At 45.1% G+C, this 144,179-nt stretch overlaps 1 protein-coding gene across 7 annotated transcripts; it reads left to right on the top strand.

Moving 5' to 3' along the window:
* Nucleotides 1-31,438: 31,438 nt before the first annotated feature.
* Nucleotides 31,439-134,436, top strand: LOC122557988 (AP-2 complex subunit alpha-2-like). 7 transcript variants are annotated; one of them, XM_087996813.1, is made up of 22 exons: nucleotides 31,439-31,522; nucleotides 42,581-42,649; nucleotides 48,402-48,544; nucleotides 50,465-50,658; nucleotides 59,506-59,635; nucleotides 59,726-59,827; nucleotides 62,322-62,430; nucleotides 62,914-63,064; nucleotides 66,789-66,957; nucleotides 68,907-69,044; nucleotides 73,240-73,422; nucleotides 91,122-91,219; nucleotides 101,489-101,720; nucleotides 107,415-107,582; nucleotides 112,173-112,324; nucleotides 114,137-114,219; nucleotides 115,550-115,640; nucleotides 119,582-119,704; nucleotides 119,805-119,921; nucleotides 120,886-120,955; nucleotides 122,687-122,821; nucleotides 132,751-134,436. In XM_087996813.1, exons 1-22 carry the CDS (start codon nucleotides 31,456-31,458, stop codon nucleotides 132,826-132,828), a joined length of 2,802 nt encoding a protein of 933 aa, XP_087852939.1. In that variant the 5' UTR covers nucleotides 31,439-31,455; the 3' UTR covers nucleotides 132,829-134,436. The 7 variants fall into 7 exon arrangements, with proteins under 7 accessions (XP_087852939.1, XP_087852934.1, XP_087852935.1 ...); XM_087996810.1 differs by lacking the exon at nucleotides 31,439-31,522 and adding an exon at nucleotides 124,585-124,701 and having other exon boundaries at nucleotides 42,446-42,649; XM_087996811.1 differs by lacking the exon at nucleotides 31,439-31,522 and having other exon boundaries at nucleotides 42,452-42,649.
* The last annotated feature ends 9,743 nt before the right edge of the window (nucleotides 134,437-144,179 follow it).

The following is a 144,179-nucleotide window of genomic DNA, read 5'->3' as shown; positions in this document are numbered from 1 at the left end:
TTGAACTAAAGCTCCATTTTCCTTTTTGAGTGGGCACAAAGGATTGCGCCAATTGAAAGAAGAGCTGAGGAGCTTTCCCTGCTGTCCTGGTCAACTTTTAACCCTCAATCAACTTTTAAAAACACTAGTCATTGTCGCATTGCTGTATGTGGGAGTTTGCTATGTGCTATTTTGTTGCAGTATTTCTGACATTAATGTACATAAATCAATAATCTACAATTTATAGGCCAAAGCGCATATTAGGGCTTTTAAAAAAACTCATTCGCAGGATTCACTGGCTAGACCAGCATTGATTGCCCATTGTTAATTTCCCATAGGGGAGCTGAGTCAACCACATTGCTGTGGGTCTGGAATCACATGTAGGCCAGGCCAGGTAAGGATGGTAGATTTTCTTCCCATAATAATGGTTTTATAGTCATCATTAGGCTCTTAATTATTTTTAATTGAATTCAAACTCCAGCATCTGTTCTTGAACATTGACATCCGCATTCTTGGATGGATTACTTTCTCAGTTTGAGATTACTAACAATTGAACTCTTTATCCTGTCATGTATGGCTGCTTAACTGCCTAAGCACTAAACCTCATGTTGCTTGGGCCTCAAAACATTGCGCCAAAGAGAGTTCAAGCCAATGCAAATGAACATGCATTGTGTTCTTTAAAATTGGATCTCAGCACATTTCAAAATGTGAAAATCCACACGAGAAGAGTCAACATATTCCAGGAGGGTGAATAGTCAGATCTATCCTCAGATGATGCATTATCAGCGGATTCACCTTATTGGAAATCTCCAAACCGCTCTGCAGAAATGACCTGTTTGGGTGAACGTTAGTTCTCCCTCAGCACGCTGGTTACAGCTCCAGCTGCAGGAATTTAAATGTCCAGCCCCACTCCTGCATTCCCTCTGTAATAGAATTATAACCTGGCTACTGCTGCCTTCCCTTGGTGAGCCATCTCCCCCCAACAGTATCGAAAACGGTATACCTGTTTTGGAGGGAGATGACCGCAGGGAACACACACTGTCTTCCTGCGCTTTTGGAGATGCCGGTGTTGGACTGGCTTATACAAAGTTAAGAATCACGCAACGCCAGGTTATAGTCCAACAGGTTTAATTGGAAGCACACTAGCTTTCGGAGTCCGTTCCTTCATCAGGTGATTGTGGAGTACACAATTGTAAGGCACAGAATTTATAGCAAAAATTTACAGTGTGATGCAACTGAAATTATACATTGAAAAATACCTTGATTGTCTGTTGAGTCTTTCAACTGTTCGAATACCATGATAGTTTCACTTCTTTCACGTTTTAAAAAGTTGCATTCTCAGGTTAACTGTAACAATTGGTGTTAGCTAGACAATATGTTGAAGGTGTTAGACCCCTGTGTTCTCTCTGTCGATGCCATGATGTTTAGATTGATTCTAATCTAAAAAGTGAGATAACAGAGTTTTACATGAATTCATGCAGTTTTTGAGCAAAGTATAATGCAACTCTGCAAGTACAAATTCACCCCACAAAATATATGTGTGCATGTGGGTCTTTGTACCTCACAATGCTACACTTCTCCAGCTTCCACCCAAAACATATTAAAACAGCCATCCCCTATGGACAAGCCCTAAGCGTACATCGGATCTGCCCAGATGAGGAGGAACGTGACGGACGTGGAAGTACTCAGCGATGCCCTCATTAGAACGGGGTACGATGTTCAACTCATCAACCGCCAGTTCCAACGTGCCACAGCAAGGAACCATAATGATCTCCTCAGGAGACAGACACGTGCTGCAACCGACAGGGTACCCTTCCTTGTTCAGTACTTCCCAGGAGCTGAAAAACTACTCCATGTTCTTTGTGACCTGCAACACATCATCAATGAGGATGAGCACCTTGCCAAGACCTTCCCCACACCTCCACTACTTGCCTTTGAACAACCGCTAAACCTCAAACAAATCATTGTTCGTAGCAAGCTGCCCGGCTTTCAGGACAACTCCATCAACTCTGTCATGGTAGACGCATCAAGATGTGTCAGAGTGTCAACGTGGATACCACCATTATACATGGGGATACCTCCCACCATGTACGTGGTAGGTACTCATATGACTCAGCCAACGTTGTCTATCTTATACGTTGCAGGCAGGGATGCCCAGAGGCATGGTACATTGGGAAAACCGAGCAAAGGCTATGACAACGGATGAATGGGAACCGCACAACAATCAACAGACAGGAGGGTTCCCTCCCAGTCGGGGAACACTTCAGCGGTCCAGGATATTCGACCTCGGACCTTCGGGTGACCATCCTCCAAGGCGGACTTCGGGACAGGCAGCAGCGAAAAGTGGCCGAGCAGAGACTGATAGCTAAGTTCGGTACCCACAGGGAGGGCCTCAACCGGGACCTTGGGTTCATGTCACACTACAGGTGACCACCATTGCACTATATACACACACAGACACTCCTGCACACACACACAGGCACTCCTATACACACACATACACACAGACACGCACACAGATACTCACACATACCCTTACAGACACACACACTCCCACACTCACATAGGCATCCACTCAGAGACTTAGACTACTCTACACTCATGCACACACATATACACTCTCTCTCACAGACACTCACAACCCCCCACCCCAGACACACACACTCCCACATGCACCCCCTCACAGATTAAGACACTCTACACTCACTACACACACATGTACACTCTCTCTCACACTCACAACCCCCAACCCAGACAGACACATGCACACATATTTTGTGGGGTAAATTTGTACTTGCAGAGTTACATTGTACTTTGCTCAAAAACTGTATGAATTCATGTAAAACTCTATTATCTCACTTTTTAGGTTAGAATCAATCTAAACATCTTGTCATAGACAGAGAATACAGGGGTCTAACACCTTCAACATATTGTCGAGCTAACACCAATTGCTAGTTAACCTGAGAATGCAACTTTTAAAAAAAGGTTTTGTGGTTTACACATGAAAGAAGTGAAACTATCGTGGTATTCGAACAGACTCAACAGACAATCAAAGTATTTTTCAATGTATAATTTCAGTTACATCACACTTTAAATTTTTGCTATAAATTCTGTGCCTTACAATTGTGTACTCCACAACCACCTGATGAAGGAGCGGTGCTCCGAAAGCTTGTGCTTCCAATTAAACCTGTTGGGCTATAACCTGGTGTTGTGTGATTTTTAACTTCCTGCTCTTTCTCTGCCTTATGGCCACCCATTTCCTTTCTCCCTCAGCAATCCTAATCTGCAGTTTGACCAATTTGCTAAACAGGAGGAGAAAGTGAGGTCTGCAGATGCTGGAGATCAGAGCTGAAAATGTGTTGCTGGAAAAGCGCAGCAGGTCAGGCAGCATCCAGGGAACAGGAGAATCGACGTTTCGGGCATAAGCCCTTCTTCAGGAATGAGGAAAGTTTGTCCAGCAGGCTAAGATAAAAGGTAGGGAGGAGGGACTTGGGGGAGGGGCGTCGGAAATGCGATAGGTGGAAAGAGGTCAAGGTGAGGGTGATAGGTCAGACTGGGGTGGGGGCGGAGAGGTCAGGAAGAAGATTGCAGGTTAGGAAGGCGGTGCTGAGTTCGATGGATTTGACTGAGACAAGGTGGGGGGAGGGGAAATGAGGAAACTGGTGAAATCTGAGTTCATCCCTTGTGGTTGGAGGGTTCCGAGGCAGAAGATGAGGCGCTCTTCCTCCAACCGTCGTGTTGTTGTGGTCTGGTGATGGAGGAGTCCAAGGACCTGCATATCCTTGGTGGAGTGGGAGGGGGAGTTGAAGTGTTGAGCCACAGGGTGGTTGGGTTGGTTGGTCCGGGTGTCCCAGAGGTGTTCTCTGAAACGCTCCGCAAGTAGCCGGCCTGTCTCCCCAATATAGAGGAATTTGCTAAACATGCTATCCACAACCTCCTCAGCATTACAATGCTCCAAAATGAGTCCATCCGCAGCTCCAGAACAGTCATGCGGTCTAACAAGAGCTGCAGCTGGACACACTTCCTGCACATGAAGGAGTCAGGTACATCAGTGTTTCCCTGAGCTCCCACATTGAGCAAAAGGACCATAACACAGATCTGGGACCTCTTGCTATTTTTACTCTTAAGCTTAACTTAGTCCAACTATATTATCAAATAATAGATAAATGAAATGAAAAAAGAAAAAAAAAACTTTTTTTTACCAATCACACGATAAAAAAGAAATAGAAAAATCTTTCCCAATCAACACAGCATCTGGATGGGTATATGAATAGGAAGCGTTTAGAGGTATATGACCCAAGAGCAGGCAAATGGGACTAGATTAATTTAGGATATCTGAATGGCATGGACGAGTTGGACTGAAGGGTCTGTTTGCCTGATGTACATTTCTATGACTATGACTCTGAGAAGAAATTCTCTTCATTTCTCTCTTTAATGTATGGTACCTTATTCCTTCTGATCCTAGACTCTCCCACAAGGGGAACAACCTTTCCCTGTCAAGTATCCCAAGAATCTTTTTTAATCCAATAAGGTAATTTCTTATTCTTCTCAATTTTAATGAGTACAGATCTAACTTACTTAACTTTGCCTCATATATGACAGTCCCTCCACATCTAACATTAGTCTAGTGAATCTTCTCTGGACTGCCTCCAATGCCAGTACATCTTTCCTTAGATAAGGGACCCAAAACTAGTTCACAATATTCTAGCTGTGTCTGACTAGTGCTTTGTACACTTTTATATTTTATATAAAACTTTTATATTCCATTCCCTTCTCTATTCTCTATTCCCTTCTCTATTATGCTAGATTTTTTGTGATTCATGTATGAGGATTCCCAAATCATTCTGTTCTGAAGCTTTCTGCAGCCTTTCTCTATCTAAATAATATTCCTCTGTTCTTCCTGCCAAAGTGTAAAACCGCATATTTTCTCATATCATATTCAATCCATTAAGTTTTTGCACTCCCTCTGTCCCTTCGTGTCATCCTCATCTCTTGCCTTCATAACTATTTTTGGATCATCTGCAAACTAGGCTTTACTACATTCACTTTCCTTATCCATCCCTTGTAAATAATTTTGGCTCCAGCACTGATCCCTGTGGCACTCCATTAGTTACAAATTGCCATCCTAAAAATATCCTTTGACACTTCTCAGTCTTCTGTTAGTTATTATCATGCATTGATATTAGCACCTGTGGCCTGGTATCTAATTTTATTTTATATCATTGATGTGAAGCATCTTGGAATACTTTGTTACACATTATATAAATATAAGTTGTTGGTGGCTGCACTGTGCTCCCGGTTGTGTTGTAAAGCATGTTTAGAAGTTTAGCGTCTCTGCCATTGTGGGTGAAAGATATACCTTATCAATGAATACATTATTGTTCTATTTGTTAGGTATAAGAGATAAATCTATTGACATTCCTGCAGTAAGAATGAAGGGATGATTGCAGGGTGAGTGGGACTGGGAACAAGATAGGACACTGGCAAGGATTTGAAGTTGATTTGAAGTCTAAAGGACGGTAGTAGGTAAATTAATCAGTCTGGGTCTTTTACACAGCTCTCTCCTTCCTTTGTATATATCACGGAGCTGAACTGAGCTTGTCAAACCACTGACAAATTATGTACAAACCTCAGTGATCACAACCAGAACTGGAGCTCTTTCCAGCTCCCAGCAGCAGTTTATTGCTGGCCCACTTTTCAGTTGCAAACCTGTCCTCAATTCCAAAAGCCTTGACCGTCTTGAAAAATCCCAGGTCTGATCCATTTTAGGACAGAATGCAATCTTTCTGTCAATCACAGTCCCTCTACAGACAGTGCCTGTAAAAATAACTGTTCTCTACTCTTACCATGCAATTTACCCTGGGTTTTCCAAATGCCCTCTTTGTAACATTTAAGATGTGCATTTCCGTGCTTTCATTACCACTATGTACATGTAGATAATGTTTCTATGACAACCAGCTTCTACCAGGTGACAAATGTTGTCGAATAACATTCATGCAAATTGTGGCAACATACCTGATCACAGAGCTCGGGAAATTAGGACAAGAGAAGTGATCATTTTGAACTGAGTATGTGAGAAAAGAGGTCTTAGACAGTGCATTAGAGAACTCTTTTAGAAAATGCACTCCGTGCAGATATAGACAAAGGAGTGTTGCAGTACAGTATATAAACCTTTGAAGAAGCTTACCTCAAGATAAAGGGTAAGCAGTCTCAGGAATTGTATATAGGTGGACACCCACAGGTGGGTATCTCAACGTGTAGGTAGCAATATTGGTGTAAAGCACAGGATACAGCAAGAAGAGGAAGACTGATAACTGATTTTCAGACTTTCCCCCCAGACCTCTTTAAAATATAAATTGTCACCCTTCATTCATTCTGATCCATTATTCAGACTCACAGGATGCGAGTGGATTGAGGCCTGCAAACAGCCATAACACCATCCAAACTGTTTGTTATTCAACTCTAATTTGTGCCTGAAAATTGTCAATCCAACCTAAAACAACTAAAATATCAGGAGATCAGGAATGACGTAGTTGTGATCACCTCCTGAGGACTAGACTCCAATCTAGGCTGCACTAATGTATGCCAGGTTTCTACAGAGCTGACTGTGCAGAACCCAATGAGCTGGCACACACTGACCCCAGAACGATCACAAAATGATGTAAAGACTGAGATACAGGCATTACCAAGATAAAGAGGCCAAAGAAAACAGTGAAAGGAGACCATTCTGGGAGTTTTGCTCTGTATTTAACCCTGTCCTGTACTTTTCCTGGGAATGTTTGATGAGGACAGTTTAGAGGGAACTTTACACTGTATCTGACCCTTTTCTGTTTCCATGCTGGGAGTGTCTGATGGGCTGATAGAGAAACCTTTATAGATTCACATAGTCATAGAATTATACAGCACAAAAACAAACACTTCTGTCCAATTCTCTAGGCTGACCAGATACCCTAAACTGATCTAGTCCCATTTGTTAGCATTTGGCCCAAACCCCTCTAAACTCTTCCTATTCATGTACCCATCCAGATGCCTTTGAAATGTTGCAATTATACCCACCTCCACCACCTCTTCTGGCAACTCATTCCATACACACACCACCCTCTGCATGAAAATATTGCCTCTCAGGTTCCTTTTAAATCATTCCCCTCTCACCTTAAACCCAAGCCCTCAGGTATGGACTCCCTTACCTGAGAACAAGACCTTGACATATCCGGCCCCTTATGATTTTATAAACACCTCTAAGGTCACCCCTCAGGCTCCGACATGCCAGGGAAAATACGTTCTAGCCTATTCACCTCTCCTTCTAACTCAGATACTGGCAATATACTTTAAATCTTTTCTGAACCTTTTCAAGTTTGACAACATCCTTCCTACAGCAGGAAGACCACAATTGAGCACAGTCTTCTAAAAGTGGCCTCACCAAAGTCATATACAGCTACAACATGATGTCTCAACTCATTTACTCAATGCAATGACCAATGAAGGCAAGCGAGCTAAATGAATTCTATGATTCTCCACTACCCTGTCTACCTGCGACTCCACTTTCAATGAGCTATGGACCTGTACCCCTAGATACCTTTGCTCAGCAACATTTCCCAGGGCCCTACTATTAAGTGTATAGGTGCTGTCCTCCTGTGCCTTACCAAAATGCAACACTTCACATTTATCTAAATTAAATAAATGTGCTGCGCGAGCAGCAGTGGAGATAAGACGAACCCGGAAGACTGCAGCTAAGGTAAGGCAGTTTTGAAAAAAATTACCGGTAGCGGACAGCGGTGTTTTCCCTTTTATAGAAGGAGTGGGAGCAGCGGGGGAAGTGACAAGGACCAGAGGGGCAGTCGGGAAGGAAAGCAGTGAGTATAAATACTCACCCTTCGACACCAATGGCCATTTTGAGTGCGAGCAGCAGTGGAGATAAGATGAACCTGGAAGACTGCAGCTAAGCTAAGGCAGTGTTTTAAAAATTACTTACCAGTAGCGGACAGTGATGTTTTCCCTTTCACAGAAGGAGCGGGAGCAGCGGGGGAAGTGACGAGGACCAGAGGGGCAGCCGGGAAGGAAAACAGTGACCATATATATCAGCAAGGCGGCTTTTGCCCGAAACGTCGATTTTGCCTGTCCTCGGATGCTGCCTGAATTGCTGTGCTCTTCCAGCACCACTGATCCAGAATCTGGTTTCCAGCATCTGCAGTCATTGTTTTTACCTCGTTGATTTTTACCTTTCTACTTTAGTACTGAGTGGGTGTTCAGATAAGCCGGGTATGGATGCTAGGGCAGTTGCTTGCTCCTCCTGCAGAATGTGGCAGGTGGAAGACATGGCACATATCTCCGCTGGCTACGTCTGTGGGAAGAGAACCCAACTCCAGCTCCTTGAAAACCGTGTTAGGGAATTGGAGCTGGAGCTAAATGAACTACGGATCATTCGGGAGGTTGAGGGGGTAATTGAGAGGAGTTACCGGGAGTTGGTCACTCCTAAGGCTCAGGACAAGGATAAATGGGTTACAGTTAGGGGGAGGATAGGGGACAGTCAGACAGTGCAGAGATCCCCTGTGAACATTCCCCTCAGCAATAAGTATACCATTTTGGATACTGCTGAGGGGGATGACCTACCAGAGGAAAGCCATAGCAGTCAGTTCTCTGGCACTGAGCCTGACGCTGTGGCAAAGAAGGGAAGGGGGCAAAATAGAAAAGTACTCGTGGTAGGGCACTCGATAGTTAGGGGAATCGACAGGAGATTTTGTGGTCAGGATCGGGATTCCCGGAAGGTATGTTGCCTCCCTGGTGCCAGGGTCCGGGACGTCTCCGATCGAGTGTATAAGGTTCTAAAAGGGGAGGGCGAACAGCCAGAAATCTTGTTACATATTGGCACTAATGATATAGCCAGGAAAAGGATCGAAGATATAAAAAGTGATTTCAGGGAGTTAGGATGGAAGCTGCAAAGCAGGACGAACAGAGTAGTGTTCTCTAGTTTACTACCGGTGCCACGTGATAGCGAGGCGAGGAACATGGAGAGGGCGTAGCTTAATACGTGGCTGTGCAGCTGATGTAGGAGGGAGGGCTTCAGATATGTAGATAATTGGGATGCCTTCTGGGGAAGGTGGGACCTGTACAAGAAGGACGGGTTGCATCTGAACTGGAAGGGGACCATTGTCCTGGGTGGAAGTTTTGCACGAGTAGTTCGAGAGGGTTTAAACTAGTATGGCAGGGGGGTGGGAACCTGAGCTGTATACCGGAGATGAGAGTTGATGCAGATGAGGCAGTAGCACGAGGTAGACCAGCTAGTGGGAAGGATTTTCTTGGCAAGGAACCAAGCTATCAGTTAAAGTGTGTTTGCTTTAACACAAGGAGTATCAGGAATAAAAGTGACGAACTTAGAGCATGGATCAGTACCTGGTGCTATGATGTTGTGGCCATAACAGAGACATGGGTGTCTCAGGGGCAGGAATGTTTGCTGGATGTTCCAGGGTTTAGAGCATTTAAAAAGAATAGGGAGGGGGGGAAAAGAGGAGGGGGTGTAGCACTTCTAATCAGAGAGGATATCACAGCTACAGAAGCTTCCATTGTCGAGGAAGATCTGCCTACCGAGTCAGTACGGGTGGAAATTAGGAACAGCAAGGGAACAGTCACCTCTTTAGGGGTTTACTACAGGCCCGCCAATAGCAGCAGGGAGATGGAAGAAAGCATAGCACGGCAGATTTTGGAAAAGTGTGGACATAGTAGGGTTGTTGTAATGGGTGACTTTAACTTTCCCAATATTGATTGGAACCTCCTTCGAGCAGAAGATTTGAATGGAGCTGTTTTTGTAAGGTGTGTTCAGGAGGGTTTCCTAACTCAGTACATTGACAGGCCAACGAGGGGAGAGGCCATTCTAGACTTGGTGCTCGGCAATGAGCCAGGGCAGGTATCAGATCTTGTGGGAGAGCATTTTGGTGATAGTGACCACAACTGCCTCACATTCTACATAGCTATGGAGAAGGAGAGGATTAGGCAAAATGGGAGGATATTTAATTGGGAAAGAGGAAACTATGATGCGATTAGACATGAGTTAGGAAGCATGGATGGGGAGCAATTGTTCCATGGTAAAGGCACTATAGACACGTGGAGACTGTTTAAGGAACAGTTGTTGCGAGTGATGAATAAATATGTCCCTCTGAGACAGGCAAGAAGTGGTAAGATAAAGGAACCTTGGATGACGAGAGCGGTGGAGCTTCTCGTCAAAAGGAAAAAGGTAGCTTACGTAAGGTGGAGGAAGCTAGGGTCAAGCTCAGCTCTACAGGATTACAGGCAGGCAAGGAAGGAGCTTAAAAATGGTCTGAGGAGAGCCAGGAGGGGGCACGAGAAAGGCTTGGCAGAATGGATTAGGGAGAACACACAGGCGTTTTACACTTATGTGAGGAATAAGAGAATGGTCAAAGAAAGAGTAGGGCCGATCAGGGATAGCATAGGGAATTTGTGTGTGGAGTCTGAGGAGGTAGGGGAAGCCCTAAATGAGTTTTTTGCTTCTGTCTTTACGAAAGAAACGAACTTTGTAGTGAATGAAACCTTTGAAGAGCAGGTGTGCATGCTGGAATGGATAGAGATAGAGGAAGCTGATGTGCTGAAAGTTTTGTTAAACATTAAGATTGACAAGTCGCCAGGCCCGGACCAGATTTGTCTTCGGCTGCTTTGGGAAACGACAAATGCAATTGCTTCGCCACTTGCAAAGATCTTTTCATCCTCGCTCTCCACTGGAGTCATACCTGAGGACTGGAGAGAGGCAAAAGTAATTCCTCTCTTCAAGAAAGGAAATAGGGAAATCCCCGGCAATTATAGACCAGTAAGTCTCACATCTGTCGTCTGCAAGGTGTTAGAAAGGATTCTGAGGAATAGGATTTATGACCATCTGGAAGAGCATGGCTTGATTGAATGCAGTCAACACGGCTTTGTGAGGGGCAGGTCATGCCTCACAAACCTTATCGAGTTCTTTGAGGATGTGACTAGAAAAGTTGATGAGGGTCGAGCTGTGGATGTGGTGTATATGGACTTTAGCAAGGCATTTGATAAGGTTCCCCATGGTAGGCTCATTCAGAAGGTCAGGAGGAATGGGATTCAGGGGAACATAGCTGTCTGGATACAGAATTGGCTGGCCAACAGAAGACAGCGAGTGGTAGTAGAAGGAAAATATTCTGCCTGGAAGTCTGTGGTGAGTAGTGTTCCACAGGGCTCTGTCCTTGGGCCTCTATTGTTTGTAATTTTTATTAATGACTTGGATGAAGGGATTGAAGGATGGGTCAGCAGGTTTGCAGATGACACAGAGGTTGGAGGTGTCGTTGACAGTATAGAGGACTGTTGTAGGCTGCAGCGGGACATTGACAGGATGCAGAGATGGGCTGAGAGGTGGCAGATGGAGTTCAACCTGGATAAATGCGAGGTGATGCATTTTGGAAGGTCGAATTTGAAAGCTGAGTACAGGATTAAGGATAGGATTCTTGGCAGTGTGGAGGAACAGAGGGATCTTGGGGTGCAGGTACATAGATCCCTTAAAATGGCCACCCAAGTGGACAAGGTTGTTAAGAAAGCATATGGTGTTTTGGCTTTCATCAACAGGGGTATTCAGTTTAAGAGTCGTGAGATCTTGTTGCAGCTCTATAAAACTTTGGTTAGACTGCACTTGGAATACTGCGTCCAGTTCTGGTCGCCCTATTATAAGAAAGATGTGGATGCTTTGGAGCGAGTTCAGAGGAGGTTTACCAGGAAGCTGCCTGGACTGGAGGGCTTATCTTATGAGGAGAGGTTGACTGAGCTCGGACTTTTTTCATTGGAGAAAAGGAGGAGAAGAGGGGACCTAATTGAGGTATACAAGATAAGATAGAGTCAATAGCCAGAGACTATTTCCCAGGGCAGAAATGACTAACACGAGGGGTCATAGTTTTAAGCTGGTTGGAGGAAAGTATAGAGGGGATGTCAGAGGCGGGTTCTTTACACAGAGAGTTGTGAGAGCATGGAATGCGTTGCCAGCAGCAGTTGTGGAGGCAGGGTCATTGGGGACATTTAAGAGACTGCTGGACATACATATGGTCGGCATAACATCGTGGGCTGAAGAGCCTGTTCTGTGCTGTACTGTTCTATGTTCTATGTTCTAAATTCCATCTGCCACTCCTCGGCCCATTAACCCATCTGATCAAGATCCCGTTATACTCTGAGATAACCTTCTTCACTGTCCACTACTGATGGGGAAAGTGTCGAGGGAGCATTACTTTGTATCTAACTCCATGTTGTACTGTCCTGTGCTGGAAGTGTTTGATGGGGACCAGTGTGAAAGTAAATCTGAGGCACAATTGTGAGGGATTGTGTTCCTCTTGATCAGGAGAGAAGCACACCTGGGAGTCTAACTCAACCCTGATAACATCCTTGTAAATCTTTGCTGAACCCTTTCAAGTTTCACAACATCCTTCCGATAGGAGAGACCAGAATTTCACACAATATTCCAAAAGTGGCCTAATCAATGTCCTGTACAGCAGCAACGTGACCTCTCAACTCCTGTACTCAATGCTCTGACCAATAAAGGAAAGCATACCAAACACCTTCTTCACCATCCTATCCAGAAGTTTGCGAGTTTTGAAAACAAGATGTGGTTTGACCAATGTGATTTCAGTGTAGGTCAGTGAATACAGACCAATAGATAATTATGACCTGGTGTGAGTTAATGGCCTGGGCAATAAAACTCTAGATGACTGCACTTCTCAAGGCTAGAGTAGAGGAGTGCATTGAAATCATCACATCTGGAGAAAGTTTGGGGTAGAATTTCAGCAGAAGGTGAACTCAGACCTTGTGACATTACAGAAGTGGAAATAGGTGCTCTTAGTGTCAATGGGATAAAAGGTTGGAAGTTTATCATGGGTTCCTTACAACATGAGGGTTGTGAACACTCACACTGTTGCCAGGGAGAGGGACAAAATCAGTGGATGGAGTTTGAAATAGCAGTACCTGTGGTCTTCCCAATATTCACACACAGCTGGATGAAGAAACAAGGTGGAAGAGGCCAGCATGGAAATAGTTCAGCTTCTGCACAATCACACAGGACATGGTAGGTGACTTTAGTCAGAACAGTCTTGGCTTTGTGGCAGAACAGAAACCTGAATGGAAGGATTCAGACATGGAGTTCTGGGAAAGATGGGAAGAGATATAGGAGCCAATGGCATTCAAGGAGTTTGGAGAGAACAGGGAGGTGAGAGCTGGGATGCATAGAATATAGGTGTTGTTATGGCAATGCCAAGATTTGCCACTCATACCTAATTGCCCTTAAACTGAGTGACTGCCAGGCCATTTGAGAGGGCAGTTAAGAATCAACCACAGTGCTCTGGGTCTGGAATAACATTTACAACCACAAACAAAAACAGAGGTTGCTGGAAAAGTTCAGCAGGTTGGGCAGCATCTGTGAAAAGAAATCAAAGTTAACGTTTCAGGTCCAGTGACCTTCCTCACCCTTTATTTACATCTGCACAGCACTGGCTGTGACTAGCCAACTTGGCATCAGTTCCCTGGACTAAATTTTCTCTCTCCCTTAGAGTAGGTAAGTAGAGCAGATATTGGCATTCCTGCAGCCGTTTCACTCTCTACCCCAGATCTGGGAATGTCAGGTTTCACCTAAAATGTCAGGATTTACATTTGAAAGAGCTGAAACCAACATAGTCATTCTAAAAGATGAGAGACTTAGCAAAGAATCCAGTCTTTTTCAATATATCATTTCAGTTACATCACATTGTAAACTTTTGCTATAAGTTCTGTGTCTTACGATCTTATGCTCCACAACCACCTGATGAAGGAGCAGCGCTCCGAAAGCTAGTGCTTCCAAATAAACCTGTTGGACTATAACCTGGTGCTGTGTGACTTATAAACTTTGTACACCCCAGTCCAACACAGGCACCTCCAAATCAGGTTTAACCCAGCCTTCTCCCCATCAGCAACTCTGCTGGAGCTATTCTTGTTGTTGCATGAGGGATGGTCCTGTAATCAAACAGGATCTGGGACAATTTGGTATCAAGTGATGCTGTAGGCTGTTTCTTTAAGCCTGACTTCAATCTTTGGTTCATTCTTTCCACAAGATCATTGAATATTGGATGGTATGGAGCTGCCCTTATGTGATGAATGCCATTTGACTTAAGGAAATACTCAAATTCCCTACTGGTAAATGACATCCCATTGTCCATGGCCAATACTTCTGGGGGTCCATGTATGGCAAAAATGCTCACAGCTTTTGAATCATCACCCCTGAGTATGCCAAATGTTCAATCATTTTGGATGGGCATCCACAATGACCAGGAACATTGAGCCCATGAAAGGACTGGCATAGTCGACATGTAACCATCTCCAGGGTTTACCCAACCATTCCCATGAACGTGCTGGTGGCTTGTTGGCATGCTGGGCACTGCCTCACCAATGCAACTATGTTGGCATCCAACCCTGGCCACCAGACGTAGCTTATTGCTAACCTCTCCATCTTGGAAACCCTGGATGACCCTGGTGGAGTTCAACTAGTATCTGGCAGCGACATTTACTGGGGACAATCACTCTTGCTCTCCATAGTAAATGCCATCCACGACAGTGATGTGCTCTCACTGGGTCCAGAAAGGCTTCAATCCTGGTTGTGATTGCCCTTCTGTTTCGTCCATTACCACCAGCTGTTTTACTTTTGCCAGGACAGGATCTTATTATGTTCACAGTAGGATATTGTTAGCGGTGACTGAAAGGGTGTCCAGGAACTTTAAAATCAAAATGGACTTTTCCAGGGAACATACCACCAGTGTATTATCTGCCAGTGAGAGGTGGCTCAAGGCATTCTCATTAGCCACTTGTCTTCATGGGCTGTGTTCTAACTTGTACATATATGCCTGAGAATAAGGATCCACTGCTGAATTCTACCAGAAGCTATGGTGGCCACCTTGTCTTCCTTCAGTAGTCCTAGCAGGGGTTTGTGATCTGTTACTATGACAAATTCCCATCCATTAAGGTACTGGTGGAACTTTCTCACATGGAAGATGACAGCCAAACCTTTCTTCTCTAGCTGGGCAGGTTTGCGTACGGCATCAGCCAAAATCTGGGAAGCATTCACAATTCGGCATTCCTCTCTGTTGGGCTTCCGGTGAGCCAACACTACCCTGATACCAAAGGGGAGGCATCACATGTCAGCACTACCTCTCACTTTGGATTGTAATGGCCAACACCTTAGATGATGATATCTGCTTTTTCACTTTCCTAAAGGCTACTTCTTGGCTACCATTTCCAAGACTTACCTTTTTTCAAGAGCAGGTGTAAGGATGTCAAATGGAGGCCAAGTTATGTATGAAAAATTCCATAATAATTCACTAACAAGAGGAAAGACCTAAGCTGGGACTACTTTGATTGCCCTCACTTTATCTTTCAATGGGTGCAACTCAGTTTTGTTGACTCTGTAACCCAACTAGGTCACTTGGGGCACCTGGAACACACGTTTTCCCTTCTAAGGCATATACACATCTGGGACAAATGTTTAAACACTATGTCCAAGTTCTCTTTATTGGTCTTCCCATGTCACCCAGATAAATGGCAATCTGGGGCAGCTCTTGTAAAATGTTCTCCATGGTCAGCTAGAAAAGGGCGCAGGCTGATGATATCCCAAATGACAGTCTGGTATGTTGTTAAAAACCCTTATGGATGTTAACTGTGGTGTACTTCTGGGACTCCTCATCCAGTCGCAATTGCAAGCAAGTGTAGCTCATGTCCAGCTTTGTAAAGGACAGCCCCCTGCCAACTTTGCATACAAGCACTCTATGTGAGCAATTAGGTTTTTAACAGCCAAATAAAACCAATAGCGTCTCAGAAGTGTAGGAGGTTTGGGGTCATAATATTCCTTAACCAAGACCGTCAACTCCTGGATAGTTTTAGTTTCTGGCGTCACTGGGAAAGTTGAGCCCCATATAAGTGAAAATGCTGCAGGTCTGCAAGCAGTCAGAAGGATTACTTATTGTTTTTTTCATCTGCCCCAATGTCATTTGCCTGAAAAAATGCATTCTTTCCACAAACTGGGTCCAGTCTTTGACAGCAGGATGGAATGAGTCAAATTTCCCAAATGAAGGCACAGTGCCATTAATGCTTACCCCAACTTCAGATGACTGTATGAGTGAATGTTCTTCAGGCACATATTATTTTCTCCTGTTGCCACTGAAATAACTGCACAGAAGCCAGTAAACTATTACCAAGTCAACCTCTATTTGCTTGGGAACAGTACACTGGCTGTGTCCAACCAGCTCAGAGTCAGTCCCCTGGACTAAACTGTCTCTCTCACTTAGAGGAGGCATGTGGCTAGCATTAGTGTTCCTGCTGCCATTTCACTGGAAAAGCTCAGCAGGTCTGGCAGCATCTGTGGAGAGAAATCAGAGTTTTTTTGGGTTAAGTGACCCTTCCTCAGACCCTTTCAGTTTTTGTTTGAGGTTTTAGAACATAGAACAGTACAGCACAGAATAGGCCCGTCGGCCCTCGATGTTGTGCCTGCCTGTTATCCTACCCTAAGATCAGACTAATCTAGATACCCTTCATTGTACTATTTCCATGTGCCTATCTAAGAGTCGCTTAAATGTCCCTAATGTATCTGAGGACCCAGGAGGACCAGTTCCAAAAACGCACAACCCAGATGGCCTCCTTCTTCAAGGACCGCAATTTCCCCCCCGACGTGGTCGACGATGCCCTCCACCGCATCTCTTCCACTTCCCGCTCCTCCGCCCTTGAACCCCGCCCCTCCAACCGCCACCAGGACAGAACCCCACTGGTCCTCACCTACCACCCCACCAATCTCCATGTACAGCGCATCATCCGCTGTCATTTCCGCTACCTCCAAACGGACCCCACCACCAAGGATATATTTCCCTCCCCTCCCCTATCAGCATTCTGTAAAGACCACTCCCTCCGTGACTCCCTCGTCAGATCCACACCCCCCACCAACCCAACCTCCACTCCCGGTACCTTCCCCTGCAACCGCAGGAGGTGCAAGACTTGCGCCCACACCTCCCCCCTCACCTCCCTCCAAGGCCCAAAGGAAACTTCCATATCCGCCACAGATTCACCTGCACCTCCACACATATCATCTATTGCATCCTCTGCACCCGATGTGGCCTCCTCTATATTGGGGAGACAGGCCGGCTACTTGCGGAGCGTTTCAGAGAACACCTCTGGGACACCCGGACCAACCAACCCAACCACCCTGTAGCTCAACATTTCAATTCCCCCTCCCACTCCACCAAGGATATGCAGGTCTTTGGACTCCTCCATCGTCAGACCACAACAAAACGACAGTTGGAGGAAGAACGCCTCATCTTCCGGCTAGGAACCCTCCAACCACAAGGGATGAACTCGGATTTCACCAGTTTCCTCATTTCCCCTCCCCCCACCCTGTCTCAGTCAAATCCATCAAATTCAGCACCGCCTTCCTAACCTGCAATCTTCTTCCCGACCTCTCCGCCCCCACCCCAGTCTGACCTATCACCCTCACCTTGACCTCTTTCCACCTATCACATTTCCGACGCCCCTCCCCCAAGTCCCTCCTCCCTACCTTTTATCTTAGCCTGCTGGACAAACTTTCCTCATTCCTGAAGAAGGGCTTATGCCCGAAACGTCGATTCTCCTGTTCCCTGGATGCTGCCTGACCTGCTGCGCTTTTCCAGCAACACATTTCCAGCTCTGATCTCCAGCATCTGCAGACCTCACTTTCTCCTAATGTATCTGACTCTACTTCCACTCCTGGTACTGCATTCCATGTACCCACAACTCTCTGTGTAAAGAACCTACCTCTGACATCTCCCCTAAACCTTCCTCCAATTACCTTAAAATTATGCCCCCTCATGATAGACATTTTCGCCATGGGAAAAAGTCTCCGGTTATCCACTATATCTATGCCTCTCAACATCTTGTACACCTCTGTCAAGTCACCTCTCATCCTTCTTCACTCCAATGAGAAAAGCCCTAGCTCCCTCAACTTTTCTTCATAAGACATCCCCTCCAGTTCAGGCAGCATCCTGGTAAATCTCCTCTGCACCCTCTCTAAAGCTTTCACATCCTTCCTATAATTAGGTGACCAGAACTGAACACAATACTCCAAGTGTGGCCTAACCAGGACTCTACAGAGCTGCAGCATATCCTCCGTGGCTCTTAAACTCAATCTCCCTGCTAATAAAAGCCCACACATCATATGCCCCCTTAACAACTCTATCAACCTAAGTGGCAGCTTTAAGGGATCTATGGACCTGTAATCTGCATTCAAATTCGACCTTCCAAAATCAATGAGTTCACACTTTTCCAGGTTGAACTTCATCTGCCACTTATCAGCTCAGTTCTGCATCTTGTCAATGTCCCGTTGCAACCTATAACAGCCCTTCACATTATCCACCACTCCACTAACCTTCATGTCATCATCAAACTTACTAACCCACTCTTCCAGTTCCTCATCCAAGCCATTTATAAAAGTCACAAAGAGCAGAGTTCTCAGAACAGATCCCTGTGGAACATCACAGGTCACTGGGTCTCAACACAGATCCCTGTGAAACACCACAGGTCACCGAGCTCCTGGCTTTCCATCTACCACTATCCTCTGTTTTCTATGAGCCAGTCAATTCTGTATCCAGAAAAACAGGTTCCCCTGTATCCCATGCCTCCTTACTTTCTGAAAGAGCCTTCATGAGGAACCTTATCAAATGCCTTGCTAAAATCCAAGTACATCACATCCACTGCTCTACCTTCATCAATGTGTTTTGTCACATTCTCAAATAATTCAGTCAGGTTTGTGAGGGATAACCTGCCCCTCACAAAGCCAAACTCACTATCTCTAATCAAACTATGGTTTTCCAAGTAATCATAAATCCTGTCTCTCAGAATCCTCTCCAATACTTTGCCCACCACTTACGTAAGACTGAATGGTCTGTAAGACCCAGGATTATCCCTATTCCCTTTCTTGAACAAGGGAATAACATTTGCCATCCTCCAACCATCTGGTGCTACTCCAGTGGACAGTGAGGATGCAAAGATCATTGTCAAAGGTGCCACAATCTCCTCCTTCGCTTCCTGTAGTAACCTAGGGTATATCCTGTCCAGTTCGGGAGATTTATCTATCCTTACGTTTTTCAAAATTTTTAGCACATCCTCCTTCCTAACATCAACCTGTTCTAGCATATTAGTCTGTTTCACGCTGACTTCAGAAACATCAGGTTCCCTCTCAGTAGTGAATATTGAAGCAAAGTTTTCATGAAGGACCTCTCCTCCTTCTTCCAACTCCAGGTGCAAGTTCCCTCCACTATCCCTGATTGGCCCTCCTCTCACTCTGGCCTTTCTCTTGTTCCTCACATAAGTGTAGAACCGCCTTAGAGTTTTCCTTAATCCTACCCACTAAAACTTTTTTATGCCCCCTTCTAGCTCTCCTCGGCTTATTCTTTAGTTCCTTCCTGGTAACCCTCTAAAGCCCTATCTGATCCTTGCCTCCTCAACCTTAATTAAGCTTCCTTCGTCCTCTTGACTAGATGTTTCACATCCCTTGTCACTCAAGGTTCTTTCAACCGACCATCCCTTCCTTGCCCCAGTGGGACAAATCTGTCCAGCATTATCACTAAGTACTTCCGAAACAACTTGTACATTTCTGTTGTGCGTTTCCCTGAGAACATCTGTTCCCAATTTAGGCACCCCAGTTCCTGCCTAATAGCATTGTAATTCCTCTTCCTCCAATTAAATACTTTCCCATACTGTCTACTCCTATCCCTCTCCATGAGTATAGCAAAGGGCATGGAGTTGTGATCACTATCACCAAAATGCTCTCCCATCGAGAGATCTGACACCTCTCTTGGCATGGTTCATTGCCAAGCACCAAATCCAATATGGCCTCCCCTCTAGTCAGTTTATCCACATATTGTGTCAGGGACCCTTTCTGGACACACTTGACAAAAATTGCTCCATTCAAACTATTTGAATTAGGTAGGTTCCAATCAATATTAGGCAAGTTAAAGTCACCCATGACAACAGCCATGTTACATCTGCACATTTCCAAAATCTGCCTCCCTATCTGCTTTGTGGCAATTGATTATAATTTTATCGCTCCACAATTCCTGATGTACTTACAAACTAAATTTAAATTTCACCATCCCCAAGGTATTAGCCTGGGTGGATTACAAGTCCAGTAATATTACCACTTCCCAACACTCTCCTGCAGCATTCAACAGAGTGATTAGCAGTTCAATGGGAAATGGGTTGAGAGAACAGGTGTTAAATCTCATAGACAGGATGAGCTGAGAAATGATTTGAGGGGTGGTGGTTGGAAAAATTAGAGATTTACCTGAGCTCAGGGCTAGAACAGCAGGGATCTTTCACTGCAGTTTGGCTTGCTGGTCCAATGTAAGAGAGGGTCATGATAGAGGCAGCTGAAACGACAGTCTCAATCCTAGTGACAAGAAAGCCCAATCTCCTGGACTGGTCGTTGGAGATGAGGGCAGAAGAGGCAGCGGAGATGGAATTAATATGATGAGTCACAGCATTGAATCAAAACCAAGGACTATCTTTGCATTTCAGGAGGATCCTCAGTTGTTCTTAGTTTCAGAATAGCGAGATGTTAAGCTGAGATGGTGACTAGAGACTAAAGTTACAGTGATCAAGTGGCAATGATCCAGTAGCATGAACTAGTCATGATTGCCAAACACGTGCCAATGAATCAAAACACTATGCTATTGTTTGTTCAAAAGTAACACAATGGCCTTGGAACAGAGTCTGAAAGTCTAGTGTGATTGCACTTGTGATTAAAAACCTGTTGATCCGGTAGTCAACATAGTTGGAGGTACATAATGCATGAGAAATTGGGTTTGTTGGCAGCTTTCTTGTTGAGTGCTGAGAACTCACTTTGAACTCCAAACTAATCACGATGGATGTTACATTGGTGCACACACTACTGTGCACAGTGACCAGCCAGACCTGTGTCAAATGCCAATCTGAAAGCAATATCTTTTCTTATTCTTTCATGGGCATTACTGATAAGGCTAACATTTTTTGTCTATCAATTTTTGGGAAGAATTGTAACTCAGGATGATGATATGTATGTAAGTTAGCTCGCTGAGCTGGAAGGTTTGTTTTTAGACATTTCATCACCATGACTAGGTAACCTCTTCAGTGAGTCTCTGATGAAGCACTGGTGATATGTCCTGCCTCACTATTTATAGGTCTTGGTTTCTTAAAGTGGGTGATGTCACTTCTGTTTTTTTTCAAGGGAAGGAAGATAGAGTCTAAATCAATGTGTTTATCAAGGGAGTTCCGGTTAGGATGCCATGCCTTTAAGAATTCTCGTGCGTGTCTTTGTTTCGTCTATCCTAGAATGTGTGTGTTGTCCCAGTCAAAGTGGTGTCCTTCTTTGACTGTAAGTATGGAAACTAGTGATAGCGGATGGTACATTTTGGTGGCTAGTTGGTGTTCACACCGCTCCATTCACTCCGCCCAAGAATTCCTGAACATCATCAAAGACACCAAGGTAGAAAAGGACAAACTAATGGTCTCTTTTATCGTTACAGTCCTTTCACATCAATTAACATAAACCTGGCCAAAGAAACACTGGCATCACTACTAGAAAAACTAGGACCACAAACACATGACAGCACCAATCTCATCAACAAAGACAATATACTCAAGTTAGTGGACCTGTGCCTCACCACCCACTTCACGTTCAGTAACAAGACCTACAAACAAATCAATGGAACATCCATGGGATCACCAATATCAGGGCTCATAGCGGAAGCAGTAATGCAGGGACTAGAACAAGCTGCCCTCCCATCTATCCAACCCAAACTTTGGGTCTGCTACATGGATGGCATTTTTGTCATCACAAAATGAAACAAATTAGAGGAAACATACAACACCATCAAACAATAGCCTGACAGGCATAAAATTCACAAAAAAGGAGGAGAATGACAACAGATTCCCATTCCTAGATGTGACAGTTGAACGTACAGTTAACGGAGAGCTTCAAACCAGCCTCTACAGAAACAAACACAGACCGAATACGTAACTTCAGAAGCAATCATCCCAAAACTCACAAATGGAGCTGCATCAAGACATTATTTCAATGAGCTACATCACACTACATCACCCAAGAACTACAAACAGCAGAAGAAAAATACCTAGACAATGTTTTCAAGAAAAATGGGCACCCAATAAACACAATCTGCCAATTCCTCAGAAACAAACTCAAACAAGCAGACACAATGCAATCAAAAAGTGTAACCATATTACCTTACATCAAAGACATCAGAAATGACTTCCAGATTACTCAGACCCCTTGGCATCATAGTAGCCCACAAACCTACCAACACACTTAAAGAGTGTCTAATGAACCTAAAGGATCCATTAGATACTACCAGCAAAACTAACATAATTTACAAAATAGTCACAGAGATGTACAGCACGAAAACAGACCCTTTAGTCCAACTCATCCATGCTGACCAGAGATCCCAACCTAATCTAGTCCCATTTACCAGCACTTGGCCAATATCCCTCTAAATCCTTCCTATTCATACACCCATCCAGATGCCTTTTAAATGCTGCAATTGTACCAGCCTACACCACTTCCCTGGCAGCTCATTCCATACATGCACCACCCTCTGCGTAAAAAAGTTGCCCCTTAGGTCCCTTTTATATCTTTCCCTTCTCAGCCTAAACCTATGCCCTCTTGTTCTGGACTCCCCCATCCCCAGAACTTGTCTACTTATCCTATCCATGCCTCTCATGATTTTATAAACCTATATAAGGTCACCCCTCAGCCTCCAATGCTCCAGGGAAAACAGCCCCAGCCTATTTAGCCTCTCCTATAGTCTGCAATGCTTAACCACCTCAATGTGATTTGGTCTTCTGCACGGTAATCAGAAGGGATAGAGTGCAAGACTCCCTTGGATGATGGCAATGTCATAATACCCACCTCCATGGTTCAAGGGACCACTCCATCATTCTGGGCACTCTTTCTGAAATTACAAGTCTGTTTCTCCTGAAAGGATGAAAGAGCTAATGTCAGCAGCTTGTATTAATCAGAAGCTGCATGCATCAGTTCTCGCAGCTTCTGGGAAGGACTATGGATTGGTGATTGAGAAATATTCAGATATGGCATATGTCCTGAGGTTCCTCAGCTGGTGTCCTTTCAAGAGGGTGAATACCTAAAGGCCTGTCTTGAGGGTTCTGAGGAGTATCCACCTTGCCAGAGTTCCATCACATCATACCAGATCAGGCTTATCTGATGTACAATACAAACCCAACAGCTGGGTCACTGTATATCTTGAAAGTAGCCGAGATGCTCACAATTTGAATCAAACAATCAAGAAATTGGATCAAAAGTTATGTCCTATGTATTCTCTGGTAAAGAGAATGCTTGGACCTAACATCACCAAAGAGAGTTAAATTTTCACTAACAGAAGGAAACCTATGTCCTGCTGTGTTGAATATCATTGTCAGCTGTATTCCCATCAGATAGACAGCCAATAGCCTACGTTTGATACTCTCTCCCAAAGTTTCCTGTCATAGTTGAGTTAAATGATGATCTCTCATCACTTGAGCTCATAAAAAGCCATTGATTGCTTAGGCAGAATCACAACTGAGAAAGGTGGAATTTCAGCTAAACTGCTCAAACAGAGGAAATCCCTTCTACTGACACACTTTAACAAACCTCCCCTTCTGAATGAATGAAATCAGTTCCACAGGAGTTGCAGGAAGCAAAATATCATCACAGTAAACAAATTAAGGTGACAATGAAGATAGCAACAACAATAGAATCATCTCATTCCAAAGATTAGGAAAGCCTTTGCTAGGGTCATGCTTAAAGTGTTCCATCTATTTGCAGCCTCAGTGCATCTAGAAGCACAATTATTACAATCATTGTAGACACAGTGGATATAATCTTCTCCATACCCTACTTGAAACCATGCAGGAACTGTAAAATACACGACATAGGACAAAAGAGCAGTAAACTTGGCCACAAGATACATGAACACCAACTAGCCACCAAAAGACTCGATCCATTATCACTAGTTTCCATACATACAGGCAAAGAAGGACACCACTTTGACTGGGAGGACACACATAATCCTAGGAGAAGTGAAACAAAGACACGCACAAGAATTCCTCGAGGCATGGCATTCTAACTGGAACTCCATCAATAAACACATTGACTTAGACCCCATTTACCTTCCCTTGAAACAAAAACCGAAATGTCATCACTCACCTTAAGAAACCAAGACCTATAAATACAGAGACTGGACATACCACCAGTGCTTCACCAGTGACTCTCACTGATGATGTTACCTAGTCATGGTGATGAAATGTCTGAAAACAAACCTTCCAGCTCAGACAGCTAACTTACACACGTTTCTTTGTCTATTCCTAATTACACTTGAAAAATAATTTATTTATGAATACATATTTATTTAATGTCAGACCTTCATTTTAGAGCTCCAGCTTACACCACCTCTAAACCTTACACAGCTGAACACACGCTCAGTAACAGGGAGGACTTGTCCCACCAGTGTTATTTAAAGAGATCATCAATTATCTCAAGATTAATTGCTGGTCGATTTCTTCTGTCTGTTGCAATTCCACAGGTGCTTGCTGCATTCTAAAGTTGCTAAAATCCACAGGGATTAGTTTGACAAGAGCTGAAACACATTTTGGTTTTTCATAAGCCAGTCACTGGTAGAAAATCAACAGAGGACATGTTGAGCAGGAAGTTGCTAGAAGTTGCGGGGGGCGGGGGGTGGGGGGGGGTAGGTGGGGAAGGGAGAAGAATTGGGAAAGAACTCTTAACAGGAAGCTGTGTGCACCCAGGGTGTTCAGGCTGTAATTCACTAACCTGAACCATGGTGATGAACAAAATCATGCCAATGCAGTTGATGTTGCAGATTTTTAAAAAGAAACTTGTTAAAATAACATTCCGACTTCAAAATCCATAAATTTAGAAATGACTTCTAAAATAAGTTTTCGAAGTGCAGACGTTGGCCGTGTTCACATACAATTGAACTGCATTATCTCAGCATCAAACACAAAGGGAAAAATTTAGAATCGAGTTAAATCTTGGGTGATACAATGGGACCTTTTGAATTTATGAGGAGAAAGTGAGGTCTGCAGATGCTGGAGATCAGAGCTGAAAATGTGTTGCTGGAAAAGCGCAGCAGGTCAGGCAGCATCCAGGGAACAGGAGAATCGACGTTTCGGGCATAAGCGCTTTTCCAGCAACACATTTTCAGACCTTTTGAATTTAACCTTCTGGGGAGAGAAAGGGACTTTATTGTAATTAAAATTACTGTCTGATAAAAGAATGGTTTGTTTGAAATTAACAGATTTCTTTGGTTAAGCACAGACTGTGAAAGCAATTTTGTGCAGCATCCCTAAAAACTTTAGAGTCATCAAGAGAGGGACTTACAAATAAGTTTCTACAAATTCTTAGTTCATGGATGACTCTGAGGGCATGCCTGGTCTGTGGCCTTGAGATAACCATGAGGATGATTATGGTGCTAGATTGAGCATGGGTTGAAAAATGATAGAATGGACAGGAAACATTCAGGATAAATGGAACAATTTCAGGTTGGCAAATGTAACTTGAGTGCTTAGAAATGGAGTGCCACAGGGATCAGCTTTGAGCTTCAACTATTTACAATCCACATGATTGGGATGAAGACATTGAGTGCACTGCAATGTAAATTTGCTGATGAAATAAAGAAAGGCAGGAAAGCAAGCTGTGAGAAGCATAGCAAGAATCTTTAAAGGAACACAGAGAGGATAAGTGAGTGGAAAGAATTTGGCAGCTTTAGGACAAGGGATGTGAGAAAATGATGCGTGAAATTGTCCAAATATATTGCATGAAAGGAAAAGGACAAGTGATGGTATTTAGAGAGAAATGGATGTTTTAAGATGAAGGTGAAGGGAGAGGCAGGGAGAGGGGGTATGAGAAGTGTGTGGAAGGGTGGGTTTCAGAAGGGGAGGGTTTGAGAGAAGAAAGGAGATGGGGAAGGGTCGGGGTGGGTTTGTGAGGGACTGGGGTGGTTCTTTGAGGGGGACGGTTGTGAGGAATCGTGGTGGGTCAGTGGGAAAGGGACAGTTGTGAGGGGTTGAGGCGGGTCTGTGAGGGAGGGCTATTGTGAGGGGTCAAGGTGGATGGTTGTGAGGCATCAGGATGGGTCTATGTTGGGGGACAGTTGTGAGGGGTGGGGAGGGACAGTGAGGGGGTCAGTTGTGAGGGGTCGAAGGGTCAGTGGGGAGGGGGAATGGTTGTGAGGGGTCGGGGTGAGTTGGTGAGGGGAGAGACAGTTGGGAGGGGTCAGGGTGGGGATGGGGTGGGTACGGTTGTGAGGGATCGGGGTGGGTGTGTGATGGGGAGAGGACGGTTGTGAGGGGACGAGGTGGGTCTGTGAGGGGGGAATGGTTGTGAGGGGAAGGGGTGCGTGTGTGAGGGGGCGGGGACGGATGTGAACGGTCGGGGTGGGTGCGTGAGGGGGAGGGGATGGTTGTGAGGGGTCGGGGTGGATCTGTGAGGGGGTGGGGTGTCAGTTGTGATTGATCCGGTAGGTCTGTGAGGGGTGGGGTGTTGGTTGTGAGAGGTCGGGGGGTCCTTGAGGGAGTGGGGGGATGGTTGTGAGGGGTCAGGGTGGGTGTGTGTGAGGGGGGACGATTGTGAGGGATCGGGGTGGGTCTATTGAGTGGGTGGGGTGTCGGTTGTGATTGGTCGGGGAGGTCTGTGTGGGGTCGGGTGGGTCTGTGAGGGGGGACAGTTGTGAGGGGTCAGGGTGGGTGTGGGGGGGGATCAGAGTGGGTATGTGAGGGGGAGGTGACGGTTGTGAGTGGTCCGGGAGGTCTGTGAGGGGGTGGGGGGATGGTTGTGAGGGGTCGGGGTGGATCTGTGAGGGGGTGGGGTGTCAGTTGTGATTGGTCCGGGAGGTATGTGAGGGGTGGGGTGTTGGTTGTGAGAGGTCGGGGATCTGTGAGGCGGTCGGGGGACGGTTGTGAACAGTCAGGGTGGGAGTCTGAGGGGTCGAGGTGGGTGTGTGAGGGGGTTGGTTGTGAACGGTCGGGGTTGGTGTGTGAGGGGGTGAGATGTCGGCTGTGAGGGGTCGGGGTGGGTCTGTGAGGGTGCGGGGCGGGTGTGTGAGGGGTCAGGGTGGGTCTGTGAGGGTGCGGGGCGGGTGTGTGAAGGTGCGGGGTGGGTCTGTGAGGGTGCGGGGCGGGTGTGTGAGGGGTTGGGGTGGGTCTGTGAGGGTGCGGGGCGGGTGTGTGAGGGGTCGGGGTGGGTCTGTGAGGGTGCTGGGCAGGTGTGTGAGGGGTCGGGGTGGGTCTGTGAGGGTGCGGGGTGGGTGTGTGAGGGGACGGGGTGGATCTGTGAGGGTGCGGGGCGGGTGTGTGAGGGGTCGGGGTGGGTCTGTGAGTGTGCGGGGTGGGTGTGTGAGGGGTCGGGGTGGGTCTGTGAGGGTGCTGGGCGGGGTGGGTCTGTGAGGGTGCGGGGCGGGTGTGTGAGGGGTCGGGGTGGATGTGTGAGGGGGGACGGTTGTGAGGGGTCGGGGTGGGTCTGTGAGGGTGCGGGGCGGGTGTGTGAGGGGTCGGGGTGGGTCTGTGAGGGTGCGGGGCGGGTGTGTGAGGGGTTGGGGTGGGTCTGTGAGGGTGCGGGGCTGGTGTGTGAGGGGTCGGGGTGGGTCTGTGAGGGTGCGGGACGGGTGTGTGAGGGGTCGGGGTGGGTCTGTGAGGGTACGGGTCGGGGTGGGTCTGTGAGGGTGCGGGGCGGGTGTGTGAGGGGTCGGGGTGGGTGTGTGAGGGTGCGGAGCGGGTCTGTGAGGGTGAGGGGTGGGTCTGTGAGGGTGTGGGGCGGGTGTGTGAGGGGTCGGGGTGGGTCTGTGATGGTGCGGGGCGGGTGTGTGAGGGGTCAGGGTGGGTCTGTGAGGGTGCGGGGCTGGTGTGTGAGGGGTCGGGGTGGGTCTGGGGCGGGTCTGTGAGAGTGCGGGGCTGGTGTGTGAGGGGTCGGGGTGGGTCTGTGAGGGGTCGGGGTGGGTCTGTGAGGGTGCGGGCGGGTGTGTGAGGGGTCGGGGCGGGTGTGTGAAGGGTCGGGGTGGGTCTGTGAGGGGTCGGGGTGGGTGTGTGAGGGGTCGGGGTGGGTGTGTGAGGATGCGGGGCGGGTGTGTGAGGGGTCGGGGCGGGTGTGTGAGGGTGCGGGGCGGGTGTGTGAGGGGTCGGGGCGGGTGTGTGAGGGGTCGGGGTGGGTCTGTGAGGGTGCGGGGTGGTGTGTGAGGGGTCGGGTGGGTCTGTGAGGGGTCGGGGTGGGTCTGTGAGGGTGCGGGGCTGGTGTGTGAGGGGTCGAGGTGGGTGTGTGAGGGTGCGGGGTGGGTCTGTGAGGATGCGGGGCGGGTGTGTGAGGGGTCGGGGCGGGTGTGTGAGGGTGCGGGGCGGGTCTGTGAGGGGTTGGGGCGGGTGTGTGAGGGGTCGGGGCGGGTGTGTGAGGGTGCGGGGCGGGTCTGTGAGGGTGCGGGGCGGGTGTGTGAGGGGTCGGGGTGGGTCTGTGATGGTGCCGGGCGGGTGTGTGAGGGGTCAGGGTGGGTCTGTGAGGGTGCAGGGCTGGTGTGTGAGGGGTTGGGGTGGGTCTGTGAGGGGTCGGGGTGGGTCTGTGAGGGGTCGGGGCGGGTGTGTGAGGTGCGGGACGGGTGTGTGAGGGGTCGGGGCGGGTGTGTGAGGGTGCGGGCGGGTGTGTGAGGGGTCGGGGTGGGTCTGTGAGGGTGCGGGGCGGGTGTGTGAGGGGTCGGGGTGGGTCTGTGAGGGTGCGGGCGGGTGTGTGAGGGGTCGGGGCGGGTGTGTGAAGGGTCGGGGTGGGTCTGTGAGGGGTCGGGGTGGGTGTGTGAGGGGTCGGGGCGGGTGTGTGAGGGTGCGGGGCGGGTCTGTGAGGGGTCGGGGCGGGTGTGTGAGGGGTCGGGGTGGGTCTGTGAGGGTGCGGGGCTGGTGTGTGAGGGGTCGGGGTGGGTCTGTGAGGGTACGGGTCGGGGTGCGTCTGTGAGGGTGCTGGGCGGGTGTGTGAGGGGTCGGGGTGGGTCTGTGAGGGTGCGGGGCGGGTGTGTGAGGGGTCGGGGTGGGTCTGTGAGGGTGCGGGGCTGGTGTGTGAGGGGTCGGGTGGGTCTGTGAGGGGTCGGGGTGGGTCTGTGAGGGGTCGGGGAGGGTCTGTGAGGGGTCGGGGTGGGTCTGTGAGGGGTCGGGGCGGGTGTGTGAGGGGTCGGGGTGGGTCTGTGAGGGGTCGGGGTGGGTCTGTGAGGGTGCGGGGCTGGTGTGTGAGGGGTCGGGGTGGGTCTGTGAGGGGTCGGGGTGGGTCTGTGAGGGTGCGGGCGGGTGTGTGAGGGGTCGGGGCGGGTGTGTGAAGGGTCGGGGTGGGTCTGTGAGGGGTCGGGGTGGGTGTGTGAGGGGTCGGGTGGGTCTGTGAGAGGTCGGGGTGGGTCTGTGAGGGTGCGGGGCGGGTGTGTGAGGGGTCGGGGTGGGTCTGTGAGGGTGCGGGCGGGTGTGTGAGGGGTCGGGGCGGGTGTGTGAAGGGTCGGGGTGGGTCTGTGAGGGGTCGGGGTGGGTGTGTGAGGGGTCGGGGTGGGTCTGTGAGGATGCGGGGCGGGTGTGTGAGGGGTCGGGGCGGGTGTGTGAGGGTGCGGGGCGGGTCTGTGAGGGGTTGGGGCGGGTGTGTGAGGGGTCGGGGCGGGTGTGTGAGGGTGCGGGGCGGGTCTGTGAGGGTGCGGGGCGGGTGTGTGAGGGGTCGGGGTGGGTCTGTGATGGTGCGGGGCGGGTGTGTGAGGGGTCGGGGTGGGTCTGTGAGGGGTCGGGGTGGGTCTGTGAGGGGTCGGGGCGGGTGTGTGAGGGTGCGGGGCGGGTGTGTGAGGGGTTGGGGCGGGTGTGTGAGGGGTCGGGGTGGGTCTGTGAGGGTGCGGGGTGGGTCTGTGAGGGGTCGGGGCGGGTGTGTGAGGGGTCGGGGCGGGTGTGTGAGGGTGCGGGCGGGTGTGTGAGGGGTCGGGGCGGGTGTGTGAGGGTGCGGGGCGTGTGTGTGGGGTCGGGGTGGGTCTGTGAGGGGTCGGGGCGGGTGTGTGAGGGGTCGGGGTGGGTCTGTGAGGGTGCGGGGCGGGTGTGTGAGGGGTTGGGGCGGGTGTGTGAGGGGTCGGGGTGGGTCTGTGAGGGTGCGGGGTGGGTCTGTGAGGGGTCGGGGCGGGTGTGTGAGGGGTCGGGGCGGGTGTGTGAGGGTGCGGGGCGTGTGTGTGGGGTCGGGGTGGGTCTGTGAGGGTGCGGGGCGGGTGTGTGAGGGGTCGGGGCGGGTGTGTGAGGGTGCGGGCGGGTGTGTGAGGGGTCGGGGCGGGTGTGTGAGGGTGCGGGCGGGTGTGTGAGGGTGCGGGGCGTGTGTGTGAGGGGTCGGGGCGGGTGTGTGAGGGTGCGGGGCGGGTGTGTGAGGGGTCGGGGTGGGTCTGTGAGGGTGCGGGGCGGGTCTGTGAGGGTGCGGGGCGGGTGTGTGAGGGGTCGGGGTGGGTCTGTGAGGGTGCGGGGCGGGTGTGTGAGGGGTCGGGGTGGGTCTGTGAGGGTGCGGGGCGGGTGTGTGAGGGGTCGGGGCGGGTGTGTGAGGGTGCGGGGCGGGTGTGTGAGGGGTCGGGGTGGGTCTGTGAGGGTGCGGGGCGTGTGTGTGAGGGGTCGGGGCGGGTGTGTGAGGGTGCGGGGCGGGTGTGTGAGGGGTCGGGGTGGGTCTGTGAGGGTGCGGGGCGGGTCTGTGAGGGTGCGGGGCGGGTGTGTGAGGGGTCGGGGTGGGTCTGTGAGGGTGCGGGGCGGGTGTGTGAGGGGTCGGGGTGGGTCTGTGAGGGTGCGGGGCGGGTGTGTGAGGGGTCGGGGCGGGTGTGTGAGGGGTCGGGGCGGGTGTGTGAGGGGTCGGGGTGGGTCTGTGAGGGTGCGGGGCGGGTGTGTGAGGGGTCGGGGTGGGTCTGTGAGGGTGCGGGGCGGGTGTGTGAGGGTGCGGGGCGGGTGTGTGGGGTCGGGGTGGGTCTGTGAGGGTGCGGGGCGGGTCTGTGAGGGGTCGGGGCGGGTGTGTGAGGGGTCGGGGTGGGTCTGTGAGGGGTCGGGGCGGGTGTGTGAGGGGTCGGGGTGGGTGTGTGAGGGTGCGGGGCCGGTGTGTGAGGTGTCGGGGTGGGTGTGTGAGGGTGCGGGGCGGGTGTGTGAGGTGTCGGGGTGGGTCTGTGAGGGTGCGGGGCGGGTCTGTGAGGGTGCGGGGCGGGTCTGTGAGGGGTCGGGGTGGGTCTGTGAGGGTGCGGGGCGGGTCTGTGAGGGGTCGGGGTGGGTCTGTGAGGGTGCGGGGCGGGTGTGTGAGGGTGCGGGGCGGGTGTGTGGGCGGTTGGTGGAGGAGGGGTTTGTTGTGCTTGGCGGGGTTTCCCCGCGAGCGGGCGGGCACGGGCTGTGTGGCGGCGCGAGCTCCCCTCTCCCGGGAAGATGCCGGTTGTGTCGAAAGGTGACGGGATGCGGGGTCTCGCTGTTTTCATCTCGGACATCAGAAACTGTGAGTGACCGGGCCCAGGACTCAAGGCCATTCAACCAGTGTCCAACCGAGAGGGGCCCAGACTCCCGGGTTAGCTCCCCCCATGACCCCCAGGGTTAACTCCCTCAGGCGCCCGCCCACATCCCCGACCCCAGGGTTAACTCCCCTGTGGCAGCTCCAACTCCAAAGTTAACTGCCCCACGACTGCCCCAACCCCAAAAATTAACTCCCCGATGATTCCCCAACCCCAGGGCTAACTCCCTCAGGACCCCGCTCACCCTTCCACCCACAGGGTTAATAGCCTCTGCTATGACTCCCCCAACCCCAAAATTAACACCCACCATGATTCCTCAACCCCAGGATTAATTCCCCCAGGACTCACTGCCCCCCCAATGCCGGAGTTAACTTCTCCATGATCCACCCCGCCTCCAGGGTCAACTGCCCCACTGACCCTCCCACCCCCAGAGTTAGCTCTCCCCCTTCCTGGGTAAAAACAATGCAGTGACGAGAACTACAGTCAGCACTGTAGCTGTGACAAAGAAAAATTCTATACAGCTCCAATATAACCTCTCTGCTCTTACACAGTTGATATCCCATTTTCTTGGTCGGCACAGTGGCGCAGTGGTTAGCACTGCTGCCTCACAGCACCAGAGACCCGGGTTCAATTCCCGCCTCAGGCCACTGACTGTGTGGAGTTTGCACGTTCTTGCGTGGGTTTCCTCTGGGTGCTCCGGTTTCCTCCCACAGTCCAAAGATGTGCAGGTTACGTGAATTGGCCATGCTAAATTGTCTGTAGTGTTAGGTAAGGGGTAAATGTAGGGGGGCATGGGTGGGTTGCGCTTCGGTGGGTCGGTGTGGACTTGTTGGGCTGAAGGGCCTGTTTCCACGCTGTAATGTAATCTAATCTAAATCTAAAATCTACCTTATTAACCTAGCCAGCACCTTCAGGGATTTGTGGCCAATCACCCAAGATTCCTCTGGTCCTCAGCTTCCTAGTGTCTTGCCATTCATTGAGTACTCCTTTCTCTAGTTACTTCTTCCAAAGTGCATCACCTCTCATTTATGAGGGTCAAATTCCACCTGGCACAAAGTGAGGACTGCAAATGCTGCAACCACACATTAATCCCATGTGGTTGCAGTCCACATTAATCTCTCTTGTATCCATTGCACCCGATGTGGTCTCCTCTACATCGGCAAGACAGGATGCCAACTTGTGGATCATTTCAGAGACTTTCTCAGGGACACCAGCACCAACCAACCAACCCCACGGCCCCTGGCTGATCACTTCAACTCCCCGTCCCAATAGACCAAGGACATGAAGGCCCTGGGCCTCCTCCATTGCCAAACCCTAACCACCCTACGCCTGGAAGAAGAACACCACATCTTCCGCCTTGGAACCCTGCAACCACACGGGATTAATATGGATTTCACCAGTTTCCTGTTTCCCCGCCCTCCACCAAATCCCAGTGCCAAGCCTCCAACTCGGTACTGCCCTCTTGACCTGTGCATCGTTTTTCCCATCTATCAGCTCCCTCCTCTTCTCTGATCCGTCATCTTCTCCCCCACCTTTATCTACCTATTGCAATCTCAGCTATCTTCCTCCCCATCTGTGGTGAAACGGTTAAAAATTATGTCCCAATACATGTGTGAATCTAACCGGAATGGAGGTGTTGCTTAGTCCCGTGTGAATCTTATTACACACCTCCCCGTGTGAATCTTCTTATCTGTATGTAACCAGAATGGAATGTGTTTTTTAGCCTTGCTCTGCTGTTCACATGAATGTTTATATCTGGAAAAGAGTATATCAGCTGGAAAAGTCTCCAGTTCGGTGAGTCTGCTCCGGGGTTACGTTTAACCGCCGAGCGTGGGTTGTTGGCAACCGCTCTACGAGAACTGACGGCTCCCAGTTCCGGTAACATGTAGAGTGAGTATAAGCCAGACCCGTTGTAAGTATGAGACCTGGTTGTGGCGACGCTGCGGGGAATAAAATGCTCATATTCTAGCAGACTCGCCTCTTGGTCGTTTGTTCTGTGTCAGACTACTCTCCTACGAACCTGACCTTGAGAATTTTTTAAAACATTTGGCGCTGCGAGCAGGGTCAATCGCAATTGAGGAGAGATTTTGATACAGAACAATGTTTTGGAAAAAGACTAAGAAACCAGAAGAACAAACTGTGGAGGTCCCGACCGTCCCGGGATGGCATGGATGTGGGCATGTACGTGGCAGTTTGTTTGAGAAATGGTGGGGGGCGACCGGAGGAACCCCAGGGTCGCTGCTGTCCACCCTTGAGAGGATCCCAGTCCTGCCGAAGAACCCCTTGCCTGGGGTACAGCGGAGGATGTGGGCATGTCCAAAAAGCTGAAGCGGAGTTAACAGAATTGAATGGGATTGAACTGAACTGAACTGAGTGGAACTGAAGTGAATCAAATTGAACGGAACAAAATGGAACTGAGCTAAATTGAATTGAAATGGATGGAACTGAATTGAACACAATTGAATTGAACTGAACAGACCTGAACTGAGCTGAATTGAACTACACTGAATTGACTGAACTGAAATTAACTGAAACGAATTGAACTGAATTAAGCATAATGTAACACATGTATTGGGCCAAGCAGTGGAATGTGGTGTAAAATTATGTCCCAATACATGTGTGAATCATAATGTAACACATGTATTGGGCCAAGCAGTGGAATGTGGTGAAACGGTTAAAAATTATGTCCCAATACATGTGTGAATCTAACCGGAATGGAGGTGTTGCTTAGTCCCGTGTGAATCTTATTACACACCTCCCCGTGTGAATCTTCTTATCTGTATGTAACCAGAATGGAATGTGTTTTTTAGCCTTGCTCTGCTGTTCACATGAATGTTTATATCTGGAAAAGAGTATATCAGCTGGAAAAGTCTCCAGTTCGGTGAGTCTGCTCCGGGGTTACGTTTAACCGCCGAGCGTGGGTTGTTGGCAACCGCTCTACGAGAACTGACGGCTCCCAGTTCCGGTAACATGTAGAGTGAGTATAAGCCAGACCCGTTGTAAGTATGAGACCTGGTTGTGGCGACGCTGCGGGGAATAAAATGCTCATATTCTAGCAGACTCGCCTCTTGGTCGTTTGTTCTGTGTCAGACTACTCTCCTACGAACCTGACCTTGAGAATTTTTTAAAACACCATCCCCACCCCCCTCCCATTTATCTCTCAGTCCCCTGGCCCAAAAGCTTCATTCCTGATGAAGGGCTTATGCCGGAAATGTCAATTCTCCTGCTCTTCGGATGCTGCTTGACCTGCTGTGCTTTTCCAGCACCACACTCTCGACTCACATTCCACCTGCCACTGATCTGCCCATCTGACCAATTCATTTATATCCTCCTTTAACCTAAACTCTTCCTCCTCACTCAATCTTTGTGTCATCTGCAAATTTATTTATCACTCCCCCACATTTTCATCACTAGCATTTAAGAAAATCACAAGCAGTAAGTGATCCTGCATTGATCCATCCAATCACACAAACACCCTTCTACCACCACGCTTACTTATTGATGGAGCAGATTTGATGGGCTGAGTACTTCTCTTATATTTTATGGTGTTAAGTCATGATTGTGATTGAATACACTTCATTGCTGGAGGTGCCAGGTAAAGGAGTTGACCCCGACTGAACGTTACAGACTGGCACTTTCCAAGGTCCAGGACTACGTGCTGAGGGACCCAGTAAAGCTTGGCGCAGCTACCACCAAGGTGCAGTGGGAAAAGGTCACTGTCTGTGGTCCTTCTGCCAAAGTTAAATAGGGGTCGGCTCAGTTATCGGACCCTCGCAGTGCTCAAATGCATGTAAATATAGTCCTGTTCAAGTGTAAGAAATGCCTTTGGTTTGTTTATTGGACAGCGTCAAATTCCTGTATTTGTTTGTTTGTTTGATATGCTACTGCACAAATCTGAACTTTGTTTGTGACTGTGTATGTATAAATTTACTATTTATGAATAAAATATATTTTTGAAACTAAAAAAAGCCTGGAGGAGCTGGATTGTTAGAATCCACATTTTTAACTCCCATGTCCCAGCATCAGATGTCCGGATCTTCCTGGGAAGTTATGCACAGCTGAGAAGGGGGCAGCAGTGACTGAGTGGACCCCTTTGGAATCTGGACCTGAAAGCATCAGGTCAAGGTAATCCTGAAGGTGGACGCTAGTGGGAGCATCCTGTGAATCTGGAAGGCAGGTACAATCAGAAGGAGCCGAGGCTAGCTGATTTGCGCAGGAGAGCCAAGAGTGTGCTGAACGTGTGGGGGATCAGGGCACATGGCAGCAGATTGTAAAGTGACCCTCTGCAGGAACTGTGAACAGGAGGGCCACCTGCTAAGGACTACAAGGAGTCAAAGAGCTGCAATCTGTACAAGGCCTGCCCAAGGTGAGGGAGGGGTATGTGTGTGCTATGTATGTTTAGATGGTCGTAAATGGCAAAATGAGCAAAGGACAGAAAGGTGCCACCCTCCAGCAAGCAAACCAAATCAAGGGGCACCCAGAAGGAGGGACAAGCCGGAGAGGAGTCCTAGAGATGTACAGCACGGACCTCCATTTGAACAGATCGAGTCAATGGAGGAGGAGGAAACCAAGGAGGTGGGAGAATGGATACTGGTAAGAAACAACCCCAAAAGGAAAATACTTTGAGCCACCTGGTTCCACAGAAAAGTGTTAAGAGGAAGCTGCATGATGGACACACCAGCAGCTCCTCTGATGATGAAGATATCATGATAATGATGCAGAGATGGCCACCACCAAAACAAAAGAGGCACAGCACCATGAGTGAGGAGGACAGGAGCAACCCCCAACCCAACAATGCTGTACGTCGCAAGGGGCCTGGTGAAGTCAACCTCTTGCCACTGAGAATCAAGGGGTACCCAACTGCACCACAGCTCCAAGCAACTGAAAACAGAAATGCTGCAAATAAGGAGCAGAGCACGATAGTACCTCAGTCAGACTCAAAACTGCACCTTCCTGGCTTCTTTCTTGCCCCGATGACACTGGATCAGGGCAGTTGCCCCAGGTAGGAACAGGACTGAGAGTGTCCAACAGTCTGACCACACCGCATGGATGCAGGAAATCCCCTAGTGATAAGACTGCGGATGAACGGACATTGGGTCTGTGGGTAAATCTATGAACACTCAAAATGGGTTTTAGAATTGTCAGTATTAATGTGTGTAGTGTTAAAACACGACACAATGTGTTTCCATGTTGACTTACCTTGCCAGCATCAAAGAGGGCCTCTTGTATCTGCACAAATGCAGAGTTTTTTACATGGTGTCCCTGTGGACATAGTCCATCTTTGACCTCCAGGTGAAATGGAAGATAGTTCGGGTAACCGCTATGTGCAGTTTTAGGAAATAAGCCAAACCTGCACCATGTACAACACTGTGTATAGCTCACACCTGATGACCAGATTTTTACCTGCAATGGAGAGGGATCAGTGCTCCCATTTGCCCAGTTTCTGCCTCACCTTGGTAATATGCTACTCCCAGGTTTTTATGCACACTCAGACCCCTCCACACTGTATTCACAGCATCTTCAGATAATGTGACCTGACGGTGAAAGGGGTAAAGGATTGGTCAGCCCAGTTCCCAAAGAATATAGTCTTACTCTTGCCTCAATTTACCTTGGCTCCTAAGGCCAGTTTGAACCTGTCACAGATGTTCATGAGTTTATGCACGGACAGCGGATCCAAGCAGAATATGGCAGCTTCATGCATGTACAGGGAGGTTTTGACCTGCAGGCCTCTACTGCCCTGAATAGTCACCCCTCACACCCTTCCTGGTGGACTTAGCAGAAGGGTCTAAACAAACAAGACAGGAGAGACTAAGCAGCATTGCCTGACTGCGATCTGATCAGGAAGCTTTCTGATTCCAACGCTGAGACAGCACTATTGATGTTGGTGTAGAGCAGTTGGATCCTTGCAAATTCTTTCCCCAAAGCCCATTTTGGAGAACACATCATTAGAGTAGGAGTGCAATATCCTGTCAAAGACTTTCTTCTGGTCCATGCTGTGAGGCCGGCGTCCACTCATCTGTCCTATACATACGTGATTGTATCCCTGAGGTGCATGAGGCTGTCAGAGAGCATTCTGTCAGTAAAGCACAGGTTTGATCGGGGTGAATCATTGATCCCACAGCAGACCTGACCCGATTGGTGATGAATTTTGAGGATTTTGTAATCCACATTAATCAGTGAAATTGGTTTTCAAATTATGATTTTCCCCTCCTCCCCCTTCCGCTTGTGGATGAGGGCGATGATATTTTCCCTCACAGATTTGCGTATGTTACCTGTTGTATTCCTCCAGCAGGTCGTGGCCAATCAGATTACATAGAGCTGAATACAACTTGATTGGTAAGCTGTCACCTCTGGGAGCTTTACTCTTCTGAAAGGACACAAGGGCCTTGGTCACCTCATCCAAAGATAACAGTTGGCCCAGCCTCTTATGCATGCTGTGGTCTAAGACTATCATGATAGAGATCAGGAATGACTGGAAGACCGCTGTGGGCTTAGTGTCATACAAGCTGACAGAAAATGATTTGCTGATCCTTAGGACATCAAACTAACATGACATGACCAAGCCATCTTCCTTCAGGCTGCTGATCAAGAGCTCTCTCTGTGTACTTTCTGGAAGAAGAAATGTAAGCACATCTTCTTCTGCTCCACAGAGCAGACCCTGGGCTGGAATATTATCTTGGAAGCCTCCAAAACACAGAGCAAGGTTTGCTGGCTCATCACATCCTGTAGATTCTCTTTGACACCAATGCCTATCATCTGCTGTAGGAGTAGCTTCTGCAGCTTTTCTGGAGTTTGGACAGCTTTCCCTGTCCCTCTCTCTCTCACTCTCACTTTCTAAATACCTTCGAGGATGAATAACCTCTTGATGTTCCCCTTGATTATTTCCCTCTAGTCCATCTCCGAGATGTCTTTGATATTTGGTGGTGTGACTAGAGTTTCTGGGCATGTTGTATCTACTTGTTTGGGTTTGTTGCTTAAGAATTGGTGGAATGTGTTTATCGGGTACTTGTTCTTCTTGAATACGCTGTATAGGTATTTTTCTTCTGCTGCTCATAGTTCTTGGGTGCTGCAGTGTGTTATGGCCCATTTAAGTAATGTCCTGATAGCTCCATTTGTGGGTGTTGGAATGATTGCTTCTGTAATTAAGTATCTGGTCTGTGTGTGCTGCTTTCCTGTAGACGCTGGTTGAAGTTCCCATTAACTGTTCATTCCACTGTGACATCTAGGAAGGGACATCTGTTGTTGTTCTCCTCCTCTTGTGAAATTTATGCCAGTAAGGATATTGTTGATGATGTTGTCGGTTTCCTGTAATTTGTTCCATTTTGTGATGACAAAGGTGTCATCCATGTAGCGGACCCAAAGTTTGGGTTGAATCGTAGGGAGGGCTGTTTATTCAAGTCTCTGCATTCCTGCTTCTGCTAAGAAGCTAGATTTTGGCGATCCCAATTGAAGTGGGTAGTGAGGCACAGGTCTACTAGCTTGAGGATGTTGTCCTTGCTGCTGAGTTTGGTGCTGTTTGGTGTTTGTGTCCTTGATTCATCTAGTAGTGCAAAGGAGAAAGTGAGGACTGCAGTTGCTGGAGATCAGAGCTGAAAAATGTGTTGCTGGAAAAGCGCAGCAGGTCAGGCAGCATCCAAGGAGCAGGAGAATCGACGTTTCGAGCATAAGCCCTACTTCAGGAATGAGGAAGGTGTGCCAAGCAAGCTAAGATAAAAGGTAGGGAGGAGGGACTTGGGGGAGGGGCGTTAAGAATCCGGTAGGTGGAAGGAGGTTAAGGTGAGGGTGATAGGCCGGAGAGGGGGTGGGGGCGGAGAGGTCGGGAAGAAGATTGCAGGTCAAGAAGGCGGTGCAGAGTCCGAGGTTTGGGACTGAGATAAGGTGGGGGGAGGGGAAATGAGGAAGCTGGAGAAATCTGCATTCATCCCTTGTGGTTGGAGGGTTCCTAGGCGGAGGATGAGGTGCTCTTCCTCCAGGCGTCGTGTTGCCATGGTCTGGCGATGGAGGAGGCCAAGGACCTGCATGTCCTTGGCGGAGTGGGAGGGGGAGTTAAAGTGTTCAGCCACAGGGCGGTTGGGTTGGTTGGTGCGGGTGTCCTAGAGGTGTTCTCTGAAACGTTCCGCAAGTAGGCGGCCTGTCTCCCCAATGTAGAGGAGGCCACATCATGTGCAGCGGATGCAGTAAATGATGTGTGTGGAGGTGCAGGTGAATTTGTGATGGATATGGAAGGATCCCTTGTGGCCTTGGAGGGAAGTGAGGGGGGGAGGTGTGGGCGCAAGGTTGCATGGGAAGATGCCGGGAGTGGAGGTTGGGTTGGTGGGGGGTGTGGACCTGACAAGGGAGTCGCGGAGGGAGTGGTCTTTCTGGAACGCTGATAGGGGAGGGAAATATATCCTTGGTGGTGGGTCTGTTTGGGGGTGGCAGAAATGACGAAGGATGATACGATGTATCTGGAGGTTGGTGGGGTGGTAGGTGAAGACCAGTGGGGTTCTGTCCTGGTGGCGATTGGAGGGGCGGGGTTTAAGGGTGGAGGAGTGGGAAGTGGAGGAGATGCGGTGGAGGGCATCGTCAACCACGTCTGAGGGGAAATTGCGGTCTTTGAAGAAGGAGGCCATCTGGGTTGTTCGGTATTTGAATTGGTCCTCCTGGGAGCAGATGCAGCGGAGGCGAAGGAATTGGGAATATGGGATGGCATTTTTAAAGGGGGCAGGGTGGAAGGTGGTGTAATCTAGGTAGCTGTGGGAGTTGGTCGGTTAATAGTAAATGTCCTTGTTGAGTCGGTCGCCCGAGATAGAAATGGAGAGGTCTAGGAAGGGGAGGGAGGAGTCTGAGATGGTCTTGTTCCCCTTAGTCCAAGAACTCCCCATCTACGTTCGGGACACCACCTACACCCTCCACCTCCTCCATGATTTTCGCTTCCCCGGCTCCCAACGCCTTATCTTCACCATGGACATCCAGCCTCTATACACCTCCATCCCCCATCACGAAGGCCTCAAAGCCCTCCGCTTCTTCCTTTCCCACAGACCCAACCAGTACCCTTCTACTGACACCCTCCTGCAACTGACTGAACTGATCCTCACTCTGAACAACTTCTCTTTCCAATCCTCCCACTTCCTCCAAACCAAAGGATTAGTCATGGGCACCCGCATGGGCCCCAGCTATGCCTGCCACTTCGTCGGATATGTGGAATTGTCCATCTTCCGCAGCTACACTAGCACCACCCCCCAACTTTTCCTCCGCTACATCAATGACTGTATCGGTGCTACCCCGTGCCCAAATGAGGAGGTTGAACAGGTCATCTACTTTACTAACACCTTCCACCCGACCTCAAATTTACCTGGACCATCTCAGACTCCTCCCTCCCCTTCCTAGACCTCTCCATTTCTATCTCGGGCGACCGGCACAACACGGACATTTACTATAAACCGACAAACTCCCACAGCTACCTAGATTACACCGCCTCCCACCCTGCCCCCTGTAAAAACACCATCCCATATTCCCAATTCCTTCGCCTCCGCTGCATCTGCTCCCAGGAGGACCAATTCCAATACCGAACAACCCAGATGGCCTCCTTCTTCAAAGACCGCAATTTCCCCTCAGACGTGGTTGACGATGCTCTCCACCGCATCTCCTCCACTTCTCGCTCCTCCACCCTTGAACCCCGCCCCTCCAATCGCCACCAGGACAGAACCCCACTGGTCCTCACCTACCACCCCACCAACCTCCAGATACATCGTATCATCCTTCGTCATTTCCGCCACCTCCAAACAGACCCCATCACCAAGGATATATTTCCCTCCCCTCCCCTCCCCTATCAGCGTTCCAGAAAGACCACTCCCTCCGCGACTCCCTCGTCAGGTCCACACCCCCCACCAACCCAACCTCCACTCCCGGCATCTTCCCATGCAACCGCAAGAAATGCAAAACTTGCGCCCACACCTCCCCCCCTCACTTCCCTCCAAGGCCCCAAGGGATCCTTCCATTTCTATCACAAATTCACCTGCACCTCCACACACATCATTTACTGCATCCGCTGCACATGATGTGGCCTCCTCTACATTGGGGAGTCAGGCCGCCTACTTGCAGAACGTTTCAGAGAACACCTCTGGGACACCCGCACCAACCAACCCAATCTCCCACTCCGCCAAGGACATACAGGTCCTTGGCCTCCTCCATCACCAGACCATGGCAACACGACACCTGGAGGAAGAGCGCCTCATCTTCCGCCTAGGAACCCTCCAACCACAAGGGATGAATGCAGATTTCTCCAGCTTCCTCATTTCCCCACCCTCCACCTTATCTCAGTTCCAATCCTCGGACTCAGCACCGCCTTCTTGACCTGCAATCTTCTTCCCGACCTCTCCGTCCCCACCCCCTCTCCGGCCTATCACCCTCACCTCAACCTCCTTCCACCTATCGCTTTCCCAACGCCCCTCCCCCAAGTCCCTCCTCCCTACCTTTTACCTTAGCCTGCTTGGCACACCTTCCTCATTCCTGAAGAAGGGCTTATGCCCGAAACGTCGATTCTCCTGCTCCTTGGATGCTGCCTGACCTGCTTCGCTTTTCCAGCAACACATTTTTCAGCTCATCTAGTAGTGCAGTCAGTGTTTATGTGGCTGGAATGAAGTGTTTAGCCAGTATGACTGATGTGAATGTTGCCAAGCAGCAGGGAGAGTGCTGAACGATGGCCAGACACTTGCTGTTTACTGCAGAAGCAGGATTAACAGCCAGTTCTTTGCTCCACTTGGTGCTTTGCCTTTGACACAAGACCCTGATAGGGAAACCTCTTTCGAAAAGAACTTATGACGGTGTGTACAACTGCTGGTCATTCATTCTCTCATCACTAACTGTGTCCGAGCAGTGGGAGCAGCAGATGGATTACAAAATCAAAAGTTTAAGATGAAATCTCATTCCACCCCCAAGCATTGTGTTCAATCTTACCCTGCAGATTTCCCACATGTACACATGAGATTCAGTAATGTTTGTGTTGAAGTTCATTGTGCACATTCCACTTGAACAAGTATTTAGCCTTGTAATCTCACTCACAGGCAAAAGCAAAGAAGCGGAAATAAAGCGAATCAACAAAGAATTGGCAAATATCCGTTCCAAGTTTAAAGGTAAGGATTCAGTGCAGAGAATGAGAGTAGAATAGAGAGTATTGTAATGCACCAGTAACTTCAAAAGCAAGCGTTCAAATTGGAACTAGCACAAGGAAAAGAATGGTCCCCAGGAAAGATACAGATTTTTCTGGAAGTTGTTCTGGGCCAAAAGTGGTCCCAAGCCCCTCTGGTGTGGTCGTCTCTGCATATGCTCTCTATTGATTTGATTAGCTTTAATTGAGAACTCCGTGCTACTCATAATTTCATTCACATCTGGTGCTGAACGATGGGATATCGGAAAAATCACCCACAGGGGTTAGACACAGAGTAAATCTTCTTCTACTGTCTTAAAGTGAAAGTAGCGCTCCCTCTGCACTGTCCCCATCAAACACTCCAAGGACATGTACAGTACAGGGTTAGAAATGGAGTAAAGCTCCCCTGACAATACCCTCATCAAATGCTCCCAGGTAGCACTCCCAGGACAGGTACAGACAGTGTTAGATAGAGTTGTTAGGTTCTTTTCCTGAGGTTTCACACATGAGATGCAATTTGCACACACCAACTTCTGCAAAAAATTAGAGTTTATTAAAGCTTGTACAAGCTCGGTGACCCCTTTGACCCTCTTCGCAAGCACGTGAAGTTGAGTCAAAGAGGCCAAGAACAAAGAAAACACATCCTCTTTATATAGGTCAGTTGGTCATGCTCACAGATATTCTGCCACTCCCCCCACAGTCACTTGCCACTCAAGACAACCTCCAGCCACTCCCTCATAGTTACATGTTACTCCAGGTACAATGGTAGGATGAGATCATCCTCAGAGATAATGGAAATGTAAATGCCCTAATCATGGGAATCATTATGCAGACAATGTAGGTGTGACATATCTAACGTTGGGGGATGGCTAGAAAGTATTTCTGAAGGGAAAAGATTGAATGATAGTTTAATTTGATATTGGAGGAGGAGTAGTAGCAAATGACTGTCTAATTGGACTGGGAGTCATCTGCATTCTTGCATGAATGTTGTCCCACCCACTTCCAGAATGTTCAGTCAATGCAGTTCAACTCTAATATTACATTAATATCTAGAGAGATATTCCAATTTAATCTTTTAACATTACGGAGTAACGTTACCTCAATTCTTTTAAATACGATGTAAAGGTCTCTCAGCACTGTTCTCATCAGACACTCCCAGCTAGGTCCAGCACAGGATTAAAAACGTGCGTGACACTCTGTCTACTCTTTTAAATGAAAAGTAAAGTTCTCTGTATACTTTTCCCATCAAATACACCCTGAAGAGTGACAGCACAAGAGTTAGATACAGAATAAAGCTGCCTCTATTCTTTTAAACTGAAATTAAAGCTCACTCCACACTGTCCTCATCAAATACTCAGCACAGGTACAGAACAAGGTTAGATACAGAGTAAAGTTTCCACGAATCTTTTAAACTGAAGGTAAAGCACTTTTGACACTGTCTTCATCAAACCTTCAATTTGCATGTGGCTCAGGTAATAATCTCGAGATTATAATATTTGAGGTTCTGGTTTTCAATTGAGTGCACAGCTCCTCATACTTGTGCAGGTCTTCCATTTTAGTTATTTTATTAGTAGGTATATGAAGCACAACAACTGTATCCTTTCCTTCCCATTGCAAGTCCTTTCCATCCCTGAGCAGGTATCTCAAACCTTGCCACCAGGTAGGCAACACAACCATCCAGACTCGTGCTCCCTGCAGCATGGTGTCACCCATTTCTCCCTTCCAGCTCCCCCTACCTTCACTTTACTGTAACCTACCACTACATTTCTTATTGCTCCCATGACATGAAAGGCTTCCTGTACCAAAGTGACATGACCAATGAGCTCATCCACCCTGCAACTCCCATTCTCATCCAAACAGGCTGAGAAAGCCACTAACCGATTGGACAGTTCCAGAGACTGACACTCCTGCTCTTGTTCCCTATGTTTTCCTTACTTCGTTCAACCGCAGTCACACCATCCTGTCCCTGACCATTGAAAAAAATCAGAAGACCCTATCCTTTGTGGTGTGACTGTCTCCTAGTGCAAAAAATCCAAGTAACATTCCCCATCCCAGATGCGTCACAGTATTTGTTGTTCAGCCTCCACCTTATTAAATCTGAGCTGGAGTTGCTCAAACCTCCAACAGTTACTGCAGACATGGATTACAATAGAATCCAGGAGCACATTACTGATACTGCCTATCTTAATGGGTTTTAACAGTTTAATTGTATTATTCATGTAAAATTTATGTTTTTACATATTTTATTAATTTTACCACCAAATGGATATTGGTTAAAATTTAAGAATAGATAAGACCGTAAATGTTAAACTCATCCAATAGCTAGCTCCTTTCTCTGGCTTAGATCAAGAACCAATTCCAATCAGCTTCAGTGAATTTAGCTCTTATCTCAAACTACTTTCCTCAGAGTTATCATCTGGCCCCCTTGTCTATGTGATGCTGCCTGCTTTTCACAAGTCACACGTGTCCATACTCCCTAATTGCCTGGATGAGTGCAGCTCTAACAAATCTCAAGTAACTTGATACCGTCCAGGACAAAGTAGCTCTTTGATTAGAACTCAGAGATCTTCAATATTTACTCCCATCAGCATGGCAGCACAGTGGCAGCAATATATATGAAAAGCAGTGTTATTGAAGGGGTCAGGGATAGTGAGGTGATCAGGAAGAGTGAGGTGTATGAGACACTGTTAGCAAGGGCATCAGGGAGGATGAGGTGTATGAGACACTGTTAGCAAGGGCATCAGGGAGGATGAGGTGTATGAGACACTTAGCAAGGGCATCAGGGAGGATGAGGTGTATGAGACACTTAGCAAGGGGATCAGGGAGGGTGAGGTGTATGATACACTGTTGGTGAGGGGATCGGGAGGGCAAGGTGTATGAGACACTTCGTGAAGGGATCAGGGAGAGCAAGGTGTATGAGATATTGTTAGTGAGGTAATCAGGGAGGGAAAAGTGTCTGAGACATTGTTAGTGAGGGGATCAGGGAGAGTGAGGGGAACAAGGGAGCTTGTTCAAGGAGCAACTATTGAGTGTCCTTGATAAGTACGTACCCATCAGGCAGGGAGGAAAGGGTCGTGTGAGGGAGCCGTGGTTTAATAAGGAATTGGAATCCCTTGTTAAAAGGAAGAGGGCGGCCTATGTAAAGATGAGGCGTGAAGGTTCAATTGGGGCGATTGAGAGTTATAAGGTAGCCAGGAAGGACCTGAAGAGAGAGCTAAGAGCAGCAAGGAGGGGACATGAAAGGTCCTTAGTTGGTAGGATTAGGGAAAACCCTAAGGCTTTCTATAGGTATGTCAGGAATAAAAGAATGACTAGCGTAGGAATCGGTCCAGTCAAGGATAGTAGTGGGAAGTTGCGTGTGGAGGCTGAAGAGATTGGGGAGACATTGAATGAATACTTTTCGTCAGTATTCAATCAGGAACAGGACATTGTTGTCAATGTGAGTACTGAGTCACAATTAAGTAGAATGGATGGCTTTGAGGTATGTAGAGAAGAGGTGTTGGAAATTCTGGAAAGGGTGAAAATAGATAAGTCCTCTGGGCCTGATGGCATTTATCCTAGGATTCTCTGGGAAGCAAGGGAGGAGATTGCAGAGCCATTGGCCTTGATTTTTATGTCCTCGTTGTCTACAGGAGTAGTGCCAGAAGATTGGAGGCTAGCAAATGTGGTTCCCTTGTTCAAGAAGGGGAGTAGGGATAACCCTAGTAACTATAGGCCGGTGAGTCTCACTTCTGTTGTGGGCAAAATCTTAGAGAGAATTGTAAGGGATAGGATTTATGAACATCTGGATAGGAATAATGTGATCAAGGATAGTCAGCATGGTTTTGTGAAGGGCAGGTCGTGCCTCACAAACCTTATTGAATTCTTTGAGAAGGTGACTAAGGAGGTGGACGAGGGGAAAGCGGTAGAGGTGGTGTATATGGATTTTAGTAAGGCGTTTGATAAGGTTCCCCATGGTAGACTACTGCAAAAAATACGGAGGTATGGCATTGAGGGTGAGTTGGAGGTTTGGATTAGGAGTTGGCTGGCTGGAAGAAGACAGAGGGTAGTAGTTGATGGCAAAGGTTCATTTTGGAGTGCCGTCACTAGCGGTGTTCCGCAAGGATCTGTTTTGGGACCATTGCTGTTTGTCATTTTTATAAATGACCTGGAGGAGGGGTTAGAAGGTTGGGTGAGCAAGTTTGCGGATGATACAAAAGTCGGAGGAGTTGTAGACAGTGAGGAAGGATGTGGCAGGTTACAGCGGGATATAGATAAGCTGCAGAACTGGGCAGAAAGGTGGCAAATGGAGTTCAATGTAGCTAAGTGTGAGGTGATTCACTTTGGTAAGAGTAATAAAAAGATGGGGTACTGGGCTAATGGACGGATACTTGGTAGTGTGGATGAGCAGAGGGATCTTGGTGTCCATGTACACAGATCTTTGAAAGTTGCCACCCAGGTAAATAGTGTGGTGAGGAAGGCATATGGCGTACTGGCTTTTATTGGTAGAGGAATTGAGTTCCGGAGTACTGAGGTCATGTTGCAGTTGTATAAGACTCTGGTGCGGCCGCATCTGGAGTATTGTGTGCAGTTTGGTCGCCATACTATAGGAAGGATGTGGAGGCACTGGAACGGGTGTAGAGGAGGTTTACCAGGATGTTGCCTGGTATGGAAGGAAGATCGTATGAGGAAAGGCTGAGGCACTTGGGGTTGTTTTCATTGGAGAAAAGAAGGTTTAGGGGTGACTTGATAGAGGTGTACAAGATGATTAGGGGTTTAGATAGGGTCGACAGTGAGAATCTTTTTCCACGTATGGAGTCAGCTATTACAAGGGGGCATAGCTTTAAATTAAGGGGGGGTAGGTATAGGACAGATGTTAGGGGTAGGTTCTTTACTCAGCGAGTCGTGAGTTCATGGAATGCCCTGCCAGTAGCAGTGGTGGACTCTCCCTCATTATGGGCATTTAAGCGGGCATTGGATAGGCATATGGAGGATAGTGGGCTAATATAGGTTAGGTGGGCTTGGATCGGCGCAACATCGAGGGCCGAAGGGCCTGTACTGCGCTGTATTCTTCTATGTTCTATGTTCTAACAAGAAGGGTCAGGTGTGTGAGATACTGTTAGGGCATCAGGGACAGTGCAGTGTATGAGACAGTTAGAGGATCAGGATGAGCGAGGTATGTGAGTTACTGTTAGTGAGGGGTTCAAGGATGTATGAGACAGACGGGATCAGGGAGGGTGAGATGTATGAGACATTGTCAGCGAGGGGATCAGGGTGGATGAGGTGTACGAGACACTTAATGAGGGGATCAGGGAGAGCATGGTGTATAAGACACTGTTCATGAGGAATATAAATCATGAAGGTTTAAGAGGCTTTGGGACTCTTGGTGGCAGGTTTTCACTTTGTTGCAACTACCTATGGAATTTGCATTTCTTAATATCATTGGGAACCTGCCAACATGCTGCCAGCCTGGCCCTTTCTGGTCTGTGGAGGTTTGGAATGTGGTCCAAGGTAGAGGTCAATGTATTGTTGCTGTGGCCATCTGGTGTAAGGGGCTCTTGCTGGGAGTTGTGCACCTTCTGGTATTTGGACTTGTATAATTTACATTTTTTCCCTATTTTTATGTGCATTTTTACAGTCAGGTTAACCAGGACACCGCATTCACATCTTCCTCTTGTTTTTCAGGTACTGACTTGTCTGGTAAGTTAATATGTTTCACAATGACCTGTTTGTGAAATGTTGCTTTCTTTGATTTGTAGGTGACAAAACATTGGATGGCTACAGCAAGAAAAAATATATCTGCAAACTTCTGTTTATCTTCCTCCTTGGTCATGACATTGATTTTGGTCACATGGAAGCAGTTAACCTACTTAGTTCGAATAAATATACAGAGAAGCAAATTGTAAGTGGGACAGCAGTCACTGCCTTATTATGCCTTATACAGATTGTCATCACAGTAATAATACTAAGCACAACAGGAACACTGTCGTTATAAACATGGCACTGAATGGTAGTATTTGGCAGGGAATCTGTACCTACAAGTCCAAGGTGGCATTTTGTGTGGGCATGCTTGATTGTGATTATTCCTGTTGCTTAGATTTCTGCTCTGCTGTGAATCCACAGGGAAATGCCTGTCCTTTTTCTACTTGTTCACTTTGTGACAATGTGGTTTTACATTTGGCTCTTGCAAGTCGAAAACCACATGCGGAAAGGTCAAGGCAGTAAGGTGAAGATGAGACTGATATACAATCACGTGAGCTTTTTGATGCATTTCTTGTGCTGGGTTACCTTGTTGGATGAAGGTTAACAGTCCTGTATACAAGCTTTGCCCATTTAGCCTAATCCTTGTGCACAGAAAGCCTTATAAACAGACGTCAGACCGATTCTGCAGCTCTCGTGGATCATCCTCCTGACTGTTTTATAGACAGAGAGGAAAGTGTAAATAACAAGAGGCGATAAAAGGAAAACCTTTTCCTGCAGCAAGTGTTTAAGATCTAGAATGCATGGCCTGAGAGTTGATTCATTCATAGTTTTCAAAGGGTGTTGGATGATTAGCTAAAGAGAAAACATTAATAGGGTTACAGTGAAAATGTGGGTGACTGAGACTAATTGAGAGTGTTGAAACAAGTTAGCATTGACCCAGCCAGTCGAATGGTATCCTATGCTGTGGCATTTTGTGATTCTTTCTTTGCTGTTTTTCTCACTGTGGTAACGTAAATGTCCAAGAGATTTTAGTGTGGGGTAATAGAAACATGTGGCATGACTGTTGATGCCTGCTTGTGCTGGACACAATAATGGCTTGAGATTAGCTTGTACTTCTGAGGTGTTCTGTCCGAGTCTGTGCTCCCACTCCCAAACTGTCTCTTTTGCTGTCACCTGCTGTCCCCCTACCCTGTCCCAAATTCAATAAGTGTAGCACTCATCATCTTGTCATTCTCTCACACTCAGTAATTCACAAATCTGTACTCCACAACCATCGCCCTTATGCTTTTCCCCCATCCTCAATCTCATTAACTCGTTTTGATACCACCTATCACAATCATGCACGTAATTCTCCTTTTGGTTTTCCTGAAATCCATGATTGTGCCTCCCACAACAATGCCAGATCCATAAAGCTTTCTCCTCTACTGGTGCATCTATCCCAATCTTCTAAGAACCATAATCCTGGACTCACACAGAAAGGAACCGCTTTCTGAGCTCTCCCTGTTGTTCTGAAGTCCCAGCTTTCACCATCCCAATATGGCTGTCCAACTCCCCACTGCTCCCTTCTGACTTTATATTCTAGGCCTGGAGCAAAAGGAGAAGTAAAATTAACAACAGATAAATGAGCTTTTAAAAAAAAGCTGTGGAGATTGTGAATGTTGTCTCTGAATTTAACCTTAAGCAGTCACTAACACTCACATAGGGTTCAGAATAATTCAATTTGCAATTTTAAACTAATGATGAAACTCTGAATTATATGTAACCAAGCAGGACATTCAGTTACTCCCAGTGAGCAGTGCAGCATGAGATTGATAAGTGAATACAACACATTAATCCTTTTAATTTAACAAAATGAATGTCAAATTCTATCAATTATCATTAATCTGTGGTTGAATCTGAGTGATAGGTTGCTCATTCTTTGGTGAGTAATGATCATCTATCCAATGTTCCTGCTTAATGCATCAATGGGGACTGTAGGATGAATGTACAGACCCCCTGGCTCAGAATCAGTGAGTTTGAGAGATACCAGAATATAATGATAAAGCTGACAGTGTCAGATGCTGATAAACAGGTGCTGTACTTAATGTACCCTTTCTCTATCTGTCTGAAATAATTGCAGGGTTACCTTTTCATCTCAGTCTTAGTGAATTCAAACAGCGAGTTGATGCGTTTGATAAACAATGCCCTTAGAAATGACCTGGCCAGCCGTAACCCCACCTTCATGGGCCTGGCCCTACACTGCATCGCAAATGTTGGAAGCCAGGAGATGGCAGAGGCTTTTGCTAGTGAGATTCCAAAAATACTTGTTGCTGGGTAAGTGCCATTGTGACAATAAATTGCATTTTTGAAAGGGCAGGTTTCACATCCTGTGTATAATATTTTACAACAGTGCTTTCACAGTGCATTCATCCATATGTCTGCCTTGCCTTCTCATTAACTTTATTTTGTGTGGGCATACCACCTTAAACAGAATACAAAAAAAGTATTAGTCTGTTACCTGGGATATTTAGTCATGCATTGCTTGATGTTCTCATCTGTTCCTAAAACTATTTGCAGTTCAAAAAAAAACTTTTGTTTTTAGTGAAGTGTTTGCCTCTCACCCTATTCTCATCGTTTTCAGTGTGTGCTGCGTTAGGATTCCACAGACACAAGTTGATTTGCAGTTGGATCTTTATGTATGAGCCCAGTGTCAGTGTATCTGACTGCAGAGGGAAGAGGAATAGCTAAGATAAGTCCCATATTAGTTCTTGCGGTCAGTGCATGTCTGTCTTTTCTTGGGAAAGTGATCAGGAATGGGGATGCTTCTTCCTTGTCATGGTGCTATCAAAGTGCAGTAAGATTAACTGTAGCTCCACACCATTCTCCAAACGGGTGTTGCTGTGCAGATACTGAACCTGTAAGCTGCTGGTTTATACGTCTGAGCTAAAGAGAGCGAGGTGAGAGTGACTGCTTGTATCACTAATAAAATTGGAGTCAGGAAAATTCCAGCTCGTTGGAGTCATATCTGGCACATACAAAGATGGTAGTGGCTAAAAGGGGCTTGAAATGTCCTTGGCATGTAGGATTAAGGAGAATTCCAAGGCACTTTGTGTGTATATATTATATATATATTAGGAGCAAGAGCGTAACTAGGGAAAGGGTAGGTCCACTCCAGGACAATCATTTATATATCAGGCTAGAGGAAGTGAGTGAGGTCCTTAAGGAGTAGTTTGTATCGGTATTCACCAAGCAGGTGGAAATGGATGATGGTAAGATTAAGGAGGGGTATATTGATATTCTGAGGCATGTTGATATAAAAAAGGAGGGGGTGTTGGGTGTTCTGAAAAGCATTAAGGTAGATAAGTCCTGAGGGCCTGATGAGATCAATCCCAGGAAACAGAGAAACAAAGGAGGAGATTGCTGGGGCCTTGACAGACATCGTTATATCTTCTTTAATCACAGGCAGCCCCAGAAGACTGGAGAATAGTCAATGGGGCTATTGTTCCTTTGTTCAAGAAGGGAAACAGGGATAATCCAAGAAACTATAAGGTGATGAGCCTCCCGTTAGTAGGAGGGAAATTATCAGAGAAGATTCTTAGCGACATGTTCCTTTGTTCAAGAAGGGAAACAGGGATAATCCAAGAAACTATAAGGTGATGAGCCTCCCGTTAGTAGGAGGGAAATTATCAGAGAAGATTCTTAGCGACATGATTTATTTGCATTTGGAAAGTAGTGGACTTATTAGGGATAGTCAACATGGCTTTGTGCAGAGGAGGTCTTGTCTCAGTTTCATTGAGTTTTTGAGGAAATGACAAAGATGATTGAGGATAAAGCAGTGGATGTTGTCTACAAGGACTTTATTAAAGTATTTGACAAGTTCTCGCACGGTAGGCCCGTCCAAAAAATGAAGTGACATGGAATCCACAGTGAGTTGGATACAAAATTGACTTGGTCACAGCATACAGAGGGTAGTTGTGGAGGGGTGTTTTTTTGACTAGAGACCTGGGAGCCATTGTGTTCCTCAAGCATCAATGCTGGCATATCTGTAGCATATAATATATTATAATAACTTGGATAAAAATGCAGGTAGTCTGATTAATAAATTTGCAGACGACAATAAAGCTGGTGAAATTGTGGATAGTGAGGAGGATTGTGAAAAGATACGGCAGGATATTGAAATGGCAGATAGAGTTTAATCCAAACAAGTGTGAAGCAATATATATTTGGAGATCAAATGCAAGAGGAAAGAATGGTAGGACCTTTTGGATTGATATTTGGAGGGATCTTGGGGTATCTAGCTCCCTGAAAGTTGCAACACTAGTGGATATGGTAGTAAAGAAGTCATGCTTGCCTTCTTTGGTCAGGGCATTGAGTATAAAAGCTGGCAAGTTATATTGCAGCTATATATAGTTTAGTTCGGCCACATTTGGAATATTGTGTGTAGTTCTGGTCACCACACTATGAGAAGGATATAGAGGCTTTGAAGAGGGTGCAAAAAAGTTTTACCAGTACGTTGCTTGCCTTGGAACAGTACCTTACAAACCCAGTAGGAGCTATGTGTATATCTACTTGATGCATTGCAGAAATTCAGCAGATGTACTTAAACAGCACCTTTCAACCCATGACCGCTTCCATCTAGAGAGACAAGGGCAGCAGATACAGAGGAATGCCACCCCCTGCAAGTTTCCCTTCAAGCCACTTATCATCCTGACTTTGAAATATATCACTAATCCTTCAGTGTCGCTGGGACAAAATTCCTCCCTCTCCAGCAATGCTGTAGGTGTATCTATACCAAATAAACTGCCCTGGTTTAAGAATGATTCGGAGATGCTGGTGTTGGACTGGGGTGTACAAAGTTAAAAATCACACAACACCAGGTTATAGTCCAATCACGCTGACAATCACCTGATGAAGGAGCGTCGCTCCAAAAGCTAGTGTGCTTCCAATTAAACCTGTTGGACTATAATGTGGTGTTGTGTGATTTTTAACCTGGTTTAAGGAGGTAGTTAATCACCAAACAAATGCTGCAATGCCCATATCCCCTTGATGAATAAACACAAGTGCGTTAGTCAGTAGAGAACTCCCAGACTCGGACCTGCTTTTGTTGCCACAGCATTTATATGATAGTCCCATTAAGTTTCTGATCAATAGTGGTGGTCAGGAGTTTAATAGTGGAGAATGCTGGTTGGATTCACTCACACTAGGGATGGCCTGTCTGCTTATCAACCTAAGCATGAGAAATTGCAAGGGTTAGTAAACTTGTAAATGTACGGTTACCTCCGGGATATCTTGAGTAACTCTACTGCCATCAGTCCTCTTTAATGGTATTAATCTAAGTGACTAATACTCTAAGAGACCACATCTTATTTTATATGAACTAAAGACTGGAAATGGATTCTCTTTCTAAAAGGGGAGGAGACAAAGAGTTGGTTGTAGCTTTGGGAGAACCAGTGCAAATAACTTGTGCATGTGAAACAATGTTGCCTTTTGGGAAAATTGAGTCCAGGCAAATTGGCACCTTTTTCTATTGGTTTAGGAGAGCTCAGCACAGGAACAAACCTCTGATTGGTCAGGTTGCAGTTTAATAAAACCTGTGAGGACAGTGAAACAGAGAGAATTAAGGAGCAATTCAGAAGTCAGCTGCATCAGTGTTTCTTCCATTCCGTGTAACTTTTCTCTCATTTTCTGTCATTTATTCCAGAAATTAAAAGAAATATTTTTTTAGCCAAAATACAATCAGAAAGATCCCAGATCTAACCAAACAGCAATGAATTATAAACTGATCATTGCTGTGCAAGTAACTTGGAGACATTATGTAAGAAATGAAAGAATTGTGAAACCAACTTTGCAGTTTTGTAACCTTGTAAAATAATGAACTTTGTAATTTTGGCTTGTTCCTCTGGATTTTTTCCCCCTCTCTACTCATAACATTTGTATTTTGCCTGTTTTTTTTTGTTTTGTGAGCGAGGGTCTAGATTGTAAAATGAGTAAAGTTTAAATCATATAAGTTAAATATCCTATTTATTTACAATTCTTGTTGGAGTTAAGAGTTAAAATAAAGAGTTTTGTTTAATTGCTGAAGAAACCTGATGTAGTTTGCTTTTGTCCTGGGCAGCACCAAGTCAGAGGTGATATATGATTCATGGTAATTTGATTGAGTCTTAACACTTGACATGACTCTTAAACAGAAGATAGGCTCGATCTTGAATGATCAGTAAATGGGTTTATTATATATTACATAATAGCTAATTTCATTACATCTAAGACATATGTTCTGTTGTGAGACATCAGGCTTAACTTCAGAGTAAATAGACAATAGACAATAGGTGCAGGAGTAGGCCATTCTGCCCTTTGAGCCAGCACCACCATTCATTATGATCATGGCTGATCATCCTCAATCAGTATCCTGTTCCTGCCTTATCTCCATAACCCTTGATTCCACTATCCTTAAGAGCTCTATCCAACTCTTTCTTGAAAGTATCCAGAGACTTGGCCTCCACAGCCTTCTGGGGCAGAGCATTCCATACACCCACCACTCTCTGGGTGAAGAAGTTTCTCCTCCACTCTGTTCTAAATGGCCTACCCCTTACATTACTAATTTGGTTCTATGTTATTTCCTGTTCTCTAGATTAGCATTCCTGTTCTGTCCCATTGCATGATGCTGAGCCACATCCAGAACAGTCTTAGAACATAGAACTGTACAGCAAAGGAATGGGCCCTTCGGCCCATGATATTGTACTAAATATAACATCAAATTGAACTAATCCCTTCTGCTTGCCCTTGATCCATATTCCTCCATTCCTTGCATATTCATGTGCTTAAATGCCCCTATAATATCTGCCTACACGATCACCCATGGCAGCGTGTTCCAGACTCCTACAACTCCGCGTAAAAAGACTTGCCCCTCACATCTCCTTTGTACTTTCTGTTTCTCACCTTAAATGCCGCTCCTTAATATTAGACATTTCAACTCTGGGAAAAAGATTCTGACTGTCAACCCCTAACTATGCATCTCATAATTTTATAGACTTCTATCAAGTCTCTCCTCACTCCCGGCTGCTCCAGAGAAAACAACCCAATGGATTGTAAGTTTGCTCGCTGAGTTGGAAGGTTTGTTTTCAGATGTTTCACCACCATACTAAGTAACATCGTCAGTGAACCTGGTAACACACTAGTGTTATGTCCTGCTTTCTGTTTATGTGTCTCGGTTTCTTAAGGTGGGTGATATCATTTCTAGTTCTTTTACTCAGAGGATGGTAGATGGGGTCCAAATCGATGCGTTTATTGATGGAGTTCTGGTTAGAATGCCAGGCCTCTAGGAATTCCTTTGTTTAGCTTGTCCTATGGTGGATATGTTGTCCCAATCAAAGTGGTGGCTTTCCTTGTCTGTATGTAAAGATACTGGTGATAGTGGGTCATGTCTTTTGGTGGCTAGTTGGTGTTCATGTATCCTGGTTGCTAGTTTTCTGCCTGTTTGTCCGATGTGGTGTTTATTACAGTCCTGGCAAGGTATTTTGAAAATGACATTCATTTTGCTGATTGTTTGTTAGGTTCATTAGCCGCTATTTAAGTGTGTTGGTAGGTTTGTGGGCTACCATGATGCCAAGTAGTCTGGAAGTCATTTCAGAGATGTCTTTGATGTGAGATAATGTGGCTCGAGTTTCTGGGTGCGTTGTGTCTGTTTGTTTGGGTTTGTTGTTGAGAAATTGGCACACTGTGTTTATTGGGTACCCGTTCTTCCTGAATATGCTGTGGAGGTATTTTTCTTAGGCTGTTTGTAATTCCTGCATGCTGTAGTGTGTTTTGGCTCATTGAAATAATGTCCTGATGCAGCTCCGTTTGTGGGTGTTGGGATGATTGCTTCTATAGTTAAGTATTTTGTCTGTGTCTGTTGTTTTTCTGTAGACGCTGGTTTGAAGTTCTCCATTAACTGTTCATTCTACTGTGACATCTAGGAATGGGAGTCTGTTGTCATTCTCCTCCTCTTTTGTGAATTTTATGCCATTAAGAATATTGTTGATGGTGTTTACCCATGTAGCAGACCTAGTGGGCGGCACGGTGGTACAGTGGTTAGCACTGCTGCCTCGCAGCGTCAGAGACCCGGGTTCAATTCCCGCCTCAGACGACTGACTGTGTGGAGTTTGCACGTTCTCCCCGTGTCTGCGTGGGTTTCCTCCGGGTGCTCCGGTTTCCTCCCACAGTCACAAAGATGTGCAGGTCAGGTGAATTGGCCATGCTAAATTGCCCGTAGTGTTAGGTAAGGGGTAAATGTAGGGGTATGGGTGGGTTACGCTTCGGCGGGTCGGTGTGGACTTGTTGGGCCGAAGGGCCTGTTTCCACACTGTAAGTAATCTAATCTAATCTAAAGTTTGGGTTGGATAGTTGGGTGGGCTGTTTGTTCGAGTCTCTGTATTACTGCTTCTGCTCGGAACCCTGATATTGGTGGTTCCCATTGGTGTCCAGTTGATTTGTTTTTAGGTCTTGTTATTGAATGTGAAGTGAATGGTAAAGCACAGGTCTGCTAGTTTGAGGATGTTGTCTTTGCTAATGAAGTTGGTGCTGCTGGCGTTTGTTCCCAGTCTGGTGTCTGCTGCTTAGAGGCCTGGCATTCTAAACAGAACTCCATCAATAAACACATTGATTTGGACCCCATCCACCATTCTCTGAGAAAAAGAACCAGAAATTATATCACCCACCTTAAGAAACCAAGACACATAAATAGAATGTGGGACATAACACCAGTACTTCACTGGAGGCAGACTGATGATGTTGCCTAGTATGGTGATGAAACATCTGAAAACAAACCTTCCAGCACAGCAAGCAAACTTACAACCTGAAATTCAACTTGAGCTACAAATCTTCTCAAAAATTGCAAAAACAACCTGAGTTTTTCTGGCCTCTCCTTATAGCTCATACCTTCTAAACCAGGCAGCATCCTGCTAAACCTCTTCTGCACCCTTTCCAAAGCCTGCATATACTTCCTATAAGTTGGCAACCAGTATTTAATGCAATACTCTAAGTGTGGCCTAACCAAAGTCATATAAAGCTGCACATGACATCCTGACTCTTGTACTCAGTTCCCCTACCAATAAAGGTAAAGCATGCCATATGCCTTCTTTACCACCCTATCTACTTGCATGGCCACTTTCAGGGAGCTATGGGGTAAAACTCAAGGATCCTTCTGAACATCAATGCTGTTCAGGGTCCTGCCATTAACTATATACTTTCACTTAACATTTGATCTCCCAAAGTGCAGCACCTCACACTTACTTGCATTAAATTCTATCTGTCATTTCTCCACCCATGTCTGCAGTTGATCTATATGCTGCTGTGTGCTTTGACAATTTTATACACTATCTATAGCTCCATCGATCTTTGTATCATTTGCAAACTTACCAACCCAACCATCTACGTTTTCATCCAAGTCATTTATATATATCACAAACAGCAGAGCTCCCAGTATGGATCCCTGCGCAACACCACTAGTTATGGACCTCTGGCCAGAAAAATATCCTTCCACCGCTACCCTCCATCTTCAATGGGCAAGCCGGTTATGAATCCCACCAGCCAAGTCATCATGGAGTCCATGCATCTTAATCTTCTGACGGAACCTACAATGAGGAATCTTGTCAATAGCCTTACTAAAATCGACAAAGTCAAGATGGTGGCTCAGTGGTTAGCACTGCTGCTTCACAGTGCCAGGGACCCAGGTTTGATTCCAACCTTAGGCAACTGTCTGTGTTGAATTTGCACATGGCTGCATGGGTTTTCTCCGTGTGCTCCAGTTTCCTCTCGCAATCCTACGGTGTGCAGATTAGGTGAATTGGCCATGCTAAAATTGCCCATATCGTTCAGGAATATGTAGGTTAGGTGCATTAGGCGTGGGTAAATGCAGGGGAATGGTCTGGGTGGTTACACTTTGGAGGGTCGCTGTGGGCATTTTGGGCCAAGTAGCCTGTTTCCATACTGTAGAGATTGTATTTTTAAAAAATCCACTGCTTTACCCTCATCAATCACCTTTGTCACCTCCTTGAAAAGTTTAATCAATTTAATAAGACACGATCTGCCCCGCACAAAGCCATTCTGACTGTCCCTAATTAGGCTATGCTTTTCCAAATATGTATAAATCCTGTCTCTAGGAATTCTCTCCAATAGTTTCCCAACTACCGATGTGAACTTACTGGTGTATAATCTCCTGGATTGCACCTATTTCCTTTCTTGAACAGAAGAACAACTTTAGCTACTCACCAACTCTCTGGGACCTCTCCAGTGGCTAGCAAGGATACTAGTTGAATCCTTAGTCCATTATCTCTGTGCAGTTGTCTCAAGCTGTTTTGTAAGTTCTGATTCCTGCATTAGAAATATTGCAACATCTTCAAACACAAGCTCCGCCTCTTCTCTTTATGTCTGTCTTCTCAGCATTCAACACTACTGCTGTCTTATTGTTTTGAATATTTAACCAGAAACACTCTCCTATGAACTATTTTGCCCCTGTTCATCCTCCTGCTGTTGTCATATGGAGACTTAATTTCATTATAGTAAACACCTCTCTCTAACTGAAGACAGGAATGAATGAACTTCACATATTCTATCAATAAAGCTTTGATCCATCATGCGTTCCATTCCCTGATCAGCAGAAAGCCATCTCACCTCATTGCGTCTTTAACCACAAATGAGGTATGTACATGGTGTGAACTATCATTGCCACATTATCCACCTGGGGCCTTGCCATTCATGCACATGAGAAAGGGAGAGGCAGCTGGGACAATGGACAGTCATGGTTCAACACCGGAGATTGTTTATTGCAGTGGGACTAGTCGCGCTCACTATTTCCTTGTGGACTTTTCCTGGTCCTCAGCATGTTGATGTGACTGTGGTAGCACGGTGTGCTATTTTCTAGGCAGGTCAGGCTGTAGTATTTATGGAGCACACACAAAGTGCTTCTGTAATCTGCCTTTATTTGTAATGTACACAGCAACCTCTGGACAAGCAAATCTTTTTAACATGTTGTGGTTGGGAGTCTATTGTAGGCTTTGTTGAAAGTATTGTTTTCAGATATTTGTATGCATTTTGAAAATGTCCTGCTCTTCTCCAATTCCAGTGTTACTTTTACTCTCTCTGGATGAAGGATATTTGGGTTGTGTTATTTCTTCTGTTATTGGATGTATATTGATCTTGCAGTGATACTATGGACAGTACAAAACAGAGTGCTGCTCTGTGTCTGCTGCGGTTGTACAGGACATCTCCATATCTGGTGCCAATGGGAGAATGGACGTCACGAGTCATTCACCTTCTGAACGACCAGCACTTGGTAACACCACTCAACATTTCCTTCTAATAATGTGCATTAATTGAAGGATCACATTCCTTTTCTTGACTGTCGTACGTCTCCTCCATCCAGGGAGTTGTAACCGCAGCTACAAGTCTGATCACCATACTTGCACAGAAAAATCCTGAAGAGTTTCAAACTTCTGTGACCGTGGCGATTTCAAGGTTGAGCCGGGTAAGGCCTTTCCTTTGTTCAAGTGTAGCAGCTGATGTGAATTAAGATTTTAAAATTTAAAAAAGGAGCAACTGCACAAATCTTCAAGGGTCAACTATAGTTTTATACAGGTGCACAAATCCCATGGGCCAAGGTATTGTTTCGAGTGGGAGTTGATCCAGCGTACATTCCTTTCTGTGGAAGGTAGTCCAAACTGTTGTTATCCGTTAAGTGCAGAAATGTTTGAATTTCCTGCTAACAAGTCTGACTCAACTAAGATAAATACTTCATCACAGTCTAATCCAGTGATTCTCTTTGATCAAATCACTCTGTAACTTTTGATATTCCATAGGTTGTAATCCCAGTTTAATTAATCTCCCCTCATTGTCCTTCCAGGGTATAATTCTAGTAAATGTACACTGCTCTCGCTCAAACACCGATATCTCCTTCCAAAAGTGTGGGGCCCACAACTGCTCCCAGTGCCTCCAGGGTTGGTTGAAGCAGAGCTCTGTAACAGCTGAACCATGATGCCCAGCCCCTTGTGTTTGAGTCCTCGAGAGAAAGGCCAGACCTATAGCCTGAGGTTTAGTTTATTGTAAGGATGTCCTATAGTGTGGAGTCTGGTTTATTATAAGAATATGAATCCTATAGCATTGGATATAATTTATTATAAGAATGTGAATCCTATGTTGTTGGATATAATTTATTATAGGAATGTGACTCGTATTATGTGGGATATTGTTTAGTGTTGTAAAGACCACACCTTTGTGTTTTTCTGTTATTTTGAATGTAAATGTAAATAAGAAATTGACTGTTTTAACACCAAGGATTGAGAGTGGGAATTATTACACTTCTTAAAAGCAAGTTACTGAAACAGTGGAGGAGACTGTTCATAGATGGCTGGCACCAGAGGTGTGTACAAAGTGAGATTCGCTCAGCAACACGGAGCTGATTGGTTTGTGGAGTCATGATCAGGATAAAAAGAGGTATCAGCTTACCAATAACAATTTGATTAGCTCCTGGGTAACTAAACAGGTTGTTGGTGAGAATAATACTGGCAGAAACGTTTGGACCTGCAGAAGTGGAGGTGATGTGTCTTTCTTTCCATTAAAATCCTTTAAGCCTGAAGAAAGCCAGTTTATTTTCTATCACCAATTGCTGAAGCTATGGCTTAAACCAATAACTAAAAGACTTTGCAGAATGTTTGGATGTGCCATCTGTCTGTGCCTCCTGTGGGGAACTGAAAAGAATCTGGAGAAGGTAGCTGAAAGACATACAGCAAGTCCAAGCAAGCAGAAGGATCATTAAGGAACTCTGTGGGTTGGAGCTATTGAACTTATTTCTATCCACCCATATAATAAATGTTTTTGTTTGTTTGTCTATGTCAGTCTGAATGTGTGTGTCATGGGAGTTTATAAGGAGGTTAGAGTTTTAATTATAGTAGTTCACAGTTATTTGCGTATGATTAGATTTTATTCATTTACAATATATGGTAAATCTTAGTCAGTGCAGAAATCTGGTCTATGTTTTCTGTTTTAAACAGACAGGTGATTATGACTTTTCATACTTGGAAATGTTTTTTTAAGGTTAGTGGCAACTCTGGAGATACTGGAGCTTGATTCCCAGGGTACTACTCCAATGAAGGGTACTGAAATCTGGAGACTGGTCTGGGTTTGATTTTGAAGCAGAGCCAATAAGGATTTGGGTGCTGTATTAGTAAAGACTACAGGTGAAGGAAAACACCAGGTTGTCTACTGCATTAAAGACAAGGCAATTAAAGAAATTGTGAAGAATTTCCTGCAGATGGCAGAGTTGTCACACAGATACATTTGCAGAGCAAGCATGTTCATTTCCCCCATGAGCCAGTTTTATCAGTCAATTATATCTAATCACCGACATTGGTTTTGTAACTCCTAATCCCTTTAAAAACAAAAATTGATTTGAGTTGTGAAATTATTAAATGATATCAGTCTCAATTTTGCTTTTGAGAAGAGAGTTTCGGATTTCTGCTATTTTATGTGAAGCGCACACCCTAATGTCACAACGAAATGACCTACCTTAAATTTTAAAGTTAATATCCCCAGATTCTGGTAATTTTTGCTGTGGAAATCAATTTTCTCTATCCCTTTAATGCTCTGATAGCTGATTTTCTTATCTGACTTCCAGTGTAACAAAACTGTTAGAATAAGGACTTTCATAGGCCAGTGCCTGCTGTGAAAAGAAAATTTGAGATTTTTATGGTGCTGAATGAGACACTGAACTCCCTAGTGAAGATATCAGTGTGGTAATGAATGTGTTGTAGGCAATCCAGCCCTGTTGATATTATAACAGAATTCTTGAATTAATTAGTTGAAAAGTGGTCACTAATGTTCACTAGCAATTTCATGAAACGAGTGTCTAGATGTGTGATTTAAAAGAAAGGATTGCACTAACATCCTGGTTTGTTCCTTGGTAGCCCAGAGCATGCTGGCTTTGTTTGTACAGCAAATAAGGTATTGTTTGTTTATTATTACAGATTGTATCATCTGCTTCGGCTGATCTCCAGGATTACACTTATTATTTTGTACCAGCTCCTTGGCTTTCGGTGAAGCTTCTGCGACTGCTGCAGTGCTATCCCCCACCAGGTGAGCTCTCCATGTCTCCATCAGGGGAGAATCCCAGTCCCAGTCCAGGTAGAGCCCTAATAACCAGTTTTGTGGCTAACGTCTTCCAACTTAGAGCAGTTTGTTCAGAGCAAATGGTCCAAGGTTCAGTCCCTGATCTGTGCACCTTGTGGTGAATAGCTTGTGGTCACTCATGAGTCAAGAGTTGCGATTTGGGGGAAGTAGCAGAGCTGCTGGTTGCATGGGAGTTCAGTTGGGTAATGTGCGCACGTCCCCTTTTGATCTGGACCCACTAAGACACGATCACCAGACAACATTTTCATTCATCCAGCTCAAAATCACAGGAAAATTCTGAGACCAACAAACTCAGAACAGTTGACGGAATGAACCTGGAACTTAGATGGTTTTTCTGTTTTGGAGATGATGGAAGCGAGACTGTAATGTGGAGTCTGTCCTATGAGCAGTAGTGATTGTGTATAAATAACCAATTTCTGTCTCCTGCAGAGGATCCTGCTATTCGAGGGCGTTTAACTGAATGTCTTGAAACTATCCTGAACAAGGCCCAGGAGCCACCCAAGTCAAAGAAAGTGCAACATTCAAATGTCAAAAATGCAGTCCTGTTTGAGGCCATTAGCCTCATCATTCACCACGACAGGTCAGTCAGATAGGTTTGCAATTAAAAAAAATTGCTGGGCCTTGCCCAGGATGACACTTAGATCTTGTTATATTTCAGTAATTTCATGTTTACCTCAATATTATTCAAGTCTCCCCTTACTGCAGCTTTTCTACTATTAAAGCAGCTGTCTTGCTAACCGCTCACACATCTCACTTTCATTAAGCAACAATATAAAACTTTCTTCCTTTCTGATAATAGATTCCTTATTTCTTCTTAACTTGATCCAGTCAGACTTTATCTGACCTTATTATTACCTGCTTACGCATTTGTCAAAGTCATGGTTGCTCTCGTTAACATAGCTGCCTCATAGCGCCAGGTTCCAGGTTCAATTCCAGCCTCTGGCGACTGTCTGTGTGGAGTTTGCACGTTCTCCCCATGTCTGTGTGGGTTTCCTGCCACAGTTCAAAGATGTGCAGGCTAGGTGGATTAGCCATGGGAAATGCAGGGTTACATGGATAGGGTAGGGTAGTGAGTCTGGGTGAGATGCTCTTTGAAGGGTTGGTATGGACTCAATCGGCCCAATGGCCTGTTTCCACACTGTAAGGATTCTACGATATCTACAATACTAGCTCCTCCAGTTCCATGGTCCATTCTCATTTAGCTTGGCTACACCAAGTCAGTGATTGGCATCTCCAAACACTTTACACTTTGGAAATTGTGGTCATATTAGAATGTGGGTGCTATAATGAATATGTGTGTTGCAGACAGACCCTGAGGTATCAAGCGTTAACAGAATGGTTACCTTCTTCAAGTTGTGCTCTCGAGATCTGGGTATAAGTTCAAATCCTATCAAGACAGCTGGGGTCTGCCACAGAGTCTTGGAAGTGATACAGTGCAGAAGGATACCATTCAACCCATCACGTCTGCACTGGCTCTTCAAACGAGCATCACGACAGTGCCATTCCTTGACCTTTGAACTCAATTAATTAATTAAACTTGGAATAATAATGAAATATAAGTCTGGGGACTCTGAAATCACCAGGTTGTTGCAAAACAAAATCCACCACTGAATATATTGAAGACTGGGATAGACAAACATTTGGTTTCATAGGGAATTATGGGACATGGGGAGTAAACAGGAAATTGGAAATGAAATACAAGATCAGCCATCAGCAGACCAGGCTCAACAGGCTGAATAGTCTACTCTTACTACATTCGTGTGATCCCATGATTGGATTCAAAATGAACTCACTGAGCTACTGGACTTTTGCTGTATATCAGCCATCCATATATTATAATCTCGTGGACCTCAGGTTGAAATCCTGCTACACTTAATTCATCACATTTCATTTCCAGGGGACACTAAGTCTCAATTGGGAATCAAAATGCAATCTTAGTCTTCAAGCTGTACCCAACTTTTCATGTTGAGAATCTACTGTCAGTATTGGTCGAAATTAAAGCTCCCCCTGTACTCGAGTTGAAAAGGGTCATGCTGGAAAAGTACAGCAGGTAAGGCAGCATCCAGGGAATAAGAGAATCAACATTTCGGGTATGAGTCCTTTCACATATATGTGGGAGGGGGGAAAGGGGCTGAGAGATAAATAGGAGGGTGAGGGAGGGACGGTGGGGGGGGGGGGGGGGTGAGGGGGCGGGGGGGAGGTACCTGGGAAGGCAATAAGTAGATGCAGGTGGGGGAGGGAGTGATGGTGATAGGTCAGAGGGAAGGGTGGGTGGATAGGTGGGAAGGAAGAGTGATAGTTAGGACAGTTCAAGAGGGTAGTACCGGGTTGGAGAGTTGGATCTGGGATGAAGTGGGGGGAGGAGAGATGAGGAGACTGGTGAAATCAACATTGATGCCATGTGGTTGGAGGGTCCCAAGATGGAAGATAGGGCGTTCTTCCTTCAGGTGTTGGGTGGTTTGGATTTGGCGGTGGAGGAGGGCCAGGACTTGCATGTCCTTGGCGGAGTGGGAGGGAGAGTGGACGTGGTCAGCCCCAGGGCATTTGGTGCATGTGTCCCAGAGATGTCTATCCCAGTCTCATTCCAGAAGAAGGGCCTGTGCCCGAAACGTCGAATCTCCTGTTCCCTGGATGCTGCCTGACCTGCTGTGCTGTTCCAGCAATAAAGTTTCAACTTTGATCTCCAGCATCTGCAGACCACACTTTCTCCTCCCAGAGATGTTCCCTGCAACGAATCTCAGGTTGGCATCCTGTCTCCCCACTATAGAGGAGACCACATTGAGAGCAACAGACACAGTGGATCAGGGGTTTGGAGATGCAGGGAAATTTCTGCCAGATGTGGAAAGATCCTTTGGGGTCTTGGACAGAGGTGAGGGGCAGTATGGGCACAGGTTTTACACCTCTTGCGGCAGCAAGGGAATGTGCTGGGAGTGGTGGGTGGGTTGGTGGGGGGATGTGGAGTCACTGAGGGAATGGTCTCTGCGGAACACTGATTGGGTGGGGAGGGAAACATAAACCTCTGGTGGTGGGGTCTGATTGTAGGTGGTGGAAATGGCAGAGGATAATGTGCTGCATCCGGAGATTAGTGGGTGGAAGGTGAGGACCAGTGGGGGTTCTATCCTTGTAGTTGGAGAGGTGGGGTTCAAGGATGAAGGTGCAGGAAGTGGAGTAGATGTGCTGGAGGGCATTGTTGACCACGTGGGACAGGAAATTGCAGTCCTTGAGATAGCAAGCCATCTGAGATGTCCTGGAGTGGAATCACTCTTCCTGGGAGAGGATACAGCAGAGACGGAGGCGAAGGCGGAGGAATTGTGAGAAAGGGATAGTGCTTTTACTGGAGGGGGATGGGAGGAGGTATTGTCCAGGTAGCTGCAGGAGTCAGTGGGTTTGAAGTAGATGTTAGTCTTCCCAGCTGCCTTCCCTCCACCCCCACCCTCACCTCCTATTTATCTCTCAGCCCCCTTCTCCATCCACCCATCCAACATTCCTGATGAGCGACTCATACCTGAAATGTCGATTCTGCTGGTCCCCGGATGCTGCCTGACCTTCTGTGCTTTTCCAGTGCCACACTTTTCGACTCTGATCTCCAGCATCTGCAGTTCTCACTTTCTCCCTCCCTTCCTCACCACAATCCCTATCAAACACTTCCAGGACAGGGACTGTACGGGATTAGATACAGAGTAGAGTTATCTTTTTCTTGGTCTGAGCTGTTCACATTCAGGGCCTTCACCATCGTTCTCCTTAGGCCTGCTCTGTAAGGTTGCAGAATTTAAATGTCTGTTCTTTTTTTAACTTTGGAAGGTTGCCTACCCTGGTGCCTTGTATAGATAGGTGCTATTTGCTAGGTTGAATAGCTATATTGAGTGCCTGTTTCTTTTCTCCATTGCTTCCTTTAAGTTTTTTCATGTGCAAGACTGTGGAGGGATTTGAAAATGAGGATAAGCTGCCTCTATTGAATCAGTGTAGTTTTGGTGCATGGATGGAGGCCATTTAGTTCATTACTCCACATGAGCTTGAAAACAAATCCCAGTGTTCTGCTTTTCCTCCCTCAGCCTCTTGCTGTATCTATCATTGCTTCCTTGAATCTCAACTTGAATCTGCCGCTGCTATTCTGTGACAACAAATTATCTTCTTTCTCCCTCTTCAGTCTCTCATTCCCTCACACTCTTTCCTTTCAAATACTTTGCCGCTTAGTGTAAAGAAATCGCCAACCAATCTCCTATTAAACTGCGAACAAGTTCATGGCTGAGTTGGGCTAAAGGTTGAATCCCATGATTTTCAGTTACATCCTTTTGATTCCACAGTGAACCGAATCTCCTTGTCCGTGCCTGTAACCAGCTGGGTCAGTTTCTGCAGCATCGGGAGACCAATCTACGATACCTGGCTCTGGAGAGCATGTGGCTGCTGGCTAGCTCTGAGTTTTCTCATGAGGCAGTGAAGGCACATATTGAAACAGTCATCAATGCACTCAAGGTAGTTTTCCTTACTGCTTCTGGATAAGTTCAGCTTTGCCGCTAATCTGTGACTTTTTAATAAGTACTCCCTCTGGCTGGTCAAGAGGCATTTTGGAGCTGGTGTAAGCTTTATAAGACAGAAGATGGGCAGTTGGAATATACTCAGTACTGGCATGTCTAAATACTTGGGCCATTAATAAATCAAATTTGTCACCAGCACATTTTTTTTTGCCCTGTTCATCTGTGTTTAGTCAGTGAGACCAGCACACCCACCATGTCTCTCATCATGCCCAGTCCTTCCATAGCTAGCACATCCCCCTACAATTTGGGACTGCACTGAGCTCTAATTAGACTTGTGAAGCACCTTTACTTTGACTTCCCTAACAAGCTTGGTTCTCGGGTTTGAATATTTTTCCTCTATAGGTCGTTCTCCTATGACGCATGTTTTATCAACGTAATTTGGCTCTAACGCGATTGGTGAATTGGGCAATGATTTTTTAAAAATGCAAACTCCCAAGGCTATTACACGATTCCATCGCCAGTTACCTTAAATCCACTCTAGGTGTTTATGTCAGATCAAGCAAAGGAGGTTGGATGATGGGGCAAATTTTTATCTGTCCTTATTGTTGATGTTTTTGAGGATGTTCTTATAAAGTATTGCAGCAGAAAAGATTTGGATTTCAAGATTCTCCTCATTCTGGACAATGCACCGAGCCATCCTCTCACCATTGGTGAACCTTCTGAAAAAATCAAAGTGCTATTTCTACCTCCGAACACTACCTCTCTCATCCAACCCATGGACAAGGGTGCAATAGCAGCTTTTAAAGCTTATTATTTAAGGTGCAGATTCAGGAAGTTGATTGCTGCTACTGAGGGGGAAATTAAGGACAGTGTTCTTCAATTTTGGAAGAGTTTTGACATTACGAATGCTATTGACATCATTGTGGAGGTCTGGGGTGATGTCAGTGAGGACGGTTAGCACGCATTTTGGCGGAAGCTTCTCCCGGATTTTCTTCATGATGTCAAAAGTATTGACCTGTCTGAGGAGCTTCCAGCGATCAAAGGACATTGTGTCACTCTTGCAAAGCAAGTTGAATTTGAAGAAGTGGAGACTGATCTACAACAACTTGTTGCTGTGTGGCAAATTGAAGCCTGAGTTGAAGACAATGAAGTCCAGGATGCAGCACCACAAGACCTTTCCACTTCTCTTTTGTCTTCTATCCTGAGGGAATTTGAGAAGCAGTTGCAGTTCATAGAAGACTGACTACAATGCAGAATGCAACAGGATAGCAGTTTGTGGCATAAAGTCTTATCTGGCACCCTATGAACAACTTTTTCATGAAAGAAGAAAGATGCCAAAGCAGCAAAAACTAGATGCCTTTTTTAAGCCAACCCCCAAGGATCAGACTGAGGATGATGAACCATAGCCATCAACTTCTAGACTAAATATTTTCTTTCGTCATAACCCTGCACCCAGAACTGCACCTGAAAATAGTGATGATGCTGATGATGTGAGCCCCTGTCATAATACAGTACTGTAACTCAGCAAACTTGGAAATCCCTTAAAGTTTTAAATTTAATGTTCATTTAAATATATGATTTCAACACTTGTACTGCACTATCATTTGCATTAGACTAATTACTATTTTTATTTCAATTTTTACTGATATTTTTGGTGGTTTGCCCCAACCTCGTTTTTCCCATAGGCCCCGTTATTTGGTTTGCATGATTTTCTATAACACAAGGTTGCACGAGAACGCAACTACTTCATTATAGCAGAACAGACTGTACTGAGTTCCCTGCATTGTCATGTTTGCATATCAGTTTGAATCCCTTACTAGAAAAGCTTTCAGGTTGAAGTGGGTGTTATGAAAGCTTTGAGGCATTTAGCATTATCCTTGTGTGGAGGGATCTGTCTCTCTGTAGAGCAGTCATTGCCCACCACTGACTTTGCTGTTTGTGTTACAGACTGAGAGGGATGTCAGTGTGCGACAGAGGGCAGTGGATCTCTTGTATGGGATGTGTGATCGCAGCAATGCCCATCAGATCGTGGCAGAGATGCTGAATTATCTGGAGAATGCTGATTATTCCATTCGTGAAGAAATTGTGAGTCCTCTTGGTTGTTTGAGTAATGGTCCCCCCCATCTGTTCATATTCAGATACTTGGTTTTGTTTCCATTTGGTCACCAAACAAGATTTTCTGGTTCAAAATGGAAATTCCTTCCATTTTTTAATCTCTTCTATATTGCACCCATTTTTGACAGGCCAAAGTGAGATAGAGTCATAGGGATAAATAAGAGGAGGTCATTGTGATGTGGCCCATTTTGTGATAGTTCCATGTGGCTGGACTGCTTGACCAGAAACAGATGCAGAAGCAAACTATCCTTAGGTCCAGATGAGATATAATCCAAGCTGCTGTGTGAAACAAGGGAAGAAATCACATGGACCCTGACCCAAATTTTTAAATCATCTTTGCCACAGGGGAGGTGCCAGAGGATTGGACTGCAATTAATGTGGGTGCACTTTACAAGAATGGTGATCGAGACAGATTTGGGAACTATAAACTAGAGAGTCTCGCATCAGTGATACGGAAGCTATTAGAGAAAATAGTGGAGGAGAATCTAAATGAATCTCCATTTAGAGAGGCAAGGTTTGAGCAGGTATAGTCAACATAGATGTCATACCTAACAAATCTAACAGAACTTTTTGAGGAGGTAACCAAATGTTTGGATGAAGGTAGGGCGGGTGATGTCGTCCATATGGATTTCAGCAAAATCTTTGACAAGATCCCACATGAGAAACTGAAAAGAAGGTCAAAGCTCATGGGATCCAGGCTAAGTTGGCAATTAGAGTCCAAAACTTGAGACAGAGGGTGGTAGTAGAAGGCTGTTTGTGTGACTGAAGTCTGGTGATGTACCACAGGAATCAGTGCTGGATCCTTTATTGTTTGCGATATGTAAAATAATGGAGATGAGAATGTGGGAGGGATGGTAAGTTTGCAGATAACACAAAGATTGAACAGGTGGTTGACAGTGAGGAGGGAGGGGATAGGATGCTGAAGGATATAAATGGATCAGTTTGATGGACAAATCAATGGCAGATACAGTTAAACCTGATAAATGTGAAGTGATGCACTTTGAAAGAAGGTAAAAAAATCAAGGGAGTGTTTAATGAAAGACAGGACAGTGGTGCACCTCAGAAGAATAGAAGAATCTTGGGATGCTTATTCAGAGATCCCTGAAGTGGTGGGACAGGATATTAGGGTAGTTAGGAAGGCAGACAGGACACTTGTCTGTATCAGGGTGAAAGTGAGGACTGCAGATGCTGGGATCAGAGTCAAGATTAGAGTGGCGCTGGAAAAGCACAGCAGGTCAGATAGCATCCGAGGAGCAGGAAAATCAACATATCGGGCAGGACCCCTTCATCAGGAATGAGGGTGGGAGCCTCTGGGATGGAGGCATAAATGGGAGGAGGGTGGAGCTGGGGAGAAGGTAGCTAAGAGTGCAGTAGGTGGATGGAGGTGGGGATAAAGGTGATAGGTCGGAGAAGAGGATGGAGCAGATAGGTGGGAAGGAAGATTGGCAGGTAGGACAGGTCATGAGGATGGTGCTGAGCTGAAAGGTTGGAACTGGGGTAAGGTGGGGGGGGAAGGGAAATGAGGAAACTGGTGAAGTCCACATTGATGGCCTCGGATTGAAGTGTTCCAAGGCTGAAAATGAGGCGTTCTTCCTCCAGGCTTCGGGTGGTGAGGGAGCGGCAATGGAAGAGGCCCAGGATCTGCATGTCCTCGGCAGAGTGGGAGGGGGAGTTGAAATGTTCGGCCACGGCGCGTTGGGGTTGTTTAGTGTGAGTGTCCTAAAGCGCTCTGTGAGAAGGTGTCCAGTCTCCCCAGTGTAAAGGAGACCGCATTGGGAGCAACGGATACAATAAATGACGTTTGTGGAAGTTCAGGTGAAACTTTGATGGATGTGGAAGGCTCCTTTGGGGCCTTGGATGGAGGTGAGGGGGGAGGTGTGGGCGCAGGTCTTGCAATTCCTGCGGTGGCAGGGGAAGGTGTCAGGAGGGGAGGGTGGGTTGTTGGGGGGGCTTGGACCAGGAGGAAGCGGATTTTGCGGAAAGCGGATAGGGGTGCACCTATTGCACTCTTAGCTACCTTCTCTCCAGCCCCACCGCCTCCCATTTATCTCTCCACCCCGGAGTCTCCTAGCCTTATTCCTGATGAAGGGCTCCTGCCCAAAATGTAGATTTTCCTGCTCCTTGGATGCTGCTTGACCTGCTGTGCTTTTCCAGCACCACTCTAATCTTGACTTGCCTGTATCAGTCAAGGCATAGGTATAAGCGCATTATAAAATTGTAAATAACTTTGGAGTACTGCCAGCAGATCTGGCCACCACATTGTAGGAAGGATGTAATTGCACTAGAGGGGGTGCAGAGGAGATTCACCAGGATGTTGCCTGAGCTGAATTAGTTTAGCTATGAAGAGAAGCTGGATAAGTTTGAAATCACACAACACCAGGTTATAGTCCAACAGGTTTAATTGGAAGCACACTAGCTTTCGGAGCGCCACTCCTTCATCAGGTGGAGTTTGAGGTTAGTAATCTCTGATTGTTCCCATCACTGGAACTAGCAGATTAGAAATAGGAAAATGTGGTGGGGCAGGCAGGGTGGCGGAATTGGGAGTTGAAGGGGGGAATTTAATGTGGAGCTTGAAGCACGATGCAGGAGGGAAGGCTTCAGATTCTTAGGGCTCTGGACAGAATGCATTTCTTCTAAAGGGATAGGGTGCATTGGGGACAGCATCCTTGTAGGGAGATTCACAATTGTGTGATGATACTGTAGAGATGTATTCTGTCCTGATTTTTGGAAGAGAGATTTTGAGCCCAGAGGCAACAGGTTGTCTCCTTCAAGCCAAAAAAGTAAAGAGCTTGTGAGCTCCTGGGTTTTTTTTTTAAGTTGGAACAGAAGAAATAGCATGAATGGGTGGAATCAGGCTCCCATAGAACCAGGGTTTCATTTTAGCTTTGTGTTGTTGGGGTTTTGATGTTGGCTGTGGAAGCTGTTATACATCTCTGTTGGTCACAGCAAAAAGCTGGAGTTCTCTCTCTCTGCTAGAATTTTCTCTTGGTGGTTTTTTCTCCTGGACTGGAGAAACATCACATGTGTTACACTCTATTTTATTGAATTTGCCTTTGCCAGATGAGATGTTGCTAAATTAGAGCGGTTGCAGTTTAGTAATCACGTAATCTCGTGGGGTTCAAGTTCTCTTAATTCTTCTTTGTCTTGTTTGTATTTTAACTGGGTGCAAGAATAAAGTGTGTTTTGCTTAAAGCAGAGTAGTTTGACCAATCGAATTACACCTGGAAAACAGTACCTTTATAGTTGCCTTTAAAGAAGATAAAAGTTAGGCTCGAGGCTACCTCCTTAATATATTTGACGTTGGTTTGGTCTGGTCCATAACAAGTGCGATTGAGGACAGTTTAAACTTAATGGCTACCAACTTATAGAAGTCAAAAAGAGTAATAAGGTTCTGAAACTGACACTGGTGATGGTTTGAGAGAAGGGAGGAGAGCCATATTAAATAAAAGCAGGTCAAGATACATTGCGAGGAATGTAAAACAGAATGACAGTTTTTATGCATAAATGTACAAAGCATGTTGAGTAAGGTTTGGAGATCTAGAAACAGCAATAGCAGTGTTGGAATATGATACAGTGACAATGACGGATACATGGTTTAGAAATAACAAGGCCTGGGTGCTTAATACACAAGAATAAAAAGATTGGAGAAAGATGGAGAAAGGGAGGTGGGGTTTCTGTAATGGTCAGGGAAGATATAAAATGTGCATGATGTATGTAAAATGTATTCTTCAAGTGCAATCCAAATCAAATACAATTGATTGCGAGAGGAGAAGAAAATAACATTAGGAATGTGACTGCATGAGAATAGAACAGCAGTCAACAGAAAATTCAAACTTTTCCATCAGCTTGTAAATCGTAAGCAGGTAGTAAGAGGTGAAGTGAGCCACATTAGGGTTAAAGAAGGTGGCATATGCTTTTAGGTACAGGACTAACTTAGAATAATTAGAGTTCTTTGTATCAATGTTTATGAAGGAAGGTGCATCTGACAAAGTGTCTGTTGAAAATAGTATGAAAATTGAAAGGGAGGAATCACTGGAAAAGCTGACCGTGCTTAGAATAGATGGGTCATCTGGTCAGGATGTGTTGCTAAAAGAGCTGAGGTTGGAGATAAATTGGGTTATCGAGGATTTTTTAAAAGTCTGATGAGTCCATTTCTTCACTCTAGGTATTGAAAATAGCAATCTTGGCTGAGAGGTATGCAGTGGACTACGCCTGGTATGTTGACACCATCTTGAACCTGATCCGAGTCGCTGGTGATTATGTTAGTGAGGAGGTGTGGTATCGTGTCATTCAGATTGTTGTCAATCGTGATCATGTGCAGGGTTATGCAGCCAAGACTGTGTTTGAGGTAAGTTATTATTTAACTCAAGCTATCAAATCTGGGGCAGTTTCCCCCTCATGATACTGGTGTAACACAATATGCATTTCACCCATACGTGTCCATAAGATAACATTTCATGCAGTAGGTTGGACTATGGTTGGTTTAGAGATGAAGCAGGAACTATTACCTGTCAATCTTAGTGAGCTGATTAAACTCCGCTCAGGCAAATAGATTCTGTTTGCTTAGGGCATTGTAACAGGGAATGCAGCAGTGTCCATAATCTTATCCTGAATGGGAAAGTGCAAGGAATGGGCAAGCTCCTTTTGCCTACAAAAGCAATCAGCATCCTCTTTTCATTCTATGTAAGTTAACATTTGCTTTCTAAGTTGTGTTTCTTCTCTCCCAGTTCTGACGAGTGCAAGCCAAAAAGCTTTGACCACTTCCTTTTTGTTAGCAGTATTTAACATTTTAATGACGAAGCATTTACTTGTGAACTTGAAGTGAGTGTGTGCATTTGCTGGGTAAGATAGTGTCTTAATCTTCAATAAGTGTAAACCTAATTTAGATTGTGATTTGTAATTTGCTTAAATAGAGATCAGAAAAATTAAATTCTGCAGTAGCAAGCTTTGAGGAGGCCTATTTTCAGGAGGTGCATTGAAAGAGCAGCCTAATTAAGAATGAGCTGAAACTGGACACTCATTAAACTGAGTGAGCTTGGTCCTTTGTGTTGAGAACATGTGTAAATAGACAGATCAGTGGGACTTAACAGTAGAGTGCAGAAGTTGAGTAGCTGATGGAGTTCAGCAGAGGACGGAGAAAGATGTCTGTTTGTCTGAGCAAAGCAGCTGATTGGTGTTTCGAGTCTTTAAAGAGAAAGTAAGATCTTAAGTTTCTGTTCATATCTTGTCTTTTTACTTTTGTTTTCTTTCTTAAAAAATAGCTAGTTAGGTATAATATTAACATCGGAGCTATAAAATAAAGTAAATAATACAATAAAGTTAAGAATGAGATGCATTCAAGTGCGAAGTACAGGGATTTGAGTGATATTTCTTAATTATTTGGTGCTTAAAATATGAGAGAAATGGTATGTGGGATGATGTGTTGCAGCTACAGCATGTGGGAGCTGCTGGTCACCAAGATGATCCACAGTGAGCACATTGTAGCAAGTGTTTGCAGTGCAAATAACTTCACATCCGAGTTGAGAAGCTGTAGTCTGAGCTGCAGACGTCACACCACAACAGGATGGGAAAAATTACCTGGACATTTTGCTCCAAGAGACAATCATGCATTTTAAACAAAGTAATTTGAATTTAGTCTATGATCAAGGAGAGGGCATGCGATTGTAGGTGAGGCAAGTATTTTGATCCAAACGACCCTTCTCAAGAAATCTCAGTCCCCATAACTGTCATTAGAGTCATAGAGATGTACAACATGGAATCAGATGGTCCAACTCGTCAATGCCGACTAGATATCCTAAATAATCTAGTCCCATTTGTCAGCATTTGGCCCTTCCTATTCAAGGATTGCTACCTGAGCCATGGGCAACAGGTATGGTGTAAGTAAAGTCAAGGAGTTAAATCAGTGGTTCAGGATTAGTATGGGAAGAATAGATTTCAACTCATGGGCACTGGCACCAGTACTGAACTAGAAGAGAGCTGTTCTGGTGGGAGGAATTTCATTTGAATTCTGCTGGGATCAGTGTCCTGGGGTTTCAAATAATTAGGGCTGTAGAGAGTACTTCAAACTAATAAAATAGGGTTCAAGTGAGGGTTAGGAAGAGGGAAAATGTATGCTTAGAAAGTAAAAAGACATGGCAGCATTGCATAGTTTGATAATGATATCCAGTGTGGCAGAAGGGACAGAATGGGCAAATGTAAAAAAAAAAGCAGCAGAAATTAAGGTCAAAGGGGAAAATATGGTAAAAAATGAATGTTAAATACATGTGATATGAGGAACAAAATAAATTAATTAATGGCATAAATAGAAGTTGCTGGGTGTGATCGTAAAGCCATAATGGTGACACGGTTACAAGGACATCCAAGCTAAGAATGAAATATTCAGTGTTGGTTAACCTTTTGAAAGGACAGACAAGAGAAAGGGATGGGGTAGCTTTGGTAGTGCCATATAGAATTAGTTTGTTAGCAAGAAATGATATTATATTGGAAGCTGTGGAGATCAGAAAAATCAAAGGGAAGAAGGCAATGGGGGGAGGAGTAGTATATAGACCCCCTTACAGTAGGATAGAGATTAAATCAGGAGATAATGAGAGCAGGTTGTGAAAGGCAATACATTAATCATGGGTGATTTTAATCTTCATGTAGGTAGCATTAGATAGAGTCATAGGGTCATACAGCATGGAAATAGACCCTTCAACCCAACTCGTCCATGCTGAACAGGTTTCCAAAACTGAACTAGTCTCATTTGTCTACATTTGGCTCCCTCTAAACCTTTCCTGTCCAAGTACCTGTCCAAATGTCCTTTAAATGTTGTATTTGTACTCACCTGTACCACTCCCTCTAGCAGCTCATTCCATACACGCACCACCACTTTGCACCTAAGGTCCCTTTTAAATCTTTCTCCTTTCACCTTAAACCTATGCCCTCTAGTTTTGGATTATCCTACCCTAGGGATAAGATGTTTGCAATTCACCATATCTATGCCCCTCATGATTTTGTAAACCTCGATTAAGGTCAACAATCAGCTTGCTATGCTCTGAGAAAAGAAATGTCCCAGCCTATCCAGCCTGTCCTTATAACTCCAGTGTCTGTAACATTCTTGTAAATCTTTATTGCACCCTTTGCAGTTTAATAACATCCTTCGTATAGCAGGGAGATCAGAATTGTACACAGTATTCCAAATGTGATGTAATCAATGTCTTGTCCAGCAGTAACATGACTGTATTCAATACTCTGATCAATGAAGGCAAGTGTGCCAAATTCTTTCTTCACCATCCTTTCCACTTCTGACACTACTTTCAAGGAGCTATGTACCTGAACCCCTAGGTACCTGAACCCCATTAATTATGTAAGACCTGCCTGGTTTGTCTTACCAAAATACAAAACCTTGATTTATCTAAATTAAACTCTATCTGCTTTCCTCAGCCCACTGGCCCAGTTGATCAGCATTCTGTTGAATTCTTAAATAAGCTTCACTGTTTATGGTACCACCAATTTTGGTGTCATCGGCAGATTGCAGATGTTATCCAGGAGGATGAACTTAGAGAGTAAATTCGGGTCAGTTTTCCAGAACAAAATTTTGTGGATTCAGCCATGGATCAGGCTATTTTGGATCTGGTGATGTGTAATGAACCAGTTTATTAAATTATCTCAGAGCAAAAGATCCTGAGACCACAGTTTCCATAAAATGGTAAAAATTAGCATTCTGTCTGAGAGTGAGAAACTTGGAGAAAGTGAGGACTGCAGATGCTGGAGATCAGAATCGAGAGTGTGATGTTGGAAAAGCATAGCAGGTCAGGCAGCACAAGCCCTTCCTGATGAAGGGCTTATGCCCGAAACATAAATTCTTCTACTTCTTGGATGCTGCCTGACCTGCTGTGCGTTTCCAACACCACACTCTCGACTGGTGAGAAACTTGGGTCAGAAACAATTGTGGTTAATTTAAATAATGGCAATTACAAAGGAATTGTGTTGGCTGGTTGGGAAAGCCTTTTAACAGAAAAGATGGTTAATGAACAATGGCAGAAATTTAAGAAAGTAGTTCATGACTCACAGCAAAGACTTATCTCAGAAGGAAGAAGGACTTTAGAAAGGGGATAAGACAATCGATTATCCAGGAAGGTTAAGGATAATATTAAATTGAAATAAAAACAAAACATACAATATGGCAAAGACACAAAGTTGTAAATCAGAATTCTAGACATTCTCTATGCTCTGGGAGAAGAAGTTCTTTTATTTTTCAGTTTGAAAAAAGTGACCCCTTATTCTGTAACTATACCTTCAGCTTGTGATTTCCCCACTAGTGGAACAGCTTCAAATGCCAGTATATACTTCCTTAAATATGTGGACCAAAACTGTACACTACACTCTAAGTGTGGCCTCATCAACACCCTGTACAATGAGAATTAGACTTCCCTACTTTAAACTCCGTTCACCTAGCATTAAAGGCCAAAGTTCCATTTACCTTCGTAACTACTTGCTGCTCCTACATGCTAACTTCTTGGTTTCAATGCACGAGAACACCCAGAACCCTGTCTGCTGCATTTTATTGGAGAGTCTCTCCATGTAAGTAGTAATCCGCTTTTTGGTTCTTCCTACCAAAGTACCTCACACTTCACCTCAAACTTTCTTACGTGTACAGTATTTTTGCACACTCACTCAACCTATCTATAGCCCCTTACAGATTATTTATGTCTTCATCACAACACACGCTCCTACCTATTTTTGTATTCTCAGCAAATATGGATACATTGTATTCCTCCCCCTCCTCCAAGTCATTATCATAGGTCATAAGTAAATGAGGCCCAAGAACTGACTCTTGTGGCACAACACCTGTTACGTCTTTCCAACCTGAAAAAGACACATTAATTCTGACTCACTTGTCTTTTATACATAACCAATCCTCAATTCATGATAATAGATTGCCGGCAATAGCATGAGCTCCTAATTTGTATGGAATCTTTTCAAATGCCTTCCAAAAAGAAGAAGACACTACACCTACCAGTTCCTTGTTATCTACTCTGCTTGTATGTCCTCAAAGAGCTGTAGCAAATTTGTCAGACATAATTTTCCTTTCACAAATCCATGTTGACATTGATTGTATTGTGTTTTGACATATCCTGCCATTTCTTTTCTTATGATAGATCTTACATTAAATGGCTTATAGTTCCTGCTTTCTGTCTCTTTCCCGTCTTGAACAGAAGCATAACATCAGTGGCTTTCCAATCCACAGGAACCCTCCTGGAATCCAGTGAGTTCTGGAATATTTTGACTAATGCCTCCACAGTCTCTTCCTTTAAAATCCTTGGACACAGACCATCAAGTCTTAGTGACTTGTCTGTTGCAGTTCCATTAATTTGTCAAATACTTTGTCCCCTGTGATAGAGATGGTAACAAGTTGTTTCCTTCTATTAGTATTTTGCTTATCTGTTATCTTTAGGATATTTAAAATGTTCTCCACTGTGAAGCCTATGCAACATATTGATTTAAGCCATCTGTCTTTTCTTTGTTTCCTGTTATTAATTTATCCAGTTGCATCCTTTGAGGACCCTACACTTACCTTAGCCAATTCCATTCTTTTTATATACCTGTAGAAGCTCTTGCTGTTTGTTTTCACATTTCTTTACAACTTGCTTTCAAAATCAATATTCTCCCCTCTTTTGTGTATCTGCAGCTGGATTCTAAAATCACATCCTATTCCTCTGGCCTCCCACTAGTTTTTGCTGCTTTGTATGTTTTAGTGTTTGATTGGATACTCTCCTTGACAACCTCTATTAAGCAAAGACTGATATGTCCCCTAGACTTGATCATTTGCTTCTTAGGATTTTTTCCTTCTCAGAGGGCAGGCAATCTGTGGAATTCATAGAATCCCTACAGTGTTGAAGATGACCATTCAGTCCATCAAGTCCACATTGACCCTCGGAAGAGCAACCAACTCAGACCCAGTCCCTACCCCTGTAACTGTGCATAATCCACCTGGCCTGCATATCCCTGGGTGCAATGGGCAATTTAGCATGGCCAATCCACCCAACTTGTACATCTTCGGAATTTGGGCAGAAACCGGAGTATCCAGAGGAAACCTGCACAGACACGGTGAGAATGTCTTTGTGGAGTTTGCACAATCACCCAAGGAGGAATCGAACCCGGGTCCATGGCACTGTGGGGCAACAGTGCTAAACACTGTGTCACCCTGCAGAGGACTGTTGAGGCTGAGATATAGAAAGGGATAAGGTAAGAAAGTGGAGTTGAGGATAATCAGATCAGCAATGTTCTCATTGAATGATGGGGTAAACTTGATGGGTAGAAAGGTTGCCATCTGCTACATATTATGATCTTCTGGTGTTACTTGCTCCATCTGAGGCTGAACCAAGACTGTGAGAAGATATTGTTCGGTGGATGCCATCAGAGTTAGCTCAATCCTGATTGATGAAACATCCACATGTTGGTTTCCAGTGAAGTATGCTGAACGTTGAATAAGAACAGAATATGATGTCAGTTTTGAAGCAGTAGGATGAATCAACACTGTACAGCCTGCATCCAAGTGGAGTCAGCTAACTGACTAGCCACAGATGGAAACTAGGCAGAGGTGAGTACTGCAGATGCTGGAGATTAGAGTCAAGACTGGAGTAGTGATGAAAAAGCACAGCAGGTCAGGCAGCATCCGAAGAGCAGGAAAATCAAAGTTTCGGGCAATTCCTGATGAAGGGCTTTTGTCTGAAAAGTCGATTTTCCTGCTCCTCGGATGTTGCCTGACCTGCCGTGCTGCTCCAGCACCACTGTAATCTGGACAGATGGAAACTGCCAAGGTCTGGCATAAATGATCTTTTCTCATGAAGCAATCGCAGAAGCTGTGCCATTGAGTGATTGGGTGTCAGATAATATGGGATCTGAGAATATCACAAACTCCTATTTAAGGCAGTACTTTATGTCTCCAGTTTTTTTTCCTAAGGTACAGATGTGAAAAAGAAAACTTCCTAAAGTCAGATACCACCATTGTGAACCTCTTCAAATGGGAAATTCAGACTAAAAATATCAGTTCTGTAGCTGCATTAGAATCACAGAATCCCTACAGTGTGGAAATAGGCCAACAAATCCTCACCGACCCTCCAAAGAGTATCCCATCTGGACCCATTCCCCTACTCTATTTACTTTACACTTAACCTACACACCATGCTCAATTTAGTATTGCCAATCCACCAAGCCTGCACATCTTTGGACTGTGGGAGAAAACCCACGTAGACTTAAGGAAAATGTGCAAACTCCACACAGACAGTTGCCCTCGGCTGGAATTGAACTCAGGCTCCTGGCCCTGTGAGGCAGCAGTACTAACCACTGAGCCATCGTGCCACCCAGACTGAGGTTCCACTCCTTGGTTCTTAGAGGTTTATCAATATTCAGATAGCCTATTGCTTCACACACTCTATCCTTGTCAGTTTTCCAGAAAATCACTTTTAATGTTTTCTGGGAGCATTTCCACCTGTCAGTTTTATTTTGCAGTAACTGAAATTTCTAATACCTGAAAATAATATTTAAAGCAGAAACATTCAGAAGGAGATCTAATTGAAACTTACAGAATACTAAATGACCTGGACAGAGTGGATGTTGGGAAGATGTTTCCATTGGTAGGAGAGACTAAGACCCGAGGATGCCACAGAAGGCTGTGGAGGCTAGGTCATTGAGTATATTTAAGACCGAGATAGATAATTCTTCATTGTCAGGGGATTTGGAGGTTACGGGGAGAATGGGGTTGAGAAACTTATCAACCATTATTGAATAGTGGAGCAGATTCAATGGGCTGAATGGGCTAATTTCTGCTCCTATGTCTTCTGGTCGTATGATCTTATTAACATTTCACAGTGATGTGTTTAAATTTTGCATTCAATTGTCTTTTAACACATTCAATCCATATCTTTATATGAAGCACATTTGCTGTTAGAAAAACATGAAGTCACTTCACAAAGATGTAAGGAAGACCAGTGCCACTGTTTTTGAAATAGTGTCTGTGAAAGCAGTGTGTTCACCAAACACCTTCTTTTGTTTTTGTGTTCAGTTAAAGCCAGAGAGCACATTAAGCTAAGGTTGTTTTCGTAATCTTAATAGTTCTTGTGTTTAAAGAAAAACTAAGGCAAACAATAAGCACTGAAAAACAAGCTGACTTGTGTTTTACAGGTCTTTAGTAATCGTAGGTTTTCTTTTTTAAGGAAACATTTACAATGTGGAGAATACTTTTAATTTACATTCCGTGAAGTGAGCTGGAATTTGAGTTTGTGTCAACTCTCTATAAAGCTCCTGCTTTCTATTGCTAAACCAGATTGTTTACAGCCTTATTGTCCTGTCTCATAACATGCTGAACATCTAAACCCTATAACCTTTCTATCGGGGTGGCATGTTGGCTCAGTGGTTAGCACTGCTGCCCCACAACGCCAGGGACATGGGTTCAATTCCACCGTTGGGTGCCTGTGTGGAGTTTGCGCATTCTCTTGATGTCTGCAGGGATTTCCTCCTGGTGCTCTGGTTTCCTCTCATAGTCTAAACATGTACAGCTTAGGTGAATTGGCTAGGCCAAATTGCCAGTAGTGTGTAGGATAGGCGGATTAGCTGTTGGAAGTAGAGGGATGGGGTTGAGTCTGGGTGGGGTGCTCTGAGGGTCAGTGTGGACTTGATGGGCCAAGTGGCCTTCTTCCACACTAAGGCTTCGATAAAGATTGCCTAATTCCACGGTTATAGTACTGCCAGTTCATCCACTGCTGTTTGCCTCATGTCATTGTTCTCTACATCCACGTCCTTGTTATCAACACCTTTAACTGTTCAAAAGCAGAAATTGCTGGAGAAACTCAACAGGCCTGACAGCATCTATGAAAAGAAAGCAAGGTTAATATTTCGGGCCCAGTGACCCCAGGAGGGCCTGAAGAAGGGTCACTGGACCTGAAAGGGTAATTCTCTCTTCAGATGCTGCCAGACTTGCTAAGTTTCTTCAGCAACTTCTGTTTTTCTTTCATATTTTCAGCATCTGCAGTTCTTTGTTTTATTTAAGTCCTGAATATGTTTTCGAGATCCGTCTCCCACTTGCTATAAACATGAGGCTATTTACACTCACCGGAATAAAGTTGACTAAAGAAGGGGAAAACAACAGCAGACTCCCCTTCCTGGGTATATTGGAGTGCAGGTTCATAGATACTTGAAAGTGGAGTTACACATAGATAGGATAGTGAAGAAGACGTTTGGTATGCTTTCCATTATTGGTCAAAACATTTATTTTAAGAGTTGGGCGGTCATGTTTTGACTGCACAGGACATTGGTTAGGCCCGTTTTGGAATATTGTGTGCAATTCTGGTCTCCCTGCTGTAGGAAGGATATTGTGAAACTTGAAATTGTTCAGAAAATATTTACAAGGATGTTGCCAGGGTTGGAGGATTTGAGCTATAGGGAGAGACTGTGTAGGCTGGGGCTGTTCTCCCTGGAGGTTCGGAGGCTGAAGGGTGACCTTATAGAGGTTTGTAAAATCATCAGGGGCATGGATGGGATAAATAGACAAGGATGGGGGAGTCCAGGACTAGAGGGCATAGGTTTAGGGTGAGATGGGAAAAATTTAAAAGGAACCTAAGGGGCAACGTTTTCATGCAGAGGGTGGTGCATATATGGAATGAGCTGCCAGAGGAAGTGGTGGAGGCTGGTATAGTTATAATATTTAAAAGGCATCTGGATGGGTATATGAATAGGAAGGGTTGAGAGGGATATGGGCCCAAGTGCTGGCAAATGGGACTGGATTGTGATATCTAGTTCGCATGGATGAGTTAAAACAAAGGGTCTGTTTCCATGCCGTACATTTCTGTGACTCAATGACTCCAGTGGAACCCTCACCTACTGGGGAATTCCTGACCTGTGTGCACAGAAAAAAACACCAATACTGACCAGGTACTGAACTACACATCCTCAAGTTCGCTAAAGAAGAGGAAAACAACAGCAGACTCCTCTTCCTGGACATATTAGTGGAACGCACATCTACTGGGGAACTCCAGACCAGTGTGTGCAGTAAGAACGTCCATACTGACCAGGTACTGAATTAGAAGAGCAACTACTCCAGCACAAATGGAGCTGCATTAGGACATTATTTAAACAGGCAAGAACACAACCCAGCACTCCAGAAGGCAGAACAGGAAAACCTGTTCAAAGGATTTAAAGAAACCGAGTATGCTAAGGGCACTTTCCTCTGGTACTTACTGGACAAACCCAAAAAAGAAAACACTACACGACTAGATACAGTAGTGACCATACCATACATCAAAGATATATCAGAAATAACTAGTGACAAGTCAGACACCTGAGAATCTTAACAAAACGGTGAACACCTTCTACCAGCTCCTCACAAAGGTTGTAGACCTACATTCAACAGGATGAACGATATCTACAAGATAACACGCATACCACTGTGCATGAAAAACACTACATAGACAAACAAGAGTAAAACTGACCATATGAGTGCACGAACATCAGCTCACCAGCGCCAGACGCGACCAGCACTTTGTCATTTCCATCCACACGGACAACGAAGGATACAAATTCAGCTAGGATGATGTCATTAGATTAAATTACATTACAGTGTGGAAACAGGCCCTTCGGCCCAACAAGTCCACACCGACCCGCCGAAGCGCAACCCATCCATACCCCTACATTTACCCATTACCTAACACTATGGGCAATTTAACATGGTCAATTCACCTGACCTGCACATCTTTGGATTGTGGGAGGAAACCGGAGCACCCGGAGGAAACCCACGCAGACACAGGGAGAATGTGCAAACTCCACACAGTCAGTCGCCTGAGGCGGGAATTGAACCCGGGTCTCAGGCGCTGTGAGGCAGCAGTGCTAACCACTGTGCCACGTGCCGCCCACAAACCATCCTTGTACAGGCAAAACAGAGACATGCCAGAGAATTCCTTGAAGCCTGGCACTCCAACCAGAACTCAATCATTACACGCCACTCAGATACAGAACCAGAAGTAGCAACAGAGACATATAAATTCCAGTCGGGGCAGACCACCAACACCTTATCAAAGATGCACTGAAGATGTCGCCTAGCAAGGCAACGAAACATATGCAGAAAAGCACAAGTACTTGGCGAATGAATCAAAGGCTTCACCTGCTCTCAGTTGACTAAACCTTATCATGGAATAAGTCTGTAATCTATCAGACCTCTGTAAACAGCCTGACAACGTCACCGAATCAATCATGTTCTGATTTTTAAGTTCTCTTTCTTGTGTTCAAATCCCTGCATTCGCTTCCTCCTTTTAATTTGTTCATTGATTGTAGGTATCACTCTCTGGGCCAGCAGTCATTGCCCATCCCTAGTTGCCCTTAAGAAGGCGGTGTTGAGCTGCTTTCTGGAACTGCTGCAATCCACCTGTTGTGGGCTGACTTACAATGCTATTCGTGAGGGAATTCCAGAATTTTGACTCATAGACATTGAAAAGATGCCGATATATTTCCAAATCAGGATGGTGAGTGACTTGGAGGAAAACTTGCAGGTGGTGATGTTCCCATGTATCTGCTGCCATTGCCCTTCTATTTGGAAGTGGTTATGGATTTTGAAGGCTCTGCCTAAGGCTCTTTGGTAAATTTCTGCAGTGCATCTCATAGATGGTGTGCACTGCATCATGGTGGAGCACAGGAATCTTGAAGGAAATGGTTGGGGTGCTAATCAAATGGACTACTTTATCCTGGATGGTTGTCAAGCTTCTTGAGGGTAGTTGGTGGAGCTGCACTCATCAAGGTAAGTGGGGAGTATTCCATCACACTTCCATCCACATGGACAGGCTTTGGGGAGTCAGGAGGTGAATTATTTGCTGCGTGTTAGTCTCTGACCTGATCGTGTAGCCATCATAAATATTTGGCTAGACCCTTTGAATGTCCGGTCAGTGGTAACACCCAGGATGTTGATAGTGGGGGCTTCAGTGTTGGTGATGCCATGGAATATCAAAGGGTTATGGGTGGATTGTCTATTTCTAGAGTTGGTCATTGCCACAAATATTACTTGCCACTTGTCAGACCAAACCTGGATATTGTTCAGTTTTTGCTATATTTGAACATGGATTGCTTCAGTACCTGAAGAGTCATGCATGGTGCTGAACATTGTGCATTCATTGACGAACATTCCCATTTCTGACCTTATGATGGAGGGAAAGTCATTGATGAAGCAGCTGAAAATGGTTGTGCCTAGGGCACTACCCTGAGGAACTCCTGCAGAGATGTCTTGGAGCTGAAACGACTGACCTCCGAACAACCACAACCATCTTCCTATGTGCCAAGTATGACTCCAACAAGTGAAAAGTTTTCCACTGATTCGGGTTTTGATAGGTCTCCTTGACGTCACACTTGGTTGAATGCAAACTTGATATTAAGAGCTGTCACCCTGACCTCATCTCTGGAAGTCAGTTCTATTGTCCTGTGTTTGAACCAAGGCTGTAATGAAGTCAGGAGTTGAGTGGCCGTGGTGGAACAGTGCTGATGGGCAGATTTTTCTTTTGCAAATGTGGCTTGGTGCCATTGTCAATCACCCTTTCCATCGCTTTACTGATGATTGAGAATAGACTGAAAGAACAGGATTAAGCAACGTTAGATTTGACATAACTGGGCAATTATCCATATTGTCGAGAAGATACCAGTGTTGTAACTATAGTGGCACAGCTTTGTTACAGGTACAGAAAGTTCTGGAGCATATGCCTTCAGTAGTAATGCTGGAATGTTGTCAGGCCTGTAGCTTTTGCAGTATCCAATGCCTCCAACCATTTCATGATATCATGTGGAGTGAATCAAATTGGCTGAAGACTGGTATCTGTAATTCTGGGAACCACTGGAGGAGGCTGAGATCGATCATACATTAAGCACTTCAAGCTGAAGGTTGTTCCGAGTGAGTCATAGAGATCTACAGTACTGAGAAAGGCCTTTTGGCCATCACATACACTCCCGTCAAAAAAAACCACCTAACAATTAGATTCATAAAGATATACAACACAGAAACAGACCCTTCAGTCTAACTCGTCCATGTCGACCAGATATCCTAAATTAACAGCGAGTTTTGAGATTTGTGGCTCAGGTTGAGGCCCTGGATGTAGGTTTGCTTGCTGAGTTGGATTGTTCATTTCTAGACATTTCATCACCCTACTAGATAACATCTTCAGTGGGCCTCAGGGCGAAGCACTGCTAATAATTCCTGCTTTCTACTTATATGTTTGAGTATCTTTGGGTTGGTGATGTCATTTCCTCTGGTGATGTCAATCCCTGTTCTATTTCTCAGGGGTTGGTAGATCGGGTGTAACTCGATGTGTTTGATAGAGTTCCAGTTGGAATGCCATGCTTCTAGGAATTCATTGGACATTCAGGCAGAAAGCTAGCCACCAGGATACATGAACTTCAACTAACCACAAAACTACATGACCCTCTCTCACTACTATCCTTACATACAGATAAGGAAGAAAACCACTTCGATAGGGACAACACATCCATCCTAGGACAAGCTAAACAGAGATACGCACAAGAATTCCTAGAAGCATGTCACTCTATCAACAAACACATCGAGTTAGACCCCATCTACCACCCCTTGAGAAAAAGGACAGGAAATGACATCATGACAGAAAGTGACATCACCAACCCAAAGAAACCCAAATGTCTTAATAGAAAGCAGGAATTATCAGCAGTGCTTCGCCAGAGGCCCACTGAAGATGTTACCTAGTAGGGTAATGAAACATCTGGAAATGAACCTTCCAGCTCAGCGAGCAAACCTACATCCAGATCCAAAATTAATCCAGTCCCACTTGACAGCACTTGGTTCATATCCTCTAAACCCTTCCTATTCATGTAGCCATCAAGATGTCTTTTAAATGTTGTAATTGTACCAGCCTCCACCACTTCCTCTGGCAGCTCATTCCATACATGCACCACCCTTTGCATAAAAAAGATGTCCCTTAGGCACCTTTTAAATCTTTCCCATCTCACCCTAATCTTATGTCCTCTAGTTCTGGACTAGCCCACCCTGGAGAAAAGTGCATGTGTATTTACCCTATCCATGCTCCTCATGATTTTGTAAACTTCTATAAGGTCACCCCTCAGCCTCTGATGCTCCAGGAAGAATAGCCCCAGTCTATTCAGCCTCTCCTTATAGGTCAAACCCTCCAACCCTGGCAACATCCTTGTAAGTCTTTTCTGAACTCTTTCAAGTTTCATTATATCCTTCATATAGGGCAGAGACCAGAATTGCACACAATATTCCAAAACTGGCCTAACCGATGTCCTGTACAGCCGCAACATGACCTCACAACTTGTATACTTAATGTTCTGACCAATAAAGGAAAGCATGCCAAACACCTCCTTCACTATCCTATCTATCTGAGACTGCACTTTCAAGAACTATGAACCTGCACTCCAAGGTCTTTTTGTTCAGCAACACGCCCCAGGACCTTACCATTAAGTGTATAAGTCCTGCCCTGATTAGCCTTTCCAAAATACAGCACCTCCCATTTATCTAAATTAAACTCCATCTGCCACTCCTCAGCTCATTGGTCCATCTGATCAAGATCCCGTTGTACTTTGAGGTAACCTGCTCCGCTATTGACTACACTTTCAATTTTGGTGTCATCTGCAAACTTACTAACTATACCTCCTATGTTCACACCCAAATCATTTATGTAAATGACAAAAAGCAGTAGACCCAGCACCAATCCTTGTGGCACTCCACTGGTCACAGACTTCCAGTCTGAAAGGCAACCCTCCACCATCACCTTCTGTTATCTACCTTCAAGCTAGTTCTGTATCCAAATGGCAAGTTCTGCCTGTATTCCATGTGATCTAATCTTGCCATCTCGCCATGAGGAACCTTGAGTGAACGCCTTCCTGAAGTCCATATAGATCATGCCCACCGCTCTGCCCTCATCAATCCTCTTTGTTACTTCTTCAAAATATTCAGTCAAGTTAGCGAGACATTATTTCTCACACACAACGCCATATTAACTATGCCTAATCAAACCTTGCCTTTCCAAATACATGAGGAGAAAGTGAGGTCTGCAGATGCTGGAGATCAGAGCTGAAAATGTGTTGCTGGAAAAGCGCAGCAGGTCAGGCAGCATCCAGGGAACAGGAGAATCGACGTTTCGGGCATAAGCCCTTCTTCAGGAATGAGGAAAGTTTGTCCAGCAGGCTAAGATAAAAGGTAGGGAGGAGGGACTTGGGGGAGGAGCGTCGGAAATGCGATAGGTGGAAAGAGGTCAAGGTGAGGGTGATAGGTCAGACTGGGGTGGGGGCGGAGAGGTCAGGAAGAAGATTGCAGGTTAGGAAGGCGGTGCTGAGTTCGATGGATTTGACTGAGACAAGGTGGGGGGAGGGGAAATGAGGAAACTGATGAAATCCGAGTTCATCCCTTGTGGTTGGAGGGTTCCGAGGCGGAAGATGAGGCGCTCTTCCTCCAACCGTCGTGTTGTTGTGGTCTGGCGATGGAGGAGTCCAAAGACCTGCATATCCTTGGTGGAATGGGAGGTGGAGTTGAAGTGTTGAGCCACAGGATGGTTGGGTTGGTTGGTCCGGGTGTCCCAGAGGTGTTCTCTGAAACGCTCCGCAAGTATTTCCAAGTACATGTAAATCCTGTCCCTCAGGATTCCCTCAAACAACTTGCCCACCACCAAAATCAGGCTCACTGGTCTATAGTTCCCTGGCTTGTCCTTACCACCTTTCTTAAATAGTGGCACCAGGTTAGCCAACCTCCAGTCTTCCGGCACCTCACCTGTGACTATTGATGATCCATTTATCTCAGCAAACAGTCCAGCAATCACTTCCCTCGCATCGCACAGAGTTAGGGTACACCTGATCTCGTCCTGGGGATCTATCCTTTTTTTTATTTGGCCTTACACACAGGACGCAGTAAAGGCAGGATAGGCATTCACCTGCATTGTCACAATACAAAAAATAAAATAAATTCTGCTTTATAAGTACAATGTCTTCCATGTAACATCACTAATCCCTTGTATGGTGAGGTGCAGTCTAGAACACAGCTAATAATTTTGGATTCTCCAGGTTAAGCTTGAAGCTCTCCAAAAACTGAGATGCAAGCTCATTGTATACCAGCCGGCCATCGCTGGACAGGGTGACAGTCATCATGTCCTTCCGGCAGAGGGTGTGGTTGCCTTTGTCATCTTCGGAAATGGTCAGGTCATGGCAGGATTGCCCGATGACCAGGATGCAAGCCTGCGGTGGATTAATGATGGCACTGAACCCGCTAATTCTATACTGTTTTATGTGTTTCAAGACATCCAGCACTTCCTCCTCTGCAATATGGACACTTTTCAAGATGTCGCCATGTATTTCCTCACATTCCGTTATCTTTCATGTCATTCTCCACAGTAAGCCCTGATGCAAAATACTTGTTTAGTATCTCCCCCATCTCCTGCAGTTCCACGCATAGACTACCTTGCTGATCGTTGAGGGGTCCTATTATCTCCATTGTTACTTTTTTGTCTTTAATGTATTTATAAAATCCCTTTGGTTTCTCCTTAACCTTATTTGGCAAAGCTATCTCATGTCCTATTTTTTCCCTCCTGGTTTCCCTCATAAGTATATTCCCACACAGTGGTTAGCACTGCTGTCTCACAGCGCCAGAGACCTGGGTTCAATTGCCTCCTCAGGTGACTGACTGTGTGGAGTTTGCACATTCTCCTTGTGTCTGCATGGGTTTCCTCCGGGTGCTCCGGTTTCCTCCCACTGTCCAAAAATGTGCAGGTTAGGTGAATTGGACATGCTAAATTGCCCGTAGTGTTAAGTGAAGAGGTAAATGTAGGGGAATGGCTCTGGGTGGGTTGCGCTTAGGTGGGTCAGTGTGGACTTGTTGGGCCGAAGGGCCTGTTTCCACACTGTAAATAATCTAATCTAATCTACTGCCTTTATACTCTTCTCAGGATTCACTTGGTCTATGCCTGACATATGCTTCCTTCTTTTTCTTGACCAACATCTCAATTTCTTTAGTCATCAGCATTCCCTATATCTACCAGCCTTGCCTTTCACCCTAACAGAACATACTGTCTTTGCATTCTGGTTATCTCCTTTCTGAAGGTTTCTCATTTTCCAGTTGTCCCTTTACCTGCGAACATCCGCACTCAATCAACTTGTGGAAGTTCTTGCTTAATATCGCCAAAATTGGCCTTGCTCCAATTTAGACCTTTAATTTTTAGATCCTGTCTATCATTTTCCAACACTGTTTTAAAACTAATGGAATTATGGTCGCTGGTCCTAAAGTGCTCCACCTCAGTCACTTGCCCTGCCTTATTTCTCAAGAATAAGCTCTAATCCCTTTTTCTAGCACTTAGCCCATAGTAGGGAATATTTCTTTCTGACTCGCCTATCTGTTCCCTTCATAACTTTATATATTTTAATCATGTCCCCTCTAATCTCCTCTGCTCTAAGGCATGCATACCCCAGCTTGGCATAACTAAAACACTCCAGCCCAGGCAACATGCTGAAAAGTCTCCTGTGCACTCTCTTCAATGCTATCACATCCCTTCTGTGATGTTGATAATAGACAGGGCTAAGCAATTCCAGAACCAGTGAGTCAGATCTAAGCACTGCTGTCCTGTCACAACCAGTCATGAAGACTTAAACAATTAACAGGATGAAGAGGTTCTACAAATATCCCCATCCTCAATGATGGGGGAGCCCAGTACGTCAGTGCAAAAGATAAGTCTTCATTCAGCCATTACTGTCTCTCGAGATTATGCTCTGAACTTCCTTCTTTTAATCCATTTTTTAAAATCATGCCTCAGCTGTGGACTATTTCATATTGTTTGATGGTCCAATATCAGGATTTAATGATGGTGTTTGATTTGACTATAGTTTAGATACATAGCTGAAAGTTAAGAATAAGAATATTCACATGGGGTTAGGTTGACTGCTCCCATGTAGAATGAACACCACACAGGCTGGTAGGGCCCAATGACCAGTTTCTGTGCTGTAATTTCAATGTAATTCAGTGTGGGATATTGATCCCACGGATTCATGTGTATTATTTCTCCACAGGGTCTCCAAGCCCCAGCTTGCCATGAGAACCTTGTGAAAGTGGGTGGATATATCTTGGGAGAGTTCGGAAACTTGATTGCTGGTGATCCAAGATCCAGGTTAGTTAGATTTGCTGCACTTGCTCTCCTTTGAAAAGTCAATTGTGCCTTCACCTCTATATATGTATCCAGCTTTACTGTGGAGCATTATACAGTGACTCCCACAGCGACTCAGACAATGAGGGAAGTGAGCCCTTCCTCCCTCCAAATACTTCCACATCGACAATGATCTGCTGCTCCAGTCACTATTTTTCAGCTTTTGCAGCAGTCACTGGTTGTGGCTTTATCCAGTCATTAAGGTCTCGCCACACTTGCTGCTTGATGAGTTGAAGTGTTGAGGCACAGTAGAGGGTACAGTGAATAAAACATGATTCTGTGAGCTGGCATTGTATTGGTATATGGATTCATTCTCATGGATCCAGCTACATTGTTTAGCTAAACTGGTCTAAACTAGAGATTGAACTTGGCAACCTTTTGATGCAACTACACCAAAGAACTGCTGGAAATCAGAAAAGAAAACATAAATTGCTGGAAAAACTCAGCCAGTCTGGTAGCAGTTGTGGAGAAAAAGTAGAATTAACATGCCAGGCTCAGTGATCTTTCTCAGAACAGCTCTGATGAAGGGTCACTGGACCTGAAATGTTAACTTGGCTTTCCATCCAACTTTCTGGTGCATGTGACTCAGCAACTCCCTATCTTTTATCAAGAGGGAATAGATGTGACCAGCTTTTTGTTAGAGCAGTATGCTCGAGGTTGTGTGATGTATGAACCTGCTACGTTAAACCATTGTATGAGCTGTTCCATAACCTGGCTTTCTTTTATTTCAAACTTGACTCAATTAATGGCACTTTAATTGTGAGGCATTGTGCATTCACTCCCACTTAAGAGAATTATTGCGAGATTTAGGATGCTACCAGGGAGCTGAGCTATTGGATCTGAGCTATGAGGAAAGATTGGAGAGATTGGGCTTATTTTCCTTGGAGCTGTGAAAGTTGGGAGGAAACCTGATAGACACATATAAGAGGATGAGGGGCATAGAGAGGATGGATAGGAAGACACTTCTTCCACTCGTAACAGGATTGTAACCAGGGCACAGATTTAAGGTAAGAGGTACAAAGCTAGGAGGAGAGTTGAGGAGACGCATTTTAACTCAGACTTTGGTGGGAGTCTGGAACTCACTGACTGAAAAGTGGTAGCCAACACACGTTTTAAAAGTCCGAGCTTTAGAAATGTCAGTCGCTTTACAGCGAATTCGTGTTAATGAAACGCGCATTATAACAGAACAGCCTGTACAAGGCTGTGAGAATTAAGCAAGTTATCTAAGGTGGCATGTCACTGCCATGTTGACAAAAAGCTGCACAAAATAAATACACTTCAACCCATCACACTGACCCCAACTTTGCCTTATCAACAGTCTAGAAAGGAGTTATAGGGAGGTAGCCACACCCAAGTTACAAGATAAAGGTAGCTAGGTGACCGGCTAGAGGGGGAAAGGGAATAGGCAGACAGTACAGGGATCCCCTGTGGCCATTCCCCTCAATAATAAGTATACCGTTTGGATACTATTAGGGAAGACGACCTACTAGGGAAAGCCACAACAGCCAGGTCTCTGGCACTGAACCAGGCTTTGTGATTCAGAGGTCAAGGGTGGAGAATAGGAGAGCAATAGTCATAGGGGATTCAATGGTTAGAGGAACAGATGGAAGATTCTGTGATTGCAAACGAGACCCCCAGATGGTATATTGCCTCCCGGGTGCAAGAGTCGAAGAGTGTGGAGCTGGAAAGCATAGCCAGTCAGCAGCATTCGAGGAGCAGGAGGATCGGTGTTTCGAGCATAAGCCCTTCATCAGCAATGAGGTTTGTGGTCCAAGGGGCCTGAGAGATAACTGGAAGGGGGGTGGGACTGGGGGTAAGGTAGTTGGAAATGCAATAGGTAGATGAAGGTGAGAGTGAAAATAGATAATTTGGAAAGAAGGGCGGAGCGAATAGGTGGGAAGGAAGATGGACAGGTAGGACAGTTCAAGTGGGCGGTGCCAAGTTGGAAGGTTGGATCTGGGATAAGATGGGGGGAGGGGAAATGAGGAAACTGGTGAAATCAACATTGATCCAGTGTGGTTGGAGGGTACCAAGGCAGCAGATGAGGCAGTCTTCCTACAGGCATTGGGTGGTTAGGGTTTGGCGGTGGAGCAGGCTCAGGACTTGCATGACCTTGGTGGACTGGGGTTGTTTAGTGTGTCTGTCCCAGAGATGTTCTCTGTAACATTCTGCAAGTTGGCATCCTGTCTCCGCAATGTACAGCAGACCACGTCGGAAGCAACGGACACAGTAGATGACATGTGTGGAAGTGCAGGTGAATCTCTGTCTGATGTGGATGATCCTTTGCGGCCTTGGACGGAGGTGAGGGGGAGGTCTGGACGCAAGCTTTGCACGTCTTATGGTGGCAGGGGAAGGGTGCTGGGGGTGGAGGGTGGGTTGGTGGGGGGCATGGACCTAACAAAGGAGTCGTGGAGGGAATGCTCTCTCCGGAAGGCAGATAGGGGTGAGAAGGGAAATTTATCCCTGGTGGTGGGGTCTGTTTGTAGGTGGCGGAGATGGCGGAGGATGATGCAATGTATCCAGAGGTTGGTCGAGTGGAATATGAGGACTGGGGGGAGGAGGGTGTGCAGATTCTGTCCTTGTTGCTGTTAGAGGGGTGACATTCAAGTGCAGAGGTGCAGGAAGTGGAGAAGTTACGCTAGAGGGTATAAGTGATAGCAATTTTACAGGAGGCAAGGTGGGAGGAGGTGTAGTCCAGGTAATTGTGGGAGTCGGTGGGTTTGTAGTAGATGTCTGTGTTGAGTCGGTCACCCGAAATGGAGATGGAGAGGTCCAGGAAGGGGAGGGAGGTGACCGACATGATCCAGGTGAACTTGAGGTCAGGGTCGAAGGTGTTAGTGATGTTGATGAACTGTTCAACCTTCTCTTGCCGCCCATACAGTCATCGAATTAGTGGAGGAAAAGGTGGAGAAGGTGCCGATCTAACTGCTGAAAATGGACTGTTGCATGCACCCGACGAGGAGGCAGGCAAAGCTGAGGTCCATGCAGGTGGCCATGGCTACCTCTTTGGTCTGGAGGAAGTGGGAGGATTGGAATGAGAAATTGTTGAGGGTGAGGACCAGTTCAGCCAATCGAATGAGAATGTAGGGGAAGGGTACTGGTTGAGTCGGCATGAGAGAAAGAAACAGAGGTCTTGGAGCCCTTTGCCATGGCGGATGGATGTGTACAGGGACTGGATATACATGGTGAGGATGAGTTGTTTGGGGCTGGGGTAACGAAGGTCATGGAGGAGGTGGAGGGTGTGAGTGGTGTCCTGAACATAGGTGGAGAGTTCCTATCAAGGGGGATAGGATGGTGTGAAGGTATGCAGAGAAATGTTTAGTGGGGCTGGAGGATGCAGAGACGCTGGGTCAATCGGGGCACTCAAGTTTGTGAATCTTGGATACAAGGTAAAACCGAGCGGTGTGGGGTTCCCGGTTTGTGAGGTTGGAGGCTGTGGGTGGGTGATTCCTTGAGGTGATGAGGTTTTGGATGGTCTTGAGGCGATGATGGTTTGGTGATGGGAGGTGAGGTCTTTGTCAAGGGAACAGTAGGAGGAGGTGTCTGTGGGTTTGTTGGTGAGGTTGGAGTTGGAGCGGAGGGAATGGAGGGCAGCACATTGTGAGGGAGAGAGGTTGGAGTGGGTGAGTGAGGTGGACAGGTTGAGGTGGTCAGCATCCCGGTGGCAGTTGGAAATGAAGAGATCTGGTGGGGGTGGGGAAGGAGGAGGAGTAACAGACCAGCCTGAGGTGTGCAGGTGGATGGGTTGTGTTGGATGCGGAAGAAGGGGTCCTCTAAGGGTGGGCATGAGTCCTGATGGAAAAAGTAAGCATGGAGGCAGAGGCAGCAGAAGACGTGTTTGACGTCATTGATCCGGGAGCGTAGGGGGATGAAGGTGAGGCCTTTACTGAGGCCATATCTTTCATCCTCAGCAAGGGGGAGGTCTGGGGAGATAGTAAAAACGTGGCAGGGCTGGGAGCTAGGGCCTGGTGAGGGACTGGAGTTGGGAGTGGGAGCGAAGAGTGTGCTTACGGGATATTGAGTGATATCACCAACAGAAGTGATGCTCACCTCGGGGGTCAGGGGGACAATGTGGTGCCTTCGGTGGCATCCGCAGCGTGGAAGTGATGTAATGCGTGACGTGAGTGGTGTCATCGATGATGTTCAGGTTAGTGACTTCAGTGGGAGCGGAAGTAGCTGTGCCAACAACAACTATAGGGTGGAAGTCATGGAACGTGTGATGTAAGCGATGTTGTCGGCGGTGTTCTACTGGGTGACATCGGTGGTGGCAGAAAGTACGGGGGTGAAGATGATGTACCAGATAGACTTTGGGTTGGTTTCAACAGCTGTGGATCTTGCGACAGTCGTGGTGGCAGTGCATCCTGTAGTGGTCACAGAGGTGTTTGTCTTGCTGGTGATCGCGGAGGCAGTTGTCTTGGCGGCAGTCGCAGAGGCGGCATGGTCGGCAGTGGCTGCGGTCTGTGGGGTGCCCCTGTAGATGCTGCAATCGCAGCTATTTCCGCCCATACTGACGTCACTCACCTGAACACCACTGACGACATCACCTACACCATGTCACTTCTGCCCCTGCTGATGACACTGAAGGCACCACTTGCGCCCCCCTGACCCCCAGGGTGAGAATCACTTCTGTTGGTGATGTCATCCAATATCCCCCTAACCACACCCACTCCACAGACAATCTCTGCCCACACCGCCAACTCCAGCCCCGCATCAGGTCCTAGTCCCAGCCCTGCCCTGTTTTTACTATCTCCCCAGACCTCCCCAAAACAAGTACACTTCCACTGACACTCTCATTCGATTGGCTGAACTGATCCTCACACTCAACAATTTCTCCTTCCAATCTTCCCATTTCCTCCAGACCCTGGGCACCCATATGGACCTCAGTTATGCCTGCTTCCTCGTCAGGTATTTGGAACAGTCCATCTTCCGCAGTTACACTGGCACCTCCCCACCTTTTCCACTGCTACATTGATGACTGTATCAGTGCCAACTCATGCTCCCACGAGGAGGTTAAACAAATCACCAACTTCACTAACGCCTCCCACTCTGACTTCAAGTTCACCTGGACCATTTCAGACACCTCCCTCCCCTTCCTGGACCTCTCCATCTCCATTTCTGTGACCGACTCAACATGGACATCTACTACAAACCCACCGACTCCCACAATTAACTGGACCACACTTCCTCCCACCTTGCCTCCTGTAAAATTGCTGTCACTTATTCCCAATTCTTACGCCTCCACCACATCTGCTCCGAGGAGGACCAGTTCCACCATAGAACATCCCAGATGGCCTCCTTATTCAAATGCCACAATTTCCACTCCCACGTGGTCAATGATGCCCTCCAGCACATCTCCTCCACTTCCCGCACCTCCGCCTTTGAACCCCACCCCTCTAACCACAACAAGGACAGAACCCCACCCATGTGTTCACCTTCCACCCCACCAACCTCCAGATACATTGCATCATCTGCCAATTCCACCACCTACAAACAGACCCCACCACCAAGGATATATTTCCCTCCTCACTGCTTTCTGCCTTCTGGAGAGAACATTCCCTCCACGACTCCCTTGTTAGGTCACCAACCCATTAACCCACCCTCCACCTCGGCAACTTCCCCTTGTCACTGCAAGATGTACAAAACCTACACCTACACCGGCCCCCTCACCTCCGTCCAAGGCAGCAAAGGATCCTTCCACATCCGACAGAGATATACCTGCACTTCCACACATGTCATCTATTGTATCCGTTGCTCTCAATGTCTTATGTACGTTGGGGAGACGGGACGCAAACTTGCAGAACGTTTCAGAGAACATCTCTTGGACAGACACACTAAACAGCCTCATCGCCCCATGGCCGAACAGTTCAACACCCCCTCCCACTCCGCCAAGGACATGCAAGTCCTAGGCCTCCTCCACCGTCAAACCGTAACGACCCAACACCTGGAGAAAGAACGCCTCATCTTCTGCCTTGATACCCTCCAACCACATGGGATTAATGTGGATTTCACCAGTTTCCTCATTTCCCCTCCCCCACCTTATCCCCGATCCAACCTTCCAACTCAGCACCACCCTCTTGAACTGTCTTACCCTGTCCATCTTCCTTCCTACCTATTTGCTCCAACCTTCTCTCTGACCTATCGCCTTCCCCCCACCCCCCGCCCCCCACCTTTATCTATTTATCGTATTCTCAGCAACCCAACCCCAGCCCCACCTCCTTCCATTTATCCCTCAGGCCCGTTGGGCCAGAAGCCTCATTCCTGATGAATGGCTTATGCTCAAAACGTAGATTCTCTTGCTCCTTGGATTCTGTCTGACTGGCTATGCTTTTCCAGCACGACACTCTTCAACTCTGATCTACGGCATTTGCAGTCCTCAGTTTTACCAGGTGCCAGAGTCAGGGATGTCTTGGTTTAAGTCTACAGGATTCTTAAGGGGAAGGCTGAGTTGCCAGAAGTCGTGGTATGCATTGTACCAATGAAATAGCTAGGAAAGTCGATGAGGACCTGAAAAAGGAAGCTAAAAGACAGGATGAGCAGAGTAGTAATCTCAGGATTGCTACCATTGCCATAAGCTGGTGAAGTTCGGAACAGAGAGTGAGTGCAGCTGAACACGTGGCTGCAGAGCTGGTATAGCAGGGCAGGTTTCAGATATGTTGAGACCTCCTGGGGAAGGTGGGACCTGTATAAGGAGGACGGGTTGCACCTGAACTCGATGGATCCCAATATCCTGGGTGGGAAGTTTGCTAGAGTTCTTTGGGAGGATTTAAACTAGATTGGTAGGGAGATGGGAACCGGAGTTAAGATTCTTGGTCGTGTAGATGAGCAGAGAGATCTCAATGTCCATGTACATAGATTCCTGAAAGTTGCCACCAAGGTTGATAGCTGAAAATGTGTTGCTGGAAAAGCGCAGCAGGTCAGGCAGCATCCAAGGAGCAGGAAAATCGACGTTTCGGGCATGAGCCCTTCTTCAGGAATGAGGAAAGTGTGTCCAGAAGGCTAAGATAAAAGGTAGGGGGGAGGGGCATTGGAAATGCGATAGGTGGAAGGAAGTCAAGGTGAGGGTGATAGGCCGGGGTGGGGGCGGAGAGGTCAGGAAGAAGATTGCAGGTTAGGAAGGCGGTGCTGAGTTTGAGGGATTTGACTGAGACAAGGTGGGGGGAGGGGAAATGAGGAAACTGGAGAAATCTGAGTTCATCCCTTGTGGTTGGAGGGTTTCTAGGCAGAAGATGAGGTGTTCTTCCTCCAACCATCGTGTTACTATGGTCTGGCGATGGAGGAGTCCAAGGACCTGCATGTCCTTGGTGAAGTGGGAGGGACTCCGAGGAAAAAGGCTCTCACTGTCCATCTATCTAACCCTCTGATTATCCTATATGTCTCAATTAAGTCACCTCACAACCTTCTCTCTAATGAAAACAGCCTCAAGTCCCTCAGCTTTTCCTCATAAGACCTTCCCTCCATAACCAGGCAACATTCTAGTAAATCTCTTCTGAACCCTTTCCAAAGCTTCCACATTGTTCCTATAATACGGTGACCAGAACTGTACACAGTACTCCAAGTGCAGCTGCACCAGTTTTGTACAGCTGCAACATGACCTTGTGGCTCCAAAACTCAATCTGTCTCAGCATTTGGAACGTATTGCCAGCTGAGGTGGTAGAGGCAGGCACGGTAGATTCATTTAAGGTGCGTCTGGACAGATGCATGTGTAAGTGGGAAGCAGAGGGATACAAATGTTTAGGAGTTGACCGACAGGTTTAGACAGTACATTTGGATTGGCTCAGGCTTGGAGGGCCGAAGGGCCTCTTTTTGGGTTGTAAATTTTCTTGTATCAATAAAAGCTAATATATCGTGTGCCTTCTTAACAACCTTATCAAGCTGGGTGGCAACTTTCAGGGATCTATGTATGTGGACACCGAATCTCTCTGCTCATCTACCAAGAATGTTACCATTAACCAGTACTCTCTGTTCCTGTTGTTCCTTCCAAAGTGAATCACTGCACTGTTTTCCACATTAAACTCCCATTTGCCACCTCTCAGCCCAGCTCTGCAGTTTATCTATGACCCTCTGTAACCTGCAACATCCTTCAGCACCATCCACAACTCCACCAACCTTAGTGTCATCCGCAAATTTACTAACCCATCCTTCTACGCCCTCATCTAGATCATTTATAAAAATGACAAACAGCTGTAGCCGGATGATGCGCTGTACATGGAGATTGGTGGGGTAGTAGGTGAGGACCAGTGGGGTTCTGTCCTGGTGGCGGTTGGAGGGGCGGGGCTCAAGGGCGGAGGAGCAGGAAGTGGAAGAGATGCAGTGGAGGGCATCGTCGACCACGTCTGGGGGGAAATTGCGGTCCTTGAAGAAGGAGGCCATCTGGGTTGTACGTTTTTGGAACTGGTCCACCCCACCAATCTCCATGTACAGCGCATCATCCGCCGTCATTTCCGCCACCTCCAAACAGACCCCACCACCAAGGATATATTTCCCTCCCCTCCCCTATCAGCATTCCGTAAAGACCACTCCCTCCATGACTCCCTCGTCAGATCCACACTCCCCACCAACCCAACCTCCACTCCCGGCACCTTCCCCTGCAACCGCAGGAGGTGCAAGACTTGCGCCCACACCTCCCCCCTCACGTCCCTCCAAGGCCCCAAAGGAAACTTCCATATCCGTCACAGATTCACCTGCACCTCCACACACATCATCTATTGCATCCTCTGCACCCGATGTGGCCTCCTCTATATTGGGGGGACAGGCCGCCTACTTGCGGAGCGTTTCAGAGAACACCTCTGGGACACCCGGACCAACCAACCCAACCACCCTGTGGCTCAACACTTCAACTCCCCCTCCCACTCCACCAAGGATATGCAGGTCTTTGGACTCCTCCATCGCCAGACCACAACAACACGACGGTTGGAGGAAGAGCGCCTCATCTTCCGCCTCGGAACCCTCCAACCACAAGGGATGAACTCGGATTTCACCAGTTTCCTCATTTCCCCTCCCCCCACCTTGTCTCAGTCAAATCCATCGAACTCAGCACCGCCTTCCTAACCTGCAATCTTCTTCCTGACCTCTCCGCCCCCACCCCAGTCTGACCTATCACCCTCACCTTGACGTCTTTCCACCTATCGCATTTCCGACGCCCCTCCCCCAAGTCCCTCCTCCCTACCTTTTATCTTAGCCTGCTGGACAAACTTTCCTCATTCCTGAAGAAGGGCTTATGCCCGAAACGTCGATTCTCCTGTTCCCTGGATGCTGCCTGACCTGCTGCGCTTTTCCAGCAACACATTTTCAGCTCTGATCTCCAGCATCTGCAGACCTCACTTTCCCCTAAAGTTGCCACCAAGTTGATTGTTAAGAAGACATATGGTGTGTTAGCTTTCATTAGCAGAGGGATTGGGTTTAAGAGCCGCAAAGTTATGCTGCAGCTCTATAAAACTCTGGTTTGACCATATTGGAATATTGTGTTCAGTTCTGGTCGCCTCATTATAGGAAGGATGTGGGAGCTTTAGAGAGGGTGCAGAGGAGTTTTACCAGTATGCTGCCTGGACTGGAGGGCATGTGTCCTGAAGATGAGTTGAGGGGACTAGGGCTTTTCTCATTGGAGCAAACAAGGATGAGAGGTGACTTGATAGAGATGTACAGGATGATGAGAGGCATAGAGTGGATAGCCAGATACATTTTCCCATGGCAAAAATGGCTATTACAGGGAAGCTTAATTTTAAGGTGATTGGAGGAAGGTTTAGGGGAGAAGTCACAGGTAGGTTCTTTATACAGAGTATGATGGGTGTTTGGATTGCAGTGCTAGTAGTGGTAGTGGTATGGACATTTAAGTGACTCGTGGATAGGCACATGGATGATAGTAAAATGAAGGGCTTGTTGGTTAGTTTGATTTTAGAGTAGGATTTTAGAGTAGCACAACATTGATGGCCGAAGAGCCTGTACTGTTCTATGTTCTACACTCTATGTCAGAGCTGAGGAAACTCAGCATGTTTGAATAGCATCGAAGAAGAGAGAAACAGAGTGAACATTTCAAGTCTGTTATGACTCTTCTTCATGTCTTTTCTTATGACTAAAACTGCCCGGTCCTTCAATTGATTGGTGTTTGATGAAGTTTACTGCATTCTAGTTGTTTGCTATTTGATAAAAACGGCATTATTTCAAAAGCATTTCATTGACTTTGAAGTACTTTGGATCATTTTGAGGTTGTGAAAGTTATTCTCTTTTGATTTTCAGCCCTTTAATACAATTCAGTCTGCTACATTCCAAGTTTCATCTGTGCAGTGTGCCCACGAGAGCTCTCCTACTTTCCACTTATATCAAGTTTGTGAACCTGTTTCCTGAGATTAAGTCTACCATTCAAAGTGTGCTCAACAGTGACAGTCAGTTGAGGAATTCAGATGTAGAGTTGCAGCAAAGGGCAGTGGAATATCTCAGGCTCAGTTGTATAGCAAGCACTGATATCCTGGTAGGTAAAGGAACCTCTGAGATGTATGCTTTTTAGTGTCTCCGCGTTGGCACCACTTTGTCTTTTCCTTGCCTCTGTTTTTATTCTTATGCTGTCATTGTAACAATTATGAGCTCAGATGTTTCATTAAATGCATAATTTTTTTGTGTGAATTGTTGTCACCATTTACTCGAGTTTACAGAATACCCCAGCTTCTTGTCTGTGCATATTATACCTGTGTTTGCCTTCCCTCAGTCTAGTTTTGCTGACTCTGTCCCCTCGGTTTCTCCTGGCCTGTACCAGCTCCCTCTGTCCCTTGCACTTGGTCTTGCCTTGGCTGTCCTCTCATCTGTCTAATGAATTTTTTGAATACATTCTAGATAGTTGCCTGGAGTGATATGTTCTAGTTCCAACAGCAGAGCAGGCTTAGATATGACGGTAACTAATACATTAGACTGAGTTAATCTAGTTAAGGGAGCATTTATCTGATGTTGATTATGACATGATTGAAATTTGAATTCAGTATTATGCTTGAAAATGTGCAACTTGACACAATGTTTGATTGTAGATTTTGTCAGAATAACTAACTGAATGAGTCAGAGAACTGACAGCAACATATTGGTGAAATGGAGAATAATTACAATCAGACAAGTTCAAAAAAAGTTTATTTAATATTACTTGAGAGGGAACAATCTACTTCGTAAATAAGCCAACCATATTTGACCTAAAAGTTTGCTTAAAACTAAAGCCAAGAGCATATAACAAGAATATTGCAAATTAATAGTTCTGGACTAGATATAGAGAAGACCAAAGCAAAGCAGAAAAAATAGTAACTGTGCTGGGACCTCGACTGTTCCATCTCTCATTAATGATTCAGATAGAGTGTCATATCTCTAATTTTGCTGACATCACCAAGACTGGTGTAATTAAGGAAATAGAGTTCAGGAGAATTCAAAGGGTTTTTACAAATACATTAAGGACAAAAGGGTAACAAGGGAGAGAATATGGTCCCTCAAAGATCACCAATGCAGCCTTTATATGGAGCCGCAGGAGATGGGGAAGATACTAAATGGGTATTTTGCATCAATGTTTACTGTGGAAAAGGACATGGAGATATAGAATGTAGGGAAAAGGATGGTGAGATCTTGAAAAATGTCCACATTACAGAGAAGGAAGTGCTGGATGTCTTGAACCGCATAAAAGTGGATAAATCTCCAGGACCTGATCAGATATGCCCTAGAACTCTGTGGGAAGCTAGGGAAGTGATTGCTGGGCCCTTTGCTGAGACATTTGTATCTTCGATAGTCACAGATAAGGTGCTGGAAGACTGGAGATTGGCTAACGAGGTGCCACTATTTAAGAAAGGTGGTAACGACAAGCCAGGTAACTATAGACTGATGGGCCTAATGTCAGTGGTGGGCATGTTGTTGGAGGGAACCCTGAGGGACAGGATGTACATGTATTTGGAAAGTCTAGGACTGATTAGGGATAGTTGACTTGGCTTTGTGCGTGGGAAATCATGTCTCACAAACTTGATTGAGTTTTTTGAAGAAATAACAAAGAGGATTGATGAGGGCAGAGTGGTAGACGTGATCTATATGGACTTAAGTAAGGCGTTCAACAAGGTTCCCCATGGAAGACTGGTTAGCAAGGTTGGATCTCATGGAATACAGGGGAGACTAGCCATTTGGATGCAGAACTGGCTCAAAGCTAGAGACAGAGGGTGGTGATGGAGGGCTGTTTTTCAGACTGGAGGCCTGTGACCAGTGGAGCGCCACAAGGATCAGTGCTGGGTCCACTACTTTTCATCATTTATATAAATGATTTAGATGTGAGCATATGAGGTATAGTTAGTAAGTTTGTAGATGACACCAAAATTGGAGGTGTAGTGGACAGCGAAGAAGGTTACCTCAGATTACAACAGGATCTTGATCAGATGGGCCAATGGGCTGAGGAGTGGCAGATGGAGTTTAATTTAGATAATTGTAAAGTGCTGCATTGTGGGAAAGCAAATTAGAGCAGGACTTATACACTTAATGGTAGGGTCCTTGGGAGTGTTGCTGAAGAGTACCTTATAGAGGTTTATAAAATCATGAGGGGCATGGATAGGGTAAATAGACAAAGTTTTTTTCAGTGGGATGGGGGAGTCCAGAACTAGAAGACATAGGTTTAGGGTGAGAGGAGAAAGATATAAAAGAGACCTAAGGGGTAACTTTTTCATTCAGAGAATGGCACATGTATGGAATGAGCTACCAGAGGCAGTGGTGGAGGTTAGTACAATTGCAACATTTAAAAGGCATCTGGATGGGTATATGAATAGGAAGGGTTTGGAGGGATATGGCCAGGTGCTGGCAGGTGCGGCTAGATTGGGTTGGGATATCTGGTCGGCATGGATGGGTTGGACCAAAGGGTCTGTTTCCATGCTGTACATCTCTATGACTCTACAGGGATCGTGGTTGCAGTGGTGGTAATCTTCAAGGAATCCATAGATTCTGGAAAAGCACCAGAGAATGGAAAAATTGCCAATGCAACACCTTCATTTAAGAAAAAGGAAGGAGACAAAAAGAAACACAGCTAATCAAAGGCTTATACCTGAAACGTCGATTCTCCTGCTCCTCGGATGCTGCCTGACCTGTGCTTTTCCAGCACCACAGTCTCGACTCTTGAAGCGTTTCACAGAGAATAATCAGGCACAAAGAAGGAAGTTTCATTGGAGAGATTTTAAGGAGGTTATGGATAGGGTTGTTGATGGAATTATTGAGGCAGAGTGATCTCGAGGCAGAGCTTATGACTGCTCAAAGTGAAACCCTGACAAGGTCTGAATTGGGAATAAAGTCGTGAATCACAGTTATTGTGATATGATGCTGGGTCAGGAGCTGAGACGTTGATGAGGGCCTGGGAAATGTGCGGCCCAGCTGCTTCTCTGAAATGTTTGTAGCTTATGAAGGCTGGCATTGCAAAGTTGCCAAGAACAAAGTAACCTAGTCGATAGGTGATGGGTAGGCTCTCTGTAGCAAGGGGAGCTTGACCAGTGGTAGAAAGCTTGGTCCAGAATTAGAAGCTAGGTTTGGGGTCAGACATTGCATACAGGTTCCCTTGAGGTCTAATTTGGTTAAACACCCAAGGAGTTGGCTTAATTTGGCTGATTTTTTCCAAATTGGATGATTTAATCTTGAAAAATTAAGTTTGAAAAAACTCTCTCCTCTATGCCTCTAGATTTTTCGCTTGATTCCCATTGGTTTCTCATATAAGATAATCAGTGGGTTAGATAAGGTGGACAATGAGAGCCTTTTTCCTCAGATGGCTAGTACGAGGAGACATAGCTTTACATTGAGGGATGATGAATATAGGACAGATGTCAGGGGTAGTTTCTTTACTCAGAGAGCAGTAGGTGCTTGGAACACCCTGCCTGCAACAGTAATAGACCCACCAACTTTAAGGGCATTTAAATGGTCATTGGATAGGTATATGGATGAAATTGGAATAGTGTAGGATAGATTGGTTCAGATTGGTTCCACAGGTCAGCGCAACATCGAGGACCGAACGACCTGTACTGCACTGTAATGTTCTGTGTTCTCTATGTTTCAATTTTACCTGGGCTACCTGATGCTACACTCAGTGGTGTTTTGATGTCAAAGGCAGTCATTCTTAGGCCATCACGAGAAATCAGCTGTTTTATCCATGTTAGCACCAAGACTGTAATCAGGTCAGGAGCCTTGTGATCCTGGTGAAACCGAAACTGCGCATCATGGGTAGATTGTTTCCACTGAGTGTTGTTACTTAGAGCTGCTGACAATATCTTCCATCACTCTCTGATGATGATTCACAGTGGGCTGATAGCGTAGTAATTGGCAGGTTGGATTTGTCCTGATTTTTTGTACAACATGTCTAGACAATTTTCCGCTTTGCCAGGTAGGTGTCAGGATTGGTGTTGTACTGGAACAGCTTGGCTAGGAGTACAGCAAGTTGTGGTGTACAAGCATTCACTGCCAGAATGTTGTCAGGACCCATAGCCTTTCCAGTATCCAGTGCCTCCAGCTGTTTGATATCAAATGGAATGAATTGAATTGGTTGAAGACTGGCATCTGTGATGCCAGGATCCCCTGGAGGAGGCCAAATGGATTATTCACATACCACTTCCAGCTGAAGATTGTTGTGAATGCTTCAGCCCTATCTTTTGCACTGATGTGCTCGGTTCATTGAAGATACGGATATTTATAGAGTCTCCTCCTCCAGTGAGTTGTTTATTTTCCACCAACATTCATTACTATATGTCCACAGAACTTAGATCTGTTCGTTGTGAGATCATTTAACTGCCTACTGTGCCGCATGGAGGTCAAAGTTTGAGTTGCTAGATTATTTTGAATATAAACTAACATGGTAGAGAATCACATAATGCCATGGGTGATTTCCTCACTGTGAAGTTGGAGTTTTGTCTCCATAAGGACTGTGTTTTGGTCCATCTTATCAATACAACCTTGGTCAGATGCATTTACAACACCGGGTTGATGAGGTTGAGATCAGATGGGCTTTTCGGTTGCGTTGGTTCTTAGCACTTGCTACAAACCCAATCTGTCAGTTTATCCTTTAGGATTCAAACAACGTGTATAACGGCAGGTACTGAACTGGTCTGACTGGTTTCATTCTCTTACTGCTTTGGTTGTGAGCTAATACAGCTTGGGTTTCTGGGCCATTTCAGGTTTGCCAAGTTACTGTGGATCAGCAAGCACATACAGAGTTGATGCTATGCTTCTTTCCCTAAAGTATGTTTGTGAACCAGTTCGGAACCAGTGCATCTTACTTAAGGTCTCCATTGCTCTGATATTAGCTTTATAATTGTATTCATTTAAATCAAATTCTGCAAGGTCCTTGAAGTCTTAGCTAAGATGTCAGGATTACTACTGCAGTATTATTATATACCCACAGTGCTGCTATCTCTTTTGGCTATAACATTTATAAAGTTGTCAAACCAGCCCACCCCTCTGCTTTGCTGGGTTTCTCGTGGATGCTGCACTGATTTGATTCTCTTGATGACTACCTTGCTGACCTTGTTGCAGATGTTTGTGGGTCGCAGGTACTCCCACATGTCACACCTGGCCTGGGGGACTGTTGTTAACTCCTGTAGCAACAAAAGGACAATAAAGTGTTTGGTTTTGTTGATCCCATGGTTAGGAGTCGAGGTTAAATGTGGACTGCACTGTGGCCAAGGATTAGAGCAAGCTGTTTTACTGGGATCTGGGAAGAGAGAGGGAGCTGTGGGACCTGGGATTGCATTAGCTAACAGGCAATTCTGAGAATGCATTAGGGAGCCAGTCAGAGTTGGTACTGAATTGGGGTTGGAGCAGCAGAGGGTATTATTAACTGGAGGATGAGCTTTGCCTAACATCTCAACCAAGTCAGGAGGTAGCAGAAGGAATGTAGACTGGAGTTGGAAGAAGGGGAGCTATGTTCTCACATAGTCCTGAACGCTTCCAGAAGGTGAATAATGGTGAGGACTGATATCTCCAAGGTATTGCTGCAGTATGGGCTGAAATGCAACATGTGGTCTATCTAGCTCTGTACAATGTCAGCCGAAAGGATTCCAGAGCCACTGTCAGGTATGTCAACTGGGATATTTTCACATTTCCTAATTGCGCTAGATTTTCCCTGTTGTTTACTGGGACATATTTGCAAAATTTGAACGTCCTCAGAGCGAACTGATTTATTTCTTGCTAGGCAACTGTTTTGGAGGAGATGCCACCATTTCCAGAGAGGGAATCTTCGATCCTTAACAAGCTGAAGAAGAAGAAGGAATCCAGCAGCTTGGCTAATCTGGAGGTGGTGAAGAAGGAACAGAATGCTGATGTTAATGGCAACTCTGAACTCACAGTGCTCCACTCCATGGTATGGGACTCAGAATGGTGTTCATTATGATTTATGTCACAGTCACAGGTTCCGCTATGTCAAATCAATAGGTTGGTTACTGCACAAGACATGACATCCAGTCATGTCTGTGCCAGGCCTTGTAGGAGCAACTCGACTCTCTCACCTTCCACCTTTCCCTGTAGCTCTGTAAATATTTATTTCAGGTAATTATCCAATTCCTCTTCTGTCCCCTGCCTCCACTGCGCTGTCGGGTTGTGCATTTCAGCTCCTAACGATTTGCTCTGGAGAAAAAGGTTTTCCTTTGTGCTGTTTCAGATTCTTTTGCAGTGTCCTCTGTTTTTCAATCTTTTTGCCAATGGGAAAGGTTTCTCTCGGTCTCCTCTGTCCAGTCCCCTTATGATTTTGAAGATCTCTATTAAAGTTCCCTCTCCAAACTTTTCTCATCCTTTAGTCTGACCCTGACTTTCCCTTTTGTCCTACCATCCTTTCAACAACCTAAAATCATTTTTCAACTTCCCCTTACTTCAGAAGAAGAATCACATAGTACTTGAAATATTTCTCATCACGACTGACTATTATTTCTGTTTTTATTTGCCATAATCTTTTTTTGCTTTTAATCTCTATGCCTCTAATGTATAAAGTCCAAGATCTCATATGCCTTGGTGCTGATTTCTCAACTTGCCCTATCATGTTCCGTATTTTGTTTCCATGTAAAACCAGCTCTCTGCTTTCCTGCATCCTCTTTAGAATTTTACTCTTTATTTTAAATTGCCTCTCTTTGTTCTTTCTTCTAAAATGTACTACTTCACACTTCTCTGCATTGAATCTCACTTGCTGTATTTCTGCCCATTCCACCCGACCGTGTCCCCTCAGTTTATAATCTTCCAAGTTATATTTCAGCTGCCCATTTTAAAATTATGGCCTGTACATCCTACTGTAACTAAGTTTTATATAAATTAATAAAAGCAGTGGTTTTAATACTGACCCATGGAGAAGCTGACCTAATGTCCCTACAGTCTGAGAGGCAACTATTTACCATGACTTGGTTTCCTGCCACTCAGTCAACTTAATATCCATGCTACCACTCTTCCCTAATTCCTTTGGCTTTCACTTGTCTGACAGGCTTGTTATATTGGACTTCGTTTTTGCAGAACCCCTGTATACCATATTAACCCACTATGTTAAGTCACCAAAAACTTAAGCAAACCAGTTGCTCTTTACAAATCCACATTTGTCCAAATGATGGTTAATTTTGTCTAGAATTATTGTTTGCAGATTAAAAACTAAAATACCAGTAGGCAATTTCCAAAAAAAGTACAAGTTAAGAACTTGGTAATTAAAATACTAAGGCGAGGTGATTTGTTGTAATTGCATGGTGTAGGGCCCCATTGTGGTTCATAATGACCACATCTGTAGCAAGTGATGATTGCTTGAGGAACTCTGCCTCAGAATAATAAGGTGGAGTCTGATCTTCCAATCCAGCGACACATCAAGGAGGGGGAGAGTTATCTGGATGCTGTGTTTCAGGAGGCAGTCACATCTCTTAGATTAACTACCTCAAATTCAGTCAGTGGTCAGGGACAGGAGGATGTGACTATGAGTGAGGCAGGCAGAGGGATTCAGGAGGTAGTGCTGATGGAGCCTCAGCCCCTGAGACTGTCTAACAGGTTTGAGATTCTTGCTCCCTGTGTGGATGAGTAGGGGCTGTAGGGAGGATGAGCCAACTGACCTGAGCACCATGCTACAGGGAGCCATTCATTAGAGGGGAGAACTGTGGTTGTAATCAGGGATAGTATTGACAGGGGAATAGACATGATTCTCTCTGGTCGGGATCGAGAGACGCAAAGGCAGTGTTGCCAGCCTGATGCCAGGGTTCAGGATATCTTATCTCGTCTGCAGAGGAATTTGGAATGGGAGGGGAAAGAACCAGTTGGTCTACATAAGTGCCAATAAAATAGGTAGATAAATGAAAGAGGTTCTGAGGGAAAATGAACAGCTAGAGGCTAAATGAGAAGACTGAACCAAAAAGTTAATAATGGCTGGATTACTACCTGAGCAACAGGTAAACTGGCACAGGGTCAACAAGATTAAACACATGGCTCAAAGGTAAGTGTGGAGAAACAGGTTAGAATTCATGGTACTTAGGCATTAGTACTGGGGAAGGAGGGAGCTGTTCTGATCAGATAGGCACAACCTGAATCATGCAGAGACCTGGCAAATGGCACAACTAGGGCTGTGGATGGACCTTAAACTTTAATAGTGGGGAGTGGGCTTGGTTGCCAAGAAAATTAATAAATCAAAAGTGAAGGACAAAGTAGGATTTCAGATTAGTGATGGGACTGATTGCTACCAGAAAATAAAAGGAAGGCACTGAATGCACAAATGTCATATTGCACTAAAGAATCACACCAGTTTAGGGAAATTCGACAATAGAACAAACTTAAAGACTTTGTATCTTAATGCATGAAACATTCGGAATGAGGTAGACAAGCTGATAGTACAAACAATGTCAATGACAATGTCAATGTCAATGAATATAAGCTCATAGCCATTCTAGAAACCTGATTACAAGGAGATTAAAACTGGGAACGTTTGACCTTTTAGATAAACATGCAGGATGGCAAAGGTAGTACTGTTAATAAGAGATGAAATGAAGACAGTTACGAGAGATTATCTAAGCTCAGATGATGTAGAATTAATTGGGTGGAGATAAAAAATAGCAAGGGAAAGATGATATTGATAGAAGTAATGTACAGACCCCCAAACAGTAGCCAGTCTGTAGGAAAGATTCTAAATCAACAAATAGTGGGAGCTTGTAAAAAGAACAGAGCAATAATTATGTGTGACTTTAATTTCATGTTGATTAGATTAAGAAATTGGAAACGGTGCGAACAGCAACAAATTCTTAGAGTCCGTTAGGGTAGTTTCCAAGAGCAATATGAAATGGAGCCAACCAGGGAACAAGCTATTATTGGATCTGGTACTGGGTAATGAGGTAGAATTTAGTAAATTTCCCCTCCTCCCACCGTATCCCAGATCCAACCTTCGAATTTGGCACTGTCCTCCTGGCCTGTCCTACCTGCCCATCTTCCTTCCCACCTATCTACTCCACCCTCCCTCAGAATTATCACCATTACCCCCATCTTCATCCATCTCTCGCACTCGCAGCTACCTTCCCCCCCAGCCCCATCCCCCTCCCATTTATCCCTCAATCCCCTAGGCTCGCAGCCTCATTCCTGATGAAGGGCTTTTACCTGAAACATCGATTCTCCTGCTTCTCGGATGCTGCCTGACCTGCTGCGCTTTTCCAGCATCACACTTTCGACTCTAATCTCTTGCATCCACAATCCTCACGTTCGCCTGGGTTGGAAGATTACTGTTCTAGACTTTGATTTTTGCAATGCTAGACATTTTATTTTTCTATTTTCTGAGGTCTTGTAACCTAAGGTGGCACTGTCAGTGGCGACATATAAATTCTTCACTGTTTTCATTGAGTATACGTACAATAAGGCGAACTTATTCATTCAGCTTCTATGCAATTTTCACTATTACTTCCTTTAGTATTCTCGATACTAGTAATTTTGATCCTGTCCTAGTAACTAATCAACTCTATTTTAGCCAACCTTTCTAACAGCTGTCTTTATTAATTTTTACTCTTTCCAGTGTCTCAATTACTTCTTCTTTCACTAGAATTTTGGCAGCATCGTCTTCCTTGGTAAAGACAGATGAAAAATATTCACTTAATACTCCAGCTGTGCTTCTATGTCTAATTTTCTTGATTCAGCCCCACACCTGCTTTTACAACTTATGTAATATTTATGTACATATTTGTACATAGATTTTGGGGCTCCCATTTATGTTTAGCTGCCAGTTTCTTTTGATGCTCCCTTTTTGCTTCTCTTACTTGCTTTCTCACCTCCTCTCTGAATATTCTATATTCACCTTAGTTTTCAGTTGTATTTTCTACCTAATGCCTGTCATTCTTTTTTCATATTTATTTCTTTCACCTTTGTCATCCAGTGAACGTTGGATTTGTTTGCCCTACCTTTGCCTGTCATTGGGAAGGACTTCAATTGTCCCAAACCAGTTGCCTTTTAACAACAGTGCATTCTTCCATTATGGTTCTGCTGCCGATTTGTGATCCTATTTGGACACAAGTTTCTCCCGCTGCAATACCTATTTGAGGCTATTTTCAAGGTGTACCAGTGCAATCATTGTTGGTGTAGTAGTGTTGTTCAGACCTGTGATGTTTGTTTTGCACTAGCTGTGTTTAAAAGATAAAATGAGCTGCTGGCTTTCAATTGGAAACACTCCTGTCTCTTGAGTCCTGAATCCCAAACCTGGCCTTGAGTTGACATCTTGAACAGTATTGAAGAAGTTAGGAAGTTGAGAAGTGAACGTTGAGCTCCATTTGCTGTTGATAGGGATGAGATGGATGTTCGAGGAAACATGACACTATTTGACAACACGTGTAAGCTTTGAAGCTGATGAATTCACTTGAGCCATATATTGAGCTGTTTTGTAATTCTTAAAACCCTGTGTAGTCTCTCACGCTCATACAGAAGTAATTTTAGTAAGACTGCGTTGTGATACTTGTTTCTTTTACAGCCAACCACATCCCCATCGACTGATCTTCTGGGTCTTGGATCAGTCCATTTGGAGAACCCAGACCCCACACATCCATCTCGAGGCAGTTTATTGTTGGATGTGTTCTCAAATGTGAACTCTGGGGTGATCTCGCAGATTGCCAGTTTTGGAAGGTACTGTACACGATAATCGAATGACCTACTGCGAAGCTGGATTGGAAAATTTGCTGATAATTTGCCTGACAGGTGGTGGATTCCATAGGAGGTTTCAAAAAAGAGCTGGATATATATTTGAAGTGAAGAAGTTAGAGGGCTGCAGAGATAGGACCATAGAACAGGACTAGCTCGGTAGCTTATTTAGGAGCCAGTACAGACACTATGGTCGAATGGCTTCTTTCTGTATTGTAAAATTCTATGATTCTATGGCAAATGCACATTTGAGTCATTTTTCCTGTGTATTGAGGCTCCTGATGCTACAGACAATGAAAAGAGACAGATCGAACTCCTTTATTTTTCTCACCTTTTACTGTCTGTAAATTGTGTGGTTTAAATTTGACAAAGACTGAGCTATGTTTCCCAAGTTAATGCAGCAAATCACTTAACATGCTGTAGGAGCATGACTTCATCATGCATATCATTTATTCTCACATTCAGGCCCCAAATAGTTTACATAACCCCACACCCTAGAAAATTCTCTTTCTTCTCCCAGATCAGTTCTCTCGCTCACCCTCTTCCACTTATTCTCCCTCGCTCACCCTCTTTCACTTATTCTCCCTCGCTCACCCTCTTTCACTAATTCTCCCTCGCTTACCCTTTTTCACTAATTCTCCATCACTCACTCTCTTTCACTTATTCTCCCTCACTCATCTTACACTTATTATCACTAACTCTGACTCTTCCATTTATTCCTTCTGACTCATGCTCTCTATCTTATTGTCTTGCTCACGTTTTCTCTCGTATTCTCTCTTCTCTCTCTCTCTTATTTGCTATCTCTTGTGCTCACTCAGTTCTCTCTTGCTCTACCTCTTCACTTATTCTCCTTTGCTCCAACTCTTCCACTTAGAAAGCATGCTATCTGGGTGCACACCGGTGTGGTCGATACCATAAGAAATTTCAGAAGGTTGTGTGCATAGCCCAGACCATCATGGAAGCCAACCTGCCATCTTTGGACTCCATTTACACTTCATGTTGCCGCAGAAAGGCTACCAACATCATCAAAGACCCACCCCGTTCTGGTAATGCTCTCCTACAACCTCTTCCATCAGGCAGAAGATACAGAAGCTTGAACACAAGCACCAACAGATTCAAGAACAGCTTCTTCTGTGCTGTTATTAGACTGATGAATGGGACTCTTTAACTTCAAATAATCTTGATCTTGTTAATGTTGATCTTGGTCTGTTCACCTCCTGTGCAGTGTCACCAGTATGCGTTGCCCTAAGCACCCAATGATCTGAATGTCCTCGCTTACTATAATCTGCCTGTACTGATCATAAACAAAGCTTTTCATTGTACTTAAGTACACTTGACTACAATAAATCCAATCAAATTTTACTCTTCACTTGTTCTTTCCCTCTCACTTTATCTTATTCTCTCTTGCTCACCTTCACCTCTATTCTCTGTCTTGCTCAACTTCTTTCACTTTATTCTCTCTTTTTCACTGCCCTTTGCTTGCTGTCTCACTCACACTTTCACTTGCTCATTCTCTTTTATTTGCAAGGCAAAAGGGAGGACTGCAGATGCTGGAAATCAGAGTCTAGATTAGAGTGGCGCCGGAAAAGCACAGCAGGTCAGGCAGCATCCGAGGAGCAGGAAAATTGACGTTTCAGGGAAAAGCCTTTCATTCCTGATAAAGGGTTTTTGCCTGAAACGTCGATATTCCTGCTCCTCGGATGCTGCCTGACCTGCTGTGTTTTTCCAGCACCACTCTAATTTAGACTCTTTTGTTTGCAGTCTGTTTCTCACTCATATCTTTTTTTTCTCTTCCAGGTTCATTTGCAAAAATAATGGCATCTTATTTGAGAACCAGCTTTTGCAGATTGGCGTGAAATCTGAATTTAGACAGAATTTGGGTAAATTTTTGTTATTTTGTCTGTATCTCTCTCCCCCTCCATTCCCCCTTACCGCCCCACCTTCTCATTGACGCTTGGGTCTGGTGTGCAATTTCCCTGCTTTGTCCAGTTTTCCTGTTGGATTTGAATCTGATTGAAGCATTGACTAGAGATAGACTGGAATGACAGAGCAGTTGCATCAAGATTTGAAGAGAAGAGATTTGGTGAAGTGTTTTGTGGCCCTAAGATTAGAAGCTGAGGAGCTGCCAGAAATGCTGCTTGTCAGCTCGATAAGCCTGCCATACATCGCCAGTAGTTCCCAGAATTATTTGACATTGCAACAATGCCGTTGTTGATAGATCTGATGTTTAAGTAGGGAACATGAATGAGCCAATGGTGATCCCAGTTCACTGCTGTTTGCACCCTCTGGTTGATGGCCTTCTGAAGCAGTGAGAGCAGGTCTCAAAGGCACTTATGCCAGTCTTACTCATTTCGACATTGATAGCTCATCTCAGAGTGACTCGGGTATATTTTTTGGGGATGTACGCGATGCTGGCTGTTCCCCATCACGAATTATCCAGAGTCCACCACATTCAAGGCATTTTTCTGACACCATTCCTGCTCTGAGGGCTGTTCTGTTCCCTTTTGAACACATGGTTGCACTCTCTCCCTCTTGCTTGCTGTCTGCCTGACTTTCTAATGTTTGGGATAGAATATTTAATTTGAGATTCTCTTTCATGTTCAGGCTGCTTTAGCCGGTGGGTAGCTGCACAGGATTCAGTCTGGCTGTGTTGTGAACGGGCTTCCCATTGCCAATCCATCGAGTTTGCTTCCCTGCTGCTGGGAGTGTATTAAGAGAGCGACATAGCCAGCTCAGGTCTGCCTGTAATGCCCTAACCATTCAGCAGCTTGCCGGCTGTCACTGTCTGAGATTGGAGTCCATTTGTGTTCATAGAACTCTCCCTGCCACCCCAGCACCTTTCAGACCAGAGGGGACACAGTCAGCAGTAGAAAAAAGTTAAGAAGTTCTGATTATTCAGGTAGAACACATTTTATTGCCTTATCAATGTGTCCCCTATACTGTGTTCTGCTTTGCAGTTAATGAACATGAGCAGATATTAAATTAGAGTCCGTTTTCACAAGTGAAGCACTTTCTGGAATTCTGATCTCCTTCATCGTAGCTTTTATGGAGCTATCTGGAATTATTTATGATTATGGAAATGAACATTTTGAAAATGGGGTTGAACCTAGGGACACAGGATGAAGAATATGGCAATCTCGTAATAAGTTGTTGAATGGAGATGGTTGAGTGGTGTGTATCTGCTAACCCAGGTTCTCTCTCTACCTGCAGGTCGGATGTACATTTTTTATGGTAACAAGACTTTGATCAAATTTGTCGCTTTTACCTCAGTGATTATCTACCCGGGAAATCTTTCAGCCAATATCCTTAATGTGAAAAGATTTGTTTGAAAGCGAACGTTGACTTGTGAGCCAGCCGATACAGTCCTCTCCAATTCGGTAAGCAGACAGCAGCTTTTCAACTTGTTGGCTGTCGATTACCTGAAGCTGCTGTGATTGCTGGTTTTTGCCTAGATCCCTGGTGAATGGAAGTGAATGAAGGTGAATGGTAGCCGGGGTGCCGTTGGGAAATATGAATCATTATGGCTTTTCTTCTTTCTCTGCACAAAATGTGTGCTCACAATTTTTTACCAATCCCCCACTTACACACCAACAGTCAAACAAGAAGAGCTGTGTATACATTTGTCCCTTCCTGACTTGAGGCAACTGCCGGGTGGATTCTTGTGTCTGACTTTCGATCCTGCTGAAGTGTTTCTACATTTCACTTTCTGATCTGAAGGACAGACTGTTTCAGTGAACAGTCTCTATGTGTCAGTGAGACTCAGCAGGCACCACCCCAGGGATACAGGTATGATAGAGACACCAATTTCCTGGAGGGAGAAGAGGGTGGTCATTGAGGACAGAATGGCCATCGAGGAGGGGATATGATAAAGATGTGGGAGCTGGCCAATAGAGCTATATGGACAGGAAGTAAAGTGAAGGCCAAGACCCAGATAGATGCACAAAGAGACATCCCTCACACACGTGGAGACACCCCTCACACTACCTATGATACCCAGGGATATCCCTCACGCACACAGAGACACCACTCACACACACACAGACACCCCTCTCACACACATACACACACACCTCTAATACACAGAGACATCCCTCACGCACACTGAGACACTCCTCACACACAGACACCTCTCCCAGACGCAGAGACACCCTCACAGATGCAGAGAAACCCTCACAGACAAAGAGACATCCCTCTCACACATACACACACACCTCTAATACACAGAGACATCCCTCACGCACACGGAGACACCCCTCACACACAGACACCTCTCACAGACGCAGAGACACCCTCACAGATGCAGAGAAACCCTCACAGACACAGAGACACCCCTCTCACACATACACACACACCTCTAATACTCGGAGACACCACTCACACACACACAGACATCCCTCACACAGACACACACCTCTAATACACAGAGACATCCCTCACCCATACGGAGACACCACTCACACACACAGACACCCCTCACAGACGCAGAGACATCCCTCTCACACATACACACACACCTCTAAGACACGGAGACACCACTCACACACACACACACACCTCTAATACACAGAGACATCCCTCACGCATACGGAGACACCACTCACACACGCAGAGACACCCCTCACACACGTAGAGACACCCCTCTCACACACACATACACACACACACACACACCTCTAATACACAGAGACACCCCTTACACATGCATAGATACCCCTCACACAGAGACACCCCTCACACATACATATAGAGACCCCTCACGCACACACACACAGACTCACCTCGAACACAAAGAATCACCCCTCACAAGTAAAGAGACATCCCTCAAATACACTGAGACACCCCTCACACACACATATATATATATATACGCCTCACACACACATACAGACACCCCTCATTCTCACATACAGAGGCACTCCTCACTCACACATGGAGACTCCCCTCACACACGTGGTGATAACACACACACACACCCATGACATCCACAGAGACTCCCCTTCTCTCACACACATGCACAGAGACACCCCTCACGTACACACATATAGACACGCCTCACACACAGACATCCCTCATTCTGGCATACAGAGGCACCCCTCACTCTCATACACAGGAGGGAGACACCCCTCACTTGAACACCCCTCACGAACACACATGGCAACACCCCTCACACACACCCTTTGCATACACACACCCACACCTGACATCCATAGAGACTCCCTTCACACACATACACACACGCACGGCCTCCCTTCACACACATGAAGACACCCCTCACCCACACATAGAGACAACCAGAATCATTTAGATTTTAGATTAGATTACAGTGTGGAAACAGGCCCTTCGGCCCAACAAGTCCACACCGACCCGCCGAAGCGAAACCCACCCATACCCCTACATTTACCCCTTACCTAACACTACGGGCAATTTAGTATGGCCAATTCACCTGACCCTGCACATCTTTAGATGGTGGGAGGAAACCGGAGCACCCGGAGGAAACCCACGCAGACACGGGGAGAACGTGCAAACTCCACACAGTCAGTCGCCTGAGGCAGGAACTGAACCCGGGTAAACCTCAGGCATACATAGAAATACCCCTCACATACACAGATGGAGACATCCCTCACGCATACACCCACTTTCTATTTCAACCTTCTCTCTGATTGGCTGCCTCACACTATTCCAGTCAACATCCAAACAGTGTCCAGTCCTTGAACATAACTTCTCGAAGCCAAAATGTCTGTAGTGTTCTGGGAGCAGCAATTAACCTGCCTTTATCTCTCCAGGCCAATTCCATAACCAAACATCATTTAATTTGCTTTGTTTTCCTTTCCAAAACAATATGCTACTCCAATGTCAACATTCAACTTCAACCCTCCTAACCAAATATGAGAACCATAAAAATAATCAAGGTCTCAACACTGATGCAATCTAAAGAAATAATTATGAAGTTTGAATCTGATGAAAGTATTTTGTGCACATCAGTGATTTGTTACAGAAGTCCACCTTTTAAACACTGGAAAGTGGATACATTTTTATAAACAGCACGTTTGATTTTTCATTCGTATTCATACAGTGCACCTGCGATGAGTCAGATTCAGGACCTGTTATTTTTATCTCTGACTGGATTTGTTTGTGGGAGGAATCTTAGTTGGAAATCCCTTATTCAGGGAATGATGTGGAATTTTTAAACTCCAACTTGCCATTGTGTGAACAGAGAGAGCTCTGACATTGCTGGCCTTCTTCAATACAGCCCTGAGCTGTGTATTTAACATAGCCCTGGTCTCAGGCTTACAGCCTTCTATCAGACTCAGGTACCTGCTGTCAGATTACCGGCTAAAAATTACTTCGGTCATTGTTATTAACCTCTGAGGCAAAGCTGATTTTTACATCTCCTCACACTGGGAAGTTGACAACATCATTGTAAACTCCAAACACCTCTGCAGAGGCAAATCTTCAGAATCCATCACTTTCTGGGACTGACAGGGCACAGATCCATGCTCGTGTTCTCGTCAAGAAGAAGAGAGTTAATGGTGACTTTTAGTCAACTTTCAGTTCCAGTTTAATAGAAAGGAGATGAGACTGAATTGTACTTCGAATGCACTGAGTTCTTGAGCTAAGATCAACATCCAGCAAAACTACCAGTCCTCTTAGACCTTGCACTTGGTTTGGATCTGAGCTGCACTTCTGATGTTTACAAGTTTTATAATATCAAATGTTCTGTGCTAGTCCTAAGATTTGTTTCAAAGTGAATTGATTTACCTTTTAGTTTAAATGTCAGTGACATTTCAGTGTGACCAGATCCTAGTGCTGCTTGATAAACCAAATCCACAAATCATTTGGACAAATTGTGGCTTCTAAAATGGGTGAGAATGATGATAGACTGGACAAGCTAAAGTCCAAAGCAAGTCAATCTTTAAGGCCCCACTAAAGTCAAAACCAAGTACTGTACATGTCCTTGAAAGTGAAACAGGCCTTAAGAGTGAGTGCTGAATGCAGCCTGCTCCTCTCATCACAACAGAGGCAATTATTTTGAGGCTGTGGGAAGGGAAATGCTGGGCTGAGAGGTGAAGCAACAATGTTGAATGGTCACTTTGTTCTCACTGTATCCTAATAGTTCACTGAAGTTTGTTTTAACCTGTCCCGTGGCTGAATGACTGTGTATATGTCTTTATGTAATGGCTCTCTATATATTTCATACATGAGTCCCTTTGTGTATAATTATTTCTTTAACTATCTTCTACAACTGAATATTCAACTCAAGCCTGTCAACTCCACACTTGAAGGAGGTGCCCAGATTCAGCAGATGTTAAACATTGAGTGTATCTCCGACTTTGTCGAGGTGCCAATCCTTAAGATCCAGTTCAGGTAGAAACCTTTGGTCAAAGCAACTATGCAGACTTTGGAGTGGGGAAAGGCTTGCTCTGCTTATCCTCTCGTCCTCCTCTTGTGGTTTTCTTTCATACAGACATGATGGTGTGCTGCAGAACATCTCTGTTAAGCTGCCTATCACAGTGAACAAGTTTCTCCAGCCCACAGAAATGTCGTCTGAGGACTTCTTTCAACGATGGAAACAACTAAACAGGTGAAAATGACATAACAACTTACTATATTCAGCCTAGTACCCAGGCAGATATCTGATCAAAAAGGTAAACATCCATCACGGTTCTGGAGAACAGTTTACAGTATTTAAGGAAGCATTGGGTGCAGTACAAAAGAGATGTACTAGACTGATTCCAGGGAAGAAGGGGTTGATGTATTCCTAACAGCATTGTAGATGTACCTAAAGCAGTGATTCAAGAAGGCAGCTCATCATTTTTTACAGGGTAATAGGGATGGGAAATAAATGGGCCAGCATCTTCCACATCCTAGAAATTAAAACAAAAATTCCTCCATGGCATAATAATAATGCCAAACTGTCTCAACTCCCAGTTGAAGAATGATCAGTGCTGCATTAACGCTACTTTTGCCAGGAGTGAGTGGAGCGATGGGTGCTGGAGATGCTGCAGCACTGACTGTTAGAGGGTCAGTACTGACGGAATGCCCCACTGTAGGAAGGTCAGTACCAATTCTCCATCCTGTCCTGAGAGTCTGTCTGATATCTCTGTCTGGGGATTGCCCAAGACTACAATTGCCCAGGACTACAGCACAGCTATGGAAAGCTCATCATTCTCCAGGTTTGAAATTCCCAAGCAGTTGGTTTCAGCCCTGGTTCCCTCATCTTTACTTCAGCAGATTCACCCTGAGCCCCCTCCTCATGGCACTGTACCCTCCACTGCACTCCGAACCCCTCATTTCATCTCCTAATGCTAGGTGAACCTTGAGATATTTCTCTTGTGTTTTATCAATACTTGACCAGCAATCTGACAGTCTATCACATTTTCAGAAGCCTCCCAACATAGATAGTTGGGTTTATGTTTCACTGTTAAATACTGTTTCTTCACTGTTCTCTGAGCAGGAAGAATTACAATGTAAACATTGTGTAGATTCTCAGAGTTCTCATTCTCCTGCAGTTTTATTCACAAAGTGTTTTCTCTCTGATCCTCTAGTCCGCAGCAGGAAGTTCAGCAGATATTTAAAGCAAAGTATCCAATGGATCCAGACATGACTAAAGCAAAGGTAAAAATTAAATTGTACAAATTTAAAAACACTGAACCTTGTCTCCAGATTGGAACATTGGCCTCTGCACAACAATATCTGAATCAAGTACTGTGGTTTCAGGCCCTAAGCCACAGCAGACAGTGTCGGCTTGGACTTCTAAGAGTCAGTACTGAGAGAATGCAACACCATCTGAGAGTCAGCACTGAGGGAGTGCTGCAATATCGGACAGTCAGTACTGAGGGAGCTCTACACTGTCGGAGGGTCAGTACTGAGGGAGCGCTACACTGTCAGAGGGTCAGTACTGAGGGAGTGTTTCACTGTTGGAGGATCAGTACTGAGGGAGTGCCACACTGTCAGAAGGACAATGTTGAGGGAGTGCTGCACCATCAGAAAGTCAGTACTTTGGCACTAGATACACGGGAACATCACTACCTGCAAGTTCCCCTTGAGCTACTCACCATCCCGATTTGGAATAATACCTTCCCTGTTGATGGGTCAAAATCCTGGAATTCCTTTCTTTTATAGTATTATGGATCTACCTACAGCACGGGGACTGCAGCAGTTCAAGAAGGCAGCTCACCATCCCCTTCTCAAGGGCAACTAGGAATGGGAAATAAATGCAGTCCAGCCAGTGACACCCACGTCCCTTGAATGAATAAAAATAACTTGCAGTGGTGCTGCCACTGTAAACGTGTGTTTGCATTTGACTTCTATGTTAACAAACTGTGAACTCTTTGTTGTTGTAATTCAACTGTGTTAATGTTTATTGTTTCTGATCTTTATTCATCTGTTAAATTCTATTATGACATTTAAAACTAACATGGAAATACATGTAAATGAGAGCCAGTTAAGATAACACTGCAAAATGTTGCTGTAATCTCTAGTAAATATATAACCATCTTTCGCAGATCTTGTGCATGCTTCACCATCATAACCGGTATTCAACGACTTGATTTCCTTCATTTATACTACACACTGATCTCTCTTCACAGCTGTCAGTGAGTGCATGGTTACTATTGAGTCAGAAGGTTGTGGGTTCAAGTCCCACTCCAGAGACTTGAAGATAGAAATCTAGGCTGAGACTCTAGCATTGCATTGTCCGAGGTACAAGGTCCCATCTCCTCCCTCAGACAAACACAATGGATCCTGCAACACTTTCAAAGAACAAAGGATTTCCTTCTAGCATAATGACCTATATTCATCTTTCAGTCAATGTCAGAAAAACAGATGAGCTCATTATTACATTACTGTGTTTGGGAACTTGCAAATTGATTGACCCATTTCCACTATTCTCTTTCTGAGGAACTGCAAAAATACTTCACTGCCTTCTGGTTGTGTCGAATCTATATGTATGGTCTACCATCAGAAACTCGAACAGAGTAACCTCTCAGTCGTTGTATTTTCATGGGCTATAGTCTACTGATTAATCTTGAGAGGGAAGATCCTAGATTAACATTTTAGAAGTCTAGAATTGAATAGACCAGAATACTTAGTGCAGGGATAATTTCCTCATTCTTAAGAAATGTCCATGACAGCAGCCCAGAGATCACTTGTATGGTTCATCTGGGCCTCGAGTTATATGTTTTTATTCATTGTTTTCTTTAAAGCACCTGAATGGGAGCATCTAGTGTTGTGGAAGAGCAGTCTACATTCAGATGATTGTGGTTGTTCGATTTGATCGGCTAGTGATATTTTCAATTTGAGCCCATGTTCGACTAATGTCAGACTATTTTACTTCTCATCTTGCAGCTATTGGGATTTGGTGTTGTACTTCTGAATGGGGTGGATCCCAATCTGGCGAATTTTGTGGGCACTGGAATTATTCACACAAGGAACATCCAGGTTGGATGTTTACTTCGCTTGGAGCCCAACACTCAGGCTGAGGTATGTGTTCAGGAAGAAACGGTAACACTGTCAGCTCAGAACGAGTCTTGGTGTGTCAGTCTCTCTTCATAGTAACCTTTATTTCCCACATAATTATACTGCTGTTGGTTAAGTAAATTGTAAGTTTCCCTCAGTGTCTACTTGAAGTGGGAAGTGAAAGGAGGATTCGCACCGAATGTTCGTTGTGTCAATGAGCAGCAATTGCCATTTTCCAATGCTGCCTCTATTATTTTGTACTCTTTGTACACCCTGTTCCTTTCAGCCCCTCAACACCCCTCCCCCCTCCCACCTTCAAATCCCTGTCTTTGTACATGAACTAGAGACAACTCCTGATTACAGGTTCACCGCAAGTGGTCACTTTAACATGGGAATGACAATAGACAATAGGTGCAGGAGTAGGCCATTCTGCCCTTTGAGCCTGCACCACCATTCAATATGATCATGGCTTAAGCGGTATCCTGTTCCTGCCTTATCTCCATAACCCTTGATTCCACAATGCTTGAGAGCTCTATCCAACTCTTTCTTAAATTAATTCAGAGACTGGATCTCCGCTGCCCTCTGGGGCAGAGCATTCCCACATAGCCACCACTCTCTGGGTGAAGAAGTTTCTCCTCATCTCTACCCCGTATTTTTAAGCTGTGTCCTCTGGTTCAGCACTCACCCATCAGCGGAAACATGTTTCCTGCCTCCAGCGTGTCCAATCCTTTAATAATCTTATATGTCTCAATCAGATCCCCTCTCAGTCTTCTAAACTCAAGGGTATACAAGCCCACTCGCTCCAATCTTTCAGTTTAAGGTAATCCCGCTATTCCAGGAATTGACCTCATGAACCTACGCTACACTCCCTCAGTAGCCAGAATGTCTTTCCTCAAATTTGGAGAGCAGAACTGCACACAGTACTCCAGGTGTGGACTCACCAGGGCCCTGTACAGCTGCAGAAGAAAATGATGAACGATACGTTGTAGTTTAGTTGTTTTAAGTGTTGCTTCCCTGTTGATCTTTCCCTAGTTAATACCACACTGCACAGTCAATCACACACTATATCCCAGTGCTCCCATCTTTCCAAACACAAATTGGGAATGACAATCTGCACACCTTCATCCGAAGCCCCACTGCTGGAAAATGGGATTTGGAGGGTACAGAGTCCTGCAGTTTCTGAGCTGCTATTGCTTCAGAACAAGGATGTAGTTAGGCTGGGTACCACAAGAGGGTGTGAGGGAGAGTTAGAAAACTCATTTATTAATTAACGAGAATGAACAAGTGAATCAAGATGATAACTCTAAAACAAACTAATAAATGAAAATCAGGGGTACAAAGAACACAATTGGTTTGTGGACAGACTATTATAAAAATGGGAAAAAAAAATCAATGCTGGAATTCTGAAACAAAAACAGAAAGTGCTGGAGAAACTCAGCAAGTTTGGTAGCATCTGTGGAGAGAAACACAAAGTTAATGTTTTGGGTCTGGTGTGAGTTTTCTTCTGAACACAGTTAATCTGTCATCAGCATAATTAAAACAGGGAAAAACATCCTGAGGGGGAGTGAACATGGTTGGCAGCAGGGGCTATTGGGGAGTGAGCAGTGTCAAGGAGGGTGAAGGGTGAGCGTCGTCGGGGGGGAGCGGAGGGGAGGTGAGGTGTTGTCGAGAGGAGGGGGAGGGTTGAGTGAGCATTGTTGGGGAGTGGGGGGTTGTTACTGCCCTTGTCTTCCCAATTCTGACAGAAGCACCTGAGTTGAACCCGTTCTGTCCGATTCTCTCCTCAGGTGTTTCCTGGCCCATTGATCTTTCCATCATTGACACCAGTTTACTATCTGAAGCTTCTGATCATTACCTTGTTGCTGCCAACTGAACTTTCTTATTATGAGCTTGTGTACCTTCTGGTCAGTGCCACACACACACTTTTGATGAAATTTTTCTTTTTTTGGTAATATCCCAAGTCTGGGTTTTTCACACTACGTAGCTGGAGCAGAACAAATCTCTTCCACTGGATGGCAGCCTTGATATATCTCTCCTCAATTTCTCCCAATGTTCAGGAGAACCCTGTTGCAATTATTTGTAAAATGTTTAATTGATATGCAAATTAGAAGGAATCATTTTGAGATATTAATGTTTCCTACTCATATCAAGGAAATTTTATTGTACTGAGAATCATAGAATCCCTACAGTGTGGAAGCAGGCCATTTGACCCATCGAGTCCACACCAACCCTCCAAACAGCACCCCATCCAGACACCCCACACCAAATGTGGGTGTCAGTGTGATATAGAACATAGAACAGTACAGCACAGAACAGGCCCTTCAGCCCACGATGTTGTGCCCACCATTGATCCTCATGAAAGGTAAACCTAATGTATGAACCCTCAAATTTCTGTGACCATATGCATGTCCAGCAGTCTCTTAAATATCCCCAATGACCTTGCTTCCACAACTGCTGCTGGCAACGCATTCCATGCTCCCACAAATCTCTGCATAAAGAACCCACCTCTGACATCCCCTCTATACTTTCCGCCAAACAGCTTAAAACTATGACCCCTCATTTTAACAATTTCTGCCCTGGGAAAAGTCTCTTGCTATCAACTCTATCTATGCCTCTCATTATCTTGTACATCTCAATTAGGTCCCCTCTCTTCCTTTTTTCCAATGAAAAAAGTCAAAGCTCAGTCAACCTCTCTTCGTAAGATGAATCCTCTATTCCAGGCAGCATCCTGGTAAACCTCCTCTGAACCCTCTCCAAAGCATCCACGTCTTTCCTATAATAGGGCGACCAGAACTGGACACAGTATTCGAAGTGCGGTCTAACCAAAGTTGTATAGAGCTGCAACAAGATTTCATGGCTCTTAAACTCAATCCCCCTGTTAATGAAAGCCAAAACACCATAAGCTTTCTTAATAACCCTGTCCACTTGGTTGGCAATTTTAAGGGATCTATGTACCTGCACACCAAGATCCCGCTGATTCCTCCACACTGCCAAGAATCCTGTCTTTAATCCTGTACTCAACTTTCAAGTTCGACCTTCCAAAATGCATCAGTTCGCATTTATCCAGGTTGAACTCCATCTGCCACCTCTCAGCCCATCTCTGCATCCTATCAATGTCATGCTGCAGCCTACAACAGTCCTCTATACTGTCAGTAACACTTCCAACCTTTGTGTCGTCTGCAAAGTTGCTAACCTATCCTTCAATCTCCCTATCCAAGTCATTAATAAAAATTACAAACAATAGAGTCCCAAGAACAGAACCCTGTGGAACACCACTCACCACTGACTTCCAGGCAGAATACTTTCCTTCCACTACCACTTGCTGTCTTCTGTCGACCAGCCAATTCTGTATCCAGACAGCTAAACTTCCCTGTATCCCATTCCTCCTGACCTTCTGAATGAGCCTACCATGGGGAACCTTATCAAATGCCTTGCCGAAGTCCATATACAGCGCATCCACCGCTCGACCCTCATCAACTTGTCTAGTAACATCCTCAAAGAACTCAAGATTTGTGAGGCATGACCTGCCCCTCACAAAGCCATGCTGACTGCATTTAATCAAGCCATGCTCTTCCAGATGGTCATAAATCCTATCCCTCAGAATCCTTTCTAACACCGTGCAGGTGACAGACATGAGACTGACTGGTCTGTAATTGCCAGGGATTTCCCTATTTCCTTTCTTGAAGAGAGGAATTACATATGCCCCCCTCCAGTCCTCAGTTACGACTCCAGTGGAGAGCGAGGATGCAAAGAACTTCGCAAGCGGCGAAGCAATCACATTTCTCGCTTCCCAAAGCAGCCGAGGATAAATCTGGTCTGGCCCTGGCGACTTGTCAATCTTAATGTTTGTCAAAATCTTCAGCACACCAACTTCCTCAATCTCTACCCGTTCCAGCATGCTTACCTGCTCCTCAAAGGTTCCATTCACTACAAGGTTACCTGATCCTCAAAGGTTTTATTCACTACAATCTTTGACTTGGAGTAAGCATTTCCTATATCGTGCCTTTGTTTGGGAAGCTTAACTTGTTTGACCCTTCCATCGAGGAGTCTGCCCAGTATGAGGAAACAACATATTATTTCTTCTGGGCAAATGATATTGTGCCAGAATAAAAGCAATGAATAATTCTCCTGATAGCCTGTGGAGAAAGTTTTTTTTCCCAGTTATTAGGAGCCTAACATTCACTGAGGCACCAGATACTAAAACTTTTCAAGAATTGACAAATATTGTTAAGGAATAGTAGAACCATCAAACTGCCTCAAATTCTAGGATGCTATTGTTTTTACTCTAATTTGAGAACCAGGGGAATCCAAATCAGGATTTTTGACTAGATTAAGATGACTGGCAGAACCCTGTGACTTTCATTTAACCCTTAATGAAATGCTTAGAGACTGGAATGTGGAATTAATGATGTAACAATGCAAAAAATGCCTACCAGCTGAAGCCCAATTAGAGTTAATAGACACAACTGGTTTTATCGGAAAATGTGGTAAGTGTAGTATGGGTTGCAGGGTATTCAGATGGAAGTGGACACTCTTGCCAGTCTGACTGAGCTTGAATGAAGGCAATTGCATGCCCTCACTCAGGACATATCCTGATCAGAGGCTCTCTGGGTCAACCCGAAACACAACATCAAAACAAGCCAATCTTTGGCCAAATGGTTAAAATTTCCTTCAGGACCTTGGCCAGCAAGCCACTGTAGTTGTTGCTGGAATGTGAACTTGAGTCAGCAAAATAATCATCTTAAATTGAGTACGATAACTCAAAGGCTGGTATCCAGTAGAGTTCATGCTCTGGAAAGTTAAATTGTTGAGCAGCATCAAAATCAGAACCAATCAAGATAAATGTATAGTTAAATTGTCATCTAGTTCTAATGACTGTATCAATGATCCTAGACCCAGTTTTTAACAATTTGTTCGAGAGACTGACTGTGTGGAGTTTGCACGTTCTCCCCGTGTCTGCGTGGGTTTCCTCCGGGTGCTCCGGTTTCCTCCCACAGTCCAAAGATGTGCAGGTTAGGTGAATTGGCCATGCTAAATTTCCCTTAGTGTTAGGTAATAAGGGGTAAATGTAGGGGTATGGGTGGGTTGCGCTTCGGCGGGTCGGTGTGGACTTGTTGGGCCGAAGGGTCTGTTTCCACACTGTAAGTAATCTAATCTAATCTAATCTAAAATAAAAACTGCAGTATAAGATGAGGAAAAGTAAATTTTTCAAATTTGGTGAGAGAAATAGAAGGGCAGAGATTTTATTTATATTTGGTACACTGTGCTTGATGATGTTGTTTGAGAGAAAAACAGAGTGTCACTTTCTCGGTCACCAGAGGTGGGCATTTGTATTTACATGTTGAGGTCACTGAGTATAGCAGACACCTATAGCCTCTGACAGAATGTTTGGGCCACATGGTGAGTGAGATTGAAAGGAGGATTGTCAGTGCTTCGGGGGTTCTCATGGCTCTGTGATTGTGATGGTACAGAACAGCTGTAATGATTGGCTGATGAACCTATCAATCGGGATGGTGTGTGTCGGATTGGCTGCTTCAGGGAGTGACCATCTTGATTGATGGAGTATGTGACCAGTGAGCCAGTCCCAATGTTTTTCCCTTTTGCAGCTGTACCCCAGGATCCTGCTGCACACAGACAGTCAGCTTGACAGGTTTGGCAGTTATCATTCCATCAACCTGAGCCCACTGGGAATTGCTAGGATATTTGGGATCTCTTGTTATAAGTTGTAAATATTTCTGATTTGGGAGCTGCTGTTGGAAGATCCTTGATGAGTTGTGCATCTTGTAGATAATGCACAGAGTTTTAACTGTGTACTGGTGGGAAAGGGAGTGAATATTGAAACTGGTCAAAGTGGGGCTAATCAAGTGGCTGTTTTGTCCTAGGAGATGTTGATCTTCTTGACTGTTATTGGAGCTGCACTGATCCAGGCTGTAATGAGGTCAAGAGCTGAGTGGCCCTGGCGAAAACCCAAATGAGGCATCACTGAGCAGGTTGTTGCTGAGCAAGTGCTGCTTGATAACACCTTACTTCACCTTACTGAGACTGAGAGTAGACTGATAGGGTGATAATTGGCCGGGTTGGATTTGTCCTTTTTTTTATGTACAGGACATACCTGGGCAATTTTCTACATAGTCAGATAGATGCCAATGTTGCAACAGCTTGGCTAGGGGAGCAGCAAGTTCTGGAGCACAAGCCTTCAGTACTAATGGTGGAATGGTGTCAGGGTCCATAGCCATTGCAATATCCAATGCCTCCAACTGTTTCTTGATATCATGTGGAGTGAATCAAATTGGCTGAAGACTGGCATCTGTGATGCTGCAGACCACTGAAAGATCATTCTGGAGCGGTTGGCCTCTGAGAAGAGTTTAATGGAGTGGACACATATAACTTAGCATTTAAAGGAATGAGAGATGACCTTATCGAACATTTAACATTACAAGGGTTGTGGTCTCACAATATAGGACTGAGATGAGGAGTCTTCATTTAGAGGTGGGTGAAGCTGTGGAATTCTCTATCACAGAAACCTGTAGAAATCAGGTCACTGAATATGTTTAAGAAATAACTAGATGACTTTCTAGAGAGTGAAGGTGTCATGGGGCTTGGGGAGAGAGTGAGAGTATGGTGTTAAGACAGAGGATCAGCCACAATAAGGTTGTATAGCGGAGTGAGATCGATGGCATACTCCTGCTCCTGTTTTGTGTTCCCATGTTTCTCTTCCTCAGGGATCTGATGGACTAAACTAGGGAGAGTGTTTCCCCTCGATGGAGAGCTTTGAACCAGTACTTACTTCCTCTCAATAAGGAATGACTAGAGGATGGCAGTGACAGTTTTTTTCTCATCCAAAGAATTGTGGACCTTTGCAACGGTATGCCCCAGAAAGTCATGGATGCTCAGCTGTGAGTATGTTCAAGCCTGAACTGGACAGATCTTTGAATTATAAAGGAATGACAACATCCAGGAGTAGTATGGTTGAGAAGGAGATAGGTTTGAAGTGAAAGATCATACCTGATCTTATCCATTATCAAATAATTAAATTTATTGTCACGTGTACTGAGGCACAGTGAAAAACTTTGTTTTGCGAGCAATACAGGCAGATAACAGAGTTAAGTAGCATAGATAAGTAAATAATAGGTAAACAGCAGCAAAAACAAAAGCACAGGTACAGATGAATGTTAAGAGTTTGTGAGTCCATTCAGTATTCTAACAGCAGTAGGGTAGAAACTGTTTCGAAACCGGCTGGTGCATGTGTTCAGGTTTCTGTACCTTCTCCCTGATGGTAGAGATTGTGGAAAAACATTGCCAGGGTGGGATGGATCTTTGAGAATGTTAGCGGCATTTCCTTGACAGTGGGCCTGGTAGATCGATTCTATAGATTGGAAGTTGGCTTTTGTGATTGTTCGGGCTGAGTTCACCACTCTCTGTAACTGTCTCTGATCTTGAATGGTACAGTTGCCATACCAAGTAGTGATACATCCAGACAGGATGCTCTCAATGGCACACCTATAAAAGTTGGTAAGGGTATTCACCACCATGCCAAATTTTCTCAGCTGCCTGAGAAAGAAGAGACATTGTTGGGCCCTTGTAACCAGTGCGTCCACATGAAGAATCCAAGAAAGCTTCTGTGGACAACCACTGTCAGGAGCTTGACACTCTCCACTCATTCCACTTCTGTGCTGTTAATGTGGAGGGAGGCATGAGTAACATCCTGGCGAAAGTCAGTGATGAGTTCCTTGGTTTTGAGAGCTAGGTTGTTCTCAGTGCACCATTTTTCCAGGTCTTCCACCTCCCATCTGTAGTCTGTTTTGTCGCCATCTGAGTTTTGACTGACTATGATGATGTCATCAGCGAACTTGTAAATGGCATGAGTCTGGTATTTGGCAATGCAGTCATGGGTATACAGTGAGTACAGTAGCGGGCTGAGTACGCACCCCTGGCGGGGGGGGGGGGGGGTCCAGTGTGAGTGTTAGTGAGGATGAAATATCGTCCCCAATCTTCACTGATTGTGGCATGTGAGTCAGGAAACTGAGGATCCAGTTGCAGAGATTGGGGCTTAGTCTGAGATCACCAAGTTTAGTAATCAGTCTCAAGTGGATAATAATGTTGAAGGCTGAACTGTAATCAATGAGTAGGATTCTTCAGTAGCTGTTCTTGGTATCAAGATCTTCTAGGGAGGAGTGATATGGCATCTGACATGGTCCGATAGGGAAATTGGAGTGGGTCAAGAGTATTGGGGAGGCTGGAGTTGATTAATGCCATAACCAGCCTTTCAAAGCACTTCATGACCACCGAAGTTAGGGCCATTGAGACATGCTGCATGAGGCACAGAGATGATGTTGGCCATCTTGAAACAGGTAGAGACAGTGGCCTGCTGCAGGGAGAGGTTGAAGATGTCCGAGAAGATCTGTGCCAGTTGATCTGTGCATGCTCTGAATGCACGGCCTGGTACTCCGTCTGGTCCTATTGCTTTCCTTGGATTCACACAAAGGAAAACTGATCTGACATCTGATGCAGTGACTATACGTCAGGACTTATCGGAATAGGTGTTACCTCTTCATCGAAAATCTGCTGAAAACGAGTGTAGAAGGCGTTGAGACGATCTGGGAGGGAAGTGTCATCGTCTGCTATCTTGCGTTGTCTCACTTTAGAACCTGTGATGTCATTCAGTCCTTGTCATAGTCGCCGGGTGTCTGTCTGGAGTCTTGAGTTTGGATTGGTATTGGTCCTTGGCTGTCTTAATGGCACTGCGAAGGTCATACTTGGATTCCTTATATTTGAGTGGGTCTCCAGATCTGAAGGCCTCACACCAGGTTTTTAGCAGGTTCTGTATGTCCTTATTCAACCAGGGTTTCCTGTTGGGGAACGCCCGGATTGACTTCCTCGGTATGCAGTCCTTCACTCATCTGCTAATAAAGCCTGTGACTGTAATGGCGTACTCGATCAAGGTACCTGCGGACTGTTTGAACATGATCCAATCGGCCTATTCCAGACAGCATCAGAGTTGATCCTTTGCATCCTCCGACCAGTACTGCACCTGTATCCGGGAGGGAGTCTCCTGCTTGAACTTTTGCTTGTAAGCCAGGAGAAGAAACATGGCATTGTGGTCGGAGTATCCGAAATGAGGACAGGGGATGGAGCGGTAGGCATCTTTCACAGTGGTGTAGCAGTAGTCTAAAATGTTCGGACCCCTGGCCGGGCAGGTAATATTCTGGTGGTACTTGGGCAACACTTTCCTTAGATTGGCTTGATTGAAGTCACCAATTACAATAAACAGGGCCTCGGGGTGTTCCATCTCCAGGGTGTTAGTGGTAGAGTACTGCACATAAGCTGGATGGCCTATGTATGTTCCTTGTATATCTGTTGTTAATGTGGAAACTGCACAATTAAAGTGAAGTACATAATTAAAACTTCACAACTAACCTCCAGAAGGTTGCTGCAGCTGAGACAGGAGGGAACAAAATTGAGGCATGTCTTGAACATTTTTATTTAGCACTCTTGCTAGTTCACAGGTCTCTTTTTAATATTTCTAATGGATATTTAGTGCTTTCAGTTTGAATTAGGAGATGGTTTTGAGTATTTCACCCAAATCTCTTACCCTGACCTGTGGCCCTTAGCTGATTCCTATTCCACACCCCCTGCACAGCCAATCACTACAGCCTCCTCAGCACAAGAACAGCATAGCTCATGAGTTGAATTGCGTTGTGTAGATTCAAAGTTTTAGGAGTTGCTAATGGTGCAGTTAACACAAGGTGGCCAGTGTAGAGAGTATTGGTCTGGATTTGATGTGTACTCTGACAGATGTGGGATGGTACACTGTAGTTCAGAAGGGGACAGAGATACTACAGCACAGGTAGCTGTTCTGTCGCATAGCATGACCGTGGTGTTAACAGATGCTGATGCTGGGATGATTGAACTGATGCTGGTTAGTTTTGAGCTAACTTTGTGTTTCTTTTCAGATGTATCGTCTCACTGTGCGGGCTAGTAAAGAAGCTGTATCAAAGAGGCTTTGTGAACTACTATCAGAACAGTTTTAATTACCTGACCACTTCAACTCATTGGGCCAACTTCAGGACTTGGTCTGTTATGCTAATACTTAACAGATTTTATGTGGAAACTAGTTATTTTCCTTTAGTATTAATTATGTTTTTTCTTAATGTACCTTCTTTTATTTCTAAGACAGAAACTGAGGGAAAAAAAACTTTCTTAAAAGAATTGAATAAATGTTTACTTTTCCAGCTTTCCTGTGCTTCATTGTTACTGAGGTTGCATTGGTTAAAGTGGAAAGGGGGACTGTTTCCCAGAATCTGTGTTCTGTTCAAAGCAATTGAGTTATTCTGTTTCACAATCCACTGTGCCTTTGGTGCCAGTTTCCAATACAACAAATTGTTTATTTATAGGGGTGTAGTCTAGTCCAGATTATAGAGTTTTTTGGAGGTGGGGGGGGGGGGGGAGAGATAAAGTGTGTTAAATTAGGTGAAGCTCCAAGTAGTTTTGAGATTTCTGAGTGATGTTTCATCCAGCTTCAAAGTCCTGTACATGGTAAATGTAATTCATGGTCTTGTTGATTCATGTTGCAGATTTCTTTCGGTTTCCCATCAACTCAAACTCAGTTACCCCATTAATTTAGTAGCAAGTTGAGTGCAGAGCTGAACATACAGCATTCCAGTCAAACTCACAATGAATCTTTACAGGAATATCCGAGTTAATCTGTTCCAGACAGTTAGAGCACTCTGCAGAATAGGTGCTAAAGCCTGGAGGGATCCACTGACTGATGTGGGAGAACAAGCTGTATTTGGGAAGGGGATTGAGATCCGAGAACACAAAGGGATGAGGAGAACTAATTTGAGGTAAAAAGGGTTTTGATGGTGCCTGTGAACAGTGATATCTCTTGATTGAGATAATAAGAACATTTCAAAGGGAAGGAGTGAGGGTAAGATCCTTTCTGAAATGAGTTTTGACAAGTGTGAAATTTATTTGTTGTGGAGTAGTAAAGAAAAAGACATATCTTTTAGGATAAAAATGGATAAATATGTGAAACAATGCAAGGTGAGAACTCTAACACATAGTGATAGTTGGGAAGAGGTTAATTTTGGATTTGGCATTGGCAATAAATGCTAACTTTGTTTGTAATGTCTCTGAAGTAAGGGTGCAGTAGTGAAGCACCAACATGACAGGATGACAAATCTTGTTTGCTATAAACTGCACTGACTCTATTGTTCAATGACAGTGACAAATGCCAAAACAATAGATTAGTAGAAAATAGTATGTGCAGGGCATTATTGGAACTGTATTTATCTTTTCTAAGTAACATTTTGTTAAACACAGGAATTGCATTTTTTTCTGTTTTGCACATTGTCTAGTGCATTTGCTGCATTTTGACAGGTTTGCATATTTACAACTGTGTAGGAACTGTGCGTTAGCAAAATACTGAACTGTTGTTACACTGGCTTCAGAAATAACACTTCATATCGGAATTATTATGTGTCAGATTCCAAATAGATCTGCACTTTCCTCTTGTCCAGGCTGTACGTGAGGAGAAAAAACTCTAGCAGCATTGTAGCTGCAGAGTTTTACTTTGAAAAGGCAAAATGAACTTGTTTTGTTTTATATGCTGTGTTTTAAATAAACTCAACTTTAACAAACATGAACTCTTGACACCTGAAATCTTTTGATCACTGATTGTAGGGACTGTGTCGTTTGAGTAGCAATAGTTTCCCAACTTCAATATTTCTGTCTCCACAGATATCCTAAACTGATCTGGTTCTATTTGCCAGCATTTGGCCTACATCCCTCAAAAGCTCTTAGAACATAGAACAATACAGCACAGAACAGGCCCTTTGGCCCACGATGTTGTGCCGAACATTTGTCCTAGCTTAAGCACCCATCCATGTACCTATCCAATTGCCGCTTAAAGGTCACCAAAGATTCTGACTCTACCACTCCCACAGGCAGCGCATTCCGTGCCCCCACCACTCTCTGGGTAAAGAACCCACCCCTGACATCTCCCCTATACCTTCCACCCTTCACCTTAAATTTATGTCCCCTTGTAACACTCTGTTGCACCCGGGGAAAAAGTTTCTCTTCTATTCATATACCCATCCAGATGCCTTTCAAATGTTGTAATTGTACCAGCCTCCACCACATCATCTGACAGCTTGTTCCATACACGCACCACCCTCTGCGTAATAAAGTTGCCCCTCAGGACTGTTTTAAATTTTTCCCCGTTCACCTTAAACCCATGCCCTCTATTTTTGGTTTCCCTGGGGAAATATCTTGGCTGATCATGCTATCCATGCCCCTCATGACTTTAGAAACCTCTATAAGGTTTAAGCTCACACACTCTTTACCAAGCACACATGCGCACACACACACACACGCTGTCTCATTCACGCATGCACCCACACATAAAAGTGTGTGAATTTGCATTTGCAGAATTATATTTGCAGATACAGGGTGGCATGGTGGTTCAGTGGTTAGCACTGTTGCCTCACAGTGCCAGGGAACCGGGCTCGATTCCCGCCTTGGGTGACTGTGTGGAGTTTGCACATTCTCCCCGTGTCTCCGTGGGTTTCCTCCGGGTGTTCCAGTTTCCTTTACAATCCAAAAGTTGTGCAGGTCAGGTGAATTGTCCATGCTAAATTGCCCATAGTGTTAGGTGCATTGGTCAGGGGTAAATATAGAGTAGGGGAATGGATCTAGGTGGGTTATTCTTCCAAGGGTTAGTGTGGACTTATTGGGCTGAAGGGCCTGTTTCCATACTAAAGGGAATCTAGTCTAGTCTAATAGCACACATTCTGTTTTGATCAAAAAGTGCACAATCTGCAGGCACTCAATCCATGTAATATTTTATAAATTCCACTTTGGAAACCAGTCTGACTCAAGATTGGGATACAGACAGACTCTAACCTCACACCTTTAATGCATTGTCTGAGCTGAGATGTCACCTTTTTTTTTAATAAAACATTAAGTTATCTTGAGAATGTGACTTAAAAGAAGTTCTGGGATTTAGATACTAATGAACTGAAACCTGCAACCCATTCTAAAAGATGAAAGACTTAACCGCAATCTAAATTTGTTCAATATACCATTTCAGTTGCATGACATTGTAATCCTTTGCTATAAATTCTATGTTTTGTGATCCTGCTCAACAGCTACCTGATGAAGGTCCAAAAGTTAGTGCTTCCAAATAAACCTGTTGGATTATAACCATTTGATTGGTGTTGTGTGATTTTTAACTTTAATTATTTAGACAGCATTAAGAAGGCGTGAAGTGAGGGAAATGCTCTGATTTTGTTACTCTGGCTCTGTCTAACTGACACGTTGGTATAAGAACAGGATCTGTATTCAAAGCAGTGTTTTGAATGGGCATTTTCTCTCCAGCAATTCATCATTTGCCTTTGTTATTAACAAGCTCATTGGTTTATATGGTAGGGTCATGGGCTTTACACAGAAGTTTCAAAATGTTCCCCAATTTACTGAATCATCCAGAAGCTGATTAAACAAATTACATAGGATGTCGCAGGGGACATAAAATGCCTGCTCCGCTAAAGACAAGTGAATGGTGCGTGGGCTCACTCCCATATCCCAGAAAGTGCTGGAATTAGTTTCGCTCCTGAAACTCGGGGAGTGCAGTGTAGGGTCTCATTCCCTCATTCTGTGCAAATGAAAGGACACCAAGGTGAGAATGGGTTTGGAAGGTGTATGCCCAGCCACTATTTCATTTAGCACAGCTTATATTCTATGAGAAATGGAAGCCTAAAAATCCTGGCCAAGGTTTCATTGTCCACAATTTGTTATCAACTTTCATGTCACAAGAGAGCAATAACAGACAAATGTAGTCACAAGAACATTTGAATCAGTTTTAATTTTGACTCCCTGTTCCCATTTCCTGAAACTGTCTTTATAAGAGTTATTTAATGGGACAACGTTTACATCACAAAGCTGTTAAAAGAATGCAACAACTATAACATTTAATTTGCATTTGATAAATCCATTCCTACATTTAGCTTTGTGTTGTGTATTTGGTTTCATGTCTGCAAATCTTATAATCACATTCACAATTTTTCAACACAACATATTCCTTGGCTTTTGGGGGTCCTTTTTCACATTGCAGCAGTGCAGTCTTTTTCTCATAATTCATTGGCACACAGCAGCCACATTTGTGCATGATGCGGTTGGTCAGTGCATTGTACCTGCCAAGTAAAAACCAGGGTTAGTCATTGCAAAAGGAAGGAAACTTAAAGTACATGCTAGTAGTTGCGAAACTTTTAATTTGTTAGGTTATTTTTTCATTCAAGTCATGCAAATATTTGAGAATTCATGCCTCCTAAAGTATTTCAATTTTAGCAGCATTCTCAAAGACAAACTTGTGTTTTCTGTGTTGTCACTTATTGGCATGTTGCAAATAGAAAAAAAAAAGAACAGTTGTATTCTATCTATTGTCTGAGCAAATACCGTTTAAATATAAACAAGAAAATACAGAAAATCCTGCACTTTTTTTCATTCATTCATGGGATATGGGTGACATTGGCTAGGCCAGTTTTTATTGCCCAGGTAGCTAAGAATCAATCAACATTGCTGTGAGTTTGGAGTCACATATCGGTCAGTTCATTTAAGGATTTTAAAAAAAACTATCTGATTCACCAATGTCTTTTTAGTAAAGGAAATCTGCTATTGAAACCACCTGCTGAACCCCAGTCCCCAGAACATCACATGGTCTCTGGATTAATAATCTAACAATAATACCACTGAATCACCACTTTCCCTAAAATAAGTTGGATTGAAATGAACAGTGACTTTCCAACTAAACCAAAGAAATATGAAATCACTTTGAATCATGGCCTACTTTCCCAAGTCTTATTAACTTGTATGTACTGTAAAAAATAGTGACTGTAGATATCTTGAATTATGACGCAATGTTATATACATGAACACACAAATGGACTTCTCAGATTATGTGGCACCTTAATCAAAAAGTGTGGAATTGAAATGGGATAACTGCAGAATAATCAAATACATTGACAAATATAAATACATTGTCAGTGCAGCAAGCGTTAATGCTGCTGACTGGGGTTAAGCGACTGACTAAATATGGTGGGAACCAATTTAGAGTGTCCTCAGTTCAGGGGACTGAAAAGAAAAATGAAACAGGAGGTCAGAGGACCTCCTTCTGGGTCTGCTCCTGGGCCTAGCCAAACTGGCCATAAACAAAAAAAAAAATTTGTGTTGCAGACGTTTCGTCCCCTGTCTAGGTGACATCCTCAGTGCTTGGGAACCTCCTGTGAAGCGCTTCTGTGATCTTTCCTCCGGCATTTGTAGTGGTTTGAATCTGCCGCTTCCGGTTGTCAGTTCCAGCTGTCCGTTGCAGTGGCCGGTATATTGGGTCCAGGTCGATGTGATTATTGATTAAATCTGTGGATGAGTGCCATGCCTCTAGGAATTCCCTGGCTGTTCTCTGTTTGGCTTGTCCTATAATAGTAGTGTTGTCCCAGTCGAATTCATGTTGCTTGTCATCTGCGTGTGAGGCTACTAAGGATAGCTGGTCGTGTTGTTTCGTGGCTAGTTGGTGTTCATGGATGCGGATCGTTAACTGTCTTCCTGTTTGACAAACAGGATCCGCATCCATGAACACCAACTAGCCACGAAACGACACGACCAGCTATCCTTAGTAGCTACACATGCAGATGACAAGCAACATGAATTCGACTGGGACAACACTACTATTATAGGACAAGCCAAACAGAGAACAGCCAGGGAATTCCTAGAGGCATGGCACTCATCCACAGATTCAAACAAGAAGCACATCGACCTGGACCCAATATACCGACCAATGCAGCGGACAGTTGGAACTGACAACCGGAAGCGGCAGATTCAAACCACTATAAATGCCGGAGGAAAGATCACAGAAGCGCTTCACAGGAGGATCCCAAGCACTGAGGATGTCACCTAGACAGGGGACGAAACGTCTGTAACACAAATTCCCAGCTCGGCAAACAGAACCACAACAATGAGCACCCGAGACACAAATCTCACAAACTTTGAAAAAAAAAGAAAATATAGTGAGCAACCATGCCCTCAATGGGCTTTGCATGTAAATAAATTACTAAAAAAAAAGTATTTTGCTGGTAGTGGTTAACAGATGTAAAAAAATTCACTAATTTGGGAAAACAAAATCAATAGTACTGTATATAATAAAAAAAAGAATTTAAAAAGGGGCGACAGATGGTACTGTGTGGTTGGACCTATGTGACTGTGTACATGGAGGGTTCAAGTACCACCTGTTCCAGAGACATATAATAGTAACTCTGAACAAATTGATTAAAAAATATCTGACGACTGTTTCATCTTCCACCAATGTATGCTTGTAACCACGTTGCTTTCTCTAAACTTGTTCTATCCTTGCTGTGATTGATGGTATTTTCTCAAACTCTCTTTATGAATACGCTGCATCTTTCTTCACATTTTCCTCCTTCATACTTTCACATGTTCAATGGAGTGTGCCAGGAGTAGCATCAGGCATTCCTAAAAATGACAGTTTCAACCTGGTGATGATATTAAACAGGACTTAAGTGCCCAACAACATTAAAGCAAGTGATAGAGCTAAGCAATCCCAAAACAAATGGATCAGGTCTAAGATTTGCAGTCCTGCCATATCCAGTCATGAATGGTGGTGGACATTTAAACAACTCACTGGAGGACGAGGGTCCACACATATTCCCAACCTCAATAATGGAAAAACCCAGCACATCAGCAAAAGATAAACTGAAGTATTGGCAACAACCTTTTGCCACACTTCTTCAGCCAATTGGTTAGGCCGCTGTTGGAATATTACGTGCAATTCTGGGCTCCTTCCTATCGGAAAGATGTTGTGAAACTTGAAAGGGTTCATAAAAGATTTACAAGGATGTTGCCAGGATTGGAGGATTTGAGCTATAAGGAGAGGCTGAACAGGCTGGGGCTGTTTTCCCTGGAGCGTCGGAGGCTGAGGGGTGACCTTGTAGAGGTTTACAAAATTGTGAGGTACATGGATAGGATAAATAGCCAAAGTCTTTTCCCTGGGGTGGGGGAGTCCAGAACTAGAGGGCATAGGTTTAGGGTGAGACGGGAAAGATATAGAAGAGACCTAAGGGGCAACCTTTTCACGCAGAGGGTGGTGCGTGTATGGAATGAGCTGCCAGAGGAAGTGGTTGAGGCTGGTACAATTGCAACATTTAAAGGGCACTTGGATGGGTATATGAATAGGAAAGATTTGGCGGAATATGGGCCGGGAGCTGGCAGGTAGAACTAGATTGGGTTGGGATAGCTAGTGGGCATGGATGTGTTGGACCGAAGGGTCTGTTTCCATGCTGTACATCTCTATGACTCTTTGACACTCAACATGAGGCACGTTTGAGGCACTCAGTACTGCATAAGCTATGAGCTCTGACAACATTTCATCATTAATACTGAAGACGTGCTCCAGAATCTGCCACTTCCCTTGCACAGCTACAACACTGACATCTACTTGATGATGTGGAAAATTGCCCAGGTATGTCCTGTACACAAAAAAGCTTGACAAATCCAACCTGGTCAATTACTACATTATCAGTCTACTCTCAATTATCAATAAAGTGTTGGAAGGTGTAATCAATAATGCTTTCAAGCAGCACCTACTCAGCAATAACCCTGTTGGTGATTTCCAATTTGGGCCACTTCGCTCCTGCCTTATAACAGCCTTGGATAAAATATGGTCAATAGAATTGAATTCCGGAGATGAGGTGAGAATGACAGCCCTTGACATCAAGGCCATGTTTGACTGAGTGTGTCATCAAGGACCCTGAGCAAAACTGGAATCAATGGGTATCAGGAAAATCTCTCCATTGGTTTGGGTCATACCTGGCACATAATACAATGGTTGTGGTGATTCGAGGTCAATCATCTCAGCTCCAAAACTTCTCTACAGGAGTTCTTTAGGGTAGTGTCCATCTTCATCAATGATCTTCCCTCCATCATAAAGTCAGAAGTGGGAACGTTTGTGATGTTTATACAATATTCAGCACCGTTCATAACTCAGATACTGAAGCAGCCCACAACAAGACTTGGACAATATATAGGCTTAGGCTGACATTTATTGACATTAACATTCATGCCACACAAATAACCATCTCAAATAAGACATTCAATGGCATAGCCATCATTGAATTCACCACTAGCAATATCCTGAGATTATCATTGACGGAATATCAAGAGGACTAGCCAAATAAATGCAATGGTTCCAATTGCAGGTCAGAGGCTAGGAATATTGCAGTGAGTATCTAACCGCCTGATGCCTCAAAGCTTATCCACCATCTACAAGGCACAAACCAGGAATGTGTTGTATTCCCCATTTGCCTGGATGATTGCAGCTCCAACAAGCCTCAAGGAGCTCGGCAGCATTCAGGAAAAAGCAGCCGCTTGATTAGCACCACATTCACAAACATCCATTCCCTCCTCCATTGACATTCAGTAGCTGCAGTATATACCATTTACGATGCACTGTAGAAATTCGCAAAGGCTCCTTAGACAGCACCTTCCAAACTCACAACCACTTCCATCCACAAGGATAAGGGCACCAGTTACCTGGGAACACCATCATTTGCTGGTTCCCCTCCAAGCCACTCACCATTCTGACTTGGAAATATATTGCCAATCCTTCACTATTGCTGAGGCAAAATCCTGGAATTCCCTCCCTGAGGACATTGTGGGTCTACTGCAGCACGTGGATTGCAAGAAGGCAGCTCATCATGGCCTTCTCAAGGGCAATAAATTCTGGCCCAGCCAGTGACACTTACATCCCATTAATGAATAAAAAAAAACTTATTACTTAACCCTGGATCTTCTTTCCTCCATATGCACCTAGTTGCCTTTTATATTGCAAATTGGTGGTGCATTCCCAATACAGACTGAATTACTAGATTACTTTACTTCAGAAAATATGGTTAAATATTGATAATTTAAAGATGTTGTAGTCTCGAAACTGTTGTTTAAATGTAACCATTGATAAATCCCACTTTTGATGCTCTTCATCTTTTATTCTTCTTTAGGTTTACTGCCCTTTAAGAGAAAGTGAGGGCTGCAGATGCTGGAGATCAGAGCTGAAAATGTGTTGCTGGAAAAGTGCAGCAGGTCAGGCAGCATCCAAGGAACAGGAGAATCGACGTTTCGGGCTTAAGAAGGGCCTATGCCCGAAACGTCGATTCTCCTGTTCCTTGGATGCTGCCTGACCTGCTGCGCTTTTCCAGCAACACATTTTCAGCTCGTTACTGCCATTTAGTCAACTGCCACTTCTTCTCTCAAGCTGTCTCCAAAAACATTGTTCCTTCTTTCAACTGCTGAAGTTTGCTCCATATTTTTATACTGTACCCATTTCTGGAGAGATTTATCTGACACCTCGGTTGCACTCCACTATGTACTATAAGGTAAAGTTGCCATAGGCCTGCGGGACCATAGGACTGATCTATCCTAAGAGAGAGATGGCTGATGGTGAGGTTAATATGAGAGGCACCATGCCTTAGGGAGGGGGGTGATGTTGAGAAGGAGAGTCCTTCATGGTAACCTCAGCTGATGCTGGAGTTGAACCTATGCTGTTGGTATCACAAACCAGCTGTCCAGCTAGCTGAACTAATGAAGTTACAACTATGTTCTGTACATACCATCCATTATCTACCATATCTTGGTGAATTATTTTGTTTTCCTTTCATTTTAGGTAATTAATTGGTTTCTTACTCTGTAGAAGAATCGCACTGTCCTGCACAGCGAGCCATGGTAACGTTGTGTTCACAACCATCAAGCCTCAGAGTTTCTGTGTAGTTGACAGGTACACATTGTGCTGGGAAAAGAAATGGAAAACATCAAGGATCTTTCAATCATATCCAGTGTTTCAGTGGAGTTCATAGTAACCATGGTTTTAGAAAAGGTTTGAGGATTTAAAGCAAGACACACAAATTACTGAGTGATTAATTCTGTACTTGATACTCTCTAAGGTATAGGATTGCCCATCATTCCTTTAAGTGGATCTCACATTCTCCCTTATATTCACTACCCAATATTTAATGACATGACAGCATCCCCAAAGTCTGCCCTCTGCTGCACTGGATCCTGTGACCTCTGCACAGGACACCTGCGCATATCTAATCTCTTAGAGACAGCCTGCATTGCAAATATCAGTTGTTAATCAGGAAGAAATTTCATTTTATAACACTCTGGAATGTTTGCATCAGGAGTGGTTTGGAACTCTCTTCCACAAACGACAGTGGATGCTGGATGATTTGTTCATTAAATCTGAGTTAGATTAATTTTTATTAAGCAAATGTTTTAAGTGATGTGGGCCAAAGGCAAGTATATGGAGTTAGGCCACAAATCAGCCATGATCTCAATGAATGGCAGAACAAAGTCTCAAGGGCCTGAAAGGCCTACTTCTTTTCCTCCATACCAAACCTTGTCTATGGTCTCAAACTGTTATAGAATTGCAAGTCTACATGATTCTGTACACTACTTTGTCCAGTATTGCAACTATAGGACCTTGGTAACTAGAAATTAACACTTAAGGCCAAATTTGCTTTCATAACCACATCATTAATAACACCAAAACATCCTTGTCAGCCAAAATATGGATGTATGGCAGGCATGTTATCAGTTAATATGTACATTGTTGAAGTTCTGTTCGCCGAGCTGGGAATTTGTGTTGCAGACTTTTCGTCCCCTGTCAGGTGACATCCTCAGTGCTTGGGAGCCTCCTGTGAAGCGCTTCTGTGATCTTTCCTCCGGTATTTGTAGTGGTTTAAATCTGCCACTCCTGGTTGTCAGTTCCAGCTGTCCGTTGTAGTGGTCGGTATATTGGGTCCAGATCGATGTGTTTATTGAATGAATCTGTGGATGAATGCTATGCCTCTAGGAATTCCCTGGCTGTTCTCTGTTTGGCTTGTCCTATAATAGTAGTGTTGTCCCAGTCGAATTCATGTTGCTTGTCATCTGTGTGTGTGGCTACTAAGGATAGCTGGTCGTGTCGTTTCGTGGCTAGTTGGTGTTCATGGATGCGGATCGTTAGCTGTCTTCCTGTTGGTCCTATGTAGTGTTTTGTGCAGTCCTTGCATGGGATTTTGTACACTACGTTGGTTTTGCTCATGCTAGGTATCGGGTCCTTCGTTCTGGTGAGTTGTTGTCTGAGAGTGGCTGTTGGTTTGTGTGCTGTTATGAGTCCTAGTGGTCGCAGTAGTCTGGCTGTCTGTTCGGAAATGCTCTTGATGTATGGTAGTGTGGCTAGTCCTTTGGGTTGTGGCATGTCCTCATTCCGTTGTCTTTCCCTTCGGCATCTATTGATGAATTTGCAGGGGTATCCGTTTTTGGCGAATACATTGTATAGGTGTTC

The sequence above is a fragment of the Chiloscyllium plagiosum genome, unplaced genomic scaffold (genome assembly GCF_037043375.1).
Source record: "Chiloscyllium plagiosum isolate Xiang-an unplaced genomic scaffold, Cpla_swu_hap1 HiC_scaffold_18, whole genome shotgun sequence".
Classification (NCBI taxonomy): Eukaryota; Metazoa; Chordata; class Chondrichthyes; order Orectolobiformes; family Hemiscylliidae; genus Chiloscyllium; species Chiloscyllium plagiosum.
The sequence above is the reverse complement of the archived record's forward strand: the minus strand, read 5'-3'. Positions and strand labels throughout refer to the sequence as shown.

Bases quoted from the DNA above. Each gene is read 5' to 3' on its own strand.
- LOC122557988 (XM_087996807.1), top strand. From the start codon at position 42,511: ATGTTTGTGTTGAAGTTCATTGTGCACATTCCACTTGAACAAGTATTT. The intron at 42,650-48,401 runs GTAAGGATTCAG...TTTGATTTGTAG, and splicing joins TATCCGTTCCAAGTTTAAAG to GTGACAAAACATTGGATGGC. The intron at 59,828-62,321 runs GTAAGGCCTTTC...TTATTATTACAG, and splicing joins CGATTTCAAGGTTGAGCCGG to ATTGTATCATCTGCTTCGGC.